Genomic DNA, 116,898 nt, shown 5'->3' on the forward strand with positions numbered 1-116,898 from the left:
AACCAACCAACCAACCAACCAACCAACCAACCAACCAACCAACCAACCAACCAACCAACCAACCAACCAACCAACCAACCAACCAACCAACCAACCAACCAACCAACCAACCAACCAACCAACCAACCAACCAACCAACCAACCAACCAACCAACCAACCAACCAACCAACCAACCAACCAACCAACCAACCAACCAACCAACCAACCAACCAACCAACCAACCAACCAACCAACCAACCAACCAACCAACCAACCAACCAACCAACCAACCAACCAACCAACCAACCAACCAACCAACCAACCAACCAACCAACCAACCAACCAACCAACCAACCAACCAACCAACCAACCAACCAACCAACCAACCAACCAACCAACCAACCAACCAACCAACCAACCAACCAACCAACCAACCAACCAACCAACCAACCAACCAACCAACCAACCAACCAACCAACCAACCAACCAACCAACCAACCAACCAACCAACCAACCAACCAACCAACCAACCAACCAACCAACCAACCAACCAACCAACCAACCAACCAACCAACCAACCAACCAACCAACCAACCAACCAACCAACCAACCAACCAACCAACCAACCAACCAACCAACCAACCAACCAACCAACCAACCAACCAACCAACCAACCAACCAACCAACCAACCAACCAACCAACCAACCAACCAACCAACCAACCAACCAACCAACCAACCAACCAACCAACCAACCAACCAACCAACCAACCAACCAACCAACCAACCAACCAACCAACCAACCAACCAACCAACCAACCAACCAACCAACCAACCAACCAACCAACCAACCAACCAACCAACCAACCAACCAACCAACCAACCAACCAACCAACCAACCAACCAACCAACCAACCAACCAACCAACCAACCAACCAACCAACCAACCAACCAACCAACCAACCAACCAACCAACCAACCAACCAACCAACCAACCAACCAACCAACCAACCAACCAACCAACCAACCAACCAACCAACCAACCAACCAACCAACCAACCAACCAACCAACCAACCAACCAACCAACCAACCAACCAACCAACCAACCAACCAACCAACCAACCAACCAACCAACCAACCAACCAACCAACCAACCAACCAACCAACCAACCAACCAACCAACCAACCAACCAACCAACCAACCAACCAACCAACCAACCAACCAACCAACCAACCAACCAACCAACCAACCAACCAACCAACCAACCAACCAACCAACCAACCAACCAACCAACCAACCAACCAACCAACCAACCAACCAACCAACCAACCAACCAACCAACCAACCAACCAACCAACCAACCAACCAACCAACCAACCAACCAACCAACCAACCAACCAACCAACCAACCAACCAACCAACCAACCAACCAACCAACCAACCAACCAACCAACCAACCAACCAACCAACCAACCAACCAACCAACCAACCAACCAACCAACCAACCAACCAACCAACCAACCAACCAACCAACCAACCAACCAACCAACCAACCAACCAACCAACCAACCAACCAACCAACCAACCAACCAACCAACCAACCAACCAACCAACCAACCAACAAAGAAAGGATTTCCTGCCACCTAATTGCTAAGAATGAAGCTGTGAAATATAATACTTTTCAGAGAGGATATATTATGTGAAAAATTAAAATCGGCCCAAAGGCTCGTTTAAACTGGAAAACGATGCCTCGGAAGATTACACCAAAAGCGGAAGCGGACAGAACTCGTCGGTCTCAGCGCGACTCTCAACAGCGGGGACGTCGGGACATACCGGAGCGGTCGGCAGCAGGGAGCAGCAGGAGACGGTAGATCCAGAGGTATCATATTCAGGTCGTCTTAAGTATTTTATTCCTGAATGGAAAGTAATCACACACGACTCCACAGTGTTATCCTGGTTGAGAGGGTACAAAATCTGGTTGAGAGGGTTCGAATCACCTCCTTTTCGTATAAATACACCTAATATATACCCTAAATCAAAAGTTGAACATAATCTTTTTGTTAACGCAATTCAGTCATTATTAAAGATAAAGGCCATTTCAGAATGCACTCATGAAGATGATCAGTTTATATCGAGTGTGTTTTTGGTGCCTAAACCAAATGGAGATCAAAGATTTATTTTAAATTTAAAATGTTTGAATAAATTCATTAGAACCCAACATTTCAAAATGGAGGACTACAGAACAGCGTCAAAACTCATTATTAATGATTGTTACATGGCTTCTTTGGATATTAAAGATGCTTATTTTTTAATTCCTATAGATAAAACCTTTAAAAAGTACTTAAGATTTCAATATAACAATTGTCTCTATGAATTTAATTGTCTGCCATTTGGTTTATCTACTGCACCATACGTATTCACAAAATTAATGAAACCAGTAATGGAGTTTTTGAGATCAAAAGATCTTATGTCCGTTATTTACCTTAATGACGTTTTTTGTATAGGTAGATCCTATTTGGAATGTCAACAGAATGTCACATACACAAAAAAATTGCTGGATAAGCTCGGATTTGTAATAAACAAGAAAAAGAGTTGTTTATTACCTAGTCGACAGTGTAAATTTTTAGGATATATTTTTGATTTCTACGATATGGCCCTTACTACCGGAGAACTACCGGAAAGTAAAATTACTAAAGTAAAACAAGCATTACTTAAACTAAAGTCGATCCAGAAGTGCAGATTACGTGATTTCGCTAAGCTCGGTTTAATTACGTCAGTTTGTCCAGCAATTCAATATGGCTGGCTTTATTCTAAAGAATTCGAACGTCACAAATATCTTTGTCTTCAAAATAATCCTAGCTATGATCAAATAATCAATGTACCCACAAGTTTAAATGTGATTTCAATTGGTGGCTTGATAATATAGAAAGTAATAGCAACCCATTTAAATTCAATAATTTCAAATTAGAGATTTTTTCTGACGCTTCTACCAGCGGATGGGGAGCTCACTGTGATGGTAACGAAATTTATGGATTCTGGAAAGAATCCGAATTATCTTTGCATATTAATGTCCTAGAACTAAAAGCAGCATTTTTCGGTTTAAAAATTTTTGCCAAAAATATGTCAAACTGTGAGATATTGCTGAGAATTAAACAATACGACCGCTATTTCATGCATCAATCGGATGGGAAGTGTGCAGTACATTCATTTACATAAATTATCAAAAGAAATATGGCAGTGGTGTGAGGTGCGTAATATTGTGATATTTGCATCATATATAAATACAAAAGACAACTGTGAAGCCGATCGATTGTCACGTAAAAGGTTTACTGATACTGAGTGGGAACTATCTAACGAAGCCTATCAAAAAATTATAGAATACTTTGGCAATCCTGTAATTGATTTATTTGCCAGCCGATGCAATTCCAAATGTTCGAAATTTGTTTCTTGGAAGAGTGACCCGGATTCGTGGGCGGTAGACGCATTTACCATTTCCTGGTCGTCGCTGTTTTTCTACGCTTTTCCTCCATTTGCACTCATACAAAAAGCTTTACAAAAAATCATTGCAGACAAAGCTACGGGAATAATCGTAGTTCCATACTGGCCAACCCAACCTTGGTTCCCAGTTTTACAGAAATTAACCATATCAGATTCGCTAGAGTTTGGTCCAAGCAGTAACTTATTAAAATCTCCTTACAGGTTGTCACACAACTTGGACAAGACGCTCATCTTGGTTGCCGTGAAATTGTCAGGAGATCGTTATTACGCAAATCTTTAAACGATACATCGAATATAATTTTGTCTTCCCTTACGGGAAATACGTATAAACAGTATGACTGTTGTATCAAAAATTGGATTAATTTTGCTGATTCAAATAATATACACTTTTTAGAACCATCTATAGCTAATGTAATTAATTTTTTGTCATCTCTTTTCGAGAGCGTGAAACGATTTATGAAAGGAGTTTTTCACCTTAGACCAACTGCCCCAAAGTATAATTTAACCTGGGATCCTACTACCGTTCTGAATTATTTAGCTAATCAATGGCCCAATGAATCTCTTAGTTTCGAAAAATTATCAAAAAGTTATCTACTCTTTTAGCGCTCGTGACTGCACACCGAGTACAAACCCTATATTTAATAAAGCTATCTAACATAAATATAATAGAGGATTCAGATGTTGTTATTAAAATTCCCGATCGTATAAAAACAACCCGTTTGAATTCAGAACAACCGGTACTAAAGTTGCCGTTCTTTAATGAAAATCCACCTATATGCCCAGCAAGATGCCTTATCTCATACATCAATGCAACGAATAAACTGCGTTGGGAAGAAGATGATAATTTGTTTATAAGTTACCGGAAACCTCACCGAAAGATAACATCTCAAAGACTTAGCAAATGGATTAAAGATAATTACTTTTAATTACGCAATTAATAATAACCCTCCCATATTTGGCATTATCCCACCCAAAATTGTGAAAATTATATAGAATAATATAAAGATAAATAAATAAATAAATAAAATAATAAAAAAAAAAAGTGCTTTAAACTAAATGATACAAAATGGCGCGCAGTGGCGTGTTGTGAGGTAGGGACGGTGTTGCCAGTAAGAATTTTTTAAATTCCCTACTATCAACGTCCGTGCAAGGCTGTAGCGTGGAAGCTCACTACAATATGTAAACCTAATTGCGTCGAATGAAGCTGATCATATAATTATGATCGAACTTCACGTACAGGTAAGTTCGTTTGATCACTAATTAAACGCGATAGAAAGAAAAACAATCAATACTTATTTGAATTTTTATTCGAATTAGCATGTATGCATGACAGGTTTAGTGATCCCGTGCAAGCGCCGCTCGCACGTACTGCAGATGCTGCGCCCGCAGCGCCTGGAGATGCGCGCGCCCACAGCGGCCGCCCAGCGCCAGCGCCGCCGCCGCGCCACACCGTGCTTCAGCTCGCTCTTCCAACAGAGCGCCGCCAGACATTTCATCCGCTCTCACCACTGACATTGTTTCAATTTCACCTGAAATAAGGATTTTGTTAACCTATGTCATAGCTGGATCATAGTAAACCAAACATTATAGAATGTATTTTACCACAAAACTGAAGCCACGGCAACAGCAGCAATGAGACGCAGAAAGTGTTAATGACGCGCACGCGGTGCGCACGCGCCGCCAGCCCGTGCCGCGGGCCGCCGTCGTCGTGCGCAGCGACCTCCGCGCCGCCCGCGCACCGCGGACCGCACTCATAAGACACGCTGTAACGCCAACTCGTGTAGTTGCTCGCTTCTTTCTCTATCGACCATGATACTCTGAAAGTTAGATAAGAATAAAATAGTTTTTTTTTACATGTCACACATGCCTTTTAACTTATTTTTGAAAATAATAACCACGCCCTTGTCTATCCGGGACAGTGCTCTTGACCACTGAGCTATCGACACAATGCTAGTTCGGCTGAATTAATTCATCTCTTTACGTCTTACGCCGACGTACAACATTTTCATTAGAGAGTAGGTATTTGTAGGTATTCTTCATCAACATACCCCACTGTTACAAGCAAGATTTTTTTTTTAATACTCAAGCATCTATTTAAATGGATTTGTGACACGTCACACATGCTTTTTAAGTTATTTTTGAAAATAATAAATTCAAATCAATTCCCGCTCGATTCCAGAATTTTTTCATCTCATTATTATTTTCAAGAACAAAATATCTTAACATATTGACTTTGTAGAATAACAACACTTACGGTATTGAGAAGGGAGAGGGATGTGTAGAGAAGTCAGCGAGAAGATGCGCGACGGCGGCCGCCTGGGCTCTGGGGAAGGTGACCGTGGAGACGAGGGCGGCAGGCGCGGGTGCCGCCAGCCGCGCCAGCTGCAGCGCGACCGCCGCCAGCAGCAGTGCGCCGCACCACCGCCGCGCTGACCATCGCCGGAGACTCCCACACCCCATACCGGCTGATTATAATTACTACTCTACAATCAAACAATTTTCTTTTACAAAAATATTTCGATTTCCAAGACAATTATGCAAGCAAAAACAAATTTATAAACTTATTGCAAAAGCATTATTTCCGAACCAGCGCTCTGATTTCATTTTATGGATAGTTCACAGAAGAAGCAGAAACACATTATTATAATTAATATACATATATATTATATCCATCCATCTCACAGAACTTTCAAAATTATACTAAACATCTGCAGTACATAGGTACTGTGCTTATGGGGGATTCCTACCTACCCCATTCTCCAGTGTGAAGTTTGCATAGGTATACAAACAAATAAACAGTTGGACTAGTCTGACTTGCTGCAACAAATTTAGATCGTATGACAGTGCCAATATACATATGCTCTTTCATCCCTCTTACTCTCTTCCCGCCGTTTCCTCGCAGGGCCCACTTTCCTACTTTATCATCTACATTTCGCACCTATCCGGACCTCAGCCAGCACACGGGTTTGCCCTTTTTGCCAGGGCCAGGCGGTAGCAGCAGAAACATACATTTGTTTACTTACCTATTTTTAATATTTTCGAAAATTTCTACGTTTCTAAATATAAGCTTTACGAGGCTTCTTGAAAAGCGCTTCGAGAAAAGTTTGCGCTTGCGGTCGTCATTTGTGTGATCCTAATCAAGAAAATACACAGAAGCATTGGCGGTTTAATTATAGGTATACATGGTAATTTAGAATAAGATAGAGATAGTCACTAAGATAGACTTACTCTCGTCAAGATGCAGTCTCAAACGATCAAAGACGGAGTCCTCGCACGAGACGCTCGCTTCCAGCGCACACGATTTACTATCGGTCCATTCAACTGACTGGAGTAGGTATATTTAGCGCGTCGTAAACACGGGCAGACCGCTGCGTGCCGCTGCCGCTGCGGAAACTGACCAGATAGCGACATCCGCGCTTTACGATATATACGTTATTGTAATCCTAACTAATATTATAAAGGCAAGTTTGTTTGTTACCTCTTCATGGTCTATCTCCTCAACCAATGTATTTGAAATTTTGCACCCACCGAAAGCATTTTCATGTAAAAATGTTGCCAAGACGAGTCTAATTTGCTTCACAAACTCTACACTTTAGTCAAAATGTATGAAAAAGTGGTCAGATCTCATGTAGAGCCAAGATTCTTTATATATGCGCCCTAACGCGCGCCCTTTAATATGTGTGGACCTTTGAATGGCCGAATATTTCTTAAATTTAGTACCTACCTATTTTGTAATGTATGGCTATTGGTCTTGCTAATAAATAAAAATAAAATAACTTTACCAGACCGAACTTCACGTACTCTACATTCTCCTGTAAACGTGTAGCTTGGCCATTTCTTTACTCTAGAAATAAGATAACGAATGCCCATGAAATCTACGCGACGATGCAAAACGGCCAAGCCACACGTTTTAACTAGAATGTAGAGTATGTGAAGTTAGGTCTTTACCACACACGTATTTTTTTATTTGTTACAAGAAGTATTTTTACTAATTTTAAGATATCTAGCACAAGAAATAGTGCTAGTCTCATTCAAACTTCTACCCCCTATACCAAGGGGATGGGTTAGGTTAGGTTGGGTTAGCTGGTTAGATAGTTTATTATAGTTTGTTTCTTTATTAAAATCACAAATCGTTGGGATTACCGCAATCCACAGTCGCAATCCTTACCCTCTCGACGCTGGTCTATTACACTCACTATCGGCTATGATCATGGTGATTCGAGTCACAGTAAATATAAGTACCTCATGCCTATTTCAGATTTTTCCATGAGTTGATACAAAGCTCACGACACACCAATCATGAGCATAATGATAGTTACAAGTATCTGGGATGATTTAAGTCATACATTGCGAATCAATTTTGAACGAATTATTGGAAATGTGGCATTATTGAACATATGATGGGGCTATTATAAACTAAACAAGTTATTGTAGGTGCCATAATAAGACACGACCACGTAGATGGTTGGTTTCTCTTAAAATACTGAATAAATTTCTATAAAATCACACAATGACGAAAAAACCAAACAACAAAAATAGGTATTTAACCCCACTTATATGTGTATATAAGATCACTTTGTACTTATTTTCTTGCACGAGAGAATGGCGAATGCTTGACGAAGACTACTTTTGCAGCTGGTAAGGATTAGAAACAAACATTTTTATCATTTAATTTATTATTCAATTAGATTCATTCCATCAATCGTCAAATGAGAGCAGAACGCGCAGGTTCCGCGTCGAAATAATTTATTGATTACAATTAAAGTCCAATCATTAAAATCACTTATCCTACCTAAGAACTCGGCCAGAGCGAGCTGCTTGTTTGTGCACCCGTTACTATCTCAGCAGCTCGTCTGCGCAGCCGCACATCGCCTGCTATCACCTGACCTAATATCGTAAAAACTTATTGTTCAAATCTTGTTCGCGTTGGATCTTATCAGTCTTGTACACATGGAGCAATAACTAAGAAAACTGTCATATAGCTGCCACGTACCAGTCGATCAGGTGACAGCAGGAACCACTCGGCTTGCGCCTGCGCGGACACCGCCGAGCGGCAGTCAGTCGCTTCACCGCACGCCCGCTTATATCTTACGGACTAGGTTTATTATGTAGCTACTTCACAACCATAGAAAATTACTTCACTGAGTATCCGCCTGACTGTATGTAAAAATAGAATTAAAAAATAATTATAGGATAAGTGGGCAAACGAGCGGGCCGCAGTGGAGTCGTCCGCTCGGCGCACGCGCAGCTTCCGCCCGCGCCGCTACAACATAACGCCACTGAGATCACCGGCGCGAGCGCGAGCCGAACACGAAAATAATAAAGCTAACCGGAGGCGACACGCCGCCGCGACATTTATCACCTTACACTAATCTTTGTAAAAAAATAAATACATTATTCATTAATGCATGTCGATCAAATTGTGATGTTTCCTCATCGAACCGAATTCAGCTTTTCGAATTTCGTGCGTAATGCGACAGCACAGATATTCAATCAAAATCACGACGGATTTTTTAGCCGCAGCTTCGAAGTTTTTATATAATCCATTCAACTTTCACGAAAGCGAACAAAGCAACGAAATCGGTTCGCAACGGGGATCCAAAACTTAAATAAATTATTTACAACTAAATTGGCCGTATGTACAGATTTAGTCTATTTTCAATCTCGGTCCGGTCCAGTCCGGGTCGGGCTCGTGCTACCGGCGCCGGCGACGGCCCTTGCGGTAACCCTTGCCGTACCAGCCCGCGTCGTCGGGCGCGGCGGCCGGCGGCGGCGGCGGCTCCCCGTCCGCGCCGCAGCACGCGCACAGGTAGCGGCGCCCGCGCACGCGCCGCCACGCGCGCGCCTCGGGCGGCGGCGCGCGCGGAGCCCCGTACCACAGACAGCGCGCCGAGCCGCGCCGCCGCCAGCACCAGCCGCACTCGGCCGCGGGCGCGGGCGCCAGGATGGTGTGCAGCCCCGGGTACAGCGAGGCGCGGCACACCAGCACGGCGCGCGCGATGATGGCGGCCGCCAGCGCGTCCGAGCTCTCCGCCTTCTCCGACCGCTCGGGCTCCAGCTCCAGCAGCTTCCGCAGCCGGTCGCCGAACTCCCACGGCTCGCACTTTATTCGCTCGTCTTTCACGTCCTCGTCCTTAATCTTAACGTCGAGGAGCTCCGCGGGCTTTTCCGAATGATGGCCGTTGACGACGTCGAGCGCGCGTCCGTTGGTCGCCCCCTCGAACTTGACGTCGGAGCGGCGGCGGGGCGGCGGCGGCGGGCGCTCGTGCTGCGGCATGCGGAACCGCCGCAGCTCGCTGAGCTCGCGGCGCGCGCCGGGCGGGGCCGGGGGCGGGGCCAGGGGCGGGGCAGAGGCAGAGGGCGGCGGCGCAGGAGGCGGCGGCGCATGTTCCGCCCGCAGCAGTATTGTGGCTTCACCCGAGCACATGTTGACCTGTGTATTCGTAGTTTTTATGTTCATTCATTGCAAATAAAAAAAGAAAAATACAAATATTGTACCTACCGATATTATGGATTCGCATGGATAGTATGGATGTGGAGTATATTTATAGCAGATAATAATTAATTATAGCTTTATAGAGGAACAAATTTATACAGCGAGAGGCCGCCGTCGCTGCTGTTTTTTTTTTCTTTTACAATCTTAGCTGCTAGGGCTGCAATCTTTGTTCCTTTGTAATATTAATACAGTAACAACGACCATTAAGCGCAAATAAAGACTGAGAGGTATTTGGATATATGAATTGAATCATCCAAAATAAACATTAGAAAATACAATGCAAATACTAACCCTGAAAGCCCGCAACAAATCCGGAGGCTCGGACGAGGCGGAGGCCCGGTCGGCGGCGGGCCGGCGCAGGCGCTCCGCCAGCCGCCGCAGCGGCAGCTCCTCGTCCGAGTCGGAGGCGGACGGCGAGGACAGTGGGCCACGCGGCGACGAGTAGCCGGAGCTGCGCGCGGGCGACAGGTGCGGCCGCCGGGTGGTGTGCGCCTCGGGCTCCGCCAGCGGCTCCGCGTGCGCCAGCAGCGGGTCGCGCGATGTGCGGTACCGCGGCACGCGCAGCCGCAGCCGCCGCGCCACCTGCCGCATCACCGCGTCGCAGCGCGCGTTGATCTTGAGCGCCGCCACAGAGTCCTTGGGCGTCCACTGCAGATTGACGATGTAGAGCGCGGGGCGCGCGCGCGGCGCCGCATGCATGCGCCACAGCCGCGGGTAGCGGCGCAGCACCTTGAGCGAGGAGCCGAGACACAGCACGACGTCGGCGCGCGCCGCGTGCCGCAGCGCGCCGGCCCAGTTGAGCGGCCAGGCGGCGCGGCCGCGCTCCCCGAAGTGCACGATGGAGTCCCGCAGCTCGGCGCCGCAGCGGTGGCACAGGCGGCGGGTGCCGTGCGCGTGGCGCGCGGTGCGCTCCGTGGTGTCGAAGGCGCGCACGAACACGCGGCGGCAGGCGGCGCACAGCTCGCAGAACATGTCGCCGTGCAGCTCGGCGAGCGCGCGCCGCGGCAGCCCCGAGCGCAGGTGGAGCCCGTCGCAGTTCTGCGACACCACGAACTTGAGCAGCCCGCGCGCCCACAGCGCCGTCAGCGCCATGTGAGTGAACGTCGGCCGCGCGCGCGACACCTCCACCCGACTGTACACACGTTAACATCAACAAACTAACTATATGTACATAACTGAGATATACAACGAATAGATTGTTTTTTTTATATTTTTACTATGATCGCCGTTAGAATTGACATATTTCAAATTTAATCTTTTTCTCTGATGATTCAGATACCATGAAAAAAAAAAACTATTTCAAATAATTTAAATTAAAAAATTAAAAATCTACATATGTATAAAAACGAAAAACACACACTCATTATGAAATCTCGAAAACTACTGAGCATGAAGATGAAGATGAAATTTGGCAGGAAGGTAGATTGTGATTAGATTTTTGGAAATTCCAACCCTAAGGGGTTGCCAGTTTGTATGAAAATTCGTAATTTTTACCTCATAGGGGCCAATTTCTAAAAACCCAATTAATGCATGACTTACAATTGTTTACTAAGATTTAAATATAAAATTCCATATGTCTCACTTTGAAAATGCAACATACATTTCACCCTCATATGGATGCAGTTTCCAAGATCCAATTAGTTTTAATTAAACAATGAGAACCATAAATACAAATATTCAATTTTAAGTCTCAATTTCAAAATGATGAAAATTGTTACAAACTTGCACCCCCTATTTTCCCCATTTAGGGATGCATTTTTGAGATAAAAACTGCCCAAGTTGTACTCTTAACTTTCTTAAGCTTACACTGAAAATCATTAATGACCATCAAAGTCGGATAAGCCTTATTGAAGATTACTCTGAACAACCAGACAGACAGACAAAAATTTTTTTAAATAATGGATTGGGTATTTTTAATCCAAATAAGAGTTAATTCAATTTAAAAATGCAGTTATTTTGTAATTACAGACAGATGATTCAATTTTATTTGTATGAATTGATTGAATTGGCTTCCCATTCTGTCTGGGTGCATTGTAGGCTACTCACTTTTAAGAACTGGTTTAAAGGTATTCTCAGATTTAGAATAATAAAGTCTATCTTTTTAAAATAGGTATATTTGTGTTAATTTTCATAGGTTTACGTTTCTCAAATAATTTGTAGGTTTTTATATTTGTATTCATTCCCTTTAGTTAGCAGATTAATATAATTTTTAACTAAAATAAATTGTAGGGTTTTAAATACAAATTACAAAGCCAAAATCATAGCATAAATATTGTAAAAATGGAACTAAAGATGAGGAGACTAAAGGGAGACGTTACAAGTTAAATAAATTTATTGTAACTTACCCAACAGTCTCTCCACGCTGCAGTCGTGTCCAAACGCCATGCGGCCCGCGGTAGTCGGGGATGTCGGCCGCCGTGCTAATGCCTGCGCCGGTGTACACCTGCACACAACCACACTATTAGCTCTGCATCCACTTCACCACACCACTTAAGAGAACAACATTGTACCTACCACCAGATGTTTAGCGTTGCGGAGCGCGCGAGCCAGTCGCCGACACTTGTCCCGCAGCACACGCGGACTGTCCTCGACCTCGCGGGAGCGCTCCAAGGCCCTCGCACGCCTCTGAGCCGCGGCAGCCGCGGCCTCCGCCGCCTCCAGCGGTCTGCGGTTCCCGTTTGCGAGAGCACCTCCAGAGGTGCCATTTGCTGTATTCCGAGCGGCCTCTCCGCTCAACCTGGCGCTGCTTCGAACTCCTCGGGCCTCCATGTCGGCATTTACTGATCGAGTGCACGAACAGGAGTTACCATTAGGAAGACGTGGGATTTTATCGATACTATTTTAATATTCATATCTGACAAACAAAGGTTCTTCGCAATCGACTATAATTGACATTTATTTGCCTATTATTTTCTTTTCTTTCAATAAAAATGAAATAAAAGCTTTCATTCTATCTAACCAAACAGATAATAAAATGACGTTGTCAGTGTCATTATAAATGTCATTTGGTCAGTCACCTCCAGAGATAAAGAAAACTATAGACCTCGTGATCCCGTCCTTAATTCCACTTCGCTCATACAATAAAAACGAGACATGTATTGTCTTCCTTTATGCCTTCTGGCCCTTCTGGTATAATAGGGACCAACATTGTTTGAATGAGTTTCTTTCGGCATTTCTTCTCAGCAATGATCGTTCCGAAATGCTAGTACTTATTTTGCAGTTTTGGTAAACATCATTTAATTTAGTATATGACGTGAAAAAGTGCCTGTGAAGGCCTAATTTCTGAATAAATGATTTGATATTAATTTTATATGAAGTTAACAATATAGACGGTTTTTGGTGTTTATATTTTTATTTATAGTTTTTGGGTGGAAGTGGTTAATTGATTATGTTGAAAGATGGAAGGTAGGAGCGAAATGCAGATTTGCATTTCATTTCTCACTATCGAGTCTATTCGAAGTGGTCTATTCAAACGCATTGCGGTGTGGTTGTCATTGCGTCAAAATAGCGCACTGGTTTGTTAGCTGCACCTCATTGCGAATTGACTCGATGGTGAGATGTAAATTATACGACAAGTACGCTTATATGTATATAATGTATATTTCGCAATGCATAGAAAGAAAGACTTGGCAACATATGATAAAGACAGTAATATAAAAGTTCTTGGGTTTACTGGCTACATCCAGTATTATCTATAGTTTTCCAGGTCAAATCATACTCTTAACAATTTACTTTGATTAGTCGGTATTTATTACCAATGAGATAATAAATACCGACTAATCCACAGATTTAACGGACGGTTAAAGTTACAATGTCCCGCCTAGTTTTCTTGAGCCGTGACCTGAAATATTTAATGTCAAAGTACGTAGGTACCAACCTGCATGTCATGCATGTCAAGTATTGTCTGTCAAGTGTCAAGTCAAGTCTGCCAAATCAAGTTCTTTTGCCGTGAAGTTGACAGGTGGGTTGTAGTGTTGTTTCAAGAAATTGTTTTAAATCTCAAATAATCTCTCTTTCCTTATGATTTTACGGATTAAATTACAATTATTAAATTGTAGATTTCATAATTCTACTGTACCAAATAAATATTTTTATTACATACTTAGTCAAAAATAAATAAACCTACTCATTATATTTACAGCAGAGTGCCAGCTTTATTCTCAACATGGTAAGTTGTAGTTTTACAGATTACTCGCTGAGTCCCGGGGTTACGCTCTCGGGAATTTCGGGTGATGTTTAAAGTACCTTAAGTGTTATTCCAGGTTATATTCTACCCGTATAGATACCAAATTTCATAACAATCCGTTTTGCATGAAAGTGTAACATACACACATCCTCAAAAACTTTATCATTTATAATATTAGTAGGTTACTTTTTAACTCTTTGGTACCTACCAACGCCGTTAGTAAACAATTTAGTAGACTCATATTCTTATTAATAAAAACAGAACAGAAAGAGGTTATAATAACAAATAAGGTTTGTTAGTAAGTAAGTAAACTAATAAGGTTTGTTTTTTCGTAGCCGCGTGAAATCAAAGACATCAAGGACTTCTTGCTAAAGGCGAGACGACCCGACGCTAAATGTGAGTATCAAACTGCTTTCCAGTCAGTGTTGAGTGAGAAATGTAGTAGTGCAATGGTGCAGTAAGCACCATAGAGTATTGCTCTGCAATATTACCTACTTGCCACCATCAATTATGCAAAACCTTCCATAGTATATCTAGTATTGCTAATAGGAGTACCTATTGTAATAATAATAAAAAAATTAATCAAATAATAATAATAAACAACATTGCTCTAGAATGGCTATCAACAGGCAAAAATATTTTATTAAGACTCCAACTAATCAATAGCTATCCTAATGTAAATAAAATACTTATTTAATCACTCTTCTTTAACAGCTGTCCAAATTCTAATCATTTTGTACCCAATAATTTAAAATTTTTATGATTGTCTCCTCAAAATTTTCAAAACTGTAGATACTTATAAATGTATTAAAAGTTGATTTTTAACATTCCAGCGGTGAAAATAAAGAAGAACACAGAGAATGTAAAGTTCAAGGTGCGATGCTCGCGGTTCCTGTACACACTGGTCATCACTGACAAGGAGAAGGCCGAGAAGCTTAAGCAGAGCTTGCCTCCCGGTCAGTAAATTATAATGTCATTCAACTTCTACTCATAATTTTTTAAAGTTTCAATGACTTGTGGCAACAAAACAAGTTCAAGCAGTATTTCCTGGTTTAGGAGGGCAGTACCACTGCAGGGAACAATGGTGTTTCCGGGATGAAAGACCCATATAATTAAGAGTAAGGAGGTTCATGCGCAAAATGTCTCTTTCGCAAAATGTCGCTAGGTCGCAAAATGTCGCGCCAGTATATTAAGTAGATAACGATTTTACTTTCGCATTTATGATATTAGTGGGATTTATTTAGTAATCTTAGTAATTTTTAAAAAGCATAGTATTTGAACACAACATGATGTAATTATATACTAATAAGAACGGGTATTAAACGCGCACATATATTAAGTATATAATTATGCAACGCGAAAGTTTAAAAGTAGTTATAACATGATGTAAAAATAATTTTGAAAATGTTTGTTTAACTAAATTGTAATTTGTGATACTATTTTGGTTCAAATCACAGGGCCCTGTTAGTGAACACTTATTAATTTATTTCATCTCATACAAAAATGTACAAATTAATCAGCAAAGTTAGATATACTATAAAGTGAGTTATTTTACAAATCATTTATTCAAAGATACCTTGTGCCTGTAGTACAGGATCTACAACAAAATGTTCAATTTCTATAACAATAATGTTTTCTTATCTCTTGTTACAGGTCTTCAAGTTAAGGAAGTTAAGTAAAGTGACTAGGATTAAGTAATAAAAAAATACAAAATATTTGTTGTATTATTAAATTAACCTAGGGTGTAAATCGCAATGACAATCACTTGCGCGAAAAGAAACTTGCGCACAAAGAAACTTGCGCGCAAAGGAACTTGCGCGTAAACAGCTTGCGCGAAAGACTAAATGGTTAAGGAATTAAGGCGTTGGGTTGTGTTTCGTTGCGTTGTATTGCATTGCGTTGCGAAGGAATTAAGGTGTGTAACGCAATACAATGCAACGAAACGCAACGCAAGAACATAAATACAACGCAACGAAACACAATGCAACGCAACAACATAAACACAACGCAACGCCTTAATTCCTTAACCTTTCAGTCTTTCGCGCAAATGTCTTTGAGCGCAAGTGTTTGCGCACAAATGTCTTTGGTGCATGTGTCTTGATACGCTTTCATTATGTAAGCATTCGTTTGTGAAAATATACAACAATGTAGCATATTTGGGTGCCGAAATATTGGAAAAATTCACCCATTTATCTTTGTATCTTCTGTTGTGTTTGATGTACAGACATGTGTTTCCTAGAAAAGGACGACTCCATATCCTACGTGGCGACTATAAGACATATTATAATGTAGGCCAAACTGATAGACAATAATTTAATTTCCAAGGAGCGTTGAGATCAATCATCAACATTTTTTATGCACTGACTGCTACGCGGCAGGTCAGCCCAGAACGCAATACCGGGAAGTAATAGAATAATTTAGGTACAAAAAGAATATCTGTCTCTATTTGTATACGCTAATCTCTGCAACTACTGATATTATAAGCGCATTATAACCCTGATCAACACATATGGGGTATATATTCAGTTTGAAAACTGATGCAGCATTGTGTAATGGAACAGAACAACTATTATAAGATTAACGAAAATCATAAATCATCCTCTATTCATGAATAAGAATCGAAAACCTGGACCTTCTAATGTAGAACTCTAAGGAAACAAGTAAGTATACAAGTTTTTACAAAAATGACATTTTTGCTACAAGTTTTTATTGTCGTCAGATAGATCGTGCGGAATTTAACGCCTGACAAAATACCCATGTCCTGCTGCAAACCGTTGAGGAGTTCCCTCATTGGGAGCTGGGCATCTGCTTGTATGTACAAAATTAAATTGATCATTTCAAAAATAATTCGGATACAGTACCTGTCTAGGCAATTTTTTAAGGAACGGACGCACGATCATAGCCCGTGTTTCGCCTCAACGCTGTACTGGACTGGACTCGACTACCATAAAAAATAGGCCAGTGTGAAAAAGTAACGAAGGGAGAAAGGAATATAGTCTGGCGTAACAAATTCTATATCAATAATGATGATGGACCATGTACCTTACATTATTTTCTCTTTCTTTCTCTCACTATTTTCGCTTTAGATGGCGTTGTTTATAAAATTTGCAGATATTAATTTATTTCTTACGAATTGTGGTACTGATAGGCAAACTTTTGGTGCTGCGACTGGCAAACAGACCATTCTAGTTAGTTTATGGCCTATTATTATAATTTAGTCAACATAATTCAAATAGATAGATCCTTCGAAAAGATTCTGATTTCGCATGCATTCACACAAGAACAAGAGGTTAAAACCGGCATACTAGATGGCGCTAATCTGTTATTAACTAACGTCAAAAAACTGCACAAATTTTTAAAATGTGTCAAGCGGCTCCATACTGTCGTCGATCAGTTTGGCAAACTTTGGCAGATTCAAGATAACTACCATGGATTTAATAAGTACTTAGTTGTACGGAGTACCTACTAATTCCATGATACCTACATTGTTGTTTCATAGATTTAAAAAGGGGTCCCTTTCGAGTCCCTTTCTAAATCTAGATTTATTGGTTTACATCATGGAATTAGTAGGTACTCCTTGAAGTACGTACTAAATCCATGGTTTACATATCTACATTCATAGAATAAAGAAAAAGACAACAATGCCTACCAGCCATCATAACAAAACGCATTTGCTTGGTTGTGTTCATATTCTCTCGATAACATATGTCCGAAACTTATATTATTAGTAGGTAATGAAAATCTCGAAAATATAGGATATAAACATCTACATGTACAAAAATTGAATAATGATTAAAAAGGTGTTTTTTTATATTAAATATGAATAAATTTCTTCTCCAATATTATTTAAATCGAATAAAATTGTATAGAAATCAATACCATTCTTAAAAAAAACCTTGCGTTTCTGTTTTGGAACGAACTCGTTATGGCGAGCATCCTTCTGTCAGCTGTAGAAGTTAATTGTCTGTCAAATAGTGAATAGTGTAGTAAAGCAGCAGCGGTAGCCTTTTTAATTTTATCAAATATGACTTTTTATTTAAAATTTAGCAATCATAGGTAATCGGCGCGTTTAGTAGTAAGCTTAATTAGTATTTAGTATAGTAGGGCGGGACGTTAAGGCCGCAGGATGAGTTCAAGAGATCGGGACCTAAAATCGCTTCAGGACAAGTTGAAAGTATTCTTAAAAAAAGGGAGTTCCGGTGAGTTAATTCTGTGGATAAATGTTATTTGAGAAACAAGCAAGGCGTTGAAGTCTGTGGTAGGTGAATGTTTGCGGTATCGGTGTGTTGCAGCGGCGCTGCCGGCGCGGAGTGAGCTGGTGGTGTCTGCGGAGCTGGCGCGTGAGCTGTGCCGCGACGCGCCACCGCCGCGCCGGCTGCGGGCCATGAAAGACCTCGCCGACAGGGTGCACACCTTGCGCGTCTCTGAGGTACCACGTTTATATTCATGTACCCTCATTACCCATTCAAATCATTTATTGCTTTTAACATTGTATAGGAATCTATTACAACGTAAACCCAGTAGGGCATCGCAATAATAAAGGATATAATTTAGTGGAAAATGGATTGATTAGAATTTACTATTTATAATTAGCAACAAAATAAAAAATATCATCATGCTATTGTATGTGTATATATATTCTTTTATATATTCTTTTTTTCTTATATTCTTTTTTGTTAAAATACTTGTCCATGGTGTAAAAACTTTTATTTCTGAGCATTAGTTTAAGTTTTTTAACAAAAGGAGAACATTTCTCTTCATTCCTTAAATTGTCAATTTATAATGCCCTACACATTATAAATTTTAATAGTTACCTCGTGGACCTGAGACTAGATGTAGATATTGCTACTTAGTTTTTCTAACTAGAAGGATAACATATTTCGAATATAGGTGTACAAGGCAAGCACCACTTGCTAGCCTTCTTTAGAACATGTCTGCCAGACTTGGTAAATCTCATCTACAACGATCACTGTACTGGTGGTCCTGTACAAACCTGTATTGTTGTTAACTCGATGTAATTGTTGAAAATCTTTATTGTTATTTTGTAAAAGTATGACTGTTTATTTTCTTGTAATTATTTGTCCAAATCATAGATGGCGATATTAAAAATTCAAACACGCCATGGTTTGTCTTTCGGCATAGCACATAATAAGCAACAACTGTGACACATTTGAAATTTGTATCTATACTATTATTATAAAGGGGTAAACTTTTGTTAGTTTGTGACTTTGTGAGTTTGTATGTTTGAGGCAGGTAATCTCTGACACTACCGAATCCAATACCGATTTCCAAAATTATTTTACCATTAGAAAGGTACATTATCGCCACCAACCAAGCAACCATATTCAACTGTAATAATTACCAAAATCAACCAATGATAATGAAAATTGGCACTTTCATGGTTAATAATTTTTTGAACTGTTTACTAAATCAAAAAAAAAATTTGGAAACAAGATTTTATTTAACAACTTTATGGGTGTGATTAATGTGTGTACATACCAAATTACATCATTCTAGTATTAAGTCCCAGCGAGTTACAAAACATCCGGTGATCAAAATTGGAACCTTCAAAAGTCTTATTCTACAGTACCAACATCCACACTGGACCAAATAAGTTTGTTTGTGATATGCAATTGGGTGTAAGATAGCATGTCATACTGAATAAACTAAATAGCTGGCAGCTTTAATTGAAAGCTGTGGCTTTAACCCCCATTAAACTAAAACTGAATACAGGTTTTGCAATATAGTGTTTCCAAATAAATAGGTATCATCGAGTTATTGTATGACGACCGCACGGTAACTAATGTCGGGTCTCAGGGCACAGTGCAGAAGCTGTGGAGCCTGACGCGGGACCTGCTGGAGGACAGCAGCGCGGAGAGCCGGCAGACGGCGCTGGGGCTGCAGCGCGCGGTGCTGGAGGCGGCGGACGCGGCGCCGGCGGACGAGCTCACCATCATGCGCACCATCTACCTGCGCTTCCTGCGCGAGACGCATCCCAACCACCCGCCCGAAGACACACAGCTCAGATTCAAATTTTTACATACATTGACTAACACTGGAAAAAATATCAAGTGTTTTGAAGAAGAGGTGAGTTATACGACTGATCGATATATTGTTACTTGTTTGATACGATACGTTGTATTGTTCCTTATTTGACTCTCGAAAGTTTATTTCCAGATTGGGTCGTTCCTGCTAGAATGGCTGCCTCAGGTGCAGGAGCCGGCTCTCGTTGAGGAGTTCCTGCAGCTAGTCATCAACGTCGTCAAGTTCAACGCCACGTATTTAGATGAGGAAATTGTTCATGCGTTTGTTAAGTGAGTTTTCTCTCTCTAGATACTGGGAAATATTTATAAAACATGAGAACTTAGCGAGTGTGGAATCTTAGACAAACACTGGTCACCGAAAGCACGTTTCTATGATATTTTTTTTATACCCCACATGTTCTTACCTTTTTTCGTGTGAAATTACCCTTGTCTCATTCTTCTGGCCGCGGAAGGCCGGACAGGTATCTGGGACTCGAACCCAGTAAACCATACGGTGTCAACGCCTACCGCAGTTGTGCCGGGATCATGTGCTATCCGCGCTCCACATATCACAGCTCCGGCGCGGCGGCCACGCGTCTCGGCAGAGCGGCCGACGGGATGGCCCGACGGCCTCCACTCTCCCGTACTTACCTTACCTAACCTAATTGTTTCCAGCAGAACTGAATTTACCCATAATTTTCATTCAAACTTCTCTAGATTGTGAGAAACCAAAAAATATTCGTGGTGAACCATTGACGTTCAGAGTGACTATAATAGACACCCCGACTGGTTTAATATGGTTCGTTACTTCTTCATATCCATAACCTAAACCTTTTCGTACCTGATCTCTTTTAATAATTCTTTACAGTCATTTACATGGCGTGCATAAAAATTAATTTTATTTCAATCCATATCATCACACAAAAGCACGTGTGGCAGTGGTATCCTAACTATCGTGAGTGTGTCGATTTCAGCCACGCGTGCCACCTGGCGGTGTACTCGGAGGAGATGGGCGTGGTGCTGTGGGCGCTGGCGCTGCTGGAGGCGGTGGTGGGGTACTCGCTGCTGCCTCGAGCTGCGCTGCGCACGTTCGTGTCGGCGCTGTGTCGCTGCGTCAACCTCGAGCGCTACTGCCAGCCCTCCTGGAAACTCATGCGCATTGTGCTCGGCGCCGACATAGGTACGATCTATTGTAACATTGAACAAGTCACACTGTCACATACGTTTAACCACTTTAGATACATTATCTGCCAGTTCACGAAGTCGTTGTAAGCGGGCGCGGCGGTCACAGCGACTGGACTTAAAGCACGCACGTACTCTCAGCAGCGGATAGCGGAGTGGTCGAGGTGGACATATTCAGAGTCGGAAATTTGTAATTTTTGAAAAGTAGTTGTGGCACTGGATTCGTTTACATACTATGTGAGTGCTAGTGTCTCGGCATTGGTTTGATTTTTAAAGTTCTTTGGAATTATTTATTTATTATTATTATTGGCTTAAAGCCACGCGGTGTTCAATTTGATATTATACAAAAAATTAATATTCCTCGCAGAGTCGGTCGCTCTCGAGCCGCTGTTGATCCCGCTCTATGTCGTAGCGTCGCGTCGCATTGGCACTGTTGTTCTCCCCGCTCCTGACAAAATCCGCGCGCGTTTCCGCTGCGGGGAGAAGTTCGTTGCCCCGCGTGAATTTCCCACGGGAAACTAACTTGCACCCTACAAACCTTGCACCCTACACTACACCCTGTAGTTCGATCGACCTGTAGGGTATAGTTCGATGGACTAGGTTCTCTAAATGGTGAAGGGTAATGTTCGGCAGGTCACGCGGCGCTGTCGGAGCTGGTGGAGCTGCTGCACGGCGCCGACAACGCAGGGCTGCAGCGCGGGGCCGTGTTCTACATCAACATGGCGCTGTGGGGGCCCTGCCGCGTGCGCACGCTGCACGTGTCGCTGCTGGCCGTGCTGCCCGCCTTCCTCAAGGTGACACGACCCAGCCTAGCCAAATTACATTTGTTTAAGTTTTTACTTCCCGGTCTACAAGATAGGTGTCGTAAAACTGCGCCCGCGTCGAGAGGAAAGAGATATTAGCGGTTTGTCTCGTTTGTTCTCGAGATTTCTAATACGTTTTTCTGTTTGTGATGTTCCTATAGTCGATACAATGGTTCGATCCTCCGCAGGCGCTGGAGGGGCAGCACTCGGTGGTAACGTACGAGGTGCTGCTGGCGCTGCAGAGCCTGGTGGCGCGCGCACCGGCGTCGCTGCATGCGGCCGCGTGGGACGTGTTGCTGGCCGCGCTCACCGCCATCGTGCATCACGACCGTGAGTCGAGTCTGACTAATTTCTCTGTATTTAACGGATTTTAAGAAAAAGAAAGTGAAGTTCTTTTTGGTCAACAGGCAAAATTATTTTTTTTTAAATTTATCTGTCTGTCTATATTAAAAGGTCTGAGAGGTACTGGGCTACTCCCGACGATCCATAATAATTAATTGTGGAATTTGTGTGAATTAAAAAAATAAACTTTAAAAGAATTGATAGCTTGTATAGTCCACAAGCTATCAATTCTTTTTAAGTAATATTTAATACAAGGTTCAATTCTAATCCTAACTAAAATTTTACCTGTGTACCAAATTTCATAACAATCGGTCCAGTACATGTTTGCGTGAAAGAGTAACAAACATACACACATCCTGACAAACTTTCGCATTTATAATGTTAGTAGGATTATGGTGAATACGGCGTTAGGGGCGTTGGTGTCCAGTGGTTCAATTTCATCACACAACGTGTGCATGTCAACATTTTGATGACGAGAGGAATGTGACCGTGCAGGGGCGCTGGAGCCGCCCAACGAGATGATCCACTCGCGGCTGCACGCGCTGCTGACGGCGCTGGAGCAGCTGCTGGACGCGGGCCAGTACTGCGGCGAGGTGGAGGCGCTGCTCGACCTCATCGACCTCGTCGGTCAGGACCGCCCCGAGGTCTGCTATACCTTGTTATCCGGTAACTATGGTACACAAACATTGCCAACGGAGGCAAGCAGCGCCAATATTGTTTCAGATTCAAAATATATTTTCTACGCAATCGTGGTGCGAGTTTAAAGAAAAAAGTTTTAAAAGATTTAGTGGATTATTGAATAGTGTTAAATACAAGACGAATTTGCTAAATGATTCAAGTCCATTATAAAACACAGTACCTTTATTACAATTTTTGAACACTATTGATATCACATTGCACTATTTGTGGGATTGGGATATGTATATTAGACTTCAGTTTTAGACCATGAGAAAACTGAAGGGCGGTTAACTGTTTGTTATTGTTGTATATTTTCACAAACGAATGCTTACGTAATGAAAGGATTAATAAAGTACTCTAAAATAAACATTTCAAAAGACATAGCAAAAGGCGGTAAAGCTTTTGTGTACCTAACATACAGTGCTGTACTCTGGCGGGTTAAATGCAGTAACCTCTATTCAAACATGCTGTGCCGATTCCAAATTGCAAATTGCAAAATTTAATTTGTCTAAACATATAAAAAATTACAATAGTATTTTATCTGTGTGTAACGCATCAACTTTTGCCTTTAGAAAGACGGCGTGAAATTGCCGACATTGTATATCTTTGTAAAATAATTTCAGGTTTATTTGACTGTCCAGAACTTCTATCCCATGTAGATTTTAGGCTTCTACTATCGGAGTAATACCTTTCTTTTGTAATTTTGTTAAGAATTCTAGTATTGATATGTTTAACACTAGTGTATCGTCGTTACGATGTCTTTTGGCAAGGCAATTCTTTAATAATTATATGCAGTATTTTATAGCATATAATTATTAAAGAATATGCATGATAGAATAGAAAAGATAGAATATGCATGCTTTGTAACTTGTGTGATCAATGTGTTGCTCAAAAATTTGTTATAAGTATACCATGTTATAATTGGCGGGAACCTGTAATTGGCTTCTTGTAGCTTATAGTTTTTGTTCTCCTTAAATATATATATAAATAAACCAGCAACCCTCATCAGCTAGTATATAGATACATTCGTGTGTTTAGATTTTTCTTAATGTTGTTTATGGTGTAATCCACCTCTGGTGGATGTCATCAATGACCAAGGGAGGGTTCCGCAGTCGTCGGTGCTGCGGCTGGTGGAGCTGCGCACGGCGCGGCTGGCGGGCGGGCGCGCGGGCGCCGCAGCCGCGCTGGCGGCGGCGGAGCGCTACATCCGGCAGCAGTCGCGGCTGGCCGTGCGCACGCACGCGCTCGACCTGATCCTCGCCTACGTCAAGCGCACCAGGTCGCGCCGATCTTTATATATCATTCCGCTCGTGCAACTAATTATCGCCATCTTTAGACATTGATCACTTTGCTGATAAACATAATTAAGGGTTGGCTCATTGGTCAATTTCTCAGTTGGCATGTTCTAGCATTGGGTAACTTTAGCAAAATATTTTGTAGTGTACGTACACATTGTACTCAGGGCACAAAAATATATATATATAGGATCTGTCAATACAATTTTTAAGTTCGTGGGGCATCAAAATCGATTAAGTAGTTTTTGAAATATTCACAATTTTGTAAAAACTCGTCAAAAAAATATTATGTTCGCTAGCTTCATGACGAACAATTAGATATTGAATTAGGTTAGTTTCAGAAGTTTTTGATTGTTAATTGTTATGTTTTGCCTCATTTAACGTTTTCTAAGACATAAATTTACTTACCTAATATATTTCAATCAATGAAAACTTTTTAGTACTTTCTAATGCTATTGTTATTCTATTTTCCTGTTTTTCCGAAGATAAATAATAAACCGGCCAAGAGCAAGTCGGACTTGCTCACGACGGGTTCCGTGGTATATATTTAGTTACCACAAGTCTATACGGCACGCGTACAGTGCAGCACAAGTTTATTTTTTGTTGCTACGGAATTCTTCGTGAGTTAGTTCGACCGACTTGATCTTGGCTGGATTTTTATTGACAATTTTTTTAAAACAGTTTCAAATGGAGAAAACCCTTATGTTTTGTCGAAAACGTAACCTCATTGTATTAGCATTAGAGGGCAGCATTACATTTTATTGTCCCTAATTTTTTTGTGTCGTGTGACCCGGTCCGGTTTCACGTGGATAGAGCCTAAATCGTCGGCCACGATCACTACTTCCCATTCATCCTTGTCGTTTTTCCCGCAAAACACGTTTTGCACATCAGTACAGTTTAGAACTGAACTGCAAGACGCAGTTTAGACCGGAATGTCGCGGTCACAGGTCGGTGTACGGCGAGGAGCTGGTGGAGCTGGTGGCGGTGCCGGTGCTGGCAGCGTGCGCGGCGGACGCGGCGGCGGGGTTGCGTGCGGCCGCGGCGCGTGCGCTGGCTGAGCTGGCGCGGCTGTGCGTCGCCGACCCCGCCACCGACCTCATCGACCTGCTCGAGAAGATCCTCAACAGGTACGACTCTCCCGGCTGCGGCCGTCGCTTCGAATCGCGTGACACCGCTCAGTTTGTGTCGCTCGAGCCTCCCTTCCATATAAAATAAATGATATTCAATACCCGCAGACCATTCGAAATATACGTGACAGACGTGCCGGTCCCGGCGGACGAGGGCGGCGACCTGCAGCTGGCGGTGGCGGGGCTCGTGCAGCTGTTCCACGACAAGATGTACAGCCCGCCCGCCTCGCACGCCGCCCGCTGTCTGCTGGTCTTGCTGGACCATCTGGACCTGCATTACAAGAGGCCGGCCTTGTTCCAGAACCATCCGGAAATTAGGGTAACTTAATGGATTACGTCATTACAGTAGGTCTAAAGCCAAAATATTATTCGTAAATTAGGACTTCACAGGCATGTTTTCACTTCAAATTTAAATCCAAATCTCAATCAACAATTCATCAAATATTAATTAGAAATCTAACTAATATTATAAATGCGAAAGTAAGTTTGTTTGTTTTTTACCTCTTCATGAATTAGCTACTAAACCAATCTTGTGACACGGGCCTGTCATGCCGTCAAAATAACTACACTCGTGGGCTACATCATACTAATATTGTTAATGCGGAAGTTTGTGATGGATGTGTGTTTGTTACTTTTTCACGCGAAATCTACTGGACGGATTGTTATGAAAGTTGGTACACAGGTAGAATATAACATAAAATAATACATATATAACAATATAGCGAAACCCTGGGATGTGGCTAGTGTTATATAATATAGTGACGTGGAGTTGAGTTAGTATCCCATAACACAAGTCTCAACTTACTTTGGTGTCGACTCAATGTGTTCGATTAGTCCATATTTATTATAAACCAGCGGCTGCGCTCGCGTAAAACCACGGGAAATTGTACATCTAAACCTTCCTCAAGAATTACACTATCTATTAAAAACACTTATCAAAAACCGTTGATGTGTAGTTTAAAAGATAAGCAGAGGCGAGGACAGACAGCAGGAAGCGACTTCCTTTTATATTATGTCATTACTAGCTTTTGCCCGCGGCTTCGCCCGCTTATATTTCCCACGGTAACATTTAATTTCCGGGATGAAAGGCACCCTATGTCCTCCATATTTCATAAGATTGGTTGAGTTAAATAGAGCGTGAAGAGGTAACAAACATACATACTTTCGTATTTATAATATTAGTTAGGATAATTATGAGAAGGATGTAATGATTGGCTACAGCTGAAGATCTTCGAGCTCCTGTTCGGGCTGAGAGTGAACGAGTTCTGCTGCGTGGGATTCTGTTACGACTCGCTGGGGGCTCCGGTGTGGGGCGCGGCGGCGCAGCGGCTGCGGCCCGTGTGTTCGCCGCACTTGCTGGTGGAGCCCTGCGCCGTGCGCGCGCAGCCGCAGCAGCCGCACAAGGACCCCGCGCCGGTCAGGCTTTGTTTCTTTTTACATACGCCCTATGTATTTATTTATATGTATCTTTGATCTCTAGGTGCAAACGGAAACTTTGAAAAAAATTACATATTTATTTATTTATTTTAATTGCATTACATATGTATATGACTCAATTCTATTTATAACGACACAGTCATAGAACTTTCGGTACCCATATACCGTTATTGTATCGTGCCGTTGTCATTGGCGGTGAGCAGGGCACGTGCGTGCTGCCGGCGGGGCGCTGCGCGCGCGCGCTGAGCTGCGCGCTGACGCTGGAGCGCGACTGGGCCGTGCAGTGCTGCGTGCTGCGCGCGCTGCCTGAGCTGCTGCACGCGCGCGCGCCCGCTGTGGGCCGCCGCGCGCAGGACCTGGACCTGCTGGCGTCCACGCTGCAGGCGCTCGTGCAGGACCGCAGCGCCAAGCCGCAGGACCGCAAGGTACGCTCGCTCTCAAGCTGGCGCGCGTGCCTGCCTCGTGTTAGTTATATAACGATAAGGATAGACGGCACGCCGCATGTTTAACTTTCACGTCGCCGGTGTAACCCAACGTTGTGTGGCAGCCGCTGATGTCGGAGGTGCACGGCGCGGCGCTGCCGGCGCTGGCCGCGCTGGCGCCGTACCACGCCTTCCTGGAGCCCCAGACGCAGCAGCGCATCGTGCGCTGCCTGCTCAAGTTCGGCATGCAACTCCGCACGGCTCAGCCCTTCATCAACGCGCAGCCCTACATCTACGCGCTTACGATCTTCACGCTGGAGACGCGGGACACGATGGTCAAGATGCTGCCCGAGGTGCTGCTGGATCTGTCCAAGATCTCGGACACGAAGGCCATCGCGAGCCCCATGCTCGAGTTCTTGTCCAGTGAGTTTTGTGATTGTACTTTTAAAGTAATGTTTGTAATTAGATTTTGTCACTTATGCTCGTATACCTGTCTGTAACTCCAAAACGTTATTTTCAAATCTGAATTTCGTGTAATAATGTAATTAATATGCAATCCCCGCAGCACTGACGCGGCTGCCGCGCGTGTTCGCGTCGTTCGTGGAGGACCAGTACATGTCGGTGTTCGCGATACTGCTGCCGTACACCAACCCGTCGCGCTACAACCAGTACGTGGTGTCGCTGGCGCACCACGTCATCGCCGCCTGGTTCCTCAAGTGCCGCCTCTGCTATCGCCGCAACTTCGTGCAGTTCATCATCCACGTGAGTCGCCCCCCTCCTCTAGCCGACCTTCCGTATCTCACTTCGCTCGGAAACTAACTTGTGTCGTGTGCAGGGCCTGCACAACTACATCATCATGCCATTCGAAGAGCAGCTGCAGTACCGGTCCAACAAGAGCCTCCGGAACTCCTCCAACGAGGACTCCTCCAACCGACAGCGTAGCTCCAGTCTGGTCGGTATATTTTTATTCGGGAAATTGTCATATAGAAAAACAATAAAATGTGTCTTAAAAGTGTACGTCTGTCAGGGCTCGAAAGTAGTGTCCCGAGCCACGCTGGGCGGCCGGACGGGCGGCACGGCGGGCGGCGGGGCGGGCGGCGGCGCCTCGGCCGCGTTCCACGTGGAGCTGACGGAGACCTGCGTGGACCTGCTCACGCGCTACGCCTCCACGCGCTGCAGCGTCAAGCCGCAGCGCGCGGACATCGCCGACTTCCTGTTCTCGGGTATGCTTGCCGTCTGTGTTATATCTATTTCATCTATTATTATGTATTACGAAATATGTACCTATTTTAAATATAACATATGGAATATGCGCACAGGTTGGTTGGTTCATTAATTTATTTCTTTTATACGACAGCTGATCCGAAATAATGTATATATTGAATGTATATGTATGTTTGAACTTTTTAGTGTTAGTACATAATTGAAGTCTCGGCCTGAAAAATTTTATGAAAATCCTTTGCTCCTCTCGGGAATTATTTATAACCCGGTCGATATAAATATGAACATCGCTGCATACGAACGTTTTAGTCAGGTCCAAACACGATTCCCCCGTGTTACATCAACATTGACCGTAATGAGTATTAGTTTTTTTAAATAAGTATTTATAATTCAGACGGGCAAAAAATATGATTATATTTTTTTAAAATACGAAATACATATGAAGTACTGCGAATGTAAATATTTGATGACCGTTGTTGTAATTATTTATGTATTAGAAATTGTATTTTATTCTATTATTTTTATTATCGTCATAGGCAGGTGTCAAGTACGATTCACAACTCGTGTGTCTGCGACGCTCGACTTAGAATGTGTGACTTTCATTTCTCGGTGAACAATGTATTATTTTGTAACTAAATTGGAAGAGCGTACCTTTCAGTAGCATAGTAAAGAAAGATTTACCGTTTGCAGGTGGTCAATCAATGACTTGGGTGGTAGGCCACAAGGTGGTGACCATAACGACGTCGGGTTGCGTGCAGAACGCGGCGGCGGCGGGTCCGTGCGAGCGCTGCGCCGCGCTGAGCCGCGCTGTGCACGACGGCGCGGACGCTGCGCAGGTATCCGCTTGTCTTGCGTCTTCGTCTTTTGCTCTATTTCAATCATTACGACTTGTTGTATGTACACAGACGCAGAGCGATTCTGACGACGCCGGCGCCAGCACGAGCAGCAATCAGCTGCATGTCAATAACCCGCCCGAAATCAAACGGTGAGTTAATGAATCTTAAGACCGAGATAAAAAATTATTTTCAGTTCGTTTATTTCTATGTAACTATGTAAAAAGAAAAACTATGTATAAAATATATGAATTCTGTTGTTGATAAAACATTTATAAAATAACCACTTTTTGAATAAAATTCACTCCTATTTAATTTTTCAATAGCAACGCATGATTGATACATTAAGTTTGATTATGTCCGCTCGACGCTGCCGTCTTCGGTAACAGAGGTCTTGTAACCGACATCGCGCTCCTACCCTACTAACACAAGCCTACGAAGCTGCTTTTGCGTGATTAAGTAATCATTAAGGCTGTATTTTTGTATTTTTGTGTGTTTATTTTATAATATATTCATGGTTTTTTTCGCTCATTATTTCAAAATTTCAATGTCAACGTCGACACTTTAGTATTGTCTATTCTTTATTATTGTACTGTGTATTTAGTCGACTGTTTATTGAGACCAAAGTAATATTTAGACATTATCTACGTCTTTAATGAATAAATGTCACAAATAAATACAGCCTTAGTGTGTAATGAAGTAACAAGTGTGGCTTACGCCGTGTGCGGTGTTTGTTTGTTTGTTTGTTGTGGACGCAGCTACAGCAAGCACTCGCTGAGTCGCTCCGCCGAGACCTCCAGCTCCTCGCTGTCCATCTCCGACGCCGGACACAGCACCAGGTGTGCACGCCCCACCCCTCTACCCTACAAGCGTGATCCCTTCTGAGGGAAATAGATTGACATTGCGTAGGATCGGCTAACTTAGTTTGCTTCAATGGCCATGATGATGGCATTTCCTTTGGTGGATTTTCCACTTTGTTTTTGGTTAAATTATGTTACAACTTCGACTAGACTAGCTGACCTCAGCCTCAAGTGTTTAACGGTAACAGGTATTGTGTGATAGTTGTTACCGTTAAACTGTTGTAGTATTTTTATTCAGAAAATAATGGCATGAAAAATCGACAACGATCTGTTTTTGTCTATTTTACCTGCTTAAAATAGTATCCAAAAGGCGTTTAAGGATTTTTCTTACTAGGTTACTTATTTCTAGACAAAATTCTTCGGAGAACAATAAATGTTCCGACCCAATGCTGGAAGCCATCGCCCAGATCACCCAGCGGCTTGAGAAGCTGGCTAAAGAAGTGGTATGTTGTATCAGTCTACTATATTTCTCTAGCGTCACTGTTACAACTAATATACATATATTTTCTTTTGGTGTGAGAAATGTAGCATTGAATATTCATGTTGTTCACATTCTATCAACGCAAGTAATATAAATAAATGGATTATAATTAATGGCCCACACTAAATTTAGGGTCCAATGGACACAAACACAGTAATGGATCCAACACACCCAGAACCGTTGATAAATATTTGCTCCAGTCTAACCCAGAACCGCGTGGTGACCACTACGCCACGGAGATCTTCGAAAGTAAAATTGAAGGTTTAAGAAGAAATGATATATGGATTGCTATGTGCAGGACGTGGAACAGACGACGCCGCGGCCGTGCCCGTGCTGGAGCGCGGGCTGGGCGGAGCTGCACGTGCGCACGCCCACCGGCGACGTCAGCTGGCTGCTGCGCGCGCAGAACCACGTGAGTGGACCGCGGGCTGCCACTGGAACAGAGTGAAACTGAAATTACTGCGCATTTCAAATTCAAAATTCTTTTAACTCAGGATGACATACATCTCTTATTGATGTCTACCGCCGACTTCCAAACCACAGGTGCAGAAGAAAGAGCAAACTTGACCGCAGCATTTTCTCCAAAAACTTCATTTAACAAATGTAGATATTATATCAAAAATTACAACTTACAAGATTTATTCGTTAACAGATGTAATATAACAGGTTTTCTACTACCCTCATCATAGAAGATGTAAATTTGATATTAAAAAAGGTCAAATTTATGTGGACGTTATGTGACGAAGCGCCATTTTATAACCTGGGGATATTTAGTGAAACGAACACTTTGCTGTAGTGTATTATATGTACACGCCCTCAATGTAACCTCTCTGTCCTAGTTCTTTAACTGGATAAAGAGGTTACGTTGATTTAATTGATAACCAGGAGACTGCGAAGGTGACATTTTTATTATGGAGCAATTTATTACAATTGTTGTGAGGATTCTGCACCTTGCATGTTCCAAACATTTTTATCAATAAGATAGTCAGTTTTATAATACAATCGTCCATAACACAGCAGTCCGTTACAATTTCAATGTCTAATTTCGTCGGTCTTTCCTATGAACTTGTATCCAGGTTATAGCACGGAGTATAACATAACGAATGCTCTCTGAGAGCTGCTGCGTATCCTTACGTCCTCGGTAATAATAACGCTGTGTCGTGTCCCCAGGAGAGCTGGGACCAAATGCTGGAGTGGGCGCTGCAGGACCTGGCCGGCAGTGTGCCCCCCGCCTCCGTCTCCAGCCAGGACCAGGTCAGTCTGGTGAAGAGTAGGTGTAAATAAATATAACAAAGCCAAATATGCGAATGGCTTAGTATAGGCTCGGCCTCATTGCTCCGTTGCGCTCTGTCGTCCTCCGTTGCGTTGACGTCCGACGACGAATCAATAGAAATTGTACGGTGTTTCGAGGCATGTCGACGCAGGTCTATCAAACAATGGAGCATAACGGAACGGCAACTTGGACGAGGACGACGGGACGATTCGGGCGCCGCCTATAGGGAAGCGAGCAAAGTTTATGTTTGCACAGCAAATTATACTCTCTTTTGGCGTGATCAAATAACGCGGTCTGAAATAATCGTTTATTATAATGATATTGATTGGGCAGCTCGAGGCCGGCAGCTCACGCGATGTGGTGTGTCCGCAGACAGAGAGCCCGCGCTCGCGCTCGGGCTCCGGCGGCGCCCGCGACCCGCAGGACCTGCACAAGTCCAGGTACTATATATTAAGGCTAAACCTAGGTCTGGCCGAAGATAAACTCGATACACCTAGGTATAATCATCGAAGACCGGCTATACCTAGTTCTAGCCGAACCTAAGGAGGCTACACTTAGGTGTAGCCGCACTTCTTTAAGTAAACGATACGTGTCATGCAAAACAATTCCACAAATTTTAAGTCCGGAACTACTTCATAACAAATTGCCCACCTGTACACTGTTAAAGGACCTATATTACGCCACAGATATTTTAATGTAGGTGACGTCTAATCGATCCTCACAAATGAGCAGACACGCAAAGAAGAAATGCCTAGCACAATGTCTCGAGTCACTCAATTAAATTGACTTAAATGTAAATTCGCTCATTGTGGTCTTATTCATATAAATTTTAGTAAGATGTCTAATAAAAAGAGAGAATAGTAGGAGGTCTTTGGTCGGCAGTGGGTCACTTGACTGCAGTATGATAATAATAAGTAATAATAAATAAGCTGACGGCGCGTGTAACGTGTGTCTGTCCGTCAGCTCCGACTCGGTGGTGTCCGGCGAGCGACGGCCGCCGCACGCCGCCACGCACTGCATCGTGCCGCCGCAACCTCTCAGGTACTACACTTCTTCGTCGTTAAAATGAAAAAGGGACAATGGGTAATCTTAGAGATCTAATAAATCCTTCGTTTTCTTACTGACTTTCATTTCGAATTAAAATTTCAATAATATCAACACTATTTCCATAATTTATTGTGTAAAAGAAGAGGTTCTATATCTTCAATGATTTGATCCAAACCAACGGGGAAAGCGCAGTAACATTTAATTTGTTTCCTGCCGTAGGAGCACGACCCAGCCTATCAACATCCCCAGCTCCCCGCAGCGCCAGAGCTCGTCCAGTACTACTGATGACGACGACATGCTGCTCATTGTACCTGAGGTGAGGAAGCGAGACACCACTGTGTCTGTCTCTACAAAAATAATATTTACAAATTCTTTCAGAATTCGTTGTATAAACTTTTATGATCTTTACTGATCGACTTAAAATTTGACATGAATGCTTTTCAACAAAAATAATCAAATAGTATCAGAGTTCATACAAATTCTGTTTCTATAAGGATTAAAAGGGGTCGAAAAGAACCAAGTCAACTAGTCTTGTTTCTTTTCGACCCCTTTTTTTCCTCATTCCTCATCAAAGAGCTAAAACCAAAATAACTATAACTTGATATTTGTAGGGATTCCGTCTTTACGCCAATCTGTCATTATGCAACACCTGGCATTAAGAGTTTCTGACAAATCGCTGATTTGACATTTTGCATTTCTGACGTTCTCAGCCCAAACCATGTTGCCAAGAAATCATCAATCTCCAAAAGGAAGGAATACTTTAAAACAAACTTTAAATTTGGTACAAGTACTTTTCATTAATTATTACGAAATGAAATTTCGTCATTTACAAAATCTCACTTATTCATTATGCCTAGGATTGAGGGTTCGAATCTTGGGTCAGCACAAGTGAGCCCTTATAAATATCGCCTATTACCCGTGCGAAGCCGGGTCGGGCCGCTAGTCTATTATAATTGAACAAATCAGCAGACTGCTCAAGCGTAAACTGACACTTTCACATTGACAAATGTGAAGTTTGTCCACAGAGGGCGGTTTAAGATCGGTTTTGAATGAAGCGGTGTGAACTGTGAATGAGGTCGGTTGCAGGGCAAGTCGCGTCACCCGGTGCGGCGCTCCAACTCCTCCCCGGAGATGTCGTCCTCGTGGAAGCTGAGCCGCGACGAGCTCGAGCCCGACCACGACGAGGACATGATCCTGCTGCCCAGCTGCGAGCCCGCGTGCGTACACTACACTACACTACACTACTGACATTGTTTTGTTTCTTCGATTTCAATGCGTCTGTCGGACTGTTCGCGATAAACTCAAAAACTACTGCACAGAGTATAAAGAGTGATTCCCGAGGAAGGTTTGGGTGTTCCATTTATTATGTTTTTACCCGAGCGAAGCCGGGACGGACCGCTAGTATTTTCTATAAAGCAATTCACTGTTATTTACTGATCATAATATGTTATACATAATTTCTGAAAGTGTTCCTTATCTTGTTTAATTTAATAGTGTTGACTGCTGTCTCCCATTCTCGTGTGTATTGGTTTGCATATATATATATATATATATATATATATATATATATATATATATATATATATATATATATATATATATATATATATATATATATATATATATATATATATATATATATATATATATATATATATATATATATATATATATATATATATATATATATATATATGATGCAGCTGAAACTAAGTGCCTCAGTCGCGGCGTGCGACATCCAAAGCAAGATTTGGAGTGGCGTCTTCTAGGGCGGGAACACGCCGTATCTGCAGAGCATGATTATCACAGAGGTCTTGTCAACAGCGGCACTATGTCCATGGCGATGCACGCGAGCAAGAAGGCGGCCAAGAAGAGCGACATGAGAGTGTCCTGCGAGGCCATCCCCGAGGAGATGTCGGGCACGTCTCCGCTCGCGGCGGCGCGGACACAACCCGCCGCCGCGCACCATCCGCATCTCATGACCTACAACTCTGACCCGGGTGAGTGACTCAGATACACGAATACACATTTATGTGGCTAAATGTGGTTATATAAAAAATTAAACGAAGTAAATAGTGTAAACACTAGAAATAAGCACAAACTTTGTATGAATAGATTCAGGCTTAAAAAGGTTCGGCGGTCTTTCGTGGGTCAAAGTGTAAAATTATTCAATAAACTCCCTGCAGAGGCTATTAATCTGCCAATGAAAAATTTTAAAATTTATGTTAAGAAAAATTTAATGGATAAAGCGTATTACACAATTAACGCCTATTTGACTGATAAAAACGCTTGGATCCTCCCGACAACTTTGCCACTCCACACATGATCTCCTAATTTTTATTTTACTGTTTTTTATTATTTTATTCACAATTTTGAATTTTGTTATAATAATTCGTATGGCATTTAAATTTTATTTGTAAAACATGTACGTGATTTGTGATCTTCAAGTGTCTGAATTATACTTCTATTTCGACGAATAAGAATTGTAATTATGAAGTCATGGGAATCGAGTGTGTCATGCTCACTCAAATGGTCAATCTGGTGGTGGCGTCGTGGGCCGGGTCGTGAGGTTCCCTCTATTATGGTTGAGCTACGCGATGGCTGTCCCATGCGTCAACTCGTGAACGGGTGCTGCCAGAGGGAACTGGTCATCTCGTTTCTCATATATTTTCATGTAAGTTAATTGTGTTTCACATCGATATATATATATATATATATATATATATATATATATATATATATATATATATATATATATATATATATATATATATATATATTATAATCAGCACTCGGATCACAATCATAACCTGTTTTGATATACCTTTTGACTATGTACATTATGTACTTTTATATATTATTAGAAAGAAAAGAAAAAAAATTTTTTTTGTAAGAAACAATAATGGTAAGCCGATCTGGCATGATAGGGACCAACACTGTTCAAATGAGTTTCTTTCGGCATTTCTTCTCAGCAGTGGTCGTTCCGAAATGCCAGTAGTTTCTAGCTTGTGAGAAATAACTATAAATTTAAAGATTGACGAGAAAAAGTGCCTGTGAAGGTCTAATTTCTGAATAAATGATTTGAATTTGAATTTGAATTTTGGCGCGCCATCTTATTGAGTATCTCTTATTGAGCATTTCACCAAGTACAAGTGCAAGGCAGGACCATGTCCCACGTGCTTCATATACATCTTAATTACAGGAGCTGTTGAGGCACCGGCTACTTCACAACCTGCACATCACCAGTTACAAAAAGTACGTTAAAGAATTTTTGATGTAATATCATTTATATAGCGATTTGTATTTTTATGTGAAAAAATATGCTAGTTTTATTTGACATTGAAGAAAGTAACCAATTTTAATTTTTTTTTACAACATTGTAAGGCTTGTTGTGGAAGGTTGATACCATTTGAATGGCGGCAAATGGTACTAAAGATAATGTTAGAATAGTTTGTGAATACTTGTTGATTGTAAACAGACGGCTAGCGACAGCACCGTGCCGTCCAGTTCCGCGCTTAAACCGCCGCGACCGCCGGCCGCGGGCGCCGGCGCCGGCTGCAGCACTGCGGAGGCCGGCGGCGCTGCAGCGGCGCGCGACCGCGACGATCTGCCGCCGCTGTCGCGCTCTCGCCGCTCGCACACCATCTCCGTCATGAGTCCCACCCGCAGGCATCGGTAATTACCTCCTAACAGCGGCGGCGAGTTCTTCGGACAACGCTGTGATCTAGCCAAAACGAGCAATAAGAGCGTTTTGTCATTGGTTTTATTCATTTTACTGGCTATGTAACGATAAGTGCTATGAATGGTTGCTTTTTATACTATATAACTTTGCTATGAACTAATCATATTTTTCCAGTATCCCTCCCTACTAATTCATAAAACTATTACACGACAGAGAGAACGTGCAAAACCGGCTGAACGCCGCGAACGCAGCGTCGTCCCCGGCGGCGGGCAGCGGGGCGGCGGTGGACGCGGGCATGGGGCTGGGCGGCGGCGGCATGACGCCGTCGTTCCTGTTCCTGCAGCTGTACCACAACCTGAAGTCGTACCCGCTGACGGGCGCCGTGCCGGGCGAGCCGCAGCCGCCGCCGCACCCGCTGCTGGAGCGGCCGCTGCGCGTCTCGGGCGTGCAGCACGAGCGCAGCATCAAGAGCCTCGACCTCGTGCCGCCCGTCGACACCTACAAAGTACGGCCTCGCCAGTTTCATATACACTCATATCTGTGTTCCTCTTTTTGGCTACTAGACCTGTGAATCGAAAGGTTCCAAGGCGTTCCGAAATCGCCACACCGGTTAACTAGTAGTTTGTATGAGATTAGATAGGTAGTCGTGAATTTTATTCTGACACTAGCGTTAGCAATAAATACACTCGGTAATGAAAAATAACAACAAAAAGAAAACAATTTTGTTCAGTGTAATTGTACCATTTGTTATAAAATGTGAACGACGACACCCAGGTGGGCGTGCTGTACGTGGGCCCGGGGCAGCACGACAACGAGGTGCTGATCCTGAAGAACACGTTCGGGTCGGTGCGCTACTCGGAGTTCCTGGCGGGGCTGGGGTCGCTGGTGTCGCTGCTGGAGGAGCCCGACCCCGAGCTGTTCCTCAACCTGGAGCGCGGCGGCCGCGACGGCACATACACATACGTCTGGCGCGACGACATCATGCAGGTCACTAAACACACTCATATTCTCAAGCAAAGTCTAATTCAAAATTATTTATTTATTTATTCTTAGGAGATCAACAGCTATATATACAGAATAGTCGCTTAAAATGAAAATCGGAAAGCCAATTATAGGTTCCCATTAATAAAAGCAAAATGGAAGTAAATATTTATGAGCATCTACAAATTTGGCACAAACTTAACCATATCCGCAGTCAATGGTTACATTTATATATTTTGCAATATAATAAACGATAATTAAATTAAAAAGAATGAATTAGATAATCGACGTCTAATTGATGCAGTGCTTGAGTCTATTATATCAAAGTCAGGATCCCTCACCAATGCAGTGACGTAACTGCTCGCACGCAGGAGGTAGGTATTTTTGCAGTATTTTGTGGCAGGCGCGCAGGAAAATGCATAAGCGCACTAGATCTGTACATTTTCGTAGGTACTTTAAATGAGATAAGAGCCAAGAGATCAGGACCATCAATAGGGCCTATACTGTGCAGATAGACGATGTCAGCAATTTCACATCGCTTTTCAAGAGGCAATAAGCGTTGCTTAATGCAAAGATCGTTATAAATACTATAAACATCTCCAGTCCGATTACACAGAAAACGAATAAATTTCTTTTGTATGCCCTCAAGTCGGGATTTGTATGTTTCATACTGGGGACTCCAAATTTTGGAAGCATATTCCAGATTACTCCGAACAAATGTGCAATAAAGTATTTTAAGGGTTTTAATTGAGGAAAATCTCTCTGGAGATATGCTTTATGAAGCCCTATGTACGGTATGCTTTAGCTACAATACTATCAATATGTTAACTCAAAAGATCAGAATGTAAAGACTTAACATCAGTTAATGATGATACAGTAGTAAATATTTTCATATCATCTGCAAAACACAGGATTTTTGAGTGTGATGATTGATGTCGTTTACGAAGATTACAAATAACAAGGGACCAAGAAGAGAGCCATGAGGTACGCCGCTGGGATAGGAACCCAGCTAGATATATAGGTATTCACTACTACAGCTTGTGAGCGGTTATCAACATAAGACGCGAACCATCTTAAAAGGTCACCGCCAATGCCGATAACAAGAAGTTTTAGTAGAAAAATAACTTAAACTAAGTCTACTGCCCACAACCTCTCAAAATGTCTCTTGTCAACTTACAATCGTCATTTCAAAACCAAGTAGTCCTTCAGTTTTTTTTTTAAATTTTATTCTACTTGTCCGGTTATGTGGCATAGGAATCACATATCTTACACAAACAGCGCCTCTCAAGAAAAATGTAATGGAGTGTAATAATGAGTGCATGTGGTGGGTGCGCAGGTGCTGTACCACGTGGCGACGGCGATGCCGACGTCGGCCAAGGACCCGACATGCAACGAGAAGCGCAAGTACATCGGCAACGACCTCGTCTCCATCGTCTACAACGACTCCGGACACGAGTTCAACATTCAGACGATCAAGGTTTGCTTTCACATATATTTATCTGGGGGCCGGGCAGTGCACCCGCCAAGGAAGCAAACAGTGCCGTACCATACTTTACAGGAACCATTACGGCGTATTTGCGTGCCCATTTTGAAAACCTCTGGATAGATTTAGAACATGGTTAGAATTTAGAATATCGTCTTTTAGAAAGCTATAAACATGCACCGGGAACTCAAAATTTCAAACTTGTAGGTCATATATTTCCGAAATTATGCGAAAGCAAAGTTTAGCGATTTCGACACTGATTCACTCACGTAGTCTCTCACTCGCTCTCTGATCATTAAAATAGAACTGGTATTCCCTATAGACCCTGGTACAGGGGTAGGGTTTCATGCTCACATAAAGGGGAAAATATAAAATCTAGGAATATGGAAGTCCTGAAGTATCTGGTGATGCTGATGAGAAACCGAAAGAGCCCAGCCAAGCTATTATAGATATCGACATATTGACGATACTACCTTTGCAAAAATTATTCAGCTTGGTGGGATGCTTCCTTTCATGTTTACGCATTGGAGGTCTGGAGAAGGTATCTGATGAAGAACTCTTAGAGCTCGGCTAAACCAGGGGACAAATGGAAATGTCGCATTAACAAAAGTTATTTAGTGTGATGGGCCTCTTCTGCATATCAATTAATAAATTAAGAACGAGGTTCTTGTCGATGGCGTATTTTCCATTCTAACTCCGTTTTCTGCCATAAATTGACCTCCCTATGAGACGCGACGTTGACCTTGTCTTTCATTTCATCTATGAATGCCCTACTTGGCTTTCCTTTCCCTCTTCTAGCTTCAATTTTTCCTTCGAGCATATATTTCTTGTAGAAGTTGACCAAACATCTTTCCTCTTCTTATCTCTATTGTTCTGAGTAACGATCTATTCTCCCTAATTCCCTCCAGTACTTCCTCATTTGTCTTCTATCCGTCCAGCTAATTTTCTCCATGCGCCTCCAACACCACACATTTCAAAATGTCAACCTTCAATAGAGCCCATGCCTCACCGCCGTATAATGCAATACTCCATGTATAAGTTTTAACAAGACGTTTTTCCATCCTCTTTTAATTCTTAAACTGAATAAATATTTTTTCTCTTTATACTATTATACATTCTACTGTTATAGATATTATATATTCTCATTATATTGATACATTAAAAAGTGCATGGACGTATAATAAAACGAAGAATGATGTTGTCACATACTAGAAATATCGAAGGAATATTCGATGATTCAGGTACCTGATGAGAAAACCTTTTATTTGCGTGAAAAATGATTAATAAATTGTGATAAACCAGAGAAGATTTGTGACTTGAATCTATGTAACACCCGCTAGGTATACTTCTCATAGTTTTATGAACTGTTAGATAATGCTTGTTGAGTTTTACACTAAGAAATTGTGTGAATATCAAAACGATTAGAAGTCAGCCAGGGAGGATTTTGTAACATTTTAAATAAAAATAGCAAACATCAAATTTCAAAGGACCACTGGATAAATAAAATGATTGACTATTCCTAATAATAAATAATACGTGGGACACGGTGGTTGGTTGGTTGGTTGGTTGCAGGGCCAGGCGAACCTGTGCATCATCGTGGTGGAGCCGACGGCGCACGGCATGTGCGTGGTGCAGGTGCGGAGTCGCGACGAGCGCGTGCGCGCGCTGCTGCCGCACCTGGACGTGTTCCACGTGTCGCTGAGCGTGGCGCCGCGGCTGGCGCGCCAGCTGGCGCTGCACTGCTCGCTGGCGGCGCAGATCGCGCAGTCGCTGCGGCTGGGCGCGCCGCCCGCCGCCTCCAACGCGCTCGAGCGGCTGCGCATCATCAAGCGGCTGCGGCGGCGGCTGGAGGCCGAGCGGCTGGCGGCCGCCGCGCGCCCGCAACACATGACCTACGGCTCGCCCGAGCAGGCGCAGCGCATCGCCATCGACGACTTCAACGACTATGCGTAGTCGCCCTGCACCTCTCGCTACACTCTATTGTACCCGTTTCGTTTTACAAATTTTGCGTCACATGTGATAGTAGCATACTAAATGAATACTGAATAGTAATAAATATATTATGTAATGACTCCGGCGAGATCTCCAATCGAAATCGCTACGCTTGCAGTTAGTAGAGGAAAAACGTCACGCCCTGCCTCCCGCCATTCGAACTTGTGACTGCACTCGGTCGGTTCTATGTTCTGACGCGCAGTGTTGTGTCAAATCAAAAGTTATAGCAACCACTTCAGTAACAACCACCCTCTTCAATCTTGTACTCGACTTGCATGAAATAAAACTAATCGTTTTAAAGCTGTTGACTCTGAAAGCCTATTCAGAATTAACAGCTCTACTACGTTTCGAGTGTCCGCTGCGTGACTTGTAATCTTAGCACGTTTAGCCAGGCCCATTTATGTTGCATTTAACTCAGACAGGTCCAATACTTGATCGTCACATACCAAACAACCTTACAAAGCAAATGCAATTATAACTCGACTAGGAAAATAAAAAGCCTAGATATAATATAAAAATCATTAATTTCAATCAGATTAAATGGTACTAAATGAACACATGTGTACCATAGAACAGATCATTTTTATTTTTCTGGTAAAGTTATAGAACCATGACTAGTGTTTGCAATAACTTTTGATGGCTTGCAGTGTGTCCATCAGACTCCGGATCGACGTCGACCACATCCCGACTACCGCCGACACGATCCTTGAGCACTCTGCGAAAGAGAGGCAGAACTGTATGTATCACAATATCTGTATGATCAAATGCAACCTTACTCTTTCGCCGAGCACTCAAAGCAAATGCCGGCGGAGGACCCACGCACTGCATTCACAATTCATATTAGTATTATTTCTATGTCCCATTTTCAAATCGACATCCTGTGGCCTGTGGCTTAGCTATTAATTAATTTAGGTTTTGAACTGAGTAATGTTAATTTATAGACTATTAGGTGTGTGTGTTGGCTGCGCGAGCGACGGCCGCGTCTGCCGCTGCAGCTACTACTTGTTAAGTGTATTGAAGCATTTGTTGTTAAAACATTTTATGTAGCAATTTATTTCCTGACAACATTTTGTAATCAAATAAATGATGGCTATTTTTTATATTTTTCATTTTTGCAATTACCCAACAGTACTGAACTGTGGAAGTTGTCTGACATGATTATATTGGGTTAAAAGAGGATAATGTAACAGTGGCAACAACAGTTTTCCCAAAACGGTCTGATGGCAGGCTGCAACATTTTTAAAGGTTATTAAGCAGACCATGGACTTGACTGCACTTTAGAGAATGGCTCAAATGAGTATCTCATGTTTTTTTCTTCTTTCCATTTATGTTCAGTGGATCTTTATACAAGAGTTAAAATTGTTTTTTGTGTGAATGTGGTTGGTTGATGGGGAATACAGTAGTGGATAGAGGTAGGGAAGGGGGTTGGATATAGTGATTCATAGCACAAGTGTGGGCGTTACTAAAATTCTGATTGCATGAAATTTTATATTTACTACATATACTAACCTAACATTTCTTTATATTAAATTTATTCACAGTAAAATTGCAGGCAATACCTACATCTAAAATTTTTCCTTTTGTAGTTTCAAATTATATCTGCACTTTCAAATAAAATGTATAGACCTAATGTGGTCATTCCTTGGCCTCAAGGTGCCGGCGCCAAACCTTGACCTTCCCGCGCAGCTCACGCAGCCGCTTCATCTCCTCCTTAAAGTCCTGATGCTCGTCGCGGAACAGCCCGTACTCGCGCAGCTTCAGCATCAGCTTGCTAGTCTCCACGTGCCGCGGGTAGTAGTGCACGATCTCCTCATTGCTGTGTAGCGGCCGCTCAGAAAATATTTTTACCACTTTCATTGACTTTGAATTTGTGGGGATTGCTACTTCACCAAATATTCTATTCGAAAGCCGTTTCATGCGGCGAGCATAATTCGTCGAGGCGTTTATTAATTGGCCGTATTTCGCGTAATTTGTTGCCATTATTTCAAAAATATATAACAAGTGCGAAATTGATTTAACTGTATGCCTACTTAGAACAATAATATTGGTTAAAATGTTATCAGTGATATTAACATCAAAACTTAATTATTTATAGGTCAAAATATACATTAACTTCTCTAAGTTTTAAATACCTACAAAACATAACCTCAGTAATTACAGAAATAAAATTGACGATCGATTGACAATGACGGACGGATGAGCGACTTCATTGTCACGTCATGCCCTCATTGACGACGAGGAAAGAAGGAAGGAGGACATCGAATTTCAATATTTTTTTTAATAGGGCTCAAAAAAAATATTGACTAGGTAGGTAGGATAAACTAGGTGGTAGATTAGTGTAGAATGCTGAAGTGGGCTAAAATGTGGCGTTCCGCGCATAAGAGTACTACATGTCGGCATTTAGTTTCAGAGTTCGTTTTGTAAATCTGGTGAAAATATGGCATTTCGTTTACATTTACATCACTTGTTAAGACACGGTACAATAGAAAAGACACCACATCACATGCCATCTGGCAGTAGTAGTCTATATCTATATAATTGTCTTACAGCCGGCACGTCAATGTCAACCTCAAAATGTAATTGACATTGATATTAGGCTTATTAATTCGATTTGACAGAAAAGATGAATGAATAGGTAGGTAATGATTTTTGTTAGGTACCTACTTACCTAGTCGTTTTGTTTCGTCGTTTACTTACTATTTACTTCTGTTTCTACGTGATCGTTGTTTTCTTTATAAAAAGAAAATAGATTTACATCCTAAACCTAGAGCTGATACTGCGTATTAATAAAATCGTGTAGCTTCTTTACATACAGCGTTGTATTACATAAACGCTAGCACAGATCGAAACCCGATTATTTGTATATCGACAAAGCCAAAAAACTTTAAAAACTTATCTGAATGTCTCAATTTGCGGCAGATGTTCCAGAGGTACTGGTCAAACCAGTAAGTAATTATTTTTAAATACCATAATACATAATTCAGTCAAGGATCCATACTGCCCATTTCTCCTGCACATAGGATGGATAGTTGACAAGCTCTGAGAATTACAAAAAAAAAAATGTATATATTTAGGATCATTGTGGCAATTCATAAACTTGCAACGTAACAATGCAGCTGGATCATAATACGAAGATTCAAATTTGTTTGCGAAGTCCATTTTCCAAGTGTCATTTAGTATGGAGAGTTTGTCTAAACGCTCCATACTTGTTTCCAAAAATGTGTGATTTTATTTTTGTCATAATCTTTGAAAGCATTGTCATCATTATCACAGTAATTTTTTCACTTGTGATTTTATTAATATAAGGGCCTTCAAATAGTCGGCCTTCAAAACCAAAATTTGCCAACTAGCTTATTTTACTCTTAAAAATTTTCAGGGCAAGATGCTTAACTACTGGTCTACGAAGATGAAAGTTGGGGCTGTCCTGCTGGCCTTGGCACTTTATATTTACTTACTTATGTGCATCAAAAATATTTACTTGAAAAGTCAGAAGTTAGAGAATATTAAGGCTATGGTAAGACTTTTAGATTCAAACTTTTGAATGTGTACTTCATGATGTTATTACAATATTTTTGAATGTGTACTTCATGATGTTATTACAAAAGAAGCCTATACAACCTATAAAAAACAATAAAGGTTAGCCCTTATGGCGTGCTAGGGACCAACATGAGTTTCTTTTGGAATTTCTTCTCAGCAGAGTTCGGTTAAAATGCCAGTAATTTGTAACTTTTTGACAAAACTATCCTTATATAAATATTATAAAACAAAGTCCTCTGCTGCATCTGTCTGTCAGAGTGCCTGTGAAGATCTAGTTTCCAAACAAATGCTTGGTAAATGAATGGCTTTGCTTAACTGTTCTTGGTTTGTTCCCATTGAGTCACACTGCGATTTGTAACACTATAGTTACACATTTAGTGCTCACATGTTTACAGTTAGTGTTACACTTTTGTAACACATTGGGAGACAAAATCTATAATTTAATAGAATATAAATCCTAACTAATATTATAAATACAAAAGTAAGTTTGTTTGTTTGTTACCTCTTCATGCTGTATCTACTCAATCTTCTTGAAATTTTGCATAGATTATTATTATTTTTATAGTATGGAGAAGAACATAGGGTACTTTTCATCCTAGAAAAATAACTGTACCTGTGTAAAATTTACATGTGCGATGCCGCGGGTAATAGCTAGTAATAGAGAGAATAAAATGTTCATGTTCTGTTCATCAGTTGTTTTAAAATAGTACTAAATCTTGAATTCTTAAACTTGTTTTATTTAAATCTTTGTTATTACTGAACCAGAATACAGAGAGCCATGAGTAACAGTATTACTCAATGGGAGAAACATAGTTGCAACATATAACACACAAGTCCTTTTAAGGGTAAAGTTAATTCAAACATGGAATGATCCAAAACACCAGTTTTTTATGTACTTTACATTTTATTAATATATAAATGATTGAATCCAGGTGGGAGAGACGGGGAAGATAATGCACAACTTACACATGGTGGATGCTAACCTTGCCCTGAATATAAAGCAGCTGGAAGCCATGTATGATGCGGCGTGAGTTTGACTTGTGATACCTTGTGCCAGATATTAGGTGCTGAATCTCTTACTTGTCTCATTTTGGTGGTTCTTTTTATGGTATTTATCTGATAAGCCATTAAGTATTATTATTGAATTAAGTTATAACATGTATTTTATGTTAAATATACTTTTTGTGAATTTAAAAATCCGAACTCAGTCCCGCTGAAGAAGCTTTAACATTCTATTTGTATTTAATTGAAGTTTGTATTAATACTTTGTGATACTATTTATTTTCTTGTTAACATCTGAAAGATTTTATTATTAATTAGTAATTAAACATATAGGATACTTAGCCATGATACTTAGCATGTCAATTTGGTGAATCAGCTTAGTTAAGAACCACAATAAGGAGATTGAATAGACTACTATTCCTTGTTCTTAATATAATTTATTGCAGAAGAGGAGGTGGTTCTTTCAATACTTTGAAATTTTCTTTGAAAGACTTTAATTCCATGTAATAAAATATTGAAATATTAATTATTACAGGATAAGTACATAATAACTTTGTTCAACATTTTTTTTATTTAAAATTATAATTTATAGCGTGGGATTCTTGTATAGTAAATAGTAATTAAATCACAGCCAAGAGCATGACAGATCGTATATTAACGGGTCGACACGACATCCCAAAGAATAACGGGAAGAGCGGGAGATGCGCGCGGCGGAAATATGCCGTCAACACACACGGCCATAGAGAAGGGAGGCAATAGACTGCCTTCTAACGGTATCGAGCGACAGGAGGGCGCTGGTGTGCCGCTATAAATTCAATATTACACAGATTTGAGATTAAAGTATTGTTCAGTTAGTCTAATATGAGTAAATCATTTATATTAACTCAACTGATGTGATGTATGATTGGCGGGGCAAATAATGTTGTTTGAAGAAAGAAGCCAACTCTCGTTTGAAGCCAAGTTTCATTCGTAACCCGAATAGCACTGTCCTAACCCCTTATACCTAATAGAAGAAATAGGTTTATAATATCCCAAGTCAATGTTATGCTAGCTAGTCGAGCAGTCCGTTGTCGAGGCCGAGACAGACGGGCGCGCGACCCGGCGCCAGCACGGCGCCGGGCGCACACAGCCACGGGTCCGCGCTGTGTCGCTGCCACGCCAGCAGCCGCGACTGCAGGCCTGCTTCCACAGAGCGGAGAGATGGTTTGCCTGAAAATACATTTGATGATGACGGTCATTAAAATAGTAGCGAGCGTAAGCAAGCCTCACATAAATTCTTTCAGAAACATACATATTTAAGATTCTAAGCATACTTCATTCATAACTAATTAAATAAGGGTGTCATTTAAACGGTCAGCAAAGTATTCGTTTGTTGGCCAACAATAAAATACATTTGGTTAGCTATAATATCTAATCGGTCAGTAATATTACTAGCCGGAACATGCAGCCTGATTTTTTTTATTGCCTACCAAATTATTATTTGCTGGCCAAATTACTATTACGTGAAGGCTGACATTTATTTTGCTTACCAAATTTTCAAATTGCATACCTAATAATTAATTATTATGAAATAAATGGGCCACGAACGTTCGTCATTTTCACAACGATCATCATCTTCATACATTCCGTAGCAAACCTTGGTTAGGTGGTTAGTGAACCTTTTGTGACTTGTTTACACATTTCGACTGGGTGGTCTCCCCCGGGTAAGCAGTAAAGGTCAACGTAGAGACCGACTGCAAATAAGTAATCCCACTCAGGTGGTCAGACACAAGAGTTGAATGTCCACGAGACGTTAAGTCGCTCACAAAATTTCCACGAGTAAATATTCAAATTAAAGTTTATTCGAAATGAAAACTAAGTGTGTGTGAAAATATTACCGTGCAGATTGTTGAGCTCGGCGGGGTCGCGCTGGACGTCGTAGAGCTCCCACTGCGGGCGGTAGTAGTACTGCTTCAGCTTCTTGTACCATGGCAGCGGCTGCTTATTGCGCGTGCGGTTCAGCAGATCCTACAATCAAGCCTTGTTTATTTTCTATTCGTATTTCGTTTAATTTTTATTTATATTAACACAAGTCTGGAACTTACTTTGGGGCTAACTCAATCTGTGTGATTTGTCCTAATATATTTATATTTATTTATTTATTAATTTTTGTAATTTAAATAACTTATTTTCAAATACGAAACGGATTTTTAAAAGTTAGGTACCACTTTCAAAATAATTATTATTAGTATAGCCTATTAATGCTGATGTTGTGTACAGTTGACAGTGATCATAATAATCTACTCGCGTGGTTCAGAATAAAATTGACTTCTTTTCTTACTTGGAAAGTAGGCGAGACATAGAGGTCCTGATCGATGGGGAAGGGCATGCCGAAGTTGAGGTTGTGTATGAGTTTGTAGCGGCGCGTGCGCACCGCGCGCATCGGGTAGTACATCGTGATTTCATGGTGCGACTGCGACGCAAATACCGCGTCAGTGTCCGACGCTGGCGGCTCTGCGACAATCATATTATATTTATGACATACTTCGTTAGATACCAATATATACGATACGATAGAGACGTTAGTAGTTTATAAACAGGCATTTCTAAACTTACCTTTTTCTAAAATGGGTAACAAACTCTTGGGTCTATCGGACGGCCTAATCTCATTGGTTTCTCGATCCGGCTGCGGTATCTGGAACCAGTCGAGCACAGTGGGCACGAGGTCGAGCAGCGACACGAGTGCGCCGGAGACCTCGCCCCGCCGCGCGCCGGGCGCCGGCGACGACAACAGCAGCGGCTCACGCAGCCCGGGGTCGTACAGGTTGGTGCGCCCGCCCGGGAACGGGATGCCGTTGTCCGACGTGTAGATCACCAGCGTGTCCTGTAGATGCCCCGCCGCCTCCAGCTCCTTCAGCATCAGACCCACACCTGGAGGTTGTATCTATATTATTAGCTTTCAATTTGTCTGCTAGATCCATCGAAAAAAGGACAGTATTGCTACAGTGTTTGTTTTTATGATCATTAAATACCTTGGTCGAGCCTTGACATTGTGGTATATTGTGCAGCCACGTCTTTTCTCGCTGCCTCGGTATCCTGATGTGAAAATCATCATTTAGTAAAAAAAGACAAACATTTGTAGAAATGCCTATTTAAAAGTAGATAAAAGAAATTATACATAAATGTAGCAATGTAGAGGAGACCTGTATATGGAAAGGCAGCTGCACTTCGTCCCACTGGTAGTACCAGGGGTCCCAGTCGGGGATGAGGCCCATGCCCTCCTCGCCCGAGCCAAACCTCTCGCAGAACGGGCCATACTGCGGTTCGCTGTGGCCGCAGCGGTGCGGGTCGTGGAAGCCTATCATCAGGAAGAACTGCCTAGGAGCAAACAATGTTGAAGAACTTCATGTGAGAAATACATGTGTGCTCCTTTAGGTACTCAGGGATTGCTGTCCAATCTAATAAAAAAATATTATTTTTGTAAAAACTAATTTTAAATTAATTATAAAATAATTTTAGGCAGTATGACATAGTACAGAACAGACTTGTTATCAACGTTGGCCCGCTCGAGGAACTCCCTGGCCAGCAGTTTCATCCGCGTGATGTTGCGGCCGACCTGGTTGATGTGATTGTTCTCCTCCGTCTGCTCGTAGTCGAACCGGTACACGCTACCCGGGCCCACGTGCTTCTTGCCGATAATGCCTGCGATGCAGATTGTAAGGATGTAGGTTATGAACTGTGTGTATAGTACCCGGTGATGTCACTCGTATTCACCATCTTACAATATCCAACCGTTACCTGTTCTTGTACTGACACGTATATTATTATTATTATTTATTCAGACCCTTCCATCTTCTGATGTGGGGGACAAACGGGGGATAAAAAGCCTTCTGTCTACTCGTTAATATACGATCGTTGACAGTTCAAACCGTTCCCTCCCCCAGGGTGACAGAATGCTATCCAATTGTTGATACCTATTTTACTTCGTTTATTAGATGTGAAAAATAGGAATTTTAATGTTAGTGTATATTCCCGTTTAAGTTATATAGCAGATTTGCAGTACGGTACGTGCCAGACAAGGTACATCGTAAGCCGAGGTTGTTTCCCCACAATAAGCTAGACGGGCGTACCGGTGTAGACGCCGCGCGCGCGCAGTAGCGCGGGCAGGCTGGTCACGTTGCTGAAGGAGTCGAAGTGGTGAACGCCGTGGTGCAGCCCGTACATGCCATTCTGGTGGCTCGGCGTGCCCGTCAGCAGGGCGGCGCGGCTGTCGACAAGGCGTCTACTAGATTATCTACTAATAAGTTTTTTTTTTCTTTCAAAGTTTTTATTTATCTAGGTATATTAACACCTTGTAAGAAGTTAATACCTAGTAATTTTAGAATATGGTCTATATAGCATTAACAGGTGGGTTTAACTGTAGCCATTTGCTCAGTGGCTTGTGGAATTTATGTTTGGATGGACTTGGTTAAACCTTGGCGAGCAGCTGCTGACGGAGGTGAAGGCGTTGTTGAAGAGCAGACTGCGGCGCGCCAGCTCGTCCAGATGGGGCGTTTGGCAGATCTTGTTAAGGTACGCGCCCAGCTCGAACCCACCGTCATCAGCTGACACCGATCATATGTAACACAATATGTATATTAGTCTATTGTACAGCACAGCATAGTATATAGGTTTAAAGAACTTTATTTCTCATAAAAAATACAATGATATTTCACTTACTGAGAAACACTACTTACATAATATAAAATTTACAATGAGCGTGCGGATTCTTAATACTATTTAACAACACAACGTAACAAAGCAAAATGTAGGTAGCCCAACAATTAATGCTGGCGCTAGCGCATCACTCGCTTCTCACTATACGCAGCGATACAATAGCCCGCACCGGACAACCACAGATATAAAACGTAATGATAACTAGATGTGACCAGTCATGGCATAGCGTAAACAATATGTCCTTAACAATTTTCAGTGTTATTTATACATATATATAGTATATTGGGTATCGTGGCTGAGAGCGAGGTATGGACTCCGTCCCGCGCCCCGTGAACAAACGGCCTTCAGGTCGGTGCACACTGCACATTGCTGCATAATGCGTGCGATGGACAGTCGAGTGACAGTTATACGTGTAAAGTCCAGTGGTTAATACATTATGACGGAGAATTCGACGAAATATGTGCTAGTTTTGTGAAGAGTTTTTCAAAACAAACAAATTCTAATTGGGTTATGAAAAGATGGTTTGCAGAACCCACACGCTATGAATTCAGAAAGTTGTTTGTATGTCATCTTTCGGAAAGAAATAGGTATATTTAAAAATAGCACGCAAGGTGTTAACAGAAATCTAATTCTTGAAGACTACACAGAGTACCTAAAAGTTCAGTCCTGCTGAGAAAGGGTTATAATGTTGTAGTTGTAATTGACATCCATTTCAGTCATTTCCATAGAGTGAATGTAGCTCAATCTTTATCCTTACTCCGATGTTCGAACGCGACACGAAACAAATATTTACGTCTTATTTCGATATAGATATGACTGCCGCGGCCGCAAAGATGGAAAGTGAAATTCGCTTGAATGGCAATACCACAAGTCAATATTACGCAAAAAAATATATTGTAAAGCTTAGAGTAGCAGCTTAAAGCTGATGCGTATATATCAGCACTTGTGTCTTTAAATGTTCATCAAGTCTATTTTTAAAAGTGTTTATATTAGGAGCACTTATCACAATTTCTGGCAGAGAATTCCATAAACGCACAACACGATTTGGCAGAAAGTGTCTTTTAGGATTACTAGCACTTGCTTAGTTTCATAGAATGTCCTCTCAGTTATTTGTTTAAGTTCATAGTGAACATGTCGCCTATGTTACTTACACTGTAGTGGTTATTCAGAATGTTTAGTTCAATGTTCAGTATGTTTTAACTTTTTTATTAATAATAGAGTAAGTTATGTGGATATGTGTAGATTCACAGTTTGTTTAAAATTAAATCCAGGTTAAAACGGTTCATTAGTTCCGGTAAAGATTTTGACTCGATGAGAAAGCAGTGCACTTTAGGTGCATTCCATTTATATGATTATGGATAGGGCAATAACTTGCAAGGTTCCATCAGTGAGTGGTCGTTCCTAATCATGAAGATCATTAATCGCCATTTTTTACGAATAATCAATAAATCGATTGTATATAAAGTGACCAAGGTCACTTTGTGAAAAAAATTCATTATGATATGTCAAAGTCAATTCAATAATGTATAAGAAATTTTTGAAAAAAAAAAAAAAAGGAAAATTTCACACTGACACTGTTTCACATATAGGTAGGTAAGTACCTACCTACCTAAAAGCAAAAGTAAATTCCTGGCCTTGTTTGTTATCACAGTTTCAGTTATAGTGATAAATAAAGTGAATAAAAGTGCACGAGCGGCGCCCGAACGCTGCGACATGTCGCCGATTGTTGTGACAGCAAACCCGAAACTGGCGTGACGTCGCGCCGGCCAAAGTGAAGCGTTGGCACTCCGCCCGACCACCACGCCCGCGGGGCCTAGTTTTACCCGACTTCCGCTTTTGCCTCCAAAATTTAAACTCGACAGGTCTAGGAAATATGACGACACGAAAAACCGCTTTATATTTATTCGACGTTGACGGGACCTTGACGAAACCTCGGCAGGTGATAACGGATCATTTGAAGAAGTTTCTCCTGGAAGAAGTGAAGTCGCGCGTGTACGTGGGTCTCGTCAGTGGTTCCGATTATGCTAAAATCGTAGAACAGATGGGCGGCGAGAGAGTGGCTTCCCAATTCGACTACGTATTCTGCGAGAACGGCGTGGTCCAGTACAGAGGCGGCGAGCTGCGCAGCTCTGAGAGTATCCTTAGCTACCTTGGCGAGCGCACTCTGCAGAGAGTCATCAACTTTGCCCTTGGGTACATGTCCAAGCTCGAGCTCCCTGCTAAGAGAGGGAACTTTGTGGAGTTCCGCTCCAGCATGATCAATATCTGTCCAGTGGGCCGCTCTTGCAGTCAAGCTGAGAGGGATCAGTTCTCCGCCTTTGACAAAGAACACCAAATCAGGAAAAAATTTGTTGCTGCTCTTGTTGATGAATTTAAAGGGGTTTCACTGACATTTGCCCTGGGAGGGCAGATCAGTGTAGACGTGTTTCCCACAGGTTGGGACAAGACTTATTGTCTCAATCATGTAGCTGATGCAAACTTTGAGGAAATTCACTTCTTTGGTGATAAAACAGATGCGGGAGGAAATGATCATGAGATCTACAATGATATAAGAACTGTTGGACACAAAGTGACCTCACCAGATGACACCAAAGAACAGCTGATGAAATGTTTGAACATCAGCTAATACATACATTAGGTGATGCTGATGAACATTAATCCTGTGATCTAAGGCTATACATAATTTTAAGCAAAATGATGAAATTTATACAAAGAATTGTGAAAGAACTGACATGTGATAAAATAAAAAGTTAAAGTATTTCAATACATTTCAAAGAAAATGTGTATATACACAAATCAGACTTTTATGCATCAAAGTCGATGTATAATATTTATGTATTAAGGAATAATATGAGATCAAATTGTGTAAAAAAAAGAGGGTATATTAAAAGTCAAGATTTGTTTCATCAAATGTAATAAAAACATAAAAAATATAGCAATCTGGCAAGTTTTTTTACAATAATATCAACAATTTAACAACCTTAACAATTATCAGTAAATGTATGAGTTATCAGCAGGCAGTCAGTGTCCCTGGTATTTTGGTTTCCGTTTCTCCAAGAAGGATATCATGCCCTCTTGCCTGTCTTTGGTGGGGATATTGATCTCATAGTACTTCTGCTCCACATCATATCCCTCTTTAAGGCTCAGCTGCAGTCCCTCGTTGACTGCCTGTTTGGCACACCTCAGGGCGATGGGGGCATTTGGGATAATCTCTCGAGCTATACTCAATGCTTTTTCAAAGGCTGCATTATTAACACTGTTTTGTGTGACACTGTAGTTCACCAATCCTGAAATATATTGTATTTATAAAATAATCAAAATCAGTTACATAATATTATTGATCAACTAAATTGATTGTAACTTACCCAATGAAAATGCTTTATCACCATTAATAACTCTAGATGTGAATATCAATTCCTTGGCAATATTGACATGGAGAGCCCTGGGCAGTCGCTGAGTGCCCCCGGCCCCAGGGATGAGGCCGCGGCCCGTCTCCACCAGCCCCAGCTTTGCCGTGTGAGCTGCGATCCGCAAGTCACAGGCCAGGGCCAGTTCCAGACCACCACCAACAGCTACACCTTCTATAGCAGCAATTGTAGGCATGGGAAGGTCTTCAATTTCTATGAAAGTGCCACGCAGGCCTCTCACGAATTTTGCAACTTCGTCATTGGACATTTGGAACCTCTCCTTTAGGTTGGCTCCTGTAATAAAATAGTAGAGTTGATTACAGTAATGTTAATTTTAATAAGTAGCAAAGATAGGTAGAGAAAAACACGTATTACCGGCACAGAATATGCCCGGCACAAGACTGTGTAAAATAACGACAGAGATTTCAGAATCTTCTCTAATCATTTGGTGAACTTCTTTCATGGCTTTGAGCAAGTCGAATCCCAGAGCATTCCTCTCTTTGGGGCTGTTGAGGCCATAGACGGCGACGCCGTGGTCTGCGCCGCTCAGCTTATGGAACACCACCGGCCCAATACTAGTCTGTTGTGTGGAAAGCAAACGCGACGCCTGCCTTATCACAGGATTATACTTTGCTAGTCTCGGTATAAACATCCTAGTGTGATAAATTAATAGTGCAACAGAATCTGCCTGATAATCTAACCCCAATATTGAATTGTGTGAGCTGTTTACCATACGACGAACGAATGTTATCATCTTATCAGTATATTTATACAAATAGGTACTTGTAACATACTAGCTAACTTAGTTGTACCGCACAGTGTTGCCTGCGTAATTATATAAAAATATATATGTACTTTATAAACACACATTTACAATACAAAATCTGTGTTTATAAAGCGCCATTGACTATCGAGTCTTTTTTGTCAAATCCTACGAGAATCGTGTACTTACTTTCGGGATAAAAGTAGATGACCTATGAGTTAAGAGCCGTATCCATTTCTCGTCGTTGCCATATTTCGGGGCGCGAATTTAATTAATTTTTATTGTGCACTTGTCTTATTTTTATATATCTCTTTGTTTTCTGTCTACCTCTCATGTCTTCTTACACTTTCGTCTCTCACGCATATAAGTAATGTAAAATGCAATCCATTTCATTCATTTCTTTTTCGGTCTGTCAGGGGGAAGAGGGACTTTTCTAAATATAACTTATCCATTACTAAATGATCTAAGCATGGATTTAGTAAGTACTTCGGTAGTACCTACTAATTCCATGGATCTAAGACGCTCGGCCATTATTTGTGAATCATGTTCTTGTATTTGTGGTAAAATCCCGCGCGCGGGGGGCCCTTCTAAATCTATGCACACACATTAGTACAATAATTTGTAAACGAGAGTAAACCGCAGATTTAGAAAGGTGCCCCCTTAGAGAATAGAATCTAGGTGCCCCGCGCGCAATACATTGGTTGCGCAGCCATCGCAATGTAAAAAAGTAATATGTCAACGTTAATCTATTTGATATCTACACCCAACACACTCATCACATGACATGCAATGCTTCATTTAGGTAGGTACCTATAATAAATAGGTGCAGTGCCATTCAGAGAATAGAATCTAGTGCAGTGCCATGCCAGTGCAGCAGTGCAGTTTGTATTTTTTGTTTTGTACCGCGATGGTGAAATGTGAACAAAATAAAGACATTAAAGTAATAAACGAATAAATCGTAATAATATCAACTAAAAAGAACAAAGGTTCGGTGTGTATAATTTAAGTTTTGATTTGAGTATGTATCTATAAGTACTAATTACCGTTTTTATAAATTGTGGATTATTGTAATTTCCAGACCACCATGGCTAGCGAAGTATATAGTTGCGAATTAGATCCAGAAAGTAGAACTATTTTACGAATATACTTGTTTACGAATGTGCAGAACATTGATTTTATTAGAGACAATATTGTAAAAGGTGTTTGGAAGTGTTCAGTCATAAAAGCCAGCTTAATAGTTGATCCCCTGCAGGTGGCAGTGGCGGCCAATAAAGCAGTACTTGCAGAGAAACATAACTCAATGATTACCAAAACTGTGTTTGCTGAAATTTTGTACAACTTGTCCCTCACCAAAAATATATCCCAGAGTCTAAGCAAATTCGGGATAGACAAAGATAACAGCCTGCTGTTTTGTTTCCTGATAACAGACCCGAAAAATGAATCTGAGATGAATGACATAATCTCCCAAATTGATGGTAAACAGTGCCCTGTCAGTGACATTCCACACTACTCTAGTGTGAAAGACATCAAGAGTGTGTACAAGCTCAACTATTATAAATGTTATAAGAATTTAAAGACTGAGGATTTGCTTGACGAGATTGTCAGCAAAATGGTTACAAAAAACTTTCTTTCACATTAAAAATACCTGTTTTTGTGTCCATTATTTTTACTCTTTTAGCTATTGTTCATAACCTAATGACTTACATTAAGATGGAGGTGCCATATTCCTGATCAACACCTGTATATATAAAGGTACTATGAACCTACTATTTGCTTTATTTATACCTAAACCCTTAAACAATCTTAACTATGTAATCAAGAACCAAAATTGCTATATTAATGACAGATTTATTTTTACGACATGAAAAGTACCCATTTGAATAAATAGGTATTTTTCGTGTTTTTAAGCATTCCCCGTGGACTGGTGGGTGCACTAGGCGCGACGCTATTTTATGAATAGACGTTTTTATTTATTTCCACATTTGTCTGTGACGCTGATGTCCCGTGAAGTCTGGGGTCATCAAATTTTTTTATATAAAAAGACATGTTCTTTTATTAATTTGAGGGTTGCGGCGGTTATCCAAGCTTCCATAATTGATTGTTTTATTTTATGTATATAAGTGTGTTTGTTTGGATGTATGTGTGGTAAGCCTTTGCCCAGCTGTGTGACACATAATACAGGCTATAAAAAAGGTATGTTGTTTGTTTATAATTGTTAATTTGAACATATGTATTTTTGTTAGATACGTGCTATATTTACAATGTATTTGGCCTGGTTTCGTAGCTCTAAAAAATTTAGAGCAAATAGGTAAGGTATAATGTAGTAATTCAGTACCTTGAAGGTGGAGAAAAACATCTACCTATTCAAAAAATGTTATCCATGTATTTATAATTTCGAATTTTTAATTAAAATTTATTCGTAAACGGTAAATGTTTCGGCCCATCAATCATCATTATTAAGGTAGAATAAACATATTACAATCCTACGTATAGGTAAAACATTCGAGCTATTGTATATACAATATGTACCTAACAAAAACCCTGTCCGATCCGAAAAGGGTAAATGAGTGCCTAAATTAAAAGTTCAAAAAAAATATGACAACTTAACCTTTAATTTGGAATCTTGTCAATATTTTACATACCGAAAACCACAGATTAAAGGTACTTCTTTTTATTTTTTTATTATTAGTCAACATTCTAATTTCTGAACGATTTTCGAACACCTTTTGACAATAATAACCGGAAATCAGAAATAAAAAATTAGAATGGCAAATGTAACTGAAACATTTTCTCTATTTGGCGCAAACTGAGTTTTGAAGGAGTGTCTGAACTTTGATAAATATTATGTGAGTATATAAAACTATTTATTTTGCTTGATATTGTTCAATTAGATGGGAAACGCATAATCGTTACTTGATATCGACTCGATCGATCGATTACTTGATATCGAAAAGCAGGTATTCTTCGAAAAATTTAATTCATAATTTTAACGACGGACAATGCATTTTCAGCTTCCATTATTTCGCTTAAGTACAACCTAGGAGTAGGTACAACTTATTTTTAATTTTGACGCAAAAAAATGGTTAATAATTATTTCATTAATTTTCGGCTAGTGTGACCCCGGTATCAGCGCTAAGGAATTTGGGTAGGCCCTAGGTTTCCTAGGTCAGCGTAATCATTACTACCGTGCGTACGTGATTATGTTATTAGTGTTTTGCGAATTGTATTCGAATGAAGAGTATTTTAATATGTTGATGTGCCTGGGTAGGAGTGAATGCAATTATGCAGCTGCTCGTAGAGATTATGAAGCAAGGTTTGCAGTTCCGCTAGGTAGCCGAGTACCGTCTGTACGTGCATTTCACACGATTGCACAAAAAGTTTGGCGCGGGGCACGAGATCAACAGCTCGCCCCGTGTTACCATGTAACTTACAATTTAAAGTTTATTTAAATTTAATTTCTAAACGGGGTAATTTTTATAGCTAATCTCCAGCGAAAAAACGATAATTAGAACCTACACTAGTTACTAAACATGTCCTTCACGGGTCGGACAGGGTTTTTGTTACATATTGTATATATATTAGACTTAGTTGGCTACTTGGCCATTGTGTCCTTCTATCTTGACGCTCACCTCAGTAAGTAGTGCATAGTACCTCGACACACGAGAGGCGATCAACTTTATTATAATTGTGTCAATAAATTAATCTATGGGGTTTGAAAAAAATTAAATATTTTTCCAAACCCCATAGATTAATTTTTATTTTTCCAACCCAAATCTTATTACTAATTACTAATAGTGAAAAAATATTTTTTTTATATAATGTTTTATTTTAACAACAACAATTATTATGTAAAATGTACATTTAAATTACACAATATGTAAAGGCATTAAGAAAAATCAATTCATAGACAAAATGCAATATAATGATTCAATATCCAATTCACAACGATCTTAATTTTGTTCATCATTACACGATTACCACTTTGATCGGTTATGAATACAGAGTGGCATTTAAGTGTCCATAATAGTCATTATGTAGTTCGTAATTAAATGCTTACAATATCACTGAATGTGGAGCTGCTGATCTTTTACAACATACATTGCACATGCATGCTATGTGTACTGTAACTTAAATCTATAATATATTTAAACGAACACAAAATCACCGTCTTATACGTACAAACGAAACCTTAAAAAAATTAATAAATGGCATCTAACTATTAAGTCTTAGGAACTTTCAGTAAATCAGTAATCACAAAACAATTCATTTGACAAAAAAATATTACTCTCATATTCTATGTACAAAAATAAAAATTGACGCTGTGAGAACTGTAGCTGCAAATCATTCTACTCTACGCGCTATGTTAACCTAGGACTTCATGTATATATGTGTATATGTATGAACACTGTCGGTGAGGGCTGGGGGAGGAGACATTCCTCTTCACAACTTCTATATTGACTATATCGGAAAAGGAGAGTGGCTACTGTCTTAAACTATAGAAGCCACTTAAGTGGTAAGCAATATACAGGTATAATTAACATTTATGAGCTTATTCATGAAGGCAATAAATTATTCAGTACATATTTAGACTTAGACAACCAATTGTTCGGTTGGGCGTTAACTACACACCGCTGCACGACCAATTTAATAATATATTATTGTATATAGGTTCCTTCAGACAATAAATGCTAAAAATAAAGGTTCGCAGTGAGTACATAAGTGACCATTTCATGCGATATATGCTAACATATCTCGTCATTAGTAAGGTTAATCAAATAGAAGGCGGAAGTCGGCCCAAAGAGGACGTGAGTCTGCCAGAGCGTCGGAGCTTGAGATCAAGGATAAGGTGAAGTAGGAAAGGCCGACCTTTCACCATCTCGCGCGGGATTTTACAAAATGTACGAAATTTTATTGAAGCATCAATGACATGAAAACAAAAACAGCTAGGCTCGTGTATTACAGCTACTTTCATAGCATAATGTCCTACGGATTATTGTTATGGGGTAATGCAGCTGACATAGGAAAAATTTTTGTTTTACAGAAACGAGCAATTCGTTTTATTTATGGGCTTAAGCCACGGGATTCCTTGCGAGAATTATTCAAATCGATAAATATTATGACTGTTGCATCTCAGTACATCTTCGACGTACTTATTTTTGTTAAATCTAACTTACACCTGTATAAAACATTGAGCGATGTTAACAGTGTAGTCACTCGTAATAGGCATAAACTTTGTATGAACAGATTCCGACTTAAAAAGGTTAGGCGGTCTTTCGTGGGTCAAAGTGTTAAATTGTTCAATAAACTCCCTGTAGAGGCTATTAACTTGCCAATGCCAAAATTTAAATCATATATTAAAAATGCTTTAATGGCTAATGCTTATTACACGATTAGCGACTATTTAAATGATAAAAAACCTTGGACCCTTCCTAAAACTTCCACCTCTCACACTTGATTTTAATTTTTTTTTATTTTTTATTATTATTTATATATTTTCTTGACATGTTTATTACATATATTTTGACATTTATTGTAAAACATATACGTGATTTGTGATCTCCAAGTGTCTGAAAGTAACATAGGTATCTATTATGTTAGATTATGGAGATCGAATATGTCATGCACATTCAAATGGTCAAACCGGTAGCGGCATCGTGGATCGGGTCGGGAGGTTCCCTCTATTGTGGTTGAGCTTCGCGATGTCACTCTGTCACAATGTCACTCACGCGTCAACTCGTGAACGGGTGCTGCCGGGGGAACTGGTCAGCTCGATCTTTTATTAAAAGTTTTTTTTTGTTTGGTTAATTATACATATATATATATAAGTATATATATATTTTCCTTTCATCAGCACTTGATCACAATCATAATATGTTTCAGTATACCTTTTGACCATGTACTTTATTATGTACTTAATGTTATATTACTGATAAAAAATTATAACAAAAAAATTATACATAAATTTATATATAAAAAATGGTAAGCCCTTCTGGCATAATAGGGACCAACACTGTTTGAATGAGTTTCTTTCGGCATTTCTTCTCAGCAGTGGTCGTTCCGAAATGCTAGTAGTTTGTAGCTTAGTATCATTTAATTTAGATTATGACGTGAAAAAGTGCCTGTGAAGGCCTAATTTCTGAATAAATGATTTGATTTGATTTGATTTGATTTGATTTGAAGAGTTACTAGAGTTACAAAAGAATGCGCTCTCTGAACACAATGGACGCGTGCGCTACACCCGTACGCGCATGCGCAGCTACGCACGGCTTCCTACTGCGCTATCATATTTACAAAGTATTATTACATACTTAAAGCATTACATTTGTGAATAGTGTATTTAATATATATATTATTATGCGTACCTATAAGTTAATCTAGCGACCGGGTGTTCGCGGCGAAATTATATAAATATAATATGTTAACCAATCGACCCGATACCCAGGGGCACTTCACTCCTAAAATAATGATTTATTACAAATGTAGTATCATCCGAACTGAATTAATTGCAGGGCAATAAGGCCGTTTTTCATATTTTATTTTAATTACTAGATCGAATATGATCTCTATTCTTCAGACAGAGACCTTTAATAATGCTTCAATAATCATGTATGTATGTAATATAAATATTCACGATTCATATTACATACATACATGATAAATTGAACTGTGTAGTGAAAATAAACGTTGTTTTTGAAGCTGTATGCCACATGAGTGGCGCGGAGTGAGCGAGCGCGCTATAAGCGTATCTGTATATTATGTAGCACCAATGTTCCGGGACTACACCTCGCCGCTCTGTCGACATCATCTGCGAATGGTAGAGACTGCATAGGTATATTGCTAAAAGAAAAATGTATAACAATGCATAATGTGAATTCAGATTTCAAAATTCCATCAAATTAAATTTGCAACTTTATTGTGACATGTAAAACTAAATATAAATTTAGTTTTTACTTTTTAATGGTATAAGACGGCAAACACCACCTCGCTAAAATAAAAAGAGTAAAATCGAACGTAATATCAGACAGTAAGTGATCACCGCTGCCCACTGGAGAGGCATCACAGGTAGTTTAGTGCCGTGTACCTCAGTTGGCGCGGGCGAGGTTGTAGAGCGAGGGTCACCGGCGCGGCTCCGACACGTACACCGACACCGTGGAGTCCTTCGACCCCACGCCCAGCGCGCATCTGCCGACACGGACACGGCCATTACAATCAATGGTACGTTATATCACAACAAGGCGGGACGACTTTCAGTTTTAGCATGGTTGAAATCCTTCGGTATTTAAAATATTCAGTACTTCCCTTCGGAGACAGAAGTGACTTCGAGTATAAAAAGAGGTTTTAAAATAGCGGAAGCCTTGAGGCTAATGGCCTGTACAGCAGCTCACTCTGCCACATTTTTGGTGAAGACACCGCAAACTGTACCTACAAAACCTACCCCAGGTCCTTTGTATTCCAACTGTATGTATGCGAAATTTCAAGGATAAAGGACGTAGATAAAGCCTGAAGAGATAACAAATAAATTTACCTTGGCGTTTATATTAGCATAAGGATTAAACATATATACATATAACAAGGCTCACCTGAGCGGATGGAAGGTGAGGCAGGAGACAGGGCCGATGCGCGCGCCCATGAACCCCTCGTGGAACTTGATGCTGTGCAGCTGGGAGCCCGACAGGTCGTAGATGCTGATGCACTGATTCACCGAGCCGCTGCACACAACAACGATAACGTAAACATGCATGAACTCAAATGCCATTTATGTATTACGCTGGGCCCATAACTCCACTTCCCTAAAGTAGGTAGTATCATTTTAATACTGCAAAATTTAATTGCGTAATTAGCGTGATAGAATACTCAAATACTTATTATTTTTTAATCGATGCTATTATTGTCATGTCTCATTTATTTAGTGACTAGCTGTTGCCCGCAGTTCCGCCAGAAGTATGAGTGGAACGTATAAATAGCAGTGGCGAAGCTTCCTTACAACACGATTCCTGCCGGCTTACCTTGACAGATTCTAATATAATTTTTTTATTATTATTAACAATAATAGCTTACCCCCGCGGTCTACTCTTAGAAAAATCCTTACTAGTTACTATAGGTATATAAGCCGACGAACGGTCGCATTACCTACCTAGTAATATTAAAAACGAGCCCATATAAAACGACAATTTTGCACACAGGTCGTAGTATTATTTGTGTTTTTGGTTCGGCTTTACCTCTATTTTTTTTTCACGCCACGCCACTGATAAATAGTGCCTAATCAGCTATGAATGTGCTCGGCCGGCATAAAAAAATTGTGCCTGTTGCAGTTTTTTTTATATGGAAAAGACCTTAACGGAATAACGGTGTTCTAGTGATCAACAGACAACAAACAGAAGGATCAGTACAGATTTCAGTGGACTTATGCGTTTTCTTTTAATTTTTCGGTTTTTCAAAAAAGTACGATCACTCGTAAGTATTTTCATAAATATTATTTTATGTGCCACGAGCACAAATCAAGAGCTACTCGTGTATATTTAGTTTAGTTTGACGAGCTCGGTGTCGCAGTGGTAAAGACCTTGCCTCTGAACTAAGAGGTCCCGACGATCTATATGTGTATTTGTTATAAAATATAGAATCGTCGAACCTACGTTGGGGCTAGCTCAATCTGTGTGATTTATCCTAACTAATATATTTATATTTATTTACACAAATGATATTTTCGCGACACATACTTCCACACACATAAGCTACCTGACCATGAATAATACTTCTCTTTCCGATTATTAGTTTAATTTTTTTTTTGCTAGAACAACGTTACTCTAGTAGAAATAGTTTTTTCCATTTTAAAAAAAACTACGACAGGCACAAATGTTTTATGCCGGGCACATACATAGCTTATTAAGCACTAATTACATGTTCCACTCAGATTTCTAGCTGGAGTAACGCGCGCAGCTCTGCCCGCAGCATAAAGTGGGATATGTCACTCTGCACTCTTCTATTATTCTTTACCCTTATAACAATCATTCTCCAAAATTCTTTGTTCAGTTTCCACGTCAAAGAAGGACAAATTAGTATTTGTAATATCACGGATATAGTAGTGTAGTGACCAGGCGACGAGGCTGCAGAGCGGATGCACGTCTAGAGCGGCGAGCGGCGCCGGCGCCTGCGCAGTGTGGCGCACGCTCAGTCTGCGCGTGTCGTAGAACCGCACGGCGCCGTCCGCCGCGCCCGTGATCAGTGTGTACACGTCGGACCTGCAACACTCATACTCTGTTATATCAGATGATGAAGTTACAATAGTGATGCCAAGCTGTCGATAGTTGACCTCCATACATATTATAAAACAAAGTCCTCTGCCACGTCTGTCTGTCTGTTCGCGATAAACTAAAAAACTATTGCACGGATTTATTATGTTTTTAACCGAGCGAAGCCGGGACGGACCGCTAGTGTTAAGTTTATTATCATTTTAGTTACCGTATTGTCGGTAAAACAGCTCATATGAAAAAAATATATTATGACGCGACGAATGAAATTGCAGTTAAGTTGGATATCGATTAGTAGACGTAACTGGTTGTGACATACAGTTCAGTGCAGAGTGGGGCACGGGACCTTGCATTGAACCACAGTGGCGGCCATGTTATCATTATTTTGCTATTTTCCTTCCTTCTCTCTGACAATATTTCAGCTATTGCTGCATTAACGATAGTGATCTACGATCGGCATTACTTCATGCTGTGATTGATTGATTGATAATCTAAGGCTTATAGTAGTTACCGTAGTGTGGCGCAGAGCACGGGCGCGGCGTGGTCGTGCAAGGCGAGCACGGGCGCGGCGCTCGTGCGCTCGTCCCAGCCGCGCGCGCATCCGTCCGCGAACCCGCACATCAACCTGACACATACATACATATTCATTGCACAACCTTCATCATTTCAAATACATTTTTAATTTTTTTTGATTACAGAACATAAAAAAAAACAATAATAGTAAGCCCTGGTATGAGGTTCTTGCGTCACTGGTGCACAGACCCTAATGTGACAACATTAGGGTCTGTGACTGAAAACCGGTCAGAGAAAACGGAAATAATAATATAAATGCTGTTCGTTCCGCTCTCACGGTTAAATCGCTATGTATAGCACGCACATGTCTCCGGCGCGGCTGAGCGCGGACACGCGCGCGTCGCGGCCGGTGGGCACGTCGCGCAGCAGCAGCTCCGCGCGCGCGTCCCACACTCGCACCAGCGCGCTCGCGCCCGCCAGCGCCAGCGACCCGCGCGCTGCGCTCCAGCGCATCAGCGTCGGCGGCGGCGCGCTGTAGCCCTCCGCGCCCGCGCCTGTCTCCGCGCCTGTGTTCGCGCCCGTGCCCGCACCCCCGCCCGCGTCTGTGCCCAGACCAAATATAACGTATACAGTTCGTGTACAGACAAAATATAACGGGTGAATAAAACGAACGTTTGGATATCTAGCCGCCTACCAGATCGAAACAATAGTCGACAAATCATTCGCTCGCACAGCACGGCCGATCGGCCTGGTTGACTCGTCTTTCGTGAATTACCGAGTGTTACATACAAGTTCATTGGAAATTATTAAGTAACGTCAAGAGTTCTACAATTTATATTAATTTCATTAAAAATTTTAAACAAGAAATCACTGTTTCATTTAACAAAAAACAAATCGTGCTATACGAATTTATGGTATAATTTTACAAAATAAATATACATATAATAAAAAACAGCCAATTAAAAATATATAACATTAATGATATATGTCGAATTATGCATGACATGACATGAAATCAAGAGTTACTCGTGTATATTTAGTCTACATGCGTACCTGTAATGGTTTAAGAAAAACACGATTTAGCAAAACGTTACTCCAGCAAAAGTCTCAATATTTCCATAACCTGAACACGCACAAATGATATTTTCGCGGCACATACTTCCACACACATAAGCTACCTGACCATGAACAATATTTCTCTCTCCGATTATTAGTTTAAAATTGTCTTGCTAGAACAACGTTACTCCAGCAGAAATAGTTTTTTCCATTAAAAAAAAACTACGACAGGCACAAATGTTTTATGCCGGGCACATACATAGCTGATTAGGCACTAATTATAGGTTCGATTCATATATCTGTAGGAGATAATTTCTAGCTGGAGTAACGTACACTAAAAATTAACAGAGGTCGTGCTTTCTAATTACAAAAGCATATTAGTTGATTGAGTTGATTAGTGATGGCGATCGGTAGGTCACTGTCGAAACGGCGAATGAATTACTTAACCATGACTGTCATCTATACTATTGGTAGAAATAACATGCTTGCTTAACAACCAATCAAAACATCATTTTGTATATCGGTGGTACCATTGATATCCTAACAGATTTTCGTGGTCGACTATGATTTTCTTCAAAATCTTACATAATATATTGCATAGTTGTATAGGTTTCCCGACAGTGACTATAAATAATTCCACAATAGATATCGACAGGTCGTCATCAGTCAGTATCACTCACTGTTGGAGTCCTGCTTCCCGCGCTCGTCGTAGTTGGCCGCGAACTGCTCCGACACCAGCTGCGCCAGACCTGCCGCACACACGCGCATGTCACACACACACCCCCACCACGCGACACATATGTTACCACTAGTATTGTTCAAGTAGCCAGTACAAGGGAAATTATGTTTCAAAATGGATCTGTAAATACTTCATCTTTGAATAAATACGAGCACTTCAATTTGTAATATTACAACGTAAATTAAGAAGTTACGAAACAAATATTCAGACAATGAAATTGTACAAATAGCAATGAAATGAATGATGACTGCAAATTAAGTAACGTTTGTTTAAGATCATGCAGCAGACTTTACACAAAATTAAGATAATGCATTACGGTTCGGAAGATCATTACGGTTTACAGTAAGAAGTTTAAATGAAGAAAAAAAACAGAAAAACGCATTCTAAATCGAAATACTTATCTATTCCCACAGGCATATCTTAATATAAAAATAAGTATACAATTTTTGTGATCAGGGAGTCGAACCCAAAATTTCCAATCAGTAGATAGGTACCGTATAATCAGTGTCAGTGGGTACGACCCCGAACACCATGAATCGCCAGAGGATCGTTTCGCTAGCACTATATTATTGACGGCAAACGATCGAGCAGGTTACCAGAAGGTAAGGAATAAGTCCTCCTCAGAAAAATATCGCCATCTATTTCGAGTAACAAATCTATTAGACCGGGAGGAATCGATTGAACATCATTCTGGAATATTATTTTATTCCAGTTCGGCATGTTGATCTTAAGAGGGCTTGAGATTGACGACCAAATGTTGAGACTGTCGGTCGGAAAACTGACTCTTTAAGGTCAATATGCAGAATATTATTGCCATATATATGAAAGTGACGGACGGACGGATAAAGGGGTACTCGTAATATACATATTTTGAAAAGAAAAATAAAAATACTCGTCCCTATCATTGGGCCGAGGTCTAAATAGACCATTTTAGAATGGGTGTGTCGTGTTAGTGATGTAGTAGTCTCCATCGCCAGCGACCAGAAGAACAAGAACAAGAACAACATACTGTATATGGGCTGCGCGCGCGGCGGGCGGTAGTCGGGCGCCGGCAGCGCGTCCAGCGCGCGCCAGCCGGCCACCAGCGCCGGCTCCGCGCTGCTGCCCGACCCTCTGCACAAACAAACACAGAACGTCACTCTAAATGTTATCGTAAAAAAATAGGTCATCACCCACGATATTTGTTGCGACCGGCGCCGGTTGGGGAGGCACTCATCATCTTTTTTCCAGCAAATACTTCCAAGTGATGACACATAATGTCATGTCATTTTAACGTTCGAGAAACAATAATTGCAGATCAGAATTGCTTAAATGACGTCGAGACCATTCTGGGGAGACGGCCTCGGCGAGGGCAAAGTAGAGTTTCAGTTCTTCTTATCGAAGACGTTTTGAGAACCGCGACCGCGTCTACTATATTTAATATAATATAATAAATATTCATAGGCTATTTTCAAACAAAAAATGATATGTAGTTTGTATGACAGTGATATCCTGTGACGTCACAGGAAGATCAGAATGAGCAGCTTGGTCGTGACGCACCTGTAGATGAGCAGCTGGCCGGTGTGCGAGGCCACGGCCAGCAGGGCGTGGTCGTGCGCGTTGAGGTGCGCCAGCGCCGTGATGCGGCCCCAGCTCCGCCGCCACGCCCCCACCAGCAGCTTGGCCGCCGTGCCCCAGTCCCACACGCCGAAGTTGTCCTGCAACGCCCACCCACACTGATACCGCTATTGCCCGACCGACAACGACTAACGTAAACACTGTTTTTTCTGACGTGTCCAAGATGTAAACGATCTTCACCGTATTAGGTATGTTGTTCAATTTCGTTGAAAAATATGAGATAGAAATTTTAAAGTAAAATCATTTTTTGATAAGAAAAGTTAAATAATAAATAAATAAAGGGATGTTAAAAATTTCATGATGTAGATGCCAAAACAGCTAAAATACTACTGGACGAGAAACCTCTTCATTACAGGTATGTTAGTTCTAATTCTTTATTATTGTATCGATGTTTCTTTAGATTTCACTAGGTCCTAGTAACCGTAAACGCAAGCACATAGCACTCACATCATCCATGGCGTTAATTCTTATTTATATTACGATGCATGTGAAATGTAAAAACAGTAGCAACAATAAATTCATTGAAGACAGACATTCGTATTAATTAGAGTGATCTCTAGCGGCCGGACAGGGTATCACAGGCCAGACCGGCTCACCTTGGAGGCGACGGTGAGATGCTGGTCGTAGGGATGGAACAGCACGACTGAAGGCGGCAGCGCACAGCGCGAATGGAACGCCTGCGTGTCCAGTCGCGGCGCGCGCGCGCGCAGCAGCGCTGCAATCGTCGCGCTCTGTTATTTCTCTTATTATTATTGAACATTTGAGTCTATTTGACCTCCGAAGATATGAACTTTACACGAAACCTCATAAAAATCACTTTATTATGTCCACTCTTATGCCTTGAAGATCCCTCAGTTGTATAGTATTCGCGAAATAATGATACCTTTAAGTAACTTACATAAAATTTTGGCCCCAGCGATAGCAATATCACATAATGAGAACGTCTTCTGTCATGGCTTTTACCACTACCGCCAACCGGTGGCAGTAGTCGCATGCACACCAGTGAGCAGTGAACTAGAACTAAGGCTTCGGCTGTCTTCCCGCGGTCTGGGCACGACAGTACGCGGTCACTCACCTCTGGCCTCGGTGCGCAGCTTGTTGTTGCGGCTGTATCTCCACACTCGCTCGTGGTGGCTGCGGCTCTGGCAGTCCAGCTGGCCGAGGTCCTCAGCCCGACAGAACTGACTGGACGCCCACTCCACGAACTGTGTTTGCACTATCGGCTTCTTCGTTTCTTTCGGTTGACCTGCACGAAACGAATCTAATTAAAACTACAGGAAATCGTTTCGAACGCTCCACATAACGTCGGAGGCTAAATGAAGGATTACAACTTTTGGAAAATCAATTTAATTAATGTAGATACAGTAGTGACATTATAATATATACCAATTTTATTTTCCAAAAGCCACAGTCCATGAATTAGCTTCCGACACGTGAAAGAAAAAAGAAAATCTATTCATATTTTGTGGCAACCCTGAGCGCGGTGTCGACGCCGGCGACTGGTTCGCCGTCAGCAAGGTCGGCGACTATCAGTATGAATGTAATTCTTCACCGGAGACTGCTGTGAGACTCGTCACCTGCACACTACAGACCTGAGCCGTGAGGATACTGACTAGAGGAGGAGGAGGTGGAGTCGCGGTCGGCGGCCGGGGCGGAGTCCTCGGACGCCGCGTGCGACAGGCTGGCCTTGTTGCTGCGGCTTTTGCCTGCAACACACACACAGACATATATATACCGTCGTTATACGGCTTTCCTTCACGGAGAGTTGGATTTTGGTGTAGAGATAGAATATATAACTAGTCTAGTTATTTCCGTTGTGTTTGCATGACTTTCTTGTAGAAAAATTCTCTCTTATTTTCCCGTGGGCAGTTACGCCGCAAAACCCGTAAAATATATAGCGTTAAAATGATTCGCCGAAGATTTTGCGACCGGACGCCTCGCCCGTCATCAACAGTCTCTGGGAATTAATTTATTTGTAATTTGTCTAAAATGTTGAGTAGATAATATCGATGTAAAAGAAAATCTCTAAACGTCGGCAATTACAAATCACTCCATCGAAATTGTCATAAATGTAAATGTAAATTGCACAAAAGGCATGAGGAGAGTGCGTACTCATGTTGGGCAGCGTGGCGTGGTGGTCGGCGACCGCGCCCCGCGTGTTGGGCGACGGCGGCAGCGAGGAGCTGCTGCTCAGGGTGCGCGCGGGCGGCATCTCCACCTCGCGGCTCACGTTGTCCGTCTGAACAAAAAATACAAATGTTCCACATCACTCTTTGGCGACATAGGTTTACTTTTAGCTAAGTTTAATGCCTGTTGAGGTTGAACACCGACCTATACCGGCCAGTGCCTAAGACTGAAAGGAAAAATCATAAACCTTTCGTTCAGGATCACACTCCGCGCGGTCGCCGGCGTCCCTCGTAGTCAGATGACTGTGGAGGTCCATTATGTCTCTTTCTCCAAATGTTCCGTCCTTAAAAGTTATCTACCTATATCCTATTCATCTTGGACTGAGACAAAATGTAAACAAACCTTGAACAAAAAATTATTATTTCTCGTTATTCCTTTGTTATTTTTGTTAATGTTAAATTTTTGTTGTTGTTTTATGGAGTCATGTCGCTTACTTAAATGTTTGACTTGTTAATTTCACGTTTCTTTTTTGTTTACCTTTTGTCCAAGTCCAAGATGTACCTCAGTCCAAGATGAATAGGGTATAGTTCGTCAACAAAACCGTTAGGTACAGAACTTTTCAGGGAAAAAACATTTTGAGATACGGACATAATGGACATCGACTATAAATACAGTATGTACCCGTGAGAGTGCGCTGACCTGGTTGGAGATGTAGCTGATGATGTCGCTGGCCATCTGCGACACCTGCGGGTGCGGCTCGCGCGCCATCGCGACCAGCGTGTGCCACAGCTTCATGTACACCGACCCGAACCCTGACACACCACACACCATTACGTTCAGCTCCAAATAAAACAAAATTGTAAGACACTCTGATAGTTCAATTTGATGGGTTATGAGCAAAATAGGAATAAAATAGAGGTTTAGAACAATGCAGTAAATTATTTTATTTTCACAGATCAAATCTACATACATTGTTGGCGACCATTTTTGAGAGAGAGAGAGAGAGAAAAACTATTTCTTTCTTCTTTACAACTGACAATGTCAGTAACATACAATGAGTATGAAGGTATTATATCTAGTTTAATTTGAACACTCTAACACAATTATTATTATTTAAATATGTGAAAGATCATTTAAATACCATTGATAAAAAAAGAACGAAACATTGGTTCGAACAGTATAATAACAAATTAGTATAGGTAGAAGTGTCATAAGAGTATTTTACTGTAGTACAGGTGTCGCAAAACGCACCAATCTTACGGAAAATATACAGTGCACTACAAGTACAGCGTCAGTATTGATTGCTTACTTCAAAAAATATAGTTAGTATTTTCACCGATAGCGGGCAGCTGTAGTTGGTGAGGATGACGCGAGGGGGTGGGGGGCGTGGCCGCGTGCGGCTGCAGCGCGTCCTGTCAGTATAGTTAGTGTTCTCACCGATAGCGGGCAGCTGTAGCTGGCGAGGATGACGCGAGGGGGTGGGGGGCGTGGCCGCGTGCGGCTGCAGCGCGTCCTGTCAGTATAGTTAGTGTCCTCACCGATAGCGGGCAGCTGTAGCTGGCGAGGATGACGCGAGGGGGTGGGGGGCGTGGCCGCGTGCGGCTGCAGCGCGTCCTGTCAGTATAGTTAGTGTCCTCACCGATAGCGGGCAGCTGTAGCTGGCGAGGATGACGCGAGGGGGTGGGGGGCGTGGCCGCGTGCGGCTGCAGCGCGTCCTGTCAGTATAGTTAGTGTCCTCACCGATAGCGGGCAGCTGTAGCTGGCGAGGATGACGCGAGGGGGTGGGGGGCGTGGCCGCGTGCGGCTGCAGCGCGTCCTGTCAGTATAGTTAGTGTCCTCACCGATAGCGGGCAGCTGTAGCTGGCGAGGATGACGCGAGGGGGTGGGGGGCGTGGCCGCGTGCGGCTGCAGCGCGTCCTGTCAGTATAGTTAGTGTCCTCACCGATAGCGGGCAGCTGTAGCTGGCGAGGATGACGCGAGGGGGTGGGGGGCGTGGCCGCGTGCGGCTGCAGCGCGTCCTGTCAGTATAGTTAGTGTCCTCACCGATAGCGGGCAGCTGTAGCTGGCGAGGATGACGCGAGGGGGTGGGGGGCGTGGCCGCGTGCGGCTGCAGCGCGTCCTGTCAGTATAGTTAGTGTCCTCACCGATAGCGGGCAGCTGTAGCTGGCGAGGATGACGCGAGGGGGTGGGGGGCGTGGCCGCGTGCGGCTGCAGCGCGTCCTGTCAGTATAGTTAGTGTCCTCACCGATAGCGGGCAGCTGTAGCTGGCGAGGATGACGCGAGGGGGTGGGGGGCGTGGCCGCGTGCGGCTGCAGCGCGTCCTGTCAGTATAGTTAGTGTCCTCACCGATAGCGGGCAGCTGTAGCTGGCGAGGATGACGCGAGGGGGTGGGGGGCGTGGCCGCGTGCGGCTGCAGCGCGTTCTGTCAGTATAGTTAGTGTCCTCACCGATAGCGGGCAGCTGTAGCTGGCGAGGATGACGCGAGGGGGTGGGGGGCGTGGCCGCGTGCGGCTGCAGCGCGTCCTGTCAGTATAGTTAGTGTCCTCACCGATAGCGGGCAGCTGTAGCTGGCGAGGATGACGCGAGGGGGTGGGGGGCGTGGCCGCGTGCGGCTGCAGCGCGTCCTGTCAGTATAGTTAGTGTCCTCACCGATAGCGGGCAGCTGTAGCTGGCGAGGATGACGCGAGGGGGTGGGGGGCGTGGCCGCGTGCGGCTGCAGCGCGTCCTGTCAGTATAGTTAGTGTCCTCACCGATAGCGGGCAGCTGTAGCTGGCGAGGATGACGCGAGGGGGTGGGGGGCGTGGCCGCGTGCGGCTGCAGCGCGTCCTGTCAGTATAGTTAGTGTCCTCACCGATAGCGGGCAGCTGTAGCTGGCGAGGATGACGCGAGGGGGTGGGGGGCGTGGCCGCGTGCGGCTGCAGCGCGTCCTGCCCCACCGCCACCGGCTGCGACCCACACGGCCCGCTCACGCTGGGAAACAATCGGACTCTTTTACATTGACATTTTGGAGTCTGACATATTTGGAGAGATAAAACCTAGTAGTCCCTTAACAGAATTGGAGATTAAAAATACTGGGATACGTAAATGACAAGCGCAAACTATAGTTCCTTGGGAACATAGAGAATCTCGATGTTCTCTATTCGAGATATTTTTTTATTGGACACGTTCCAAAGATTAGCAGGGTGAAATATAATTACATAAACTTGGATAATTTCAAAAATATTTAACTTAATCAAAAGTCGGTCAAATTTGACTTTGTATAATCGAAAAATCAAGAAATATAAATGTTTAGTTTGTACATATTCTGTAAACGGTGAAGCAATAAACAAACGTGGTGACGTACAGGTTGTTGCTGCGGCGCATGCGCTCCTGCATGTAGACGGCGATGAAGTGCTGCTCGAAGGTCAGCACCGGCCACTGCAGCGCTGCAACACGCGCACCGCTCACATTCACACATTAACAAAATAATGGTGTCGACTTTTTTATACTATGCCACACTAACAGTCGATCGAACAATTAGTATTTTAATTGTGTGATTTTGAAAATAATTTAGATGAGCATTGCGGCCGGCCTCGCCGCTCCGAGCAATGAACACCGAGGATTTCATAAGCGAAATAACAAATCAACCACCTTTATGGACGTCGAAACATAAATATATAGACCTAATGAGACAATGAGTACAATACCGGCCAGTATCTCAGCGCGCACGTGGTGCGAGGCGTCGCGCGGCAGCCGCGCCGCCAGCGCCACCGCCACCTGCTGGTCCAGCGCGTGCGCGTGCGCGTGCGCACTGCGCGCGCGCGCGCCGCCGGCCATGAAGCAGCCCAGCGCGAACGCGGCCGCCGCGCGCACCTCCACGCGCGCGTGCGCCAGCGCCGGCTGCAGCTTCTCGTGCGCCAGATCCCGCACGCCCGCCCAGCGCGCGGCCTCGCATCCCCGCCACAGCCGCCCCACGCCCACGCACACCCACTGCTGCAGCCGCGCGCTCTCCTCCGTCTCGCTCTCCGACTGCGAGCACTCGCCCAGCTGCTCCAGGCAGATCGAGATCATTGAACCCTACAACACACATTACATTCACATTCATTATCTTGTTTGATCATTTTGTACGTCGTTCAGCCGATTAGCACCATAATATGTGCCTATCCATTTACTTTCTTGATCAGATTATACTTTCTAAACACAGTTTCTATATACACACCTGCAAAGCAGCCTCTTGTCCCGCGGGATAGTTGTCCACGATCCCAGCCAACACGTACGCTGCCAGCGTCCTATGCTTTATCTACAACAATACAACATACTATAACAACAGCACTGACAATGAATACATTCATTGACATCATGTTTATCTAACACTCACGTCGACCGTAGGGTCTTGTAGAACAGCCAAGAAGTACTTATGACCTTTTGCGTTCACCAAATCGACTTGGCAACTCTGTAAACAAAATATATTTATTAATTAGAAAATTATAGTAATATTGTCGCATGGTTTATTTGAATATTTTATTCTTTCGCTCTCATTTGCGTCAAATGTAGGTGATAATATTTAAAAGCTATATTGTAGTAAAGACACATTTTATAATAATATTTTATTGTCTTGTTATTGAGAAGCAATGCAATGCAATCTTTGCATGATTTCGTGAGTGGAGTGGAGTGCAGTGTAATATAGAGGTATGTGCGCTACTGACGGGGTCGACGGCGATGATCTTGCCCCAGATGTAGACCATGGCGGCGCGCAGGTCGGGGGCGGAGGCCTGCAGCAGCTTCAGCATGTAGGGGAAGATGCCCACCGCCAGCACCGCGCGCACCGCCCACGCGCCCAGCGCCAGGAAGCGGCTCAGCTGCTGCAGCGCGCGCAGCCGGTGCAGCGTGCTCAGCAGCACCTGCAGCACCATCGGCAGCTGCGACGGCGGCGGCCGCCGCGCCGACCCTGCGCCGTATACTCAATATATTGCAAATATATTATATAAAACCGTGTAATTGAAATGTATAATTTCTAATTTGTTGTGTCAATAATTTTTAGAAACAAATGATTATTTATTTGAATGAAAAAGAAATAACACAAGCGAACACACAGTTACCGAGATCCAGCCACACTTGGAAGGCGGTGAGCTGGTCCCGGAAGAAGGCGGAGTGCGTGTAGAGCTTGGGGTCGGGCAGCAGCGCCGGCAGCTGCGCCAGCGCCAGGTCCAGCGTCTGTTCCCACGCGGCCCACAGTGGGTGCCGCGCCAGCGACGGCAGTGCGGGCGACGACACCGGCGTGCAGTTGTACGATCTGTAACGGATTGATTCCATTACGGTTTGCCTTTTCAAAAAATGAAAATGCAATGAATGCCGTTAAATACACGACACGAGTATGAAGATTGATTTGACAGACCTCATGATGCGGTCCGCCAGCAGGAAGTTGCGGCAGAGGCTGGCGGTGAGCAGGTCGGCGCGGAACAGCTGCTGGAACAGCGGCGGCGGCAGCGAGCTCCAGGCGATGGTGTCGGTGATGGCGGTGAAGATCCAGTTCAGCTCGCCCAGCATCGTGCGCCGGTCCGACACTTGGCCCGGGATCCTCAAATGTTCGGACAACGATTAAATGAGGCGAAAACGTAAGCAAATTTGCTCAATCAATGCGATCTATATCAGAAACCGCCAAGTAAAAAAGGATTTATAGTTTAATAAATGTATCATGACGAATTCCACACATCGAATTGTATCATTTTAAAGCTTCATTAAGAGGTAGACAGGCGCGGCACAACGAGACGCATACTTGTCAATGAGGTCGATGAGGTCGTGCTGCGCGACCCTGGTGCGCGTGCGCAGCACGAACCACTTCATGGCCATCTTGACGGGCGTGGTGAGGCAGGCGGTGAACAGGTCCGCGGGCAGCTCCGGGTTCATGGGCAGAGTCTGTCCGGCCGCGCACGCCGCCAGCTGGATGCAGTGCCGGTACGACACCGCCGCGGCCTCCGCCGGCTTCGCGGACTGCGCCGCCTGCAACACTTTCACGGTCAGCCGTCCCGACTACGACTAAACCTTCCTCAGGACACACTTCCACCACTCGATAGGTGGAAAATAAAAAAAAATAGTCCGATAGTTTTTCAGTTTATCACATCATACAGAAAAACAGCCGTAAAGGTGCCGGTGGTTTGCCGTAAAGGTGAGTATTTTTGTCATTGCATAGTATATAGCGTTTCCGACTCGCCTCATACTCTCGCTCGTGCTGCTCGGCAAACTGGCGGAAGTTGTCGACGATGACGCCCGCGTTGGAGCAGTCGTAAACGTAGAGCGAGGGAGCGCCCATCCAAGTCTGCAGGTCGTACATCGACAGTGGGATGTACTGGGTGTATGCCTGGAACATACATTATGTCAATCCAAATTCGATAAAATGATAAGCAATAATACACTTCCTCGTATACTTATGTATACAGGTATCATATATCAGTTATAATTTATATGCTTATGGAAGTTCCTATTTTCTTCTTTTATTTTCTTTTTATTGAGTGTGTAAAAGACAGTATAATAGTTAAGAGCAGTAGCTGTCGACGGGTAATGTAATAGTGAAGTGGGCGCACCCTGTTGAAGACCCATATCTCGCCCTGCGCCGTGGGCTTGGGCACGCCGTGACCGTTGTAGTGGAACAGCACGCGCTCGTCCTTCGCGTTGCGGCGCAGCGAACAGCACAGCTTCTTCACCTGCGTCACGGGACATCATTATTATCTCGGTAATTACACAGCAGTGCAGGTGGGCCTAAATCGAGGGTTTGGAAAATAAAATTAAGTATAGATAAAGAATCATGTCTTTTATATTTTGTAACAATAAGTGAGTAAATGTTTTTCAACCGACTTCAAAAAGGAGGAGTTTCTCGATTATTCGCGACCTTTTATTTTGAACTTTTCTTTTATTGCTAATATTACTTTAAAAGTCTGTTGTGTACCAAATTATAAAGTCAACAACTGTGCAGTTGATACATAATGAGGCTTTATTAGTACACATTAAAGTCATAAATTGATCATTAAAACGTGTAGCGTCACGTCGGGGCGGATCACCGTCAAGGTCGCGGGCCGCAGTCCCAATTAACTAAAGTATGCTAATTCCCAACCCCTCCCCACGCCGCGGACCACGAGCGCACATTTATTTGGCTATCTATATGTGCTGCTATGTTTTAAAAGGCGTGGTTGAACATTAAATTAACAAACATTTCATTTTTGCCTGCGCTATCTATTCCTTCCGATTTTTAGTTATACGAACAGACTACTTTTGTTCTATCCATGCAAATGACACGACCTCTTGAACAAACAATAGCATATAATTGTTTCAGTTAGGTACCTCGTCGCTGGTGGGGTCCAGGGACTGTTTGTAGCGCGCGCGCGGCTGCCAGCGCTCGTACTGCGACTGCAGCGAGTGGCCGATGCTCTCCAGCGCTTTGCTCGGGGACAGCGAGTTTGGATCTGAATTATAAATACAACAACAGATTCAGCAGAATAAATGTATTTTACATAATGTCATCAGGACGTTTCGTGTGGCATAAAAATCATGTCCATGCAAAAAACCCTTGAGGAGTTCCCTAGTTGGGAGCCGATCGTGGGTGCTAACTTCCAACATTGGACTGCAGGCAGACAAAAAATAACTTTGTAATATTATTATTTATCAATTTGCTATACCTAGTTATTGTTTTACAACTGAATATAAAAAAATTAGGTGGCGACGTAGTGTTATTCGTCATCAGATATGTCAATGATCAGAGAACAGATGGCGTGAGTCACTGTCTGCACTCGCGTCTCGGCTATTCACTATGCAAACTGTTGCATTATCTATACTTAGACCAGCAGCAAAAGGTCACTCACTCAAAAAATCACTTACGTTTATACATAGCAAAATAATAATAACAATGTCAATTAATTTTAGATAAAAAAGTATAAATTTCCTGAACTTTAAAAATACACTCAAGAAAAAACCTAGACTCTAAGTTAAACATAAAATATCTTTTATATTCACTGATTGATAATGTGTTTCTGATAAACTCACCAATCCAACATTCAAGGCGGGCGCACGGCTGTGTCTTCACCACATCGGGAGGGTCCACTCCCACATTGAGACATAGCACCAGTGCTACACAGTGAGTCTTATACTGCAACCATTTCAGATTAACAATTAGTGGATTGGTGATGTACCCAATGTGTAAGTGAACAACAAACATCCACCATCTTATAGATTCACACCACATATACATGGCAGTTACCCCAAGGCGCCATTCCCGTAATATGTATGTATTCCAGGATGTACTCCTATCTATATGTAAATCTGTTAGGCAGATTTTGATTAAATTTGGTATATAAATTTCATCAAAATATGCCTAATAGATTTTGTATGATTGAGTAACAAACATCTCACATCCAAACTTTTACATTTATGTTAGCCATTCATTCAATCATATGGACTGTGTTATTGCTAGCACTGGTGTTAGATTTTCTTTCAGTCGCCTAAAAATGGTGGCCTCTGAAAACTTTTATACATGTTTCAAATTGGTAAATACAAACATTTTTGTGAATGAAGTACAAAGTATATTTATAAATAAAAAAAAATAATATTCATGAGTTAAAATCATGGAATTAGTAGGTACTCCATACAAAGTACTTATTAATTCCATGGTTAAAATTCAGATTTCTTCTTATTCTTTCCTATCCTAATTATGTTATGTAGCATGTGGCCCCTACTAACTACATGACACGTGAGCCATACTTCACCACCCACCACTCGCACTCAGCACACACACACACACACAAAACATCCAAAATTAGTTACAAATAAAAAAGCAAAGATGCTTATTAGGTATTTCAAAAATATTGACAATATTGACATTATTGTTTGCAATTTGAGTGAGTGTAAAAGATCAGCGCTTGTGAATTGTTGTGAAGTGGGAGATGACAAAACAAAAAACAAGTAGCCAAAAAGAAAAAGAAATGCTCAAAACCTAATAGATTTTGCACCAAACTGAATAATTTGAATGAATACAATTAGTGGAAAAAATATGCAGAATACCGAATACCAAACAAATATTTGGCGCATCTCTAATAGTTAATATTCAATTTCGATAATTGTTTTCTAATTCGGTAGAGGTAGAATTATTGCTATCTTACTCAATACATAACAATTGCTGGAAATTACAGAAGTGACATTTTCAATTACAAAACAATATTTTAATGTGCAGTCATGGAAGACATTTGTTATCTAACACTCAGTGGACTGAGTAATCAAAAGGTTATCATATGATTATACCTAACTTATGACTTTTACAGAAAGAAGGATTCCAAATCATTTTATGTCCATGAATCAGTGCAAACATGCTAGTTAAATAATAGTTTAACCTGTTGATTGTGAAGATTCAAGACACAATAATCTTGAATCTTCACTATCAACAGGTTAAATGGAAAATTGTTTAAATATCTTTTATCTGCAATCTGAATCAAAATGCTTTTATCCACAATAGCAGTAATCACAACAAAAATTTCTGTTTTATGAACATTTTCCATTTTGTACACTTCAGTGACACTTATATTTTGCATAATATGCAATAAAATAAATAGATAAAATAAAATAAATAAATATTTGCTTCTACACTAATATACAAGCTCAGCTTAGATCAGACACCAGTATCTTCAAATCTTAGTAAGTCCATACCATAATAGGAATGCAATATCCTGTACAATATACTTTGTATATTAAAACTGTAACAAAAGCAAAATGTTTTTATAACACACTTTGCCCATATTAAGAGGGCTAAGTGGTTCATTGTCTTATTCAATGATAGTGAACTTTATGCTTTCGTAATCGTAAAATGTTTTATAGATCAAAATCTAAAGAATCTTATCCAATAAGTTTAGACAAATGAATGAAGCCACTAAAATGTATGAAAAGCCTGTAAGCGAATTAATTTCATGCAAAAATTATATGAAACATTGTTAATCGATAAAAGATATCAAAGAAAACGTAACGCAACGTACAACCGCCAAGGGCCATGTGCGTTTGTTTTCATCCTGCCAAGTGCCTGAAATGCATACGCAGTTATGCAGTCCAAAGTTTACTACTCAACGAAACGCGATGTACCTTTTCTTTCACTCTCCACGAGTGCTCCACGCGTTCTGCACCTTTTATGGGCTCAAGATGCCTAGGTTTATTGAAACATAGGGGTAAATCCCAATCATCTATGTCCGAGGAAGTTTCACTGTCACCCTGATTACTATTTTCCTCATCTTTAACCGCGAGATAAGGAGGCATATCTGTCATTTTCACTCAACACTTTGTCACGATCTCGTCAATAATTACTGCTTAACGAACATAAACGCCAAAGAATAACATTTTTAAAACGTAGAAATCAGCATCATGTGCGCGTCCATTTTTCAACACCACATGGGAATAAACAATAAGATTGCGTTTCGTTCCTTTGACAGTTATTCAGTACAAAATAAATGTCGGAATTTATCTACAATATTGGTAAGGAAAGATGACATCGAAATAATATTTTAGAAGTTGAAAATATTTTAAGTCAAGATTTTAAACAACGTGTAAGTTAAAAGATTTGAATTAATGAACACGCTTAAAACCTGCATATTGAACAAAACGCAGAACGTCTTGTGTCTGTATAGACAGAAAACTCATGGATTTATTAAGTACTTGGAGTACCTACCTGTCTATAGTTTTCTCATGGAATTATAATGCAATAAATCTCATGGAATTAATTATAATTCCATGAGAAAACTATAGACAGGTAGGTACCTACACCTAGGTAGGTACTTCATACAAAAGACAAATGCCAGGTATCACAGAATAATAAACTAGATATTAAGATCATTACAATGTCCTATTATCTGAGGTAGATACACGAGTTGAAACGAGACAGACATAATACTAAAGTTCACACCATTTGCCCGGTCAGGTATTTTATTAGGTAGGTAGGTAGTTTTCTCTTGTATGCCTCAGAATATCCTTCCATGGATGGACACCTTCCTCAGGAATCACACTATTTATTAGTGAAAAGAGTATGAAAAACCGTGCAGTAGTTTTTGTGTTTATCACAACAGACAGATGCGGCAGCGAACTTTGTTATTTTCAAGTAGGTACAGAAAAACTTACAATTGGCCGCAATTTTGATTAAAAAGAGCGTCGGGGTCAGGTCAGGGTACATTACTACATTGGCCAAAGTTAGAGCTACTGTATTTAAAAAAAAAAGAAAATAAGTGGAAATTTCGGAAATATGTACCCTTAAAACAACAGATACATATATTTTAGTTAAATTTTTATTTTATAAATACATTATATGGCTATAACTTAAAACAGGAAAATAATACAAAAGCCACTTTATTACAAAAGCACCAAATAGAGTTATCATGTAAACCTCATTAATTAGTCCAACTGATTGAATAATCGTAAGTAGGTACATTGTTATCACTAGTTACATGGAAAAATATTATTTGGATAGTTTGAGTTGATTTGAGTTTGATTATCCACCTAGGAGCAAATATTGAGCTTGTCGTGTGTGCGTGTGTGTCACAAGCGTACCGCACTGCACACCGGGCAGTTGGACTCCGCCCCGTCCGGCAGGCATTCTATGTGATAGGAATGTCTGCAGTTGTACACTTTTAGGTTTGAAGCATTCGACAGGTCCTTCATGATTATACGGCCTTGGCATACACAACACAGAAAGTCATCGGTCACTGATATACCTCTCTGCTGACCAACAATGAGCTTTTCATGTATTTCAAAGAAATTCCTTAGTGTGATGACCTTGCAGGCCTCTTGCACCGACAGCTGGAGCCTGTAATCACACATCATTTTTGCTAATGACTCTTTCAAGTCTTTGATTTCACAGCCTGATTTTATATTCTGTATTAACATGCGAGGGTCCACATAGTTGCCTATCCTCTTCAAGAGCAATGTTACATATTCCGGCTTGTCCACCGTTTGTTTGATGAGGTCTGTCCAGAGCTCCTTGTCGTTATGCTCCTGGCAAAAGGAGATGGCTTGCTTGATGTCATGGAGCTGCTCAATGATGATCTGCAGAGCTTCCCGTGTGTTGCCCATACGCCCCAGCAGGAACACCATTTCTGGATAAAACTCATTACTTCTGCACTCATCCAGTGCTTCCTGGATAGGATAATTGTCACTGCATTTGAGGAATGGTAGCAATTTTTCTTTGTCAAACTTTGCATACAGCCTGACTAGCTTCCCATGATATCTACTATTTTCTCTCTCATCAGGCTGTAAGCGCTCCTTCTTGCTGTAAGCGTGTAGAAACTGGAATAACAAATAGTCATGTTTCTCGAGTTGTTTCTCTACTACTTCAACTGGAATTTTATTTTCTAGTAGAAGGGATATTGCCTCATTGCAGTCCAGGGTCATCAGGTCCAGAATTTTGTCATGAATCACATTATACATTTTGTAACGAGAAATAAGTTTGAATACATCTTTATGTTGAAGTTTCAGGTATGCATTCAGGGCTTTGTCATATTTCCTTTGATAGCAATATAGCAAGGCTAGGGCTTCGAGGTAGATGTTTTTATCTACTTCAGTTGTGAGCAAGTGGTCCAGCACTCCCTTAATAATGACACCTGTGTTGTACAACTTGTGGTTCCACTCCTTCACCAGCTTGAGGAATCCCTGGGGATCCACCTTTAAGTACTCATAAAATATAAGTTCATAAATGTGTGGGCTCAAGCACTGCTCTGGATTTTTGGGTACATATGAGCTTATAGCCCGGAGCTGGTTTACTTCAGCAAATTTAACAATTTGATTTTCCCATAGGACCTTCTCATTCTTGCAGATGCGAGCACATAGGATTGCCGCCTCCTCAAACAGATGCTCTGATAACAAACGGTCTAAATACTGCACTCCTACAACTACCAATGAGTGCTTTGATGTTTTGCCACCCACTTCCTCAAGTATTGCCATTGCCTTGTCAAAGCGGCCATACTCCATAAGCCAAGTAATTTTTTCATCAATATCATAAGGACTAGCTACAAGTATATCTTTTGGGGAAACAATGAAAAATCGATTTTCTTCTATGAGCATGTCAAGGTAGTAATCATTGCAAGAATATTCTTCATACCCCCGAATATTGAGGACGTCAGTAGACACTTCACAAAATTCACAGTCTTTATAATCGGCCACCATCAATACAGGTCGCTGGGCCTTGCCCGTTTCTGGATCACAATCCTTGGGCACACCAAGCAACACTAGCTGGTCGTCAAAGGGGCCCAGCCCACAAATATAATAATCTATTTGAAATGTGTACACAGGGTCCACTAAATACTCAGTGACATCTCTGGTCTGCAGCTCTATTTGGCTACGCTTCCTGATGACACATATTCTAACAGTGTCAACCCATCCTATCATCAGAGTTTTGGGGGCTGACCACAGTAGATTGCAACGGTAATCTTCAATGGATCTATTGGGGCTCTTCTCCCACTGGATAAGGCCCAGGGAACACCTAGCCTGGAGATCGTACACCCGGACACCGACCTCACTGGCCCAAGCTATGAACCGGTCGTGCCAGGAAATGGCCTGCACATGGCCCTCACACTCAAACAATACTGTACTCCGCAGTCTATTTAGGAATGTTTTCTCATACAGTGTAAGCTTTGTATCACCTGAAATAAAATATAATTTACATTTAATTCTATATAAGTACTTAATAATTTGACAACTTCGGTGGTGCAGTGGTAAAGTGCTTGCCACTGAACCGATCCTGTCCTGTCCTGGTCCTGGGTTCGATCCCCAGTTGGGTCATGATGGAAAATGATCTTTTTCTGATTGACCCGGGTCTAGATGTTTATCTATATATGTATTTGTTATAAAATATAGTATTGTTGAGTTAGTATCCCATAATACAAGTCTCGAACTTACTGTGGGGCTAGTTCAATCTGTGTGATTTGTCCTAATAAATATATATATATTTATATATATATCTTTATAAATCAGTAAGTAAAATACCTATTTCATACCATATTAAGATAATGTCAAAATAATTGCATAAATGGTAGTATGGATGAGTAACATAACAAGTTTTTCCTCATATTATAAGTCAACAAAACACTAGGCATTCAGGTCACACAACATGCTTACACAAGTAATTAAACTGTAGCAGAATGGTCTCTATCATAAGAAAATGATTTTTATTTAAGTAGCTGTTAAAAGACTTTGGTTTTTTTTTGTATTTGATGAAATTTTCAAACTTCAAAATACACATGCATCAGCTTAATTAGCTTTTTTAATTGTAGGTTATAAAATAAATGATTGTGGAGATGCAGTGCCAAGCAAATAAAATAAAATACCTGTGAGGAATCTTCTGCCAGATCCTGATTTGAAGTAAAATGGATCCAAAGCTACAGATTTGATAACTCTTCCTAGAGGCAAGCTGTGTGCATTGTCGCTGGAGTAGAGGCCGTATACCAGCACTTTGCCGTCGTCCGAGCAGCTCGCAATGTAATCTCCATTCACGTCCACCGAGATTTTGTTCACAGCGATCGCGTGAGCCTGCAGCTCTTTGTCCTTTCCGTCTTGCGAGATTGGCACAGTATTCCCTTCGTGGTCCAATAGGTGAATCACACCCCATTGCGTGCCGAGGCAAATGAATTTTGTATGAACACAGATACAACTCACTGCGTCTTTTTGCAGAATGTTTTGCACATCGTTACCCATTCTATCGTATTTCAACTTCGGCTCTTCATCTGGAGGCAGGCTATCGCAGCTCTCCAAATTCAGAGCCATGGTTATTGTTTTATGGAACGTCGTTAACGCTTTCTAATAATCACATATTACAAGTTTTAATAGTATTAAGAAAATAATTAATTCTCACTTTAAAGTGATTTACGTATTTTATTTTTTTGTTCAATTTCGTTAGTTTTCGTAAAAATATTTTTTATATGACTGTATTCTATCTGCAACTGACAACTGAGTGACAATGACAGTAGACTTCAGTGGGAAATTGCATGGAAATTGCTACTACCTACCTATTGTGACTTCATAACAATGCTTTATAAAGACAACGGTACATAGTGGTCCGAGTTGCCTGCCTGCTTCGTTGCTTTTTAAAGTTTGTAAGGTATCTAGGTATGTTAAGTTTTTTTCTTCAATTGAGAGTATTACTGCACATTTATCCCGCCAGAGTACAGCACTCTATGTTAGGTACACAAAAGCTTTGTCGCCTTTTGTTATTTCGATTAAAACGTTTATTTTAGAGTACTTTATTAATCCTTTCATTATGTAAGCATTCGTTTGTGAAGATATACAACAATGCAGCATATTCGGGTGCCGAAATATTGGGAAAAATCGTTTTCCATAAGATAAAATACTTCGAAAATTATGGAATACGCCTCACGCTGTAAAATTTTCGAGCCAGTAAACGGTCGAAAAGAAGCTAGGAACACTTCACACGTGAAGTCTTATTAAAATATGGACTTCATACAGGTGAGAATTTCAGTCAAAATCAAGTTTATATCAGTTTATGCAGAACATAACCTAAAATAGTGTTATTATTTTCAGGATAATCCACTAAATCCTTTCTTTTTTCTTTAAACTCGCACCAAGATTACGTATAAGGTATTTTTGGTCGTAAATCTGGAACAATATTGAAAATTGGCGCTTTTTGCCTCCATTGGCAATGTTTGTGTACTTTAGTTGTACCAGTAGTGCCATCTGCGTTGAGCTTTGCGTAATATGCCTGTTGTAGTAGGTACCTACTTACCTACTACAACATTCCAAAATTATGGCTGTTTAAAAATGGTTTTCTAGCCATATTTATTTGACGTAAAAAAATATTACTTCCGTTTAGGATTTGTAGCTTTTTCGCGCGTTTTAATTTGAATTTGCCTAATGTAGGTACTATACTACTTACCTATGTTAGGTTTATTTTATTATTCAGGGAACTGATATAAGAAAAAGGAAATGGAAAAAACTGGAAGGTTTTGTGAATCCAATATTTATGACTATAAAAACAATTTATCCCCGTTTGGGCAAAAAGTTTTTAACGTTTTACTTAATAAATGGCGTAAAGGTGAGCGATTATACATAGTTACCTAGGTACCTTATGTAAAACAATGATTTGATGGGATTACCTTATTTATTACGCGTGGTGGTTCCCTGGTATACCTAAAGGCTCAGTATAAAATTAGGTTAGAGAAGTTGTCAAATGGAAGAATTTTGTGAACCCAGTCCTAGTCCTCTACTAATCTGCCATTGCCTTGTGAACAAAGGTCCCAGGTTCGAATGCTACTCGTGCCAAATGGTTTTCAATAGGTAATGTGATCAAAGTCGTCGCAAGGAAATGTACTGAAACTACTGTGGCGATACCCTTCTGGAACAGCCCTTCTTAACCGAACGTGATTGGTATAAGGAAATTATAATCATCAATAATATATTATCCACTCAGCGCAAGTTACGTTCGTGCTGTTCCAAGATAACGCCACGATTAATTTAATATATGACGTCACTTCACATACCTAATAAATATAGATTATTCTACAGGGATTCTCTGGTATCATTTACCAACATCAACCAAGTGTATGCCGTGGGGCAAATTTATTGGGAGCACCTATGTGGGTGTCACTTCTGTGCAGAAGTGCCACAACCTATGTGGCACTTCTGCACAGAAGTGTATTGTATTGTAGTGTGGGAGCACCTGCTCCCACACTACAATACGTAGGTTTGAAGTGTAGAATTTTGAGTTGAGGTGATAAATCATGAGTTGATGATTTATCACCAACTCAAAATTGCAGCCACCAATGCATCCATATCCTACTTTAGATGATATCCTGGCTCTAATAATTACAGTCAAACAACAGTTAAAACAGTTACAAAATAATAGTCAATTTTTTAAAACTTGTAGAAGAAATCTTCAATAACAACATATTGAACAATAGATTAAACCGAGATAGACGTTATGATTACGAGCAAAAAAGGAAAATAATAACGTAAGTATGTGAATACCACAAACTACACACAAAAATATGTAAGTAACACTAGCTTATGCTAACACAGCTTTGCCCGCACGTGAATTTCGCACGGGACATTTACTTTTTGCCGGAATGAAAAGTAGCATATGTTCTTCGTACTCTTAACTAAGCATATGTATGAGAAATTCCAAGACAATTGGTTGAGTAGATTCTTTATCTACTCAACCAATTGTCTTGGAATTTCTGACGACCTGATGATATAACAAACAAACAAATTTACTTTCACCTTTATAATATTAATTGGGATTTAAGTATCATATATTACGTTACGATGATAAAAATCACTATTTATTTTTTAAAACATAAAATAACTAACTAACCACCTGAAAATATGATGAAGGTCGTAAATTAAGAACAATGCAGATTCCATGTTTTACAGGTTTGAAGATTCACATATTTCCAAACCGATATTTAATGTAAATGTTCCACTAGACAACAGTCTGCATTATATCAGCACACCTGTTCAGAGAGAAGGAACGGAATCAGAGAACGCTTTGGCTTCAAGGGAGGGGACATCTACACAGTTTCTTCAATTTAACTCGATACAAAATAATACCATAGAGCGGAATACTAAAGATAGAAATTTTACTTCTACTGAGATATGCAATTTTAAGTCTGTACTAAGTGATGGCAATGATGAAGATAATATAAACCTTACTGCTGCGGATTTACTAGATTATAAACAAATACAAAATGAGACATTAGAAGATCATCCAGGAGTTTCTAGATTGGATTTTTTGAGGCCACTCGATGTGAATTCTGAAAAACTTACGTCTGAATCTTTAAATGAAAGTATAAATATTTTTAACTTTGAACGTTGTACACCACTCCATGGAAACAAACCCGGGAAGGACGTTTCGTGGAATGAAATGTTTGATACGGAACTACTACCGGATATTATTGCACCCGTTGTTGAAGAAAAATCGATCGCTGCACAGAATGCCATCGCAAACGAAAAACCTTTTAAAATATCATTTCCTGAAGATATTATTAAGGGTCCAGTAATAAATTCAAAGCAAAGCAAAATCAAAATTATTGAAGATAAAACAGAAATAAATTCGAATCTGAAATTTGTGAAACGCAAGAAAGATGTAACATCAACAAAAAATAAAGCATCAAAGAGGTTGAAAGAAAATAATGTAAAGCAAAATAAAACAAAAAAGGAAAAATATAGAAAAACAGTTGAAAATTGGCTAGACGGAGTGGATCCTGATGATTGTGTGGAAGTAGGAAAAAATGCCATTACAAAGCCTATCAAATCAGGAACAAAAATTAAAACATTACATAAAATTGTGAAAGATACTCTAGTTCCAAAGGAACAAAATGTGCCTAAGAAAACTATACAAGCTCATTTAAAAAATAAAGGAGGTATTATGAAATTTAGCAAACCTGAAGTACTTAAAGAAGACACTAATGCACCTGAAGGCACGGGTACAGAAGCTGTTATCAAAGGGGCTAACAGAGTAAACGTGAAGAAAAGCAAACCAAAATTCATCGCACCGCTAAAATCTCAGGTTCCTGTGAAAGAGATTCAGTTTACAGTTGTAGTAATTGATGAAACCAACTGGTCAGAGCACATTGTAAAATTTGAAAATTCGAAGTTTACTGAACTTTATGCTGTTTTAATGTTCAGGTGATGATATCTAAGTTTGTATTGGAACGCACTGGAAATAAGCTGGAAATAGACTACATCAAAATAAATCTTTTTTATAACTTACAGCAATGGTTTATGCCAACTAAATAAACAGTTTACGGATGAAGAGTGTATCCCCGAGGGTGTTATGCTTCATATAGATGATGAATTTTACTATTTCAAAAAGACCGAGGATAAATTCAGGTACACATTTACGATTCCCTTTCACAGATATTTACGTAATCATGGATATTGTATATTACGTAATCATGGATATTACAGTATATTTCTGGGGAATGAGAATAACTTGTTTTGTTTCAGTGATATCATAATAAAGTTTCTAGAAAACAAAATCGTGGTTTGCCAGGATGGAAAAAATATCCTAATTTTTTTTAAACACAACTTCGATTTTGTCGTCGATATAGTTATCCACGATGTAAAGGTAAATGTCATGTAGCACAGAATTTTTGTTAAATTGGTACCTAATTTGGCAGGAAAATGCCAAATTAATTACCAATTACAAAAATATATGGAAAATGGAAGATGTAACTCATGAAACAGATCGGGGCCAGCCTACTGGAGCCGGATAATCCCGCGGAAACTTTCAGCGACCTTCAAAAGCTGATGTCCACTACCCCGGACTATAGCATAGCCACAGAATGCAAGCTGCAGAAGACCGCCTGGTACTTGACTTTGATGCGGGATTGCGCAGACAAACTGAAGGTGAAGCTGCTCGAGCATTCTTTATGGAGGTTGTTCGTAGATATTGAAATGAAAGTACTTCCTATTATTGCTGGTGAGTACGTTATACTTCTCTACTTCAAAGTATATTATAGGATTGGAATAGATATGACCAAAATTTACAATTATGATAACCCAAGCTGGGTTATCATAATTGTAAATTTTGGTCATCATCAATTAAGTTATCCTCCTCCTTTCAGATATGGAGTTTCGCGGCATCCATGTCAACACAGAGGAGCTCAAGTCCATGGAGGGCATCCTTCTGTCCCGGATGAAGGCCGTCGAGATGGAGTGCCACCGAGTGGCCGGCAAGACCTTCCAGATGACGTCACCGACGCAGGTTGCCGCTATCTTGTATGACGAGCTGCAGTTGCATGCCAAATGTAATCTTGTTGTTAAGGAGACTATGAGCAAGGGAGCCAAGTCGACATCAGAGTCTATGGTGTGTTTATCTTTTATTCATTGCTTCCTGAAAAGATACGCGAACGTCGCTTCTCCATCAATTGCTTTACCATTTGCTTGTTGCTATTTAAATTACCCAATTATAATGTCTCACCTATATACATGTTTTGGTTTGTGTTCACATAATTCAAGCATCATTTCAGTTACGTACCCTGGTGCCGCTTCACCCACTGCCAGGGCTGATCCTGGAGTACCGGCGTCTTCACAAAGCACACGCTACATTCCTAGCTGGAATCGGGCAGCACGTCAAAGACGGCGTCATAAAACCTATTTGGTAATGACTGCAGCTTCATAAATGATTTCATTTGTTGTTACTGTAGGATATCTACAGGTTTCTTCATTAACTGGTTGTAACCCAGAATTGAGTGTACTTCTTGTTCATCTTAATTTCTTAACTGATTTAATAAATTATGTTATACTAACTGGTGCGCGCGACTTCGTTCGCGTGGCCGAACTATTCCTAGTAAGGAGTCAAAACTATTAGATAAATTTAGCTGTAGAAACAAAGTGTAACGATTTCTATACAGAAGATGCTCATCAGACTGAAAAGCGTTTGTTAAGTTGTTATTTCTATATTTCCTATAGTTTAGCTGGACCATCATGGTACTCTGGTACTATCAGGTGTTCCAGTTTTCAAAATCATTTATAACCTATATATTGCCCGGGTTTAATAGCTATATAAAAAAAATCATTCCAATCCGTCCGGAGATTAACGTGTACAGACAGATTGTTTTTTCAAATTCTTACTGTTTTTCTATGACTATCGCCTAATTTTGTTTTCATGTAAATATATTCCATGTACAGAATTTTCGTATATATTGATTTATGAAGACGACTTCGATTGAGCGTATTACTTCTCAAGATTAGTTTCCAAGTGTGTTTTCCAGGGTCCAGACGGCAGCAGCGACAGGCCGCATCGCCGCCAGCAACCCGAACTTGCAAGCCATTCCCAAGGCTCCCTTCAGTCTCAGCTCCAACGCTGATAATACAGGTATCCAATGTGATAACTCTAGATTCTTCTAGTATCTATCTTTCAACAAATAAAGTTAGCACAATATGTATTTTCCTTCCATTCGTCTTGTCACTTGCCATTTCAATAAATGAGATTCAACTGGACGATTTATTGGTGCCATTAATCAAAAGACAACAGGAGTAATTCCCGTGTTATCCGACAGAAGGGGCTTTAAACCTGCGGTCAATATACATAGCGCGTCCGGGCTGGCTGCTGCTGGCCGCCGACTTCAAGCAGGTGGAGTGCCGCGTGTTCGCGTCCGCCGCCGCCGACACCGCGCTGCTCGGGGCGCTGCGCTCGGCGGGCGATCTGTTCACAGTCCTGGCTTCCAAGTGGTAGGATATTGTCCAAGTCTTAAAGAAAGCTTTCGGAACAGGAGGTTTCGGAAGCTATTTAGCTTTGTTCTTGGGTGCATATCGACTATAATATAAAAAGCTGGGATTATTTTTTTAAATTTAAAATGACGTTGATAAATTAGGTACTTTCTACAGACTGTTTCAGAGTGGACTTTGCGAACAGATCCTTGACAACGATCTTCTTTTTCGCTCCAATCTATCTCGAGAGTTAAACTTTCATCGACGAGCCTTTGAAGAATTCTTTATGAATTCTTAAGAGTTGTCATTCAGCTGAGTATCAACTTGCGTTCAGGCTCAACAAGCCTGAGCGAGACGTGAGCGCCGCGGACCGCGAGCGGACCAAGCGCATCGTGTACGCGCGGCTGTACGGCGCCGGCGCACGCAAGCTGATGGACATACTAGACATCACCTACGAACAGGCCTTGAGTGTTCAAGATAGCTTCGACAGTAAGTATACAGCAAATAATGTAATGTTAATCAATAATAAAGAAATAAATAACGCAAAATAAGACTGTCCGTTTCAAATGTTGTCTAATTGAAATTCACAGATATATAATGTTCTTATATTGTCTTGAAATTAGAGTTTTTTTTTGCAATACCTTGTGATGAATAATTAGTCTATTTACTAACAAATCCGAGATCTAGGATCTATCTTCAGCAAAACAAAATAGACATCAATCAAGGTGCTAGGTATATTAGCAATGTTTCGTTAGCAAGGGTTTCCCTAAAGGAGGGCAGAGAGGGACAGGTGAAAGTTCATAAATATGTAAGCAAGCCCTAAGTCTACTCACTTGATTGACCTGCTGGTGTTGATTGATCATTCCCGCAGAATGAATTCATAGTATATAAAATTTCCGCCTCCTAGCGGCTGGTCCTAGAAGCCAAAAACAGGTCGTCAACAAAGCGAATGTCGCAGGGACGTTTCCGTCATTGAAGTCGTTCGGCGCGTCCGTAGCACGCTCGTGCGCGGAGGGCCGCGCGCCGCGCACCGCCGCCGGCCGCGCGCGCCCGCTGCCCGCGCTGCGCAGCGCCGACGCGGCCCAGCGTGCGCATGCGCAGCGACAGGCCTTGAACTTCCTTGTGCAAGGTACTGTACTATAGGTCTAAGGCTGATGTATCGATGACATAGGAAGAGGTGAATGTGGTTTCGAACAGCACGGGGTATAGATGAATGGCTTAAAAGCCTATTAGCATTGAGATATATATATATATATATATATATATATATATATATATATATATATATATATATATAGCTGCAGATAATGATAATGATGTTGTGCGAATGCGCTTGTCTGATTTCGTTTTTATGACGACAGACACAATAAGAGATGACTGTATGTTATACCTGACAGTACTTACCTGGTTGATATTCCAAAGACCATAACATAACGCACTGCATCATCCAGGTACAGCGGCGGACATATGCAAGATAGCGATGTCAAGCGCGCAGTCGCAGCTGAAATCCGCCGGCATCCGAGCTCACCTCCTGCTGCAGATCCACGACGAGCTGGTGTGGGAAGTTGCCGAGGACCAGTTGGCTGCAGCCCACGGTACTGATTACATCATTAATTTAGGTAAAATGCCGCGCATTTGCAGCAACACTTGGTTTTTGCAATGTCTACAACAGTGGTTAAATGTGCGAATTGCAATCCTTACATAACATATAACAAGTCCTCTGTTCGTGAAACTATTTGCAGGGATTTTCATGCGGTTTTCACCAATAGATAGCGTGAGCGTGAGCGCCAACAAAGAAGTGAATAATTACCTGTAAAATACGGCAAGGCTCACTCAGATATTTTGACGATATTATATGCTTATCATGGGATCTACCGGCGCATGGGTCGAGTTGGCAAAGGTTAGACATTTCCACATCCCTTGAAACAGGCGTGATAATATGTGTGTGTGGTCGGCAGCCATAATACGGTCGGCGATGGAAAGCAGCGGGCGGGCGGCGGGGCTGGAGACGCTGCCGGTGACGGCCGCCGCCGCGCGCTGCTGGGGGCGCCTCGCGCCTGTCTGAGCCGGGCTGGGGCGCTGCTGGGGGCGCCTCGCGCCTGTCCGAGCCGGGCGGGGGCGCTGCTGGGGGCGCCTCGCGCCTGTCCGAGCCGGGCTGGGGCGCTGCTGGGGGCGCCTCGCGCCTGTCCGAGCCGGGCTGGGGCGCTGCTGGGGGCGCCTCGCGCTTGTCCGAGCCGGGCTGGGGCGCTGCTGGGGGCGCCTCGCGCCTGTCTGAGCCGGGCTGGGGCGCTGCTGGGGGCGCCTCGCGCCTGTCCGAGCCGGGCTGGGGCGCTGCTGGGGGAGCCTCGCGCCTGTCCGAGCCGGGCTGGGGCGCTGCTGGGGGCGCCTCGCGCCTCTGAGCCGGACTGGGGCGCTGCTGGGGGCGCCTCGCGCCTGTCTGAGCCGGGCTGGGGCGCTGCTGGGGGCGCCTCGCGCCTGTCTGAGCCGGGCTGGAGCGCTGCTGGGGGCGCCTCGCGCCTGTCTGAGCCGGGCGGGGGCGCTGCTGGGGGCGCCTCGCGCCTGTCTGAGTCGGGCTAGGGCGCTGCTGGGGGCGCTTCGCGCCTGTCTGAGCCGGGCTGGGGCGCTGCTGGGGGCGCCTCGCGCCTGTCTGAGCCGGGCTGGGGCGCTGCTGGGGGCGCCTCGCGCCTCTGAGCCGGGCTGGGGCGCTGCTGGGGGCGCCTTGCGCCTGTCTGAGCCGGGCTGGGGCGCTGCTGGGGGCGCCTCGCGCCTTTCTGAGCCGGGCGGGGGCGCTGCTGCTTTGATTCCATAGAATATACTTTATTAGCCTCTAAGTCCCAAATTTTTATAACATGAGACGTTCCACGGGTAAAGGTATCTTATGGGGCGATATTTTTGTATGTTTTTATTTTTTATTTCAATTGTTTTTGAGTAGTACATTACTGATGAGATATGCGTAACTAAAAATCGACCATAAAATAGTAGGTTATTTAGATGTCTTTAACTGTTTAATTTCTTAACCGCCAGACTGAAAAAAAACTATACACAATTATTGGTCACCACAAAACTTAGAAAACTTTTGGCCAGTCATTTAATATGCATGTAAAACACTAGTTTGAGATTACAATATAAAATATTTGTTTTTCTCTAGTGAATATGTAGAACTATTTAGGTATGTAAGTTTTTAGATTAAATTGACATGTTAATTAAATAAAAATACAATCTTCTTTCAAATTAATTTATTTGTTTCGACATGTTATCCAATTCTCATGCCCCACACTCTCGTGGTACGAGATTAGTTGAATTAGCGGCAGTACAACTATTGTCTACTTGTATTCGGTGTTGTCATATAAAAAGCATTAACAAACTTAAGTTTAGGTTACTTCTATCACTATTTATTAATTAGATTAGCCTATTTATTTCTGTCTGTCTGTCACGCTTTCACGGCTAAACCACTAGGTTAATACCCCGAGATATAAAATGTAATTATGCCAAGCGACTGTAATAATAAATTTCGAAATGTTTAACAAAATAAAATAGGAGATCAGAGAGTCCACTACATCTTAAAATTTAAAAATGAAACATCTCACAAATTATACAAATTGATCGTAACTCCTAATAAAAGCAGAAAATACTATGATAAATCCATTACAGTAATCCAAATGCACTAACCCCAATAATTAAACTTAAAAGTAAGTATCGAAGCTCTTAATAAAAGTGAGAGCAGGAATTTGTGCAAGCAGCATGGAGCCGTCTAGAGAACTATGTCAATGACAATATTTATTACGCCGTGCTATAATTTATGCGCATAATAAATTCGGTTTTGTACTTTACCCCAGTAGTTGCTGAAATAAGTTAAATTAAAAAAAAAACAACAGTAATACCAAGTTACTAACAATTATTAACATATTTAGAGGCTATGGTAAGAACCTCCCACATCCCATGAATCCTAAAAACATAATAACAAAAAAAATATCGATTATATCTATGTATTTAAGTACTCAATAAATTGACAGGGTTCGTACAAAAAGGCAGGTATTTGAACGGGGGATTATTCTCTAACAAGTGAGTCAAAGGCCCTAGTCTATTAGCATATATTTCAAATGTACTAGCTTCATTATCACCTGTTTCTATTTCAAAACGTTTTAGCTACGAGCAAGTCGAGCCACATTGGATATCACTCTTATGACATACACTTAAAAGATCAATTTAGCTTGACATGGCGTCGAGATAAGTAAAGCCATCAGAATAAGGCCCCGGGACTCTTCCATTAAATTCGCGTGTGCAATGTAACCCCTACCACTTATTCCTACAGCACCTGTGTTCACAAAATATATTGGACTAGTGAGAACTAAGCTAAACGCAACTATAACTTGACCCCGATCCACGTGCACAGCCGCTGCGCCTTCACCTGAAGGGATTCGTACCTGACGGAGCTGAGCCCGTCCTTGTGGCCCTGAAAAGTTATCGTCTGTTCAGAAATCAGATGCAGAGACGACCTATTTTGAAACACATTATTCTTAAAGCAGCGGGCGACCACTGCTGAAAAGAAAAGCCGAAACTCAATGAAGTATATTGATCCCATATTCATATCATATTTTGATATTTTTTTTCGTTTAAATAAGATATATTAGCGCGCCCTTCCACTGATCAAATTCTTTGTATAATATTATTACCTATTTCCTTTGTAACGTTAGGTAAATTGAAAAGAAATGTTATGTACAGTAAACCGCAAATGTCAAGTTACCAGCGTAGCCCTTTATGCCACGATAATAGCGGCGAGTTTGCAATGATTGGGTTGGGTGATTTGGCTATACATTGTTTGTCTTGTGACCAAAAGATATAATTATAGAATGGCTATAAAATGTATCTTGAATGAAACCTGTATCTTGTTCTCCTTGATGATAGTCTCCCTTGCTCTGTTCACCGGCTCGTGGGTGTGGGTCATCATCGAGTACTCTGACATTTCCCGAGGGAACCTGAAGTCAATTCATAACTATATACTTTGTTTAAATATATTTAACTTGTTTCACTGCTAGGCGTGGATCTCGCTCATTTGCTTCCACTTAGTAAGTTGACATGGTGTTGTTGACATGAAAGTGAACGAAGGCATTGTGCTAAAAAATCGTTTCCGGTTACATTCTCGGTTGTGTTGCCTCAATGCATCACTACATATAACATCATTGAAAAAAAAAGTCGCTTCCCGCTGTCTGTCCATATATATGCTTAGATCTTTAAAACTACGCAATGGATTTTGATACGGGATTTTATCCATTCGGTTAACTTGTAGAGGTGAATAAAGTTAGTTTGCTTAGTTTGTATGCGAGGAAAAGAAAATTAGCTGTGTACGTCGAAATCGGCAAAGTTCAGTACCAATGTACAATTAACACTGCATGAAACAATGACGACCATCTCGGTGGAAATCATGTCAGTCATGCAAAAAATATATTTCAAAGGCTAGTATGTACAGTAAAACTTGATGATTAATTTTATTGTTTCCTCATTTTATTTGTTAGACAAATTTGGGCTGCCGAAAAGTAATTTATATACTTTTAACATCTTTGTAACATGAAGTAGTTAATGATCTTTTGATTTTATATTACTTCGAGTAAAGACTAAAACAGCTGAAAAAATTCATATTTGATAAGCGAGGATTTTCAATTATAAATTTTATTGTACCTTAAAATTTTAAGATTGTTGGACAATATCCTGTCAGCCATCTCGTCGTCCTCTCCCCCCCAGTTGTAGAAGTTGTTGGAGAACCCGTTGACGCGCACGTAGTGGTCCGCGCGCATGGCCAGCACGCCCCCCACTAGGTAGTCGTAGATCAACACGAAGCGGAACTTGTCTATGCTAGCGCTGATATCAAACATTTATTCCGAGATTAGACCATTCAATCTAGTTTTTACTAATGTTAATGTTACTTCCCTTGAAAATGCAATATTACGATAAGCATGACCTGATGTTGTATCCAGGATCGGCTTCAATCGAGGGAACTACTGATTTGCTAGGGCATATTTTTTTTTACCATAGATATAAATGTAAATATCTCTCTAATGACAATAAAAGCAAGTGAAAAAACGACCTACTTAGTGAAAAAGTTAGCCTATTTAAGTGTCCCATTGCTAGGCGAAGGCCTTCCCTTTTCTTTAGTAGGTTCCGACTTACACTAAAATTGTATTTTGAGGTTGAAGATGCACCTGAGGTGCCGCGGCTGGTCCATGCAGACGTAGAGGTTGCTGGCGGCGAGCGGCAGCAGGTCCACGTCGTGCAGCAGCAGGCACGGGAAGCGCTCGGCCAGCGCGCGCTGCGCCCCGATGTTGTACAGCATGCCTTTATTCCACGGCTTGTTGTCCAGCTGCTCCACAAGGAATATCCTGGAACCGATTTATTTAGGATCACATTGCTCTTCAACATGAGAATTTGCATTGTGAAGTTTCTTGTGCCGCTTCTTTTCCACCTGCGTTTTGGAAGTCGGCAATAGAGTTTATTTTAAGTGAATTTTTGACGTCAATACATAATTTTGAAACATGTATACAATCTATGTGAAAATTGATGCATTAATATAACAATGGTTAAGCTGTGATAAGAAATTTAAATTTAGAAAACAATTAATATGTGAAATTTTATCATCACCTCCATAGTCATCAACATCCATTTGAACGTCCCCACTGCTGGGGCAGAAGCCTTCATGGATAAGGATAAACCCAGTAGGGTTGTAATGTCTTATAATTACAATTTACATTTTTAATGTACACATTATAAATGTACATTGTATATGAACATACTATTTTTTGACTAAAGTAGCTAACCAAACTTACTTATAATGTATATTTTGCTTCCTCAAAAAATTGTGCATATAAGGCAGAAATATGTCTAGATGGCGCTGTCTATTTCTGTAAGTGACAAGTATTGCCACACTGAACAAGGGTTGACAGTGCTCCGGCGTGTAGCTGCCATCTTTGATGCCCCATGCAGAGAAGTTGCCAATATCCTTGGAACTTTTGGGAACTTCCCAAGTCTGTAACTTTTCTTTGCTCTGTAGTATATGATCATAAGGGCAATCTGGTTTGGTCCTCTTCTCAGCTAATTGGGGCACAGTGGCAGTGTAGATGGCGTCTGTCAGCTGTTCCCGTGGGACTGAAGGGTAGTTGTACACATTGCAGCTCGTAAAGAGACGATGGATAGCTATGATGCTCAGTAGAGTTACAGCATATTTGCTGATAGGGACCTGGAACAGCAGCTGAGGAAACAAGCAATGATTAATATTTTACCTCCTGACTGTGCACTGTGTGAATGGGAATACAAAATTAAACAATTTGCTAAATTCTATTATATGTATGTCAACTATTGCATCAAATAAATAATAAATAAATAAATACTACAATGTAACATTATACATATAAGATAAATAAAAATGAAAAACACTACCTATATTAAAAGGAATTCAAATGTAATTTCTACAACTGTATTAGAAATACTATTCATCAGAACAAAAATAAAGCTTGATGTCACAAGAATATTTTAAAGAAAGGGACAATATATGATAATGCCCTTAATGAGAATATTATTTCATTACTTGCTAACATATTATATAAGGAAGTCACATTGTCGCGTCTGTATGTATGAACACGATAAACTCAAAAACTACTGGGCTGATTTTTGTATGGTTTTCACCAATAGATAGTGTGATTCCTGAGGAAGGTTGTAAGTGTATGTATAATTTATTATGGTATTACTGGAGCGAAGCCAGGACTAATTAGGTAACTAATTCTGTAATAGATCTAAAGACAATAACAGCTGGCATTGTACTTACATGTAGTTTCTTATTGAGCTTCTTACAATCAAAATATCTAGGCATAGCAGTATGGTGACCGATTGTTATTTCGTTTTTTAATTAGCTAATTGCTAACTACAAATAACTACTAGACATAGCTATTGCAATTGCAATAATTTTACAGGTCTTGGTAGTATTTTAGTGTAGTTCATAAACTTGATTTGCTTTTTTCCGTATATTTATATGGAGATTCTACCTATTTTATTTATTAGTGTTTTACTTTGTTGGTTTTACATCAAATAATATCATAAATATTATAATAAAGTTATTTATAACAAATTTATTTCTTTCAGAGTTCGATTGGGTTTTGGGGCTGGCTGGATCAATCAGTTTTGAATAGTTTTGTTTTGACGTATTTGACATTGACATCACTTCCCAACACAAACAGCAACGTAGGTACTTACACGAAGTAGGAAAGTTAGCATATTTGGAAGGCACTGCGATCTGAGAAGGCAGGCATATATTAAACCTCAGGCGGCTTATTTATTTATTTCAGCTTTATTGCACAACAATACAATTTGTAAAAGCACAACAGGCGGACTAATGCGAAAAGCATTATCGGCGTTATCTCACAGTCAGCCTTTAGGTGAAAGAGAGAATGCTATGTGGGTTTAAAAATATACATTACTAACATAGATACGTATTTAAATATAAAGTACATACGATTACATTATATATCCATAACCTTACATATTAGAAAATAAAGTCCACTGCCGCGTCTGTCTGTCTGTGCGCGATAAACTCAAAAACTGATGCATGGATTTTCATGCGGTTTTCACCAATAGATAGTGTGATTCTTGAGGAAGATTTAGGTGTATAATTTATTATGTTTTTACACGTGCGAAGACGGGACGGGCTGCTAGTACTACAATATATTATAGTCATAAACGTATAAGGATTATTGATATATTCTGCTGCAGAAAAACTTTATTTTATTAACTTAAGACTCCAATAAGTAGAATTTGTACACAAGCAAGACTCTTAAAACAAACACTGCTTGAGGCTATTCTGATGGATTCAGGCAGTGACATAATATATGTAGATTCCTGCGTTTACGGATATTCCTAATCAAAGTACAAGTCTGACAAATTCAATCAACCCATGCAGCTATAGATGCTTTAGCTATTGAGCTTCATCAAGTGTTGAACTAGGTACCTACTTACTTCTTCTAGTACGAAACGACTGCAATCTTGACACTGTAATGTTTAATATCTGTGAATCTTAAGCACTTAAGACCATTACAAACTAGTTCTATCCATACATTTAGAAAAGACAATCAAATTAAATTAGTCTTTAGTTTTAAAGATTTGTTCTTAAATATTCGAGTTTTCGTCTTAAATATTACATATGTGGATCTGAATATATTCTCTATTTTTTGTTAAACACTTCCGTCCCTTTATAAGGTAGCTAAGAGGTGGAAGTGTGTGATAGCGATTCCTTATCGTTTTTAGTAATTGCAGACAAGAGAAATGGCAAAAGATTTACATGAAAACAATGAATAACATTTATTGTTTTCATGTAAAATAACATGATATCATGATAACAATTGATAAAATACGGCACATAATAAATAGGTAAGTAAGTATTTATACAAAGATGCAGAGAGAATCAACTGTTATTATGAGATGTGTTTCAAATATTGGAATTAAAAACATTACTAAGTTATTAACAATGTGGGTAAAAGCGCGGTTAGGCGAATAGGCGGACTTTGGTCACTTTCCTAATTCCGTTAAAGAAATCCATTATTATTGAGTACTAGCGGCGCGTCCCGGCTTCGCTCGGTTAAAAACATAATAAATTATAACTTAAATCCATGAAATCTATATAGGTAGTAGTTATAATCTAATATTAACTAAAAAAAAGAAAACGAATGATGTCTGTCTGTTCGCGATAAACTCAAATCCAAGCATTAGGATTTTCATGTGGTTTTCGCCATTAGATAGCGTGATTCTAGGGGAAGATTAAGGTGCGTAATTTATAATGCTTTTACACGAGCGAAGCAGGGATGGGCCGCTAATAAAGATATAAAATCAACACCGATTTTGTTCAATACCCCGTAATACTATGTATGTAAGTACCTCTGTGTGGAAAAGTTAGCCGCCTAGTTCTTTGGGTTACATATGACCAATAGTTTATGTAGATAGGTACCTAAGTTTGTCAAATAGGACAGGAAACGACGAGCGTTATCGACTAGTTGACCCACACCGTTATCAAATAAATAAATAGAAAACAGAATAGAAATGTTTCGATATTTATGAAAAATTTAAAGAAATCCGTCATTACTCCTTAATAAGTATGAGATGTATGCAACATTTCAAGATTCGTGGGATGTAACTAGTTTTGTATGTCATTGAACATTAAATGTTTCACAAAGCATGGCATTTTTTGAATCACTTTGGCTTGAACTTTTGACCGTTTATTACAATTATTTACAAACCGTTTATTGCAAAGTAGGACAAGTAGCCCTACTTTGCAATAAACGGAACAGAGCATAGGTATTTATTTAGAACAGTGTCATTTTACTGTTTAGTCGTATTTATATTTCTTCCAGTTTTTGACGTGTCGTTTAATAAAACAATTACATATAGCATTTATTAAATTCGCGGACGCGGTTTAGTAAATTGTAATTTGTAATAGAAAAAAATAATTGTTTGTATTTTTTCTTGGTAGCAATTTGACAGATGTCATAATCAGCTGTGCTTTTAAAACCAATTGGCCGAAAGTAAACAATCAGATTTCCTATTGTTTTTCTTCGCGAATTTCGCGTTACTTACGTGTAATTCATATTAGTTAGCATTTAAGCTATGTAAATATTTATGTTAAGTTCTAGTGTATATTCGAAACAATATGACACGTAGAAGTGATAAAAGTGATAGGTTTATACCATTAACTCCAGAACCAACCTGTAAACCACTGGATACTTATGATGATATTATATCATTTGTTCAAAAACCCCCTTCATGGAGGTCTTTGTGCAAGGAGATAACGCCTCATAGTAAGGAAAAGATAAAGAATATGTCTTTGAATTCTTTGGTGGGTATGATAAGTCCCGACAGACCGCCAACTTTCTGCCACTTCAGCCCGGATTCAGAGGACGTGGAGAGACAGAGCGCCGACTCCTTGCCGAGGACGCTGGTCTGTCATGACATGGCCAATGGATATCACGATGATAGGTAGGTAGTTTTACCTTCTTTTTTTTTTAAATTTTTACTTACTAACTTACACTTCTCTCGAAGATTATTTTCCGCAATTAGCTCTTGTCTGTGCCCTTTCTGCGTGCGGAGTTTGCATTGCTGCTTAGTCGAGCCAGCCCAGCTCCTTCAATACCGCCTCCAGTATATCAATGTGAAAATTTTATAGCATTGACTTCAGTATGGCCATTTATAAAATAAACATTTTTCATTGTTTGTAAATTGCATCGTAGTTTCTCTTAATAATTAATATTAAGTTATATTTTTAAAGTTAGTTTCTCAATCTTCCACTTAATACATTATTTGTTCAATAATATTTTATTGCTATGTATATCATTTGTATTGAAGAGATAATTATAGAATTTGGTAATTAATTTTAGAATCAATATTGTAATGTAGTGCCTGAAAAACACCATTTTCCCTAACTATTTGCTAACACAAACTGTGCACCCTTACTTTGCCTACTATTATTTATATATTAGTATATAACAATAAATGTTCTTAAGGAAAGGTAAAAATGGAACCAAGATCACTTTATTGTCTGCTGTTCTTTTTGGTGCGTTTGTTAACTTTTATGGTTGAGTCAGTATTACTGTGAAATCACTGAGATTTGGCCACTATGTTTGCTCTATCAACATTTATTTTAATTTATATTGTCACAGTAAGATCGACGGCACTACAAACCACTTAGCGTACACATTCTATCACTGGGCGGGGATTGATATCTTCTGCTACTTCAGCCACCATCTCATCACCATTCCTCCACTAGGCTGGATCAATGTGGGCCATGCGCATGGGGTCAAGGTTATTGGTGAGTTAGTTTCAGAATATTTTACTTTTTTATATATGTATAGGACCTTTGCTTTCAAATATAATAATCATATACTTGGTATCTTATCTCAGAATCAAACATGTCACCTGAAATATTAGAGTAGAGAGATTATTAGTTTCAAATAATAAAACTCTTGAGTTATAAGAGAAGGTTTATGAATTTATGACATGACAACACAATAATGATGTTTTTAAACCTTCCTCAAGAATCATACTATCCATTGGTTAAAACATAACAAAAATCAATTTAGTGGTTTTTGAGTTTTTCACGTTCACACAGACTGACGCGGTACAATTTTTTATGATATGTAAGGGTAAGGCTAAATTAGCTTGCTACTCCAATCTTGCTTGGACCTCATTGTGTAACTACCTTATTTTATTCAAATGAATGTGATTGATTGATAGGCACAGTGATCACGGAGTGGGCAGAAGGGTACGACTTCTGGGAGTACGTGTTGTCGTCTGAGCAGCAGTACCAGCTCATGGCCGACTCGCTGGTCAGCATCGCCAAGCTTCTGAAGTTCGACGGCTGGCTGCTCAACATCGAGAACAAGGCAAGTCTCTGTAAATTAGATTGTCGTAACGACGTCGTCGTTGTCTTTGGGCGATTGGAATAAAATCTTGAACTAAACTGTAGGAATTGCAGTTTTGAATAACTTTGCCGTTCAGGCATTTTGAGCAATATACCACTCTGGCCATTTTCGCGAGTAACACTCAAAATTCGATGGGATCCCCAAAATACGCAATGGGTTCACCCATTGCGCTACTACTGTTTCGGCTGTACGGTCCTTGTGACTGTCGTCATGTTTCTTCCGGTTAAGCAGTGAAAGACGACGTAGCGACCAACTGCAAGTAGATTTCGATGAAAAAGCTATGAATAAACTATTACCATTAACACGCTAGATAAAAAAGCAAAAAGGAACAATATATGAATATTGAGAAATAATTGCAGATCTCCCAGCCCCTGGTGCTGGTGGAGTTTGTCAAGTACTTGCATAAGAAGTTGCACGAAGAGATCGAGGACTCTGTGCTGATCTGGTACGACAGCGTCACCATCAAGGGCAACCTCAACTGGCAGAACGGACTCAACCAGAACAACAAGTATGTCAGACTTGGATAGAAGGCAATTTCTCTCTCTCTGTCATCTGGTTCTAGTATCTTGGTTGAGGGTCGGCTCTCATGCTTTCCTCCTCCACTTCGCATGGTCTTCGTCACTCTTAGTTGTCACACCATTGGCACGCATGAAGATGAAGAAGACTTCTTATCGAGTCATTCACACCAATGTGTGCAAAAAATGAGTTTAACCACTATCGCCATCTAATGGAATTAGTCACATACACTTTAAAGTAATGTATATTATTATTCCATATCTTCTGTTCCACGAATATGGTATGAGTCGCCTAAGGGGTAGAAATCCTTGACAGCTGATAGGTAACAACAGCATTTACAAAGAGGCGAAAGTAAGCGAACAGCACAACAAATCTTCAAAAGCTGTTAGTTTTTACACGCAAAGATTAATCAGAGGGAGTTTTATAATTTAATGCGCAAAAATATCCAGGGCGTTCTTCGACGTGTGTGACGGGTTCTTCACGAACTACTCGTGGAAGGAGATAGACGTGGCCAACAGCGCGGAGGCGGCGGGAGACCGGCTCACCGACCTGTTCATCGGCATCGACGTGTGGGGCCGCAACTTCTACGGCGGGGGGCAGTTCAACACGGCCGAGGTGAGACGATACACTTACATCCTTATGCTGGCTCCACAATATGTACACAAACTATGCTATGTCATGCGTCCACATCTGTCCGAGTTCGGCGATAGTGTGGAGCCACTGATTCATTGATGATTCAAAGTAAATTTTTCAAAAATCAGGAATATTTACAGATAATACTAAAAAAGCTGCAACTAGTAGCGTGAGATGGCAGTCCGCGTCCAGTCTCTCTGTTTGTAAGAAAGCAAGTGTTTCCGATCAGGCGCTGGAGCTGGCGAGCAGCTACGGATGTTCGCTGGCGATCTTCGCGCCGGCGTGGACGCACGAGACGGCGGAGCGCCGCGACATCGCGCTGGCGGAGCACCTGCCGCTCGCGCAGGCGCTGGAGCTCCGCGAGCGCGCGCTGTGGGGCTCGCTGTGGCCGCACCTGCACACTCGCCTGCCCTGCACGCTGCCCTTCCAGACCTCCTTCTGCCGCGGACACGGCCTCAAGCGCCGCCTCTACGGGGAGGTACGTCCGTCTCTCCACTATACCGCCTCCAGCTGTCGACGGCAATCCTAGTACATTGCATAGGTTATTTGAGATTTTATATTTATCCCCTAGGTTAATCCAGCAATGTACGTCGAAATAGCTAAATTTGGTTTGCTGTTAGTATATAGCCGGCATCAGATTCATTGCAACTTCACTTTTATTGACGCGGTGTAATGATCCATGCAGAGTAATTTGACAAATATTAGTTTCAATTATGTACGCGAGTGTGGCGCCGGCAGGTGCTGAGCCCGTCGCCGTGGTACAACCTGCGGCACATGCAGTACCAGCCCAACGCCGTCTACGGCCCGCACGGGTACCTGCTGTCCACGCCGGAGACCATCAGTGCTGTTCGTATTACTCTATATATCTGTTTATTTATTTATTCCTTTAACTTTATTACAAAAGACATATAAAATGCGTACTTGGAGCCTTATTCATATCATTTTGTTAAAAATCAACATTTCTGAATTGTTTGATTTTTGATTTGTTACAAGCGGCGCAGCCAAAAGTTAAAGCTAAAACATGCCTAAATATGTAAAATGGGTTTCATTTTATATGACACAACGTCATCACCGTCTATATAAAGGGATATGTGTAGGCACCGGTACCTATTTATGTGCTCGATAGAGCTTATGTAAACCAGTATAGGGATAGAGACAGTGTCAAAAGCTTTTGACAAGTCTAGGAAAAGTCCCAGGCATTTTGTCCTTTCCTCCAGACAACCCACAATGTCATCAACAATATAGCATCGTCCGTTGACTTTCCCTCTCTAAACCCGAACTGACTGCCTGTGAGTGATAAATAGTTGGCAGATATGGGTTAACAGCAGAATCCCTTCGTAAATTTTTTATAAGTCAACATCGAAGAGAAATATTGAGTCTTTAAGAGAAGATTGTTGGGGTGTTTGTATGTACACATTTCTACACAATGTATATTGTGGTGTCAGGTATCGCGGCGCGACGTCATCCGCGACAAGAAGGGCATCATCAAGTACCAGTCCGCGTTCGAGTGCAGCCGGCACGAGCTGCACACCGTGCGCAGCACGCGCGAGCTGGAGGAGCTCACGCGCGAGCACCACGACAGCGTGGCCGCGCTGGCGCTGGGGGAGCAGCAGCGCCGCGGCCGCGACGACGACAGGAAGCACACCATGAAGAATGTCTTCAAGCACATGTTCCGGTATTACTTTTATTCGTCACTATCGTGTATGCGATCACTTGCCGCCTTTACGTAGCTACCTTCGTAAAAGTCAATGCCGTTGCTTTTAGACGACTTGAATAAAATGTGACACCGGATCTTCACCTGCGCTTTATGATAACTTTGTTTTGTTAGCTTTATGTGAAAACTAGCTGTTTACCCGCGGCTTCAGGCGGAAACAGTTTTTTCTTCGTATTATGGGATTGGGATAGTTGGAATAAAATATCCATAGCGCCATCTATAATAGAATACAGGTTTTGTGCAAATCCCACGGGAACAATGGTTCTTTTCCGGGATGAAAACCCTAAAATGATAAACTGGGGGTATATAGATATATGTATATGCGACATTTCAAGAAGATTGGTTGAGTAGTAATATTAGTATTAGGGACTCTTTATTTTCTTGATCACTTTAAGCCGCATAGATTTCTCAGGATGAAACGTCGTTCAGACGAAGATGAACCACAATCGTGCAGCCAACAGGAGAAAATCGACGAGCAACACGACAAACCCCAAGACGACATTCAAGACAAGACACACGACACGGACGGCGACCAACACGCGCCCGTCGAAATCCGCGACGAGTCGCCCGACAAGAGCAAAGACGACACCGACGACGGCCAACAGGACAAGAGCGACGAGCGGCAAGACAAGCGCAGCGACGGGCGCAGGATCCACGAGCGCGGACACGTGCACATCCGCGACGAGCTGCACGACGAGGCGGACGAGGCGCGCGAGGCGGGCGAGGCGGACAAGCGGCTGCAGTCGGCGCAGTCGCTGCACGACGTGCGCACGGGCTGGTCGCTGCGCACGCTGTCCGTGCACATCAGGCTGGGCGGCGGGCTCGCGCGCCACGCGCGTCTCGCGCTCGCCTGCGTGCCCGGCGAGGCGCCTTGTCTCGAGCCCTACTACGAAGACTGCTACAATGGTAACTATTACTTGAGTCTCGAATGTCTTCTTTCTCGGTGGAACTTCCAAATCTACGGCTCATCTTTGTTTTATATTTTGCATTTCGTTTTTCATTTTCCAGTTCTACCTGTTTGTAGCTTGAAGGATTTTTTAAAGATATTTCTGGAAACTGAGTTCAAACTTATTGTATGTCTGCTGACGAACTGATACTGGCGTTCAATAAAACTGCTATTTATAGTTTTTAATAATGGTAGTATCGTCCAACGTGTTTTAAGTTCTATAACACTATTAGGTTTTTTAAATACGGCTGAAATTTTCGTGCAGCCTCGTACAGTTTCTTAGGTCTTAAGGAAGTTGGACGAGAACCGAGAATTGACTACATGAAACGTGTCACTATAACCCAGGCGGGTCGTGCCTGCGCGTGCACCCGTCGGACCAGATGTCGCCGGAGCACCGCTGGACGCGGCTGTTCCACTGCGACTTCACGTGTGACGGCGACGTCGTGCTCTGCGTCGTCACCAAGACCTTGCCCGACTACCACCACCAGTACCTCAATGTCAAGGTGACCCACAAGCCTAACGCTAACACTCACGTTTTGATAATTGAAGAAAAGGATGCGGCGAAGTTTATTGCGCCATTTCTTCACCTGGAAGTCGGCGGTAGCTTTAGTTTTAAGTAAAATTTTGACGTCAATAATAATATTGTTTCAAATTAAATACACCATTTTAATTTGATTTGAAAATTACATTCGTTGATATCAGCTTTATATCGTCGCATATAGATATTTTTAAATTCACAACATATTAGCGGACAGGTCGTTGTCAACTTATAGCTCTGCAGATTTAATCCTGAAATTCCCAAGCGAGCGAAGCCCCCGGGCGCAGATAATATTACTATAATGTATGTAGTGTATTGAAAATAATAAAAAAGTAAATTTGCGTGGGCAGCTGTTCGCGCGTGACTGTTTGTACCGCGAAGTTCGCGTGACGTGCGTGGGGCGGAACGCGCCTGGCGGGGGCGCTGGCGGGGGCGCGGGCGGGGGCGCGGCGAAGGACGCGGGCGCCACGCTGGCGTCCACGCGCGCGCTCACGCTGTACCCGCTGGCCGAGGGCGCCGAGCTCAAGCAGTTGCAGAAGTACCTGCTGCTCAACGAGCCCGGCTTCTACATGTCGCCGGAGAACTCCTTCGACTGGAAAGTCAGGTGAGACCGCACTCAGCGAAAGCATCCATTTCGTTCATACACCCTTATATATAAGTGTGAACTAAGCAAAATCTGTATTACAGGGTACCAGTTTCATTATGTTAGAACTCATAGCCGAATAATAGCTGGGCACCTAGACCATCAGACAATCCATACTAATGTGAAAGTGTTTGTATGTTGAGGTGATTTTTGGTGCGGAGATAGTTGGAGAGCTGGAGAGTGTCATAGGTTACTTTATACAAAATAATGTTTGATATATTTTCTCAAAACACATCAATTTTAAAGCCAAAACAAACTTTTCCAGGTCGACGGTTTCTTTTTTATTTTTATTTATTTGCACCCCCGTCAGATACTACCGCGTGCCGCTGCGCGCGTGCGTGATCACGTCCGTGAACGTGCACTGCGGCCTCAGCTCCGGGCCCGTGCTGCTCGGCCACCTCGGCCTGTGCGTGCGCAGGGAGGTAGGGCTGCTCACACTACTCCTATTGACCAATCAAACGCGTGCTCAACTCATATGGCATCTTAGCTTAGGATAGATGACATTTTTTTGCTTTGGTGGCTACCATAATATAAATTATAATGTTAGAGATATTAATTATAATGTTATATAGTTTATTTTTTAATTTTTTGGAACAATAAAGTTTAATAAACAAATGTCCTTCGGGGCCTCGTACACGTACTAAATTCGTAGTACCGAGAAGGGTCTTAGCGAGAGACAAAAGCACATACCCGATGCGACCTCTGGGACTTTTCGGTTCACAGGAGAACTAAATATAATTTATGTTGCTTCAGACTGCGGAGAACGAGTGGCTGGTGGAGACGCCGCGGCGCGCGCGCAACTCTCCTGTAAGCACCTCACATTGATAACTCACGCCGTAGACCACCACACCATCTCCACACAGGTATTCGTTTGATTTAAAGCGGCATGTCCCGGGTCAGCTCGGGTAACTATAATGACTTACCCATATATATATATATATATATATATATATATATATATATATATATATATATATATATATATATATATATATATATATATATATATATATATATATATATATATATATATATATATGGCTATACCCTAAACCTTCCTCAGAAATCACTCTACTCATGGTGAAAACCGTACAAAATCCGTCCGGTAGTTTTTGAGTTTATCGAGTTCATATAGATTGAATTCTTTTTATAATATGTTAGGATCGGCCACACCGCGTGCGCGCGTGCGCGAGTTGCGCCGTCTATACTGCGACACAGACACTTCGTATTTTATACTTCTATGTCTGTTTTTTCAAAGTCTTATCGAAGTAGAAGACCAATTATTTTAAATAAAAAATATTTATGCAATTTAGAATGATATTCTTTTTGAAACGCGAGTAGTTTGTAGCATTGAGGATTATTATTTTGCCATTAAATGAACTTAATAATTAGCATTAAAATCATGAAATATATAATCCTAATAATTAAACTGTGTCTGGGCATTTTTTCCAGTGGGTGATTTAACGTTATATTTGTTCTACTTGAAAAGTAGTTTCCACTACTGGCAGGGTCTGGGTCGCCTTACTGACCATTGATATGTAGGGCGTTGTCTTCTGTGATTTTTGCGGTTAGGCTGCACACACACTTATCGCCAACTGTGGAACGATGGCCTTATTCCCTGATGACGTGCATTGACCTCTACGAATCCTTGTTAGCTTTGTTATACATTTCATTTTTAATAGGTACTTAAAATTTTGTTTTTAGAGTACATAGATACGTATTTATGCTAAACGCCTTGACAGATTATTTAAATTAATTATAGGTATATCCTGGCTCGGTATTATAATGTGTCTCCGGAAATATGGGACAGCTAGAAATGCAGTTAAATTTTGTTGTGAAATTAGTATAATAGATCATTTGTTTTACGTTTTGCGATGCCATACTAGTGAGTGGCATATAATTCATTAACATAAGTGCGATTTTTATATTTATTTATTTATTGTGGCTGACGTTTCGTGTGACGATGTAGTCATTTGATGATCAAAATCATCTCAATTCAATGATCCGTTCTGACATTTGTAATATTAGTATGATTAAAACTAATTTACACTTTCGTTTGATAGCAACGGGGTACAGCCTCGCGGATAAACACCGCGGCCGCGACCGCGACTGCGGCCGCCAGCGCGGCCGCCGCGGCCGCCGCCGCCGCCATCACGTCCAGCGTCAGCGTCGCCAGCGCCGCGCTGCGGCAGTCCAGCACGTCGCAGCGTACCATCGTCACGTTGGAATCAGAATCGCCCTACAACTACTCACCCAGAGATTCAAAAGCCGTCAATCTAGTTCATTCCTCAGTAATTAGCAATTTGAACCGGAAATGGGGCCCCAAGGAGGAAGTTGTGATTGACCACTTCACGCCCGGAGATGCCAAAACGAAAAAGGAAGATTCAGAAACAAATTTGGTTGAATCGCGCCGATTATATGGAGGATCCAAGAGCTCGTTAACTGAATGCTGTTCGTCGTCGCATGACGCTCCGATCAAGAAAGCTGAAACCGTGTCATTTTTGTCACCCGGTGATATCGAAATAAAAAGGGAAGATTCGGAAACTAATTTGATGGCGTCGCTTAAATCATCGAGAAGTTCCAAAAATATGGGGATTGAATGCTGCGAGTCGTCGCAGGACGTCGCGGCGGAGAAAACTGAAGCGACGACGTCCCGACCCTCCAAGCGAACTGACGGCCGACCCCACAACGACCCCAAAACCTGATGAAACAGTACAAACGTATTGCTGATGATGTGTAAATGATAATTATGTTAAATCTTTTATATATTGTTGTTGACTCATTTTGGCGACGTTAATTTGTAGTAATTATTGACAATAATTTAATATTAAATAAATAAAAGAGAGATTTTTATATAGGTACATATTTACTCTGCCACCAGCGCTGTTACTATTATTCGCCTACGCGAATAATGTATAACGAAAAAGAGTTGACTATCACATGTAAAAAGAAAATTCCATTAAATTTTTGTGTAATACGGTTCGGTTCTAGGAAATGCTCTTAGCCTCTCAGTTTTATATATTTGTAATTATGTAATTCAATAACTTAATTTATTTAAAATATCTTTGTATAATTTGGTAAATAATTATTAAGTAATTGTTAATATAGTGTATTTAAAATATAATTTTATAAATGTTTTATAAGTTGTTTTCTGTTTCACGGGGATATTTCGTTAGTTAACAATCCTACGGAATGCGATACCTTGAACGTTGAACAAATTTATGAAATAGAGGATATATGCAATAACTTCTGATTATGTTTCTCCGTGCTGAAAATCGAACCCAGAACTGTAAAGTCCACGAAACGGTGCGGCCGTTTGGTGGACTTTTCAGTTCCCACTCCACTAGGCCATAGAGATATCGATTGTCTACCAGTATCCCAGTTACTGCGTTATCAGCTGATGCTGTTATCACGTTGCTGGCTGTATCAGCTGATGCTGATAGCGACTTATCCCGACATTTTCGTTTATTATCCAATCGGATACCTAACACGTTATTTGTTAAATATGCATACAAGAGTATCGAGACTAGAGATAGCTTATATGTACAACTGGAATCAATTTCACATTTTCAGTCCAATTTGGTGATGCAATAACACCAGCAACATTATTAAGTTGAATCTATGAATAGATTTGTACCCGACAAAAAAGAAGGTAGATATAAATGTTTTTATCGAGCTATCAATCGTTCATCTTGTTTGCTTCGCGGCGAAGACACGTATTGATGGCTGCGTAGGATATAGTGTTTATTGTGTTGTGTGATTTCTTATATTTGACTCGGCGCCGGCCTTTACGGTGAGTACCTAAGTACTATAATTATGCCAAGGTTGTTTTTTTTATTTTACCTATTTTTTGTACAATTTTAGGAACCTGGTACAGTCTATCGAAATCTATAGTTCTCCTATTGTGTCCATCTTAATAACCTGATCTTAATAACTGAATACGCTAACGTTGGCGCTGTGAGAGCCTTTCGTCGATATCCCACTGAATGTCTGATTATATGTGACAATCACATTGACAATCATCATATAATTTTTTACAGCATCAGCCCACGTGGGCCGCCCTGTTTTCGCGCCAATTGTTTGTACTAATTGATGTTTAATAGGATAGGTATATAACAAAAGAGAAATTAAATATGATATAGATGAATGGACATCGGAGACTCCAGTATGTACATAGTTCATTGCAGTCAGACACCCACGCCCGTAGGATAGGTAGTAAATAAGAACTCATTATCTAGCACACAGATATCTAGTAGATAAGCAGAGTTATGGTGTACGGTTACTATCATTACGCTGTAAGTTATCATCACGTTCAATTTATTGATTATATAAGTATTTATTCCATGGAAATGTATTGTTTTTCACGATAACAATCGTTCACAATCGGTCGACGACCCCTCGGTCTACATTCCCAGTCACGGCCGTGCTGTCTCACATACACTATCTAAAGCATGTCTTTGACTATCCTTCACCAGCACATTGATTTACATGGCCTATTTTGGAATGCAGGTGTGTGTTTATTTTTAAATAGCTCATTGATATAATTTATCGTTTGTAGTGTTCTTCCTAGTAAAATTTTGGCTAAAAGTAAAATTAAAGGCCATCTAAACGCAAAATATTTTGAAGAGAGGTTTTGTCAAAGAACTTATAAATATATCCTAATGGCCATATAATAAAGTATAAAATCCTTGACGTGTACATACGTGTATGAAAAAAGGTGTATCTTATTTTTTGTTCCTACTAAACTAAACGCGTTTTTGTGAACGGTTTGAAATTGGGAGTCCATTCGAGTTTCATTTAGAAACTAAAGTCACCAATTTGGTTTTTGCCATTTAAATAAAATTGTGATATAATTATGTCATAATGGTTTAAAATTTACGAAAATCTGTTCCGCTACGTAGGCTAAGTACTGTGGAAGTCACACCGTCAAGGATAACTAAGTGAACATATTGTAATAGAGCGTTGAACCACAGTAGGTCGGACGTACGACGTAGTAAATAAAACGTTGACGGACATGACTAGTAGTGTATGTGCGCAGGCGCTATGACTTCCCTGGACATCGGCGGCGCCTGCGCAACTGGAGGAGCAGTGACGTCCACCCTCACGGCCGCCATCCAGTTCTTCGCCGCCTCGCAGTGCGTCCTCACCGGGCCGTGGCCACAGCACGGGACTCCTGCCAGTAAGTTGAAGGCATTTAAAACATTTCAGACTACTAATGTTATGGCCGATTAGCAGATTACAGAAATGTGTATCTAAAAATCAACAGTAAGGAACGTGGAACGTATTTAATATTATAAAATTATATAAAACTCCTGTGCAAAAAAACTTTCAATCGTCCAGCACTAAATGCAAACGAATTCTTGAATTCTTCCATAAATGGTTAATTACCAATTATTGATTTTCAGATGAGTCCCGCTTCGACTTCATCGTGGTGGGCGCGGGCTCGGCGGGCGCGGCGCTGGCGGCCCGCCTCGCGGACACTGACGCCGCCGTCCTGCTGCTGGAGGCTGGCGGTGATCCGCCGCAGGAGGCTATTGTAAGTCACACACGACATTGCTTCTCAACCCTCAGTCCACGGCTTGAAGCCGGTATTCTTTTGATCTGGTTAAAAACTGGTTAACCAAAATATTCGCAATTGCTCCGCTCCGGGCGGCACGACCATTAACGCCTCTGAGATTTAACCTGGTTGTAACCAGTTAATCAAAATATCTGATAGTCAATGGCGCTTGGTAAAGTAAATGGCGCTAATGTGCATAAAATTAAAAACGTAAGTAGTTTTAAATAATGGTGCAGCTAGTATATTATATAAAAAAATATCAAAGGAAATCAGATGTTGAAATAAGTGAAATTAATAATATAGAATGTTACTTCTATTATAACTTCTATTATAACAAATCTATCTGCAGCTAGTAATCGTAAGTGTTGAGTTTAGAAAATATCTTGATACGTAGCCAATACACAGCGTTGGCAGGATAAGTGTACAATTGAACTTGTAAATGAGCTAGAACGTTGTCTATTTTCTTGCCTTCATCATTAGTAGTTTTGTATTTAAGATCTTACCGTCATGTGTAGAGATTCGGAATTGAGATTTGTACTGAGTGTACTCAATTGAGTTACATAAATGCCGTCAGTTAACAACTTATAGCCGCAAATATTCTGTCTAGATTCCAGGCTTCCGAGATAGCCTAAAAGGCGGCAAATATGACTGGAACTTCACGACAGAAGACGACAAGTTCTCCAGCCAGGCCCTGAAGGGAGGCCGCCAGCGGCAGCCGCGCGGGCGCATGCTGGGGGGCAGCGGCTCCATGAACGACATGATCTACGCCCGGGGGTTCCCGGCAGACTATCATGAATGGGCCGAAATAGCTGGCGACGACTGGGATTGGGACAAGGTGCTGGAGTACTTCAAGAAGACAGAACATTTGACAGACGAAGCCATCGTCTACAACCCACATTTGATGAAATATCATGGGCGTGGTGGAGAAATAGAAGTTGCAGGATTGAACGCCTCTACTTTTGAAACCGACCGCTTCTTGGACGCTTTTAGAGAATTGGGCTTTAACATGGTGGATGATATGACGAATCCAGAGGTCATCGGCGCTGGAAGATTCTCTCACACGATACGGAATGGTCAGCGCGATAGCTCGCTCACTGCTCTCCTCAACAAAGATAAACCTAATCTGTTTGTTTTTAAAAATGCCTTTGCGACTCAAGTGCTCATAGAAAATAGCACGGCTTATGGAGTTAAGGTTGTATCTGGAGACGTCGATTTCCAATTTTATGCCAAAAAGGAAGTTATAGTATCTGCAGGCACGTTCAATACAGCGAAACTGCTCATGTTGTCAGGAATCGGATCTAAAGAGCATCTAGAAGGTTTCGGAATAAAGGTGGAGAGTGATTTACCTGTTGGTAATAATCTACATGATCACGTGATGGTGTTGACATTCCTGGCCGCGGACAACGGTACCTGCTTCACGGACCAAGCGAGCCTTTACATGGACATGATCAGATATCTGTATGACAAAACAGGGTCATTTTCTTACTCTAACAGCATGGGAGCTTATGTTTCATTGAATGGAGATCCTAGCGTTCCCGACTTCGCCATCTATCCCGTATGCATTCCTATGGGAAATAGCTATTACCAACAAGGCTGCTCAGAGATCCTCGGTTTTCAAGACGCTATTTGTACAACGTTGAGCGAGAAGAACAAAGAGTACGAACTGTTATCCTTGGCTGTTGTGCTCCTGAAGCCAAAGTCTCGAGGCGCAGTGCGTTTAAGATCTACGGATCCATCGGATTCGCCTTTGATATACTCCGGCACTTTTAACAATCCCGACGACCTCGCCGACTTTCCAGAGGTCATAGAACTCGTACATTCCATAGTAAATACTTCGTATTTTAAGCGAATGAACGCTCATGTCGTAGATTTCGATATCAGTATCTGTTCTGGATTGGAAGGTCGGGAGAAACAGGCTTGCAGAGCGAGGGCCATGGCCACGTCCGCCTGGCACGCGGTGGGCACTGCAGCGCTGGGCGGCGTGGTGGACCCGCAGCTGAGGGTGTTCGGAGTGTCGGGGCTGCGCGTGGCGGACGCCAGCGTGATGCCGAAGGTGCCGCGAGGGAACACCAACGCTCCGGCCATCATGATCGCAGAGAAAGCAGCAGATTTCATCAAGCAAGATCTCGGAGACTTTTCATAGTGCTGGCATATAATTTTGTCATATTGGAGCCACATGGTCTCCGTGATAGGCATATTCTTTCTGGCTCCAAATGAGTTCAATTCTGTGGCAGTTGTATGAAACTTCGGAAAGTTCCGTCAGTATTACTTGACCAGTGAGTTAGAACTAAGTAGCTAGTAAATTATAATTACCACCTAATGAACATTTTAATGTGTTGTACTTAACTGTAATGACGTGTTTTGTAGTAAACTATAAATTGATGTGTAGCATTAACGTGAATTGTAATAAAAATTTTAAATCGAAAGTTTAATTTAATAGTGATAGATTTGATACAATTCTGAGATAAACTTTGATGTGTTTGAGTGATTGTTTAAATATAATATTTCGTCAAAAATGAATGTTTTTCACGCACGTCCAATGAAGGGAAAGCTGTAGGTAGGTGTCTACTTGCTAAATACTTACCGCATGACTTCTCCCCTTATAAGCGCTCCTGTCATGATGTAACACAGTAGTCACATATTCCAATGCTCATACGACGTAACGACTCCAAAATAAAGGGTTATGTGGTTATGTTAAAATCGATTTAAATACGGCCTA

The 116,898-nt window shown here is 41.4% G+C and overlaps 15 protein-coding genes and 1 long non-coding RNA gene across 32 annotated transcripts; 8 read left to right on the top strand and 8 right to left on the bottom strand.

Moving 5' to 3' along the window:
• Positions 1-4,770: 4,770 nt before the first annotated feature.
• On the bottom strand, positions 4,771-6,881 carry LOC128673731 (uncharacterized). Of its 2 annotated transcripts, none has more exons than XM_053751785.2 (4): positions 6,708-6,881; positions 5,734-5,957; positions 5,082-5,296; positions 4,771-5,008 (listed from the first exon to the last, which is right to left on the bottom strand). In XM_053751785.2, exons 2-4 carry the CDS (start codon positions 5,937-5,939, stop codon positions 4,815-4,817), a joined length of 615 nt encoding a protein of 204 aa, XP_053607760.1. In that variant the 5' UTR covers positions 5,940-5,957; positions 6,708-6,881; the 3' UTR covers positions 4,771-4,814. The 2 variants fall into 2 exon arrangements, with proteins under 2 accessions (XP_053607760.1, XP_053607759.1); XM_053751784.2 differs by having other exon boundaries at positions 5,734-5,962; positions 6,708-6,879.
• A 1,254-nt stretch (positions 6,882-8,135) lies between these two features.
• Positions 8,136-12,951, bottom strand: Sirt7 (Sirtuin 7). The gene is made up of 4 exons (XM_053751783.1): positions 12,490-12,951; positions 12,321-12,418; positions 10,267-11,107; positions 8,136-9,912 (listed from the first exon to the last, which is right to left on the bottom strand). Exons 1-4 carry the CDS (start codon positions 12,742-12,744, stop codon positions 9,175-9,177), a joined length of 1,932 nt encoding a protein of 643 aa, XP_053607758.1. The 5' UTR covers positions 12,745-12,951; the 3' UTR covers positions 8,136-9,174.
• A 991-nt stretch (positions 12,952-13,942) lies between these two features.
• LOC128673817 (large ribosomal subunit protein eL38) lies at positions 13,943-15,876 on the top strand. The gene is made up of 4 exons (XM_053751936.2): positions 13,943-14,143; positions 14,497-14,557; positions 14,995-15,117; positions 15,815-15,876. The coding sequence occupies exons 1-4, from the start codon at positions 14,141-14,143 to the stop codon at positions 15,838-15,840; spliced, it is 213 nt and encodes a 70-aa protein (XP_053607911.1). The 5' UTR covers positions 13,943-14,140; the 3' UTR covers positions 15,841-15,876.
• A 2,207-nt stretch (positions 15,877-18,083) lies between these two features.
• On the top strand, positions 18,084-42,419 carry gig (gigas). Of its 4 annotated transcripts, XM_053751569.2 has the most exons (34): positions 18,085-18,360; positions 18,454-18,590; positions 19,979-20,248; positions 20,339-20,475; positions 21,159-21,364; positions 22,000-22,160; positions 22,358-22,499; positions 23,007-23,155; positions 24,302-24,468; positions 25,432-25,611; positions 25,720-25,930; positions 26,833-27,027; positions 27,252-27,473; positions 27,596-27,893; positions 28,036-28,232; positions 28,306-28,422; positions 28,498-28,693; positions 29,382-29,527; positions 29,597-29,676; positions 30,283-30,363; positions 30,734-30,827; positions 31,164-31,277; positions 32,036-32,119; positions 32,472-32,578; positions 33,102-33,179; positions 33,405-33,501; positions 34,272-34,402; positions 35,010-35,185; positions 36,388-36,440; positions 36,664-36,860; positions 37,081-37,372; positions 37,642-37,854; positions 39,185-39,325; positions 40,904-42,419. In XM_053751569.2, the coding sequence occupies exons 1-34, from the start codon at positions 18,288-18,290 to the stop codon at positions 41,282-41,284; spliced, it is 5,523 nt and encodes a 1,840-aa protein (XP_053607544.1). In that variant the 5' UTR covers positions 18,085-18,287; the 3' UTR covers positions 41,285-42,419. The 4 variants fall into 4 exon arrangements, with proteins under 4 accessions (XP_053607542.1, XP_053607544.1, XP_053607543.1 ...); XM_053751567.2 differs by having other exon boundaries at positions 18,084-18,360; positions 28,306-28,693; XM_053751568.2 differs by having other exon boundaries at positions 28,306-28,693; positions 32,511-32,578.
• A 378-nt stretch (positions 42,420-42,797) lies between these two features.
• Positions 42,798-43,549, bottom strand: mRpS33 (mitochondrial ribosomal protein S33). The gene has a single exon (XM_053751581.2). It carries the CDS (start codon positions 43,301-43,303, stop codon positions 42,959-42,961), a length of 345 nt encoding a protein of 114 aa, XP_053607556.1. The 5' UTR covers positions 43,304-43,549; the 3' UTR covers positions 42,798-42,958.
• A 387-nt stretch (positions 43,550-43,936) lies between these two features.
• LOC135309808 (uncharacterized) lies at positions 43,937-46,315 on the top strand. The gene is made up of 3 exons (XR_010370022.1): positions 43,937-44,268; positions 44,700-44,837; positions 45,793-46,315. It is a non-coding gene; the product is annotated as an uncharacterized LOC135309808 (long non-coding RNA).
• Sgsh (N-sulfoglucosamine sulfohydrolase) lies at positions 45,745-52,302 on the bottom strand. 4 transcript variants are annotated; one of them, XM_053751571.1, is made up of 10 exons: positions 52,167-52,302; positions 50,316-50,445; positions 49,972-50,108; positions 49,387-49,543; positions 49,045-49,219; positions 48,874-48,937; positions 48,458-48,772; positions 48,183-48,355; positions 47,740-47,869; positions 45,745-47,071 (listed from the first exon to the last, which is right to left on the bottom strand). In XM_053751571.1, exons 1-10 carry the CDS (start codon positions 52,270-52,272, stop codon positions 46,914-46,916), a joined length of 1,545 nt encoding a protein of 514 aa, XP_053607546.1. In that variant the 5' UTR covers positions 52,273-52,302; the 3' UTR covers positions 45,745-46,913. The 4 variants fall into 4 exon arrangements, with proteins under 4 accessions (XP_053607546.1, XP_053607549.1, XP_053607548.1 ...); XM_053751574.1 differs by lacking the exon at positions 52,167-52,302 and adding an exon at positions 51,709-51,845; XM_053751573.2 differs by lacking the exon at positions 52,167-52,302 and adding an exon at positions 51,210-51,350.
• A 128-nt stretch (positions 52,303-52,430) lies between these two features.
• Positions 52,431-53,496, top strand: Pmm2 (Phosphomannomutase type 2). Its single transcript, XM_053751577.1, has one exon. The coding sequence runs from the start codon at positions 52,431-52,433 to the stop codon at positions 53,181-53,183; it is 753 nt and encodes a 250-aa protein (XP_053607552.1). The 3' UTR covers positions 53,184-53,496.
• Positions 53,455-54,733, bottom strand: LOC128673613 (uncharacterized protein). The gene is made up of 3 exons (XM_053751576.2): positions 54,340-54,733; positions 53,923-54,258; positions 53,455-53,844 (listed from the first exon to the last, which is right to left on the bottom strand). Exons 1-3 carry the CDS (start codon positions 54,716-54,718, stop codon positions 53,579-53,581), a joined length of 981 nt encoding a protein of 326 aa, XP_053607551.1. The 5' UTR covers positions 54,719-54,733; the 3' UTR covers positions 53,455-53,578.
• A 394-nt stretch (positions 54,734-55,127) lies between these two features.
• LOC128673615 (EKC/KEOPS complex subunit Tprkb-like) lies at positions 55,128-56,493 on the top strand. 3 transcript variants are annotated; one of them, XM_053751580.2, is made up of 2 exons: positions 55,128-55,529; positions 55,806-56,493. In XM_053751580.2, the coding sequence occupies exon 2, from the start codon at positions 55,812-55,814 to the stop codon at positions 56,364-56,366; it is 555 nt and encodes a 184-aa protein (XP_053607555.1). In that variant the 5' UTR covers positions 55,128-55,529; positions 55,806-55,811; the 3' UTR covers positions 56,367-56,493. The 3 variants fall into 3 exon arrangements, with proteins under 3 accessions (XP_053607555.1, XP_053607553.1, XP_053607554.1); XM_053751578.1 differs by lacking the exon at positions 55,128-55,529 and adding an exon at positions 55,536-55,718; XM_053751579.1 differs by lacking the exon at positions 55,128-55,529 and adding an exon at positions 55,536-55,713.
• A 4,410-nt stretch (positions 56,494-60,903) lies between these two features.
• Positions 60,904-80,439, bottom strand: raptor. 3 transcript variants are annotated; one of them, XM_053751584.2, is made up of 28 exons: positions 80,120-80,439; positions 78,041-78,143; positions 77,342-77,463; positions 76,588-76,707; positions 76,218-76,364; positions 75,783-76,006; positions 75,402-75,584; positions 75,106-75,299; positions 74,713-74,954; positions 74,385-74,459; positions 74,226-74,306; positions 73,714-74,083; positions 73,371-73,452; positions 72,879-72,997; positions 70,727-70,839; positions 70,013-70,139; positions 69,514-69,606; positions 68,976-69,146; positions 68,497-68,615; positions 67,823-67,980; positions 67,293-67,396; positions 66,225-66,293; positions 64,853-65,090; positions 64,487-64,600; positions 63,820-63,966; positions 62,308-62,436; positions 61,809-61,909; positions 60,904-61,532 (listed from the first exon to the last, which is right to left on the bottom strand). In XM_053751584.2, exons 1-27 carry the CDS (start codon positions 80,297-80,299, stop codon positions 61,843-61,845), a joined length of 3,891 nt encoding a protein of 1,296 aa, XP_053607559.1. In that variant the 5' UTR covers positions 80,300-80,439; the 3' UTR covers positions 60,904-61,532; positions 61,809-61,842. The 3 variants fall into 3 exon arrangements, with proteins under 3 accessions (XP_053607559.1, XP_053607557.1, XP_053607560.1); XM_053751582.2 differs by having other exon boundaries at positions 75,100-75,299; XM_053751585.2 differs by lacking the exon at positions 66,225-66,293 and having other exon boundaries at positions 75,100-75,299.
• Positions 80,440-80,787: 348 nt separating this feature from the next.
• LOC128673674 (DNA polymerase nu-like) lies at positions 80,788-93,349 on the top strand. 3 transcript variants are annotated; one of them, XM_053751680.2, is made up of 14 exons: positions 80,788-81,125; positions 86,895-86,979; positions 87,401-88,654; positions 88,742-88,858; positions 88,976-89,096; positions 89,216-89,450; positions 89,596-89,837; positions 90,001-90,131; positions 90,745-90,848; positions 91,033-91,204; positions 91,518-91,672; positions 92,142-92,312; positions 92,635-92,778; positions 93,142-93,349. In XM_053751680.2, the coding sequence occupies exons 1-14, from the start codon at positions 81,098-81,100 to the stop codon at positions 93,246-93,248; spliced, it is 3,066 nt and encodes a 1,021-aa protein (XP_053607655.1). In that variant the 5' UTR covers positions 80,788-81,097; the 3' UTR covers positions 93,249-93,349. The 3 variants fall into 3 exon arrangements, with proteins under 3 accessions (XP_053607655.1, XP_053607656.1, XP_053607654.1); XM_053751679.2 differs by lacking the exon at positions 80,788-81,125 and adding an exon at positions 85,925-86,063; XM_053751681.2 differs by lacking the exon at positions 86,895-86,979 and having other exon boundaries at positions 80,791-81,125; positions 87,385-88,654; positions 93,142-93,347.
• Positions 81,296-84,972, bottom strand: LOC128673675 (vacuolar protein sorting-associated protein 41 homolog). The gene is made up of 2 exons (XM_053751682.2): positions 84,343-84,972; positions 81,296-83,658 (listed from the first exon to the last, which is right to left on the bottom strand). The coding sequence occupies exons 1-2, from the start codon at positions 84,776-84,778 to the stop codon at positions 81,560-81,562; spliced, it is 2,535 nt and encodes an 844-aa protein (XP_053607657.1). The 5' UTR covers positions 84,779-84,972; the 3' UTR covers positions 81,296-81,559.
• Positions 93,350-94,404: 1,055 nt separating the features above from the next.
• LOC128673720 (beta-1,4-N-acetylgalactosaminyltransferase bre-4-like) lies at positions 94,405-99,326 on the bottom strand. Its single transcript, XM_053751765.2, has 6 exons — positions 98,997-99,326; positions 98,002-98,423; positions 97,381-97,557; positions 96,860-97,039; positions 96,063-96,159; positions 94,405-95,636 (listed from the first exon to the last, which is right to left on the bottom strand). Exons 1-6 carry the CDS (start codon positions 99,039-99,041, stop codon positions 95,547-95,549), a joined length of 1,011 nt encoding a protein of 336 aa, XP_053607740.1. The 5' UTR covers positions 99,042-99,326; the 3' UTR covers positions 94,405-95,546.
• A 2,229-nt stretch (positions 99,327-101,555) lies between these two features.
• ENGase (Endo-beta-N-acetylglucosaminidase) lies at positions 101,556-111,750 on the top strand. Of its 3 annotated transcripts, none has more exons than XM_053751586.2 (14): positions 101,556-102,190; positions 102,871-103,019; positions 103,445-103,593; positions 103,992-104,140; positions 104,598-104,763; positions 105,011-105,259; positions 105,520-105,627; positions 106,227-106,456; positions 106,899-107,401; positions 107,787-107,944; positions 108,330-108,583; positions 108,933-109,044; positions 109,376-109,429; positions 110,686-111,750. In XM_053751586.2, the coding sequence occupies exons 1-14, from the start codon at positions 101,865-101,867 to the stop codon at positions 111,325-111,327; spliced, it is 3,249 nt and encodes a 1,082-aa protein (XP_053607561.1). In that variant the 5' UTR covers positions 101,556-101,864; the 3' UTR covers positions 111,328-111,750. The 3 variants fall into 3 exon arrangements, with proteins under 3 accessions (XP_053607561.1, XP_053607562.1, XP_053607563.1); XM_053751587.2 differs by having other exon boundaries at positions 101,557-102,190; positions 106,908-107,401; positions 110,686-111,749; XM_053751588.2 differs by having other exon boundaries at positions 101,558-102,190; positions 109,376-109,485; positions 110,686-110,825.
• A 387-nt stretch (positions 111,751-112,137) lies between these two features.
• Positions 112,138-116,663, top strand: LOC128673619 (ecdysone oxidase-like). 2 transcript variants are annotated; one of them, XM_053751589.2, is made up of 4 exons: positions 112,138-112,274; positions 113,661-113,801; positions 114,028-114,158; positions 114,787-116,663. In XM_053751589.2, exons 1-4 carry the CDS (start codon positions 112,244-112,246, stop codon positions 116,320-116,322), a joined length of 1,839 nt encoding a protein of 612 aa, XP_053607564.1. In that variant the 5' UTR covers positions 112,138-112,243; the 3' UTR covers positions 116,323-116,663. The 2 variants fall into 2 exon arrangements, with proteins under 2 accessions (XP_053607564.1, XP_053607565.1); XM_053751590.1 differs by lacking the exon at positions 112,138-112,274 and adding an exon at positions 112,281-112,415.
• The last annotated feature ends 235 nt before the right edge of the window (positions 116,664-116,898 follow it).

The sequence above is a fragment of the Plodia interpunctella genome, chromosome 11 (genome assembly GCF_027563975.2).
Source record: "Plodia interpunctella isolate USDA-ARS_2022_Savannah chromosome 11, ilPloInte3.2, whole genome shotgun sequence".
In the NCBI taxonomy this organism is placed as follows: Eukaryota; Metazoa; Arthropoda; class Insecta; order Lepidoptera; family Pyralidae; genus Plodia; species Plodia interpunctella.

Coding starts and splice junctions, on each gene's coding strand:
- Sgsh (XM_053751571.1), bottom strand. CDS start 52,272: ATGTCGCAGCGTTCGGGCGCCGCTCGTGCACTTTTATTCACTTTATTT. Junction 49,544..49,971: donor CGCGCGCGGCGTCTACACCG/GTACGCCCGTCT, acceptor TCTGCATCGCAG/GCATTATCGGCAAGAAGCAC. Junction 48,938..49,044: donor AGCTGCCTTTCCATATACAG/GTCTCCTCTACA, acceptor TTTTCACATCAG/GATACCGAGGCAGCGAGAAA.
- mRpS33 (XM_053751581.2), bottom strand. CDS start 43,303: ATGGCAACAAATTACGCGAAATACGGCCAATTAATAAACGCCTCGACG.
- LOC128673613 (XM_053751576.2), bottom strand. CDS start 54,718: ATGATAACATTCGTTCGTCGTATGGTAAACAGCTCACACAATTCAATA. Junction 54,259..54,339: donor GCCGGGCATATTCTGTGCCG/GTAATACGTGTT, acceptor ATTTTATTACAG/GAGCCAACCTAAAGGAGAGG. Junction 53,845..53,922: donor TGATAAAGCATTTTCATTGG/GTAAGTTACAAT, acceptor AATATATTTCAG/GATTGGTGAACTACAGTGTC.
- LOC128673619 (XM_053751589.2), top strand. CDS start 112,244: ATGAATAGATTTGTACCCGACAAAAAAGAAG. Junction 112,275..113,660: donor TGTACCCGACAAAAAAGAAG/GTAGATATAAAT, acceptor GTATGTGCGCAG/GCGCTATGACTTCCCTGGAC. Junction 113,802..114,027: donor ACAGCACGGGACTCCTGCCA/GTAAGTTGAAGG, acceptor ATTGATTTTCAG/ATGAGTCCCGCTTCGACTTC.
- LOC128673615 (XM_053751580.2), top strand. CDS start 55,812: ATGGCTAGCGAAGTATATAGTTGCGAATTAGATCCAGAAAGTAGAACT.
- LOC128673674 (XM_053751679.2), top strand. CDS start 85,955: ATGGAAAAAACTGGAAGGTTTTGTGAATCCAATATTTATGACTATAAA. Junction 89,097..89,215: donor TAGTTATCCACGATGTAAAG/GTAAATGTCATG, acceptor CTCATGAAACAG/ATCGGGGCCAGCCTACTGGA. Junction 90,849..91,032: donor CTCCAACGCTGATAATACAG/GTATCCAATGTG, acceptor GTTATCCGACAG/AAGGGGCTTTAAACCTGCGG.
- raptor (XM_053751582.2), bottom strand. CDS start 80,299: ATGACAGATATGCCTCCTTATCTCGCGGTTAAAGATGAGGAAAATAGT. Junction 67,981..68,496: donor ATCTCACCGTCGCCTCCAAG/GTGAGCCGGTCT, acceptor TGGGCGTTGCAG/GACAACTTCGGCGTGTGGGA. Junction 64,601..64,852: donor CTCAGCCGCGCCGGAGACAT/GTGCGTGCTATA, acceptor TGTATGTGTCAG/GTTGATGTGCGGGTTCGCGG.
- LOC128673720 (XM_053751765.2), bottom strand. CDS start 99,041: ATGCCTAGATATTTTGATTGTAAGAAGCTCAATAAGAAACTACAT. Junction 96,160..96,859: donor AACAATCTTAAAATTTTAAG/GTACAATAAAAT, acceptor AATTGACTTCAG/GTTCCCTCGGGAAATGTCAG. Junction 95,637..96,062: donor TCAAGGAGAACAAGATACAG/GTTTCATTCAAG, acceptor ATAACTTTTCAG/GGCCACAAGGACGGGCTCAG.
- LOC128673817 (XM_053751936.2), top strand. Junction 14,558..14,994: donor GAGACGACCCGACGCTAAAT/GTGAGTATCAAA, acceptor TTAACATTCCAG/CGGTGAAAATAAAGAAGAAC. Junction 15,118..15,814: donor TAAGCAGAGCTTGCCTCCCG/GTCAGTAAATTA, acceptor CTCTTGTTACAG/GTCTTCAAGTTAAGGAAGTT.
- ENGase (XM_053751586.2), top strand. CDS start 101,865: ATGACACGTAGAAGTGATAAAAGTGATAGGTTTATACCATTAACTCCA. Junction 103,020..103,444: donor GCATGGGGTCAAGGTTATTG/GTGAGTTAGTTT, acceptor ATTGATTGATAG/GCACAGTGATCACGGAGTGG. Junction 103,594..103,991: donor TGCTCAACATCGAGAACAAG/GCAAGTCTCTGT, acceptor AAATAATTGCAG/ATCTCCCAGCCCCTGGTGCT.
- Pmm2 (XM_053751577.1), top strand. CDS start 52,431: ATGACGACACGAAAAACCGCTTTATATTTATTCGACGTTGACGGGACC.
- LOC128673675 (XM_053751682.2), bottom strand. CDS start 84,778: ATGGCTCTGAATTTGGAGAGCTGCGATAGCCTGCCTCCAGATGAAGAG. Junction 83,659..84,342: donor TGGCAGAAGATTCCTCACAG/GTATTTTATTTT, acceptor ATTTTATTTCAG/GTGATACAAAGCTTACACTG.
- LOC128673731 (XM_053751785.2), bottom strand. CDS start 5,939: ATGGGGTGTGGGAGTCTCCGGCGATGGTCAGCGCGGCGGTGGTGCGGC. Junction 5,297..5,733: donor CCCTCTCCCTTCTCAATACC/GTAAGTGTTGTT, acceptor TCTAACTTTCAG/AGTATCATGGTCGATAGAGA. Junction 5,009..5,081: donor GCCGTGGCTTCAGTTTTGTG/GTAAAATACATT, acceptor TCCTTATTTCAG/GTGAAATTGAAACAATGTCA.
- gig (XM_053751567.2), top strand. CDS start 18,288: ATGAGTTCAAGAGATCGGGACCTAAAATCGCTTCAGGACAAGTTGAAA. Junction 22,161..22,357: donor TGCTGCCCGCCTTCCTCAAG/GTGACACGACCC, acceptor GATCCTCCGCAG/GCGCTGGAGGGGCAGCACTC. Junction 25,612..25,719: donor CTCGAGAAGATCCTCAACAG/GTACGACTCTCC, acceptor CAATACCCGCAG/ACCATTCGAAATATACGTGA.
- Sirt7 (XM_053751783.1), bottom strand. CDS start 12,744: ATGGAGGCCCGAGGAGTTCGAAGCAGCGCCAGGTTGAGCGGAGAGGCC. Junction 12,419..12,489: donor GCAACGCTAAACATCTGGTG/GTAGGTACAATG, acceptor GGTTGTGTGCAG/GTGTACACCGGCGCAGGCAT. Junction 9,913..10,266: donor ATTTGTTGCGGGCTTTCAGG/GTTAGTATTTGC, acceptor ACGAATACACAG/GTCAACATGTGCTCGGGTGA.